The sequence below is a fragment of the Sminthopsis crassicaudata genome, chromosome 2, assembly GCF_048593235.1.
Source record: "Sminthopsis crassicaudata isolate SCR6 chromosome 2, ASM4859323v1, whole genome shotgun sequence".
Lineage (NCBI taxonomy): Eukaryota > Metazoa > Chordata > Mammalia > Dasyuromorphia > Dasyuridae > Sminthopsis > Sminthopsis crassicaudata.
Window position 1 is genome coordinate 5632128 of NC_133618.1, and position 144179 is coordinate 5776306.

General features: G+C 41.0%; 4 pseudogenes; all 4 read right to left on the reverse strand.

Moving 5' to 3' along the window:
* Nucleotides 1-53516: 53516 nt before the first annotated feature.
* On the reverse strand, nt 53517-62337 carry LOC141552561 (pre-mRNA cleavage complex 2 protein Pcf11 pseudogene; annotated as a pseudogene).
* Nucleotides 62338-64201: 1864 nt separating this feature from the next.
* On the reverse strand, nt 64202-73052 carry LOC141552562 (pre-mRNA cleavage complex 2 protein Pcf11 pseudogene; annotated as a pseudogene).
* Nucleotides 73053-74900: 1848 nt separating this feature from the next.
* On the reverse strand, nt 74901-83751 carry LOC141552563 (pre-mRNA cleavage complex 2 protein Pcf11 pseudogene; annotated as a pseudogene).
* Nucleotides 83752-85596: 1845 nt separating this feature from the next.
* Nucleotides 85597-121351, reverse strand: LOC141552564 (pre-mRNA cleavage complex 2 protein Pcf11 pseudogene; annotated as a pseudogene).
* Between the last annotated feature and the right edge of the window lie 22828 nt (nt 121352-144179).

A 144179-nucleotide genomic window follows, 5' to 3' on the forward strand; every position in this document is an offset into this window, starting at 1 on the left:
GAGTTCAACCCAACCTTGGACATCAAAGAATTCACGGATGTGACGATGACACCATTATCTTTCAGTGATAGTGGGAAAGAGAAAGGGGGATGGTGGGAAAGATTGGAGAAGGGCATTTTTCTGACTTTCAGAAAAGAGAACAGAAGCTGCAAATTATAGGCCAGAATCTGGACTTTGATTCTGGGAACACTTTTAGAAAGGCTCATTAAAGGGAACCTGTAGAAAGGGAAGCAGCGATTATGAAGAGCGGGTCATGATGTCGAGTCCTTTTGGACAAGATGATGAACCTAGCAGATGTTGGACGTCCTGGGAACGTAAATAATCTAGATTTCAGCAAGACTTTGGATAAAGTATCTTCTCCTTATGGAGAAGATGGAGATATGTAGAGTAAGCACTGATACAATTAGATGGATTTAGAATTGGGTGGATGCCCAGACTCGGAGGAGTTGTTAATAGTTCAATGTCAACATGGCCAGAGGTCTCCTGGAGAGTGTCTCGGGGATCTGTGTTTGGTCTCTGCTAGTTAATGGTTTTTAGCAATGACTTGCATAAAGGGAGAGCTGGTATGCTCATCAAATTTTGAGAAGATGCAAAGCTGTCTGGGAGAGCAAACACACTGGATGATAAAGTAGGGTTCTAAAAAGACCTGGAGAAACTAGGCCATTGGACTGAGTCTAATAAGATGAAGTTTGCTAGGGATAAATATTTAATGGATAGCTACAGAAACATCAACTTCATAAGGAGAAGACAGGGGAGGCTTGGTGAGACAGCAGTTCTTTTGAGAAAGAGCTGGGGTTTTGGTGGACCGTGAGCTCAATAAAGCAAATGGGATTTTGAGCTGAAATAAGATCCTCCTGCCATAGAGAGATAAAGTTCTCACTGTACTATACTGCCTTCATCAGACCCTTTACTCCTATTATAAATGGAGGACTCTGTTCACTTTGGGAGGCCTTAATTGAAAGTATTGATGAGCTGAAGAGTATTGAGAGGAGAGCATCCAGGATGGGAAAAGACCTGGATCCTGTACTCTGAGATTCAGCTGAAAGAATTGGGAATATTTCACTTGAAGAAGGAAAGACTCTGGGAGATATGAGCTTGCCTTCCAGGACCTGAAAGACTTGTCTATGGAAGGGACTAGATTTGTTCTGCTGGACCTTTCAGGGCAGCATCAGGAGGGAGAAAGATACAAGGAGACTGGATGTTAAAATAACTTCCTAACAATGAGAGCACCTATAACCAGGTGTAACCTTGTGTAACCAGCTGACAAACTTGTGTTAAAATAGTGGAGTCATTGACATATATAGCTGGAAGAGACATTAGGAATTAATTAATCCAAGGCACGTGACATCATTAAACTCATAAAGGCTAAGTGAATTGGCCAAATGACTGCTTCAGGACAGGATCCACAGAAAGTGGACAATAAATCAAATGATAAATAAGTTGTAAAATAAAATCTAGAAAAGATACGAAGATCATAACAAATAATATAAATGGAGCGAACATTTATGTCGAACTTTAAGGTTTTTAGAGCACGTTGGCATATATTATTGAATTTCATCCTCCCAACAAATCTATGAGAGAGATGGTATTATTATTAACTCATTTTGCAGATGAGGAAACTGAGAGTAACTCAGCGAGTTATTAAGAGTGTGTTGGCAGATGATGATTTCTGAATACAGCATTTCTTAGAAGGTGATAAGTGGTCTCTCACCCTATTTTTTCTTGAAATGGACATCAAAAGGCCTTGTTCCTTATTCCATTTCTATCAATGACTGGATTAACAGCTGAGACTCTGCTGTCAGACTATAGGAAGCTCCCAATTTCTTTGTTCCCTCGGCCCAAACCTGATGTCTCTTAAGAAATATTCATATATATATATATATATATATATATGTATGTATATATATATAATCATAGATTGCTATAATTTAGGCTGTCTATATAGCAAAAGACTACGGATTTGAGGAAATACCTATGAAAAAAAGAACCTCTAACAAAGTTGATATGCACGCCTCAGGTCTTTTGAGATTTAAATGTGCAAATTTCTTTTTTGCTTATGTATCCTTTCTGTTTGTGGCTCTTTTAAGGGATAGATGGGCTCATGCAGAAGCTGCTGCAGCATTCTAGGTCTTTATCCAATCAGGACCAAGTTATCCACAAATAAGAGCATCCTGGATGTGTGTCCTTCTCTCACCTGATCTCAAGCAACCCAGCTGAGGGGATGGAGAGTGCAGTTCTCTGGGGAGCAGTCATTGACCTCTTGAAGGCCCAATATCGACAGTTAGGGGACCATCAATATACCTGTCTGTGTAATTGCATTTAGCAAAGGAGTTTGTATGATCTTAACATACAACCAAGAAAAATACTTTTTTTTTTTTTTTTTTTTTTCTGAACATATCTAATAAATAAGGGGATTTTCAACTGGGTGGGAAGTTTGTGGAAAGTTTGCAGAAGGTCCATAAATCTGGATGACATACATTTTATATCTTTATTTTCACTAGTTTCTAATTAAAATTTAAAAGTTCCTTTGATTATAAATGCAAGCAACAAATCATAAACCTGTGACTGTCACCAAGAGAAATCCCAGATCTTTTCCTATTTCATTACTACTGTTAGAGATATCTCAGAATATCATTTACATTCATCAACTAGTTATTGGATCATTTATTGGATACATTAATTCATCAGACTAAAAAATTGATAACAGCATTTCTACATAATTGGTTTCCTTTATTCTTATGGTTTTTCTATTTTTCAGCTAAACACATTGCTCCACAGGCCTTATCAGATTTCCAAAGAGGCTGAAGACTCAAAAAAGATTATGGTTTTCCGAGCCAAAAACCATTTTATAATAAAAATACACACTTTCTGTCTTTGGTTAATGGTGACTATGAAGTCTGGTCAGTATCAAACTTGTCTGTTCCTTCCTCGTACAGTGCCTGGTATGTGGTGGAAAATGAAGAATTGGGGATTCATTCATTCTTCAAGGACATTCTCCAAGGTGGAATATGTAGAGATCATTTTCATGGAGATTTTATGATGATGAGAAGAGGGTGGTGAGGTCCGCTGCTCCTCCTGTGTTTTGGAGGTACAGTTTACCCCTGCCCTGCCCCCTGCCCTAATCATTTTCTATCTTCCTTTCTTTTAGATTTCAGATCCTCCAGTCAAATCCTCAATACTTTGAAAACTGGGCCAGATTTCTTCTGTGGCCATTTGGTTTGGTTCTTTTGTTCTCTTCTTTCGTGCCCTTTTGGCATCTTTATATGTGGAACATCAGAGACAAAGGCATTAGCAGAGTGGTTTTAACATCATCAAAAAAAGAAAATAGATTGATTCAAACACCCTGAAAGACCTTTTCCATTTTCCATTTCTTTGTTTTTCTTCTTTCAGTTATATCTGTAAATACTGGTGGCAAAATTAGGTTGAGCTCTCTGCAAATTAATTTTCCCCTTCAGCTTCTTTGCTATTTTGTCATATGACATCATCCATATGCTCATGGGATCATGACATCATAGATCTGGAGCTGGAAGAGACCTCAGAGGTCGTTTATCCTAACCCTTTCATTTTTAAAATGAAGAAACTGAAGTCCACAGAGGTCAAATGACTCTCCTAATCTCATATAGACATAAACATTGAATACCTTGACCATCATCTTCCCTATCAAATATAAATAACATTTACAAGTGGTATTATATATTTACATAATATTATATTATATTATCTAAATTGCTATTACCCTGGACTGCCAAGTAACTCATTTGACAAGGAGAAGAATCAAATATCAAATGGTTTTTAGCATGATGCAGTCTCTAGGATTTCTTGACTTTCTTGTGATGATTGCATTTTTTGGTATAACTTCTATAAAGTCAGCTAGATAATATAGTGTTTGGAGAATGGGGCCTGGAGGCACAAAGACTTATATTTCTGAATTCATATCTGGACTCAGAAACTACCTATGTGATCCTGGGCAATGAGCCCGTTGCCTCAGTTTCCTCATCTGTAAGATGAGCTGGAAAAAAATGTCAAAATCTCACGTGGAATCACAAAGAATTAGTCATGACCAAAATTTTTTGTGTAACAAAATGTGTGTAGGGGATGGTGATAATTTGTCAAAATTATTTCTTATTCCATTTTTAAAAAATTTGTTTTTTAGAATAAATAACTAGTTTGAATGTCATTTTGGAGCTGTCATAATTGCTAGTTCTTTCTTTGATTTATCTTATACTAACTAGTCAAATTAGCTATAAAATTACATCACAAGAATTGACTTGTTTTTCCTTGTTCTCAAAAATCTTCCCCAAAGGTTAAGGATATTGCAGGGTTCTTTTGGAGAGGAGTTTTTCTTTCTTTTGTTTCTGGGATGTCAGCTACTTGTGAAAGGTTAATTAATGGGAGTCCACAATTATTGATTCTTAAAGAGGTATTCTTAGCTATTCTGGTGAATGGCAATGGGATACCAACTCTAGCTATTATTCCAAAGACAAAGGATCTTTTAATCTGTGGTAGAATGCTAAGCATTCATTAGAACCCCCATTGGTGTGGTGAATAACTGAACATCCCACCTGATTTTCTAACACTTAGAGCCCAGGAGGTGGTTTTGACTGACAGGCTTAATACACAGCGACAAATAATAGTACACTAATGAGGTGGATTGAACAGAGCGAAAAGACTGAGTAGCAGATAGACTGTGGGTGTCCAGAAGAAGAGCAGCTTGTAAACTTGGGAATCATTTCAGAAGACTTATGTAAGATTTACCCCTACTATTCTCTCAAGCTCTGACTTTGAATGGGTGGGCCAGGTTTATTCCTGGCTACGGTCCCTTCCCCCATCAGTTCTGTTATTAGGCTATGGTTATACTATTGAGCAAATAGAGTGATTGTAGGTGCTTCTTTTTATTCATCATCTGACCATTGTATCACTGAAATGTAATTGCATATACTCAGACATATCAACATAGTTTATAAAAAAAACCTTTTCCCACCCAGTACTCATCTCTCATCCAATAAAACTAATGTTTTAGCAATGGTATAATTTTAGCTATTGCCATTGGATACGTTTAAGGAATGGACAGGTTTTCCTTTGCCATCAGCTAAATCTGCCATTGGGTATTTACTTGGTAGGGGTTGGAGGGAAGAGGTGCAGTTTCTCTTTAAATAGTTTTTTTTTCTTCCAAAATATAATAGAATGGTAAAACTGGAAGGGACCTCCGAAGCCATTTGGTTCAGGCTAATGCCTGAACACAAATGCTCTCTATAATATCCCACTGGATTGGGTGGTTTGTGAAGTGATGTTCAGACTTTGCTTAAAAGGAACTCATTCTTTACTAAATGCTTGATTCTATTTGAAGCAGCAGTGGGGACTGGGTGGGCTCTTTGGGGTTTTCTTGGCGCCCACTTTTGGTGGGTACTTTCAAAGAGAACGGGCAGGGAAGAAGGTGAGAGTTGGTGGTAATCTCTTACGATGGTGGAAAGCCTGAGTAGCAGCTGGTGCCTTCACCCTATATACAGTTCCTTGAAAGAGATCCCCATTTGATCGATTGAGCTGGGAGGTTCTGTGATTTGAGGTATTTTATCCTGTGCTTGGTCACCTAGGAGGAGGAGGAGAGGAGGAGGAGAGAGGAGAAAAACAATCCCTTGGAGAGAACGATGGCTATACCCAAATCCAGACACATCATCCTTTAATTGGGCTTTCCTCAAATTTATTCTGTGAAGGAAGGAATCCATTTGCCTCCCTCCCTACTGCACCACGCTGTTTAGTTGCTATGGTCAGACTTTTTTGGAAGGAGTGGGGAAAGGAAAAGGGGGACCTAGAAAGGCTTCTTATGGAAAGTGCTTCTTGTCAATTTGGAACTATGCTCAAAAAGTTATCAAACTGTGCATACCCTTTGACCCAGCAGCGTAGCTACTGGGGTTTGTATCCCAAAGAGATTTTAAAGAAGGGAAAGGGACCTGTATGTGCAAGAATATTTGTGGGAGCCCACTTTGGAGAGCCAGAAACTGGAAACTACATGGATGCCCATCAGTTGGAGAACAGCTGAATAAATTGTGGTATATGAAGGTTATGGAATATTATTGTTCTGTAAGAAATGACCAGCAGGATGAATACAGAGAGGCCTGGAGAGACTTACATCAACTGATGCTGAGGGAAATGAGCAGAACCAGGAGATCACTGTACACTTCAACAACAATACTATATGATGATCAATTCTGATGGGCGTGGCCCTCTCCAACAATGAGATGAACCAAATCATCGCCAATAGAGCAGTAATGAACTGAACCAGCCACACCCAGGGAAAGAACTCTGGGAGATGACTATGAACCACTACATAGCATTCCCAATCCCTCTGTTTTTGTCCACCTGCATTTTGTGATTTCCTTTACAGGCTAATTGTACACTATTTCAAAGTCCGATTCTTTTTGTACAGCAAAACAACTGTTTGGTCATGGATACATATATTGTATTTAATTTGTACTCTAACATATTTAACATGTATTGGTCAACCTGCCATGGGGGGGAAGGGGAAGAATTGGAACAAAAGGTTTGGCAATTGTCAATGTTGTAAAATTACCCATGCAAATATCTGGTAAATAAAAACTATTAATAAAAAAAAAAAGTGTCTCTTGTGTTCAGTTCTGCAAAGATGACAAGGGGTGAGGAGACACTCTAGGAGAATCCACTCGCCCCATTTCAGCCCTGCCGCCTTAGGTGGATGGGGATAGATTTCATTTAATCCATGATCCATCAGTCCCAGGCTTTGGATGAAGTGAGAAGTTCGGCCACATCTTGGGGGTTTGAATATTGCCAGGCTGTCTGGTTGTCCCCAGAGGTTGGAGGAGCTGTCCAGCAGGAGCCTGAGGAAGAGGCCAGAGGCCATGGAAGAGGGACCTTAGCTTTGATGGGGCCGGGCTGTCTCCCTCCCCCTTTCCCTCACCGGTATGGCTGGGCGAGGTCGTGGGCGCCTTAAAGGATGTGGCCCAAGGGGTCCCGAGGTGGTCCGATCCAGGTCAGCGATTCCCGACCTCGCTCTCCACCCCCTTCAAAGTTCTGGAAGTTCCCGACCCGAGTGTGGGTCGGAGTGGATGCTGCCCCTCAGTGGGCTGGGAGACTGTCCAGGGTGACAGAATTGAAGGGCTCCTTTCCCTCTGGGTTTATTGCCTTGGTTTGATTTTCTAATGGCTGGTTCTTGTCCCGTGTCCTTGAAGAGAACCAAAAGGAACTGGGCAAGCATGGGGCACAGCGGCCTGGGAGCCCGGGCCACCCTTGCAGGACTCCTGCTGCCCCTCCCCCTGCCTGAAGCTTTCAAGTCTCCAAAACCAGCAAGGAAGAGCAAGAGGAAGGGGGCGGGGCTGAGGCTGGAGATGCCCTGAGAGGAGGAGCTGGAGAAGAGGAACGAGGTGTGAAATGGGGGCGGGGCAGTAGCTGATTGGACAGCCAGAGGAGGCGGGACTTAGGGCACGTGCAGATTCTGACGGGGGACAAGGGCGGGAGGAACTGGAGGGGGTGGGGCCTAGGGCAGTGCAGATCCCAGCTGACTGACAGGGTTCGAGGGCTCGAGACGGCTGGCGCTGGCTGCGCAGGCGCAGAGGGGGCGGGGCTGAGTAGCTTGGCGGGCGCGCGCTGTCATCTCCCTCAGTCTCTCTGCCCCCTCACGAGGCACTTTCCTCACTCCCGCCTTTCTGGAAGGGCTCGCGCTCGCCCGGGGAGTGACAGGGTGGGCGCGAGGAGAATGGAGGGCGCGCCAGGGTTCCACAGCGGGCCGCCCGAGGCCAAGCGCCCCGGGCTGGTGGACGACGCTCCTTGGGGGTCTCGGCCCCGGGGCCACAGTGCTGAGGGGAGCCTCGTGAGTTGGGGCCCCGAGGGCTCCCTCCCGTGGTGTCCTCTGCCCTTGCCAGCTCCCCTGCTGAGAGGCCTCCCGCTGGGAGAGCAGAAGGGGGGGGTGGGGGACAGTGCCCCTAGGAGGAGGCGTGCTCCCAATGATGCTGAGGGGAGCCCCTCCCCAAAGTCCCCGCGGGGGGCCCCGGAGATGAGGCCCGCCATGGGCCCCAGCTCTGGCCTTGCTCTGAGCCTCTGGGGCCCAGGTGGTGCTCCCGGGAGCCCCAGAGTCCTCCATATGAGGAGCGAAAGCCCGCGCCTTTCCAGTGTGGGCCAGATCCGGGCCCTTGTGGCCTGGAACAGCCCGCGGGGAGCACCTCCCCAGTCCGTCCCAGAAATGGCCGGGGCCTTGGTGCCAAGCAGCCGCGCCCTCACGCTGAGCCCCGCGCAGGGGGCGGAGGGCGCTCGCGAGCTGCAGCCCGCAGTGCTGGGGGCGCAAAGCGCCGCCCCTCCGCGAGACCCTCGTTTTTTGGGCGCCAGAATCTTCGGCTTATTTAATGTTGTTCTAGAAAGTCAAAAAGACAAGAGTGGTTGGGCGGGGTTTGGCGGCTGCGAGCCGCTGCGATCCAGAAGGGTCTTTCCGAGTCTCCGTAGCCAGAACAATGAGGTCCGCGCTGGGGCCTCGGAACCTCAGCACACGGAACCAGCAGCACGTTCAGGCCCGGCTCGTGTATCCAGCGGCTCGGAGTTCTTAGCGGAAAAGGAAAACAATGCGAAGCGGAGCAGGCGGTTTCCTTGGAACTTCCCCGTAAATGATACTTCAGAAAAGCACAGCTCCGCTCTCCCACTGACCGTCGCTTTGGCAAGCGGGCGCAGAGATGCCTCGTTCGGGCAGAGAAGACCCCTAGCCGTGCTCCCCACAGGTGATCCCCGAGGTCCGCGCCACGTGGGCAGGGCGGACGTGGATACTTACTTAATAAAGGGAATTTGGGTCTCAAGTCAACATTTTTTTCTTACCGCAAGTTCTGGAACGAATTGTTTCCTGCCCACTAAAAGCAGATTTCTAGAAAGAGATGACCCGTTTACAGTATTTGAAATGGACAATTTGACTGGGTTAAGCTTTGCATTTTTATCTTGTCTGAATGAAATTCCAAAATGGAAATCCAGAAAACTAAAAACTGAGAAAAATTCAAATTTTCTGAAGAAAGAGAATGGCATCAAATCAGTTGTACTAAAGAAGAGAAGGCGTAACCCAGCTCAGTTAGTTCTCACAGTATTTAAAACCTCAAATTCTGCTTTTAGTCTAAAGTATGAACTTACTAAAGTCAGAGGCAACTATGTTTCTAAAGTCACTGGGACTTGCCACATTATAACTACTGAGAGCACGCATGATGACTTCAAGAAATATAATTCCTTGCATGTTATTCCTAAAGACACATTTTCCCCTGTTTTTGATGCTTATGACAAAGCTCCTCTCCTCAGTGATTTAGGTGACTCTGGCAGCATCTCTCTGTCCAAGAGGCATTACAATAACAACAAAAGTTCTGAAAAAGCCATCAGCCTGCAAGCCCTTGGTGCTCTTGCTATCAGGCCTATTCCTCAATTTGTACAATATAGCCAAATAAATGCAACGGAACATCTCCACAAAACAAACACAAACGCCCAAAGTATAGTGATCGAACAGAAACAAATATTTAATTTCAGTAATTTTAATTTTAAAGGCAAATTTAATTGTTTCTTGGATGTTGAACAACAGGTGAAATTGGTAAACTATAATACCATTTACATTGGACCAGAAGCCATGATTAAAACTCAGGAAGAATTTGTTGAGAATTCCCTCAATGAAGGGAAAGGAAAAACGCAGGACTTGATTTGGAGTGAGAGAGAGCCTCCAACAGAAAACTTAACAGGAATACATAATTACCAAATTTCTAATGGGAATAAGGCAGAGAGAGAACAGAAATGCAGCATTATTATCAACAATATGATGGCTTACATTCTAAATCCAAACCTATTAATGAAAAAGAAACCAAATTTAGAAGATGCTAGAGAGACAGGCCAAATACTTGATAATTCAAACACAACGGATAGAAATGAGCATCAGACAATTTTGCAAGAAAGTTCTTTAGCAGACTCGAAACTTTTTCATCCAAACAACGAATCCACAGAATTTCTTAACCATAAATTTAAAAGTGATTTGGCCACAAGAAATAATGAGCATTCTCCAGTCTTACCAGCTGAATGTGTGTCAACAGAAACTAGGATAATAAGTGAGTTTGAAATGAAGAAGGAATTTGATATTGTACTGAAAGAACTGTGCATGTTTCATGAAATTGGTAAGGAAGAGGAAACTTCATGCATTGCAGAAACAAGAAGCAATGAAGAGAAAAATGACTTTGACAAAGATAATTCTATGGAGATCAAAGAAGACCTGACAGTTGTCTCAGAAAAAATATGTGTACCTTCCCTATCCTGTGATACAATCACAAGGGTGCCAAATGTGCCAAAGACAGTCCAAAGTTCATTTAAATGGAAAAAAATACATACGGATCGAGTAAAGGAAGTACCTCATGAATATTGTTCTTCAAGTCCATCAGATGATGAATTGCTGTCACCTTCCGGAAAAGGTAAGAAAAAATCAACCTGTTTAATTTTTCTTTTTCATGGTTGTTGTTGTTTAGTCTAACTCTTCATGACCCTTTTTGGGGGTAAAGATAATGGAATAATCAACTATTTCCTTTTCCAGCGAATTTTACAGAGGAGGAAACTGAGGCAAGCAGGAATAAGTGACTCACTCAGGGTCACACAGCTAGTAAGTGTCGGAGGTCAGGTTTGAATGCAGGAAGATTAGTCTTCCTGCTCCAGGTCCTGGGATTCTGTATATTATTCCTTTGTAAGCCAAATGTGTAATCTTATCAAAAGAATGATGAGCATCTATAGTATAAGAGGATTATGGTGGAAAACTTTTATAAAACCCTAGGGCAAAAGGACAGCTAGTGGTACAGTGGATAGAGCACCAGCCCTGAAGTCTGGAGGACCTGAGTTAAAATCTGGTCTTAAAATTTAACACTTCCTAACTGTGTGGTCCTGGGCAAGACACTTAACCCCAATTGCCTCAGCAAAAAAAAAAAAAAAAAAAAAAATCCTGGGGCTTGAAAGATATTAGATATAATGTTGATGATAGCTAGCATTTATTAAGCACCTACTATATGCCAGGCATGGATCAGCAAAGTAATTCAATGGATACAGGACTAGGCCTGGAGTTAGGAGAATCTGACTTCAAACCCTTATTTGCCTCCTTTCTTCATTGGTAAAATGTAAACACACTGGAGAAAGAAATGGCAAGCCATTCGAGCAACTTTGCCAAGAAATTCCCAAGGACAAGTCCATGAGAGCTGGACTTGACTGAAATCATGAAGAGTTGGATCTGACTGAAAAACAGTAACAATAACAATGTGTCTGGTACAGTAATGAGCACTTTTCAAATATCTCGTTAGATTGATAGAATAACTCTGGGAAATAGAGCATCCTCATGTCCATTTTATAGGAGAAGAAATTGAGGCAGATAAGGGGCTATGACTTGCCCAGGGCCACATAACTAGTAAGTATCTGGAACTGGAACTGAGGTCTTTCTGGCACGAGAGTTTTATCTCCAGCTGTCTCCAAGACATTTGGTTCAGCCTCATGATTTTATAGGTGAAGAATCAAGTGTAAGAGAGGTGGGCCAACTTGTTCCAAATCTTCACTAATGTGTGGCACAAAGAGCTCTAGGCCTTTTTACCCTGTGCCCTTGTGTTCTTTGTCCTCTGCTGTCTATAAGGAAAAAGTGGCTTTACAGGACATCTAGTCTCACCTTCTCTTTGTACAGCATAGATAACTGGAATTTACAAGATTTTATCAGTTAATTCCATGCCATGGGCAAGATTTGTGCCCCAATCTCTGTCCCCAAATCCAGAGCACTTTAGGCTCTGCCATAGTGGGACAACTCATCACTCAGAAATGGACCAAACCTAAAACAAAAATAATTTTCATTGACTTATTATAGATTTCTCTCAATAGATTCCAACAATTTCATGTATACTTTGTTGAGGTTTACATTTGGGCAAAAAAATATGATGCCAAGAAACTTAGTATTTCGAGTCAACCTTTCCTTCATCCAAATAACTCATACTATAAGGCTAGGAAGGATAATGTGGTGCAGGAGAGGGAGACTTCATTTATCTCCTCAATAAAATGGGTATCCTGATACCAGCAGTATTTATCTCACAGTGTCATTGGGACACTGTATTGAGAGAAAGTAGGGAACAGACTCTGGAAACTTTTAAAGTCTTCATAAAGGCCATGCATAATCTTTCCTCTTATAAAGAGAAGATTTCAAATCAAATTTATAGTTTCTTCTGCGTGTCATTCTAATGCCCTTGAATTCAAATAGACATTTTCTCATCTAATAAAATAGTAATGCATAATGCAAATATAAATCTTTGAGCATGGTCTAAAGCTGGGATAGTAAGGGGGAATGCACACAAAAGGAAGCCATGTTGCTTCAATGATTGAATCCCCAGAATTTTAGAAGAACAAATCATTTTTATATTGAAGCACAGTATGACTTGACTAAACTGATGCCTCCTAGCTCAAGAAGGCAGAGCCAGGAAAAGTGGCCGAAGTTGTGTTTTTTTTTTTTTTTTTTGTCTTTTGTTTTGTTTTGTTTTTTAGAGGTAAATTTAGGTTTGACACCGGGAAAAACTTCTTCCTAATGGGCTGCATAGAGAGGTAAGGGGGGGCTGAGGTTGGATGGCCCTTTGTCAGGGATGTCATAAGTGAGATTCCTTTGGTTTATGGATTGGACCAGTGGTTTGGAGATTCCGTCTAACTCTCAAATCTGGAAGTTATATCCCTTCACCTGAGATGACTCAAACCCCACATAGAATAATAGTAATGGTAATAATAATGGTAGTTAGCATTTTATCGTGCCTTCACGTTTGCACAATGCTCTCCCAACAGCTCTGGGATATACGTGGCTTTTAGTTTAAAGTGGGCTGAAGGGGGAAGTGATTTGCCAGGCAAATATCCGAAAGAGTTCTGCCTCAGAGGCTGCCCCTTATCTTGAGTCCTTACTCTCCTGCACCAGACTGCCTCTCCTCTGATTTGCATGCCCTCAATCCTATCAATGCATGGTAACATGCAATATGCACATATGAATGCCAGTCTTCTGAACTTTCCCTCAGAATATTCCCCCTCATCATCCGACCTTTGGACTCGGACTTCCCTCAAGGTTTAGTTTCTGTGCTGCCTTGTTGTCCTTGGTTGTTAATAGTCTCCCCTTCTAGAATGGTTCTGCTTGCACAGCCCTACCATAGGGATGGATAAGTATTATTTTCCTTCCTTTTTAAAGTGTTTTATTGATACTTTTTGTTTTTTCATCATCTTATTTTATATATATGTATATATAGGGATGTGTGCATGTGTGTTCGTGTCCTCTGAGAATTACCTTTCATGAGAGAAAGAGAGAAGCAGGTTAGTCAAGCCAGCCAATGTTTTCTGATTAGTGTTTATAATTCTAGAGTGTAAGGAATGTCTCTCCTTGTAGTCTTTCCCTTAGCAGAGAAAGAAAAGTACATCTTCTCTTCATTTCTCTAAGACTTCCTCATTACAGTTACACAGTTTGCATACATTAAAATTTGGAGGATGTTGTTTCCATTGACTTTGTGGTCACATAGATTTTTTTTTTCCTGGCTCTGCTGATTTGACTTTGCATCAGTTCATATACCTTTTTATGCATCTCTGCATTTAAAAATAGTCATTATTTCTTATCATATAATATCCTATTACATCCTTGTTCTATATTTCATTTAGTCATCTGCTGGCCATTGATTTTGTTCCTAGGTCTTTGAGACTATGAAAAATGTTGATATAAAATATCTTGATGTATATGAGATCCTTCTTTCTGTCTCTTAAGTTCCTGGGACGTATGACAAGGATTGTTTATTGTTTTATCTTTTTAGCCCCAGAAGGATGCACAGCGAATTACTTGTGCTTTTGGCAGTCCATTTGAAATATTTTCTTAAGCATCATTAGGGGTAGCTAGTGAATAGAGTGCCGGCCCTGTAGTCAAGAGGACTTGAGTTCATTTTTTATTGCCATGAACTTAGACACTTAATACTGCCTAGCTGTATGACCCTGGGCAAGTCACTTAACCTCAATTGCCTTAGCAAAAAAAAGTCATTAGACTCAGAGTCATTCTTGATGTCTTTCTGTCCTTCCACACTGATATTTGATCACATGCCATTTCCTATTAGTTCTTCAATTTTAATAGAAATGCTTTACCTGATTTGGGTCATGAACTTTTTTGGTTTTCAGACTGGTGAAGCCTATGAACCCCTTTGGAGAATCATATTTTTAATCACATAAAGTAAAATACATATGATTACAAAGCAATTGAATTATTTTGAATACATTTATCTATCTACTACCTGTCTGTCTATCTATGTTTGTCTGTTTTTCTATCTGCCCACCTGTCTTATCCATCCATCCATCCACCTACCTCCCATGCCTCTCCCTCTCCCTCTCCCTCTCCCTTTCCCTTTCCCTCTCCTTTTCCTTCTCTTTCTCCTCTCCCTACCTCCCTCCTTCCTTCCCTCCTTCCCCTCTCTCCTTCCCTCCCGCCTTCTCTCTCTCTCTCTCTTTCTCTCTCTTTCTCTCAATCTCTCTCTCTCTCTCTCTCTCTCTCTCTCTCTCTCTCTCTCTCTCTCTCTCTCTCTCTCAGTATGTGTGTTTATATCCCTCCCTACTTATCAAATATGTGGATCTCAGGTTAAGAACCCATGATATACATTTCTAATATTTATTCCCTTCTCATTCTTCCCTCTGTCCAATCCTTATTGCCATGAACTCAGTTCAGACCATTATATTCAGACTATTTTCAGTGACAAATCATCTTTTCTGTAAAATGCTCATCACTGTGATTTCAGACCTAGGTGTCCCTAGAGGGGCCTGTAGTGAGTGTTATCATTTTTCTGCCCTCAGGGGAAACAAGAATACTCTCTTAGGGGTCCTACTCTCTTAGGAAGGCTTAGGATGACAGATGGAATGTAATCAAGTTGCTCTGATGATGTGATTCTTCTGAATCAGAGCCTTCTGTGATTCTCCATTGCTTATCAAAGGCAAAAGGACCAAAGTCCTTAATATGACATTTTTGTTCTGAACCTGTGATTTCTTTGATGGCAGAACATCCCCATCGAGGTGGATCAGTTGTTGCTCTGCACTTCATCATCTTAGAGAGCTGCTTGGGGTTGGGGTTGGGGAGTACTGAGAGGGTTAAGAGGCTAGTCCACAGCTACATAGTTAGCTATATGTCAAAGATATTTAAAGCTGAGAAGCTTTAACTTTAACTGAAAGGCTTAAATCACCAAGAGACTGGTTCTCTGGCCACTTCTTCTCTGCCTCCTCCTTCATAATTCCTCCGAACACTATCAGTGTCATAACATTGATTTGGTACTTTAAAGTTTGCACAGCATTTTGGATCCATTATCTTGTTGGGGAGCTTCTCCACACTACTTTTCTTGCTCTGTCTCACCTTGCTTCCTTACATAAACGGCACATCAGCCACACTGGACTTTTCTCTGATCGGGGATTAACTGGTAGGCAGTGTCTGCTGGACCTGAATAAACAGCCTGATGGCAGATCTCTCTGGGGTGGGCCCTGCTGGGGCTGAAGTCCAGAGCAGTATTCCTGCCTGAGAACACACAGGTGACAAGATATAAGGCACATGTCACTTGTTATTTTGGCAGCTTCTTCAGGAGGGCACATTAATACCCACCATAAGGGAGAATCTTGTGGGCATCAGATCTCTTCAGGGAGGGCCCCTGCATTCTCTGCTTCTTACCTGGCTCTCTCCTCTGATACCCTCCATACACCATGCCCAGCTTTTATGACGTGGTGCAGATTGAGTTTTTAAATTTCCTCTGGAGAAGCCTGACTTGTTTCTGCTTAAATGAGCTTGGCAGAAGCAGCATCATGGAAGAGAAAATTGTCCCTTTAGGCAATTGGCCACAGCTATTCCTTTTTTTTTTCTAGACAGAGAACTGAATTTCTTCCCTGCCAGGCTAACACTGTGAGGACTGCTGCCATCTTTCCCACATCCTTCCCTAAGATGGTGGGGAGTAAATTGAGGGGAGGGACTACGTGCAGATTTCCTGATCTTTCTGATTTCTTTTCTCTCTCTCTAAAATGAGAGTTTTGACCAAATCATATCTTAGAATTTTTCCAGACCAAGCCCCACAATCCTAAAATACATGGAATTAAATTAAACAAATCTTTATTAAATACCAACTCTGTATAATGTGTTTTGTTGGTTATTGCAGTCAGTGATAGTAATTGGTCAGTTAACTAATGAATTGTCCCATTTCTTTCCTTTTTTTGTTTTTTGTTTTTGGCTAGGACAATTGGGGTTAAGTGACTTGCCCAGCATCACACAGCTAGGAAGTGTTAAATCTCTGAGGTGAGATTTGAACTCAGGTCCTCCTGACTTCAGGATTGGTGTTCTATCCACTGCACCATCTAGCTGCCCCTGATTATTTAAAATGATTGGAATTTTTGCATGTGTAGACGCAGCCTTTAAGTGTATATAATCACTTTGGAAAAGCACCTCAGATATGTTCTTTTAAAAAGCAAACATGAGTAACACATTGCAGTATTTTGACTAAATGTCATGTGTTATTATTCATACAGCAAGCATTTATTAATCTGCCTACTCTGTCAGGTGCTGGGGCTAGGTACCTTGGACACAAAAACAAAGCAAAATAGTTTCTGTCCTTAAAGAGTTTATATTCTATTTGGGACCCTCAATTGGGAGATCAATTCAAGCCCTGAGTAGGAAATGGCCTTAAGGAAAGCTAGCTATTCTGCCAGTGGAAGGAAGAAAGGAGACAAAGGGATGGAGATGGGTGAAGGAATGTGTATGATAAACAACATAAAGGTCAGTTTACTGTAAAGCAGAATTCAAGTAGAGAAATGTGTAGTAAGCCTGGAATGGTGTCCTGGAACCAAGGCTAGAAAGGCTTGAAATGACACAGTCATTTGTATTTGATCTTAGAGGCAAAAGGAAGCCACAGGAACTTCCTCACTTCAAGCTAGGTTGTCAGGAAAATCATTTCAGCAACTGTGTGAAGGATGCGTTCCAAGGATAGGAAAGTCATTGAGGACTTGATTGGATGAGCTCAGGCAAAATGTAATAAATATTTGTGGTGACTTTTAGAACAGAGAAGGAGGTAGATGTGAGATGCAAGACTTGATAGTCAACTGGATATAATGGGTGAGGGTGATGACAAAGTCATGGGTGATTCAGGCTGTGAACCTGTGTCCCAAGGATAGTGGTTCTCTTGACAGAAATGGTGAAGTTAGGAAGAATGGAGGCATTATGGGGAGGGATAATGAATTCTGCTTTAGACTTATACAGTTGGAGAAGCCTGTGGGATATCCAATTGGAAATGTTCATTAGATAGTTTGTGATGTAGAATCTTCTGTGATGAAAAATTGAGTAAAATGGATTAAATCTATAATAAAATGGAAAAAACTTGAGAACAGTTAAGTATTAGCTAGTTACATCTCCTTTCCTCCCTCCTTGTCACCAATGGTACTAGTTTTGTAAAAATGCCTTCATTATAAAAAACAAAAACAAAATATCTCATAACTTTTGGCCTGAAACTCTTTTCTCAAATGTCCTCAGTAATCCCATTGTTTCCCTTAGATACCCTCTAAATTCTTTTCCTAATCCAGTGTTTTGTTTAATATTTTGATTCAGTAATTTTGACATTTTTCATTTTGTTCCTTTTAGATCCTAATAATTAACATTTATGTTGCTTTAAAGTTTGCAAAATGCTTTATAAATATCCTCTGATTTTATCTCACAACAACCCTGTAAGATAAAAACTATTATTATCCCCATTTTACTGGAAACTGAGGTAGACAGGTTGAGCTACTTGTTAGGATTCACACATCTATATTGTCTGAATCTGGATTTGAACTCAGGTCTTTCTGACTTCAAGTTTAGCACACTATGCATTATAAGGTCTCTCTGCCTCATTGGTCCTTCTCTTTTACTTTCAATTTCATGTCTGAATACTTAAAAAAAATTGATTTAAGGTTTGGTAAGGTTCTCCAAAAATCTCATCTCTTGTCATCTCAGTTGTGCCTTTAAAACCCATTGTACCTATCTATACATATAATAATGCTCTTCTTATAATATTATATACTCTTCATGTGATACCTTTGTTTTCCTCTAGCTGTAGACTGTAATTTCCCAGAGAGAAGGGACAGGGTTGTTTTTATCTCCGAGTTCTTATGGCTTAGCACATGATAGGTGGTGCTTAATAAATGTTTGTTGAATTGAAGTTCCTTCTAGTTTTAATATTCATTCTGTTAAAGCTTTGCAATTTAAAATTAGTTTTAAATATCCACATTCCGAAATAGTCTTTTTAGAAATGTTAAACTATTTTTACTCTGATTAATTTGATGTGCACCTCCATAGGGAATGTCTCTGATAAATTGAAAAACCATTAAGATGAACACTGTTAACCATGAGGGAAAGAGCTTTCTATTTCTAATAAATGGCAGCTCTTTCGAAGCAATGAAAGGTTTTCATTTTTTAATATTAATTTCTTTTTCAGCTCTTGGTGCTTGACTCATAACTAGTGTGCACTGAGTGCTGACTGATTGGTTGTTGAAAAGAAACTTGAGACTTTAGTGCATTTGGGTTCTCAAGACCATTCAAAAGCACTTCTTGAACACCTACAAAGTGTCAGGCCCTGTGCTGGGGGCTGGGATGGCAGTGATTCCTCTGGCAGTTACAGGTGCTAAGTGGATTCATTTTCCACTTAGAAAAATTTTTTACTTACACAAAATTTCAAGGAATTCTCTTACGGGGGAGTGTTAGGGTCGAGGGCAAATCGAAAGAGCAGAGTTTGAAGTACTCGGAGGCTTACTCTGTAAAACGGGCCTTTCTTAGTATCTGGGGCTAGGAACGATCACGCCTGAAGGTGAGAGGTACAGATGTATGTAGCTCCTGTGAAGGGATAGGACAGACATATTTCTCCGATTAACAGTCCCTTATGACTTTTTCTAGCTGCATCATTGTTCTGAATCTTTTTATTTTTTATTATTGAATAAATTATTTTATTATTGATTTTATTATTATTTTTATTGAATATATTTTTAATTTTTCATTATTTTTTATTATTGAATAAAATGGACTCTGCAAATATAGTCTCTTTTGAGGGAACAGGAATTCTTCTAGGTCATTAAATGGGATGATAGATATTTTATACCTTTAAATATGTATTTTGTATCATAAGCATCATCAAAGTTTGTGTAAAAGTGAGAAACTATGGGAAAACATATTAATTTTTGGCCTTGAAAAAAACAACATGAGAAGCCATATTTTCCATGCTTATTTATGCATTATTGGAGTAGATAGCAAAAATCATCTGATTGTAAAATTAGTATAAAATACAAGCTAACTGATTTCTAAAGCAACTTGGGCTTTGGCCTGTGTATACTAGAAACCAAATCAAGGGAAATTTTTTGACAAACTCATTGGTTCATATTTTTGTTCAAGCTCATATTAAAATGAATACTTTACTGTATTATTTATCTTTATTTGCAGATTTTGAAAAAGCTTTGTCTCAGAATCCTGCTTTATTGTCTGATACATTTGTGGAAGGAAGAATTCAGAGCTTATCAAAAGGAGGTAAGCTGACCTTATTTTTCAGGACACTTTTATTATGGTTGTTGAAATATTTTATTTTTTAAAAATAAATAAATTATAGATTTTTACTTAAAATGATAAAAAAGGAACATGAAGTTTCAGTACATTGGTAACTTTCATAAGTTCGTTAACTGGAATTCATATGTGTTTAAAATGATCAAAAACTTGAAATGCCATTTAGAATCTAATTTGAAAAATACACTGGAGATATTATTCTAAGTGCAAAAGCATATTCCAATATTGGGGTTGATTTATTTCTACAATTCTCTGGTAGAATAGCTCTTACATGGAAGAACATTTCTAATGTGCACATAAATAACTCTTCACAAAAGGTTTGGCCTAGGAAATTATTTTAAAATTGGAAGTTTAAAATGACATTTTTTTTGATTGGATTTTCAGTGCAATGATGTCATTCCCAATTAAGTTTATTACCAAAGGACTCTATAGACTGAATTTCTGATTGTTATTTATGTGGTAATTTCATTTTTATAATTCAGTTTTACATTTGAATTTAGTATCACTCCAGCCATACAGATTTTGCTGTCAATTGACTGTGTAACCTTGAGCAAGTCATTTACATTATAGAATGAAGGCATTGTATATACCCTTCTAGTTCTAATCTGATAATTTATAGCTAGACTAGTTGGTCCTTTTTTAATTTTCAAGACACAAAGAAGAAAACGTTACTCAAAAAGCATCTCTAATATTGCTCAGCTCTGTTGGGCTTGGGCGAAATTGGAAAATGGCAACGTCCAAAGAAACTCTTTTATCCTGTGCTAGAGCTGTCCTTGTTGTCCCTCTCCCTCCCTAATGCCAGAATAGGCACCTTCCTGGGCTTCCTGCCAGCCTTCTTATGGGGACCACCAGGAGCTTTCCCATTTATGGGTCCTCAATCTCATCCTTCTCAGTGTTTTTAACCTTAAACAGTTTCCATGAAGTAATTTTCCAAACCAACAGACCCAAAGAAATGGAGGCTAGAGCACACTTCCAGGTCTTTCCCTCTCACTGTATAAACTAGGAACTTTCTACAGACAAGCATTACTTCTGTTGTGGTTTCATTCGAAAGAGGAACATTTCAGGCCATTTTGGAGTGGAATTGTGGTTCATGGGAGGCAGGTGTTAGAGATGCTTTGGGACAGAAGAGGCCTTCCAGGCCTTCAGTGGTCACTCACTGTACCCATGAGTCCCAGAGACCTGGCTTTCTTCACAGCCCCATGCAGTTGCATCTGCTTTCATTTACCATCTACCGTCTGGACTTGTCTTATGTATTTGTATCATCTAGTGACTTCACGAGCTTGCATGCTGGGTCAGCTTATGAGGCGAATAATTACCCTATCAGAGTTTCACTTTATATTGTAGCCTACATTAGGTTTTATTATGAATTCAAAGGGAGATTGTTACATTGCAGTCCATCCCTACTCTACCTCCTGTTCTCATCAGGCTCTTTTGGCTGCCTTCTTCACTCCTGTGTCACATGGTCTTACTCTTGACCAAGGTCAGTTCCTTTACCTGCAATCCCATTCCATCCTTTCTCCAACAGATTGCCCCCCTCTGCCACTGCTGTTTTATCAACTAATTTCAAGTGTTCCCTCTCTACTGGCTCCTTCTTTCTGCCTACAAACAGGCCCATGTGTCCCCCATCTGGAAAACCCTCACTTGAGCCTTGCTAATGACTGCCTCATATTGCTTCTGCCCTTTCTGGCTAAGCTCTTCAAAAAGGCTGCTCGCAGTTGCTGCCTCCACATCTGTCTCTCCTCTTCACCCCTCACAATCTGGCTTTTTACCTCATCATTCCCCTGGGACTGCTCTCTCCAAGGTAATCAGTGACTTTTTAGTTGCTAAATCCAGTGAGCTTTTCTCAGTTCTCCTGCTCCTTGACCTCTCTGCAGCCTTGGACACTGTTGATACCTCTTCCTTGATGTCCTCATCTCCTTGGGTTTTGGAGACTCCTTCCCTGGTTCTCCTTCTCTGTCTCCTTTGCTTGATCCTCATTCATCTCCCACCCTGTAATTATGGATGTCCTTCAGGGCTCTGTCCTGGGCCCTCCTTTCTCACTCTATACAATTTCACTAGGTGATCTCAGCATCCTTGGATTGAACTACTGTCTCTGTGCTGATGATTCACAAATCAGCTTCTTCTACCCTAATCACTCTAATAACCTCGAATCCCGTATCTTTAAGATGTTCAGAAGGCATCACAAACTTAATATATCCAAAACCCTATTATTATAGAGGGAGTCCCCCTGGCTCCTAAGTTAGGAGACATTTGGGTCTCCTCACTATCTAAAGCTCCCTATATCCAGTTGTGGCTCAGGCCTGTCAATTTCTCCTCTGCTGCTTCTCTCACACATGCTCCCTTCTTTCCTCTGACACCGTGCCCACCACAGGCCAGACCTTTATCACCTCAGGCTACAACAGCCCATCCTGGGTAGGGAAGGTCTATCTGCCTCCAGTCTCTTTTCTCTTCTAGCCATCTATTCAGCCATGAAAGTGATTTTCCTAAAGCTCAGGTCCAACCATGGCACCTCCCTACTCAGTAATTCAATAAACCTCAGTGGCTCCCTAGTCCCTGTAGAATTATTACCTGGCTCCTCCTCCATTTCAAGTCTCCTCCATCTCACTGGCCCACAGGAACTCTAACAACCACTGACCTTGACTTCCTAGTTGTTGCTCAAACAACATTTTTTCTTTGGTTGTTCTCTATAACTGGAATGCTCTCCCTCTTCTCCAACTACTGACTTCCCTGTCTTCCTTTAAGTTCCAACTAAAATTTCACATTTTATAGTAGGGCTAACCCCAGGTATATATAATAGGTATGAAAAGCAAACATTTACTGATAATCATAAAGAAATTTATTTTAAAACAATTTTTTGATATACATATGATTTTTACCATTTATTAAAGATGAAATCAAATTTGCATAATATAAAGATGGATGTGCTTGCTTATTTTTACATAAAGAATTAAATCTTGGTGAAACATTTGATGCCTTTTACCATTGCCAAATTTTTCTCAACCTTCACATTTAGTTAAGTCATGACCCACAGCTTAAGAAGTCTTTTTTTATAGGAAGGCTTTCCCATTCCATTATAATTTGAGTACCTTTCCTCTACTTTTCCTGTATTTAGCTTTTGTGTATATATGTATGTATATATGTATATTCTCATTTGTCTTCATTAGGTTGTGAGGTTGTTGAGGCCCTTTGCTTTCTTTTGTATCTCCGGCACCCCACACAGTACCTGGTACATAGTAGGCACTTAATAAATATTGATTGATTGATTGACCTATACCTCTTTTTTTGGAATTCTCCAGATTATCTATGACTTTCCTAATGTGACATTTAAAACTTAATAGAGTAGTCCAAATGTAGCCTGAGTGGGACAAAATAGAGGGAAATTATCTACACCAACACTAATTATTAAACACCTACAATGCACTGTATTACATACTGTAGATGTAAAGACAAAATGAATGATCCCTCATACTGCATGTAAGATGTGTTATATTCATACATCGTGACTACTCAAGGATAAGGAAGAGAACACTAGTCATCCCAACTGTCAATGTCCTTAATATTTGCCTTTCTGTTCATCCCTCACCTTGGATACCTTGCCTGGCACATAGAAGCCTTTAATAAGTCATTGTTGACTATTGTGTCTTATCCTATATTGGACTGTAAGCTTCAGTAGGGAAGAGAGAAGGGCTCCCCTGTCATCTAGGACAATGCCCTGAAGATGGTAATTGTTTAATAAATGTGAAATGAATTAGTCTTGCGGGACAATTAGCTTGTTCCCATTAAAATATGTTCCAGTAGAGCTATCCTAACGAGGTTAGATGTCCACTCAAAGCTTTCCATATGGTTCTTACATTTTGCTCAGGAGAGCAGGTAAATGTAGCCATCTGGTTAAGTGTTTTAGGAACAGCTGTGCCTCCATCAAACTCTTTTGTCTTTGTTGGAATAGACCTAATGTAAGGTTAAGTAGGAACTCTAGTCAGAAGGATGCCTCTGAGGTATCAGGAAAGAAATGAAGTTAAACTGAAGTGTCATCAGTGAAGTGTACAAGGAATGCAAGTCAGAAATTGCTAATTCAAATGCTCAAATTGTATTTCTTTAACATAGGAACTTATAGTTTTAATAGTTGCTTTCCTCTTTGGCTTTTTCTCTTATACCATTTTAGGTAGCAGTCTGTCCCATGGAATTGTAAGAGTCTATCCTCTCAAGACATGCCGTGGACCAATCAGGATTGGTTTGTCAAGAAAGGCAAAGCCCAAACAGCTTCATCCCTATCTGAAATGAGGATGTCTCAAGATGATAAAAGAAAATATCATAGTTCTGTATCTCAGAAGGCTTTGAAATATGCAAAATATTTATTCACTTCTTATATGTAACATATTTTTCTTTTTTATAATTTTAGAGTTTTGATATATATATTCTAAGTTATAAAGTATTTTTTATTAAGATTAATATTATCCTTAAACTTTCAAAACTTATGAAATGCTAAGTTCTATATGGATTTTTCTTTAATAAGAAAGGAACCATTAAAGTTTTCTCTTAATTTTGCTGAAAATGCTTGGTTTGCATATTTTTTCTCTGTCATAATTCACTTGGCCATAGATAACTTATTTTAAAATATTCCTGGAATAATGGGGCTGTTTTTCTGTTGCTCCCTGAGATTTAGGTTCTCCTCAGATTCTAAGGTACAATAACCCTTTGTACCTGTCTCATAGCACTTGCCACATTTTAGTTTGTATCAGTATTTATGTCCGTGTTATATCTCCCCTATTAGATCTATGAAGGTAGGAATCACCAATTTTTGACCCCTCAAAACTATTCAGTTTCCAAAGTCTTAAACTCTGAAATTTCCTTTTTTTTTGGGCCACAACCTCCCATTTCATCTTTCATTTTTCTTCTTCCCTCACCACAATCAGTGGTGAATTACTCCTCATTAGAGAGCTTCAATTGAAGGATGAGAAACCATAGCTGGGAAGTTCAAGAGGAGATTCTCATATTAGATATTGTTTGAACTAGTTCCCAGCTTTGAGTTTCCCTAGGAACCTTGTTTAATGTTAGAATGTCTAACAAACATTTAGTAAGCTGCTGATCTCTTTGAATGTAAATATTTTGTTATAAAGGAACTTTAAGAAAGCACCTAGGTCATCCCTTGAAGCAACAAGCCTCGTGAATGGTAAGAAATTATCCTGTTTTCCAACCCCTCCAATGATAGAAGAGATAAACCTTGTGTCTGTAATTATTTCAGTGTGTACTAAAATGACTTACTGCCCTGATTTTCTCTGTGGAGTTGGCAAACAAGTGCAGGATGAAAGTCACAGAAAATTTCACATAAATAGAATCCAGTAGAAGTAAATGTCCTGTAGAATGTAAACTCATTTCCTTTTTTATCTTCTGTGTCTCCAGCAACTAGTACATTTGATCCAAAGTAAGCACTGAACAAATGCTCCTGAATTTTCATGACTTCACTCCAATATGACCACCAGTTTCACCCTTTGGTTCTGTTCTTATTTATTGCTCCTAGCTTCATTTTTTTTCTCCCTTAGAATCTTAGAGCTTGATGGCGTCTAACTACAAACTCTAAAAGAATCCAACTCTAGGCAAAAATGCCAGCAGTACCATCCTCAAGTGGTTATCCAGCCCTCCTTGACACCCATCTGGGTATGAGGGATTCTCAACTCCCACCAGATATCATTGTTTCCATGCTGAAGGGAGCTAATGCTATCCCACTGTGTTGAGTGGGTCAGCATGATACTATAGAGAGAGCTGGCCTCTGAGCAGGGACAATCTGGATTCACGTGCTACCTTTCACAAACTGACTTTGTATCTGTAACTCCGGACAAGTCACATAATCTCTCTGACTCTAACCTCTGCCTTTGTGTTGAGCCCATTCCTTTCCTCTCAGGACCAGCCCTATGAAACATCCTTTCCTTTTCTTCTGCCTAATCAGTCTTGAGCTCTCTATTGGTCATCTTCAAGCCAAATTTGATCGTTTGCCTTGGTTAAAAACTAAAAACTAACCAACCAACTATAAGTCTTCTTTTATTCATGTAAAAATGAATCTACTACAATCTTTATATCTCTTTCCTTTCATGAAAGCAAGCAACAAGTATTTATTGTTGGGTCAGACACTTTGTTAGGCCTTGGGGACGTAAGCGTAAGAAGAAAACAGTCTCTGCTCACCGTGACTTTTTTATGGGAGAGACAAGTATATATTAAAACATATAGACAGAAGTCTAAAATGATTAATACAAATATATTCAGCATAAATGCTAAATGGTTTGGGAGGGAACATACTAGCTCTGGTCGGGGAAAGGGCTAGTGGGGAAGGTTTTATGCAAAAGATAATGCCTTTGCCACTAAGATTCTATACAAAGAAGATAAACTGTTGCCTCTTGCCATCCTGCTTCTTAGCTATTTGCAGTTTGGATCAAGTGACTCTTTCAAGGCCATTAACAGTTTCCTTATTACCTAATTCAATGGACCTTCTGCTCTCTCCTCACATCCTATCCCATTCCTCATCATTTTGATCTTTCTGCAGAATGTAATGCTTTAGAATGCCCTCTTGTTCTTTTATTGGTTTCTATGATACTTCGTCTTATGGTTCTCCTACTACTTGGAATCACTCCTTCTTTGTCTTTTCTAGATTCTCTTCCTACTCCAGGACCCTGAAGGGCAATATTTCTAAAGGCTTTATTCTGAGACACTTCTTTTTTTCTGGGCTTGATCTCTTTTGGCTATGTTGTGAGATCATATTATCACAGGTTCTGAAAATAGGAAGAAACTTCTTGGGCCATCGAGTCCAACCCATATGTGAACAAGGATCATTCCTACAACATCCTGGATGAGTGGTAATTAGCCTCAGACTGAAGACATTTTAGAAGGGTTAAACCACAAGGAAGCCTCTGGTGGGTAGCTCTGGAGGCAGTTTTTCCTGATGTCAGGCTCAATTTTCACTCTCCCATCCTAGATCTGCCTCCTAACCAAGTGGAACAAACATACTTGCTTTTCCACATGACAGTTCTTCAAATATTTAAAGACAATTATCTCCCCTCTCTCCCCTGCAAGTCTTCTCTTCTTCATTCTAATCTCTTCAATCAATTCTCTTATGACATCAACTATATGCTTTTACTCTTCTGATCATCTCCTCTGCATATTTTCCAGCTTATCAATATCTGGCACATGAATTGTGCTGACCATTTATCAAAAGCACTAGGCTAAAAAACGAAAAAACAATGACAACAAAAAGCAAAATAAGGGGCAGCTAGATGGCACAGTGGATAGAGCACTGGCCTCGAAGTCAGGAGCATCTGAGTTCAAATCTGGCCTAAGATACTTAATACTTCCTAGCTGTGTGGCCTTGAATACTTAACCCGATTGCCTCCAAAACCCCAAAACAATCAAAAAGTACTGGGCCTTGCTTCATTCTTGTCTGAAAACTCTATGGTTCTGACTGCTGACCTGCTCTCCAGAGTCCTATTATGCTGTAAAAGTGACCCTATAGAAGTAAAGTGTTTTCAAATGCTTTACCAAGGAGTTAAAATATGGCAGGTTCTTCCACACTAGAAAGGATTAAACAGACCAAGCATGCCTGTAGTGATGTAAAGAAACCCTTATCACCACACACTAGAGAAGAATTTTTTGCTTGTGTCAATCTATAAAACAAAGAAAAATACAAAATGGCATTTGGTCTGCAGTGATGGAAGCAGAAGGGGTTGAAAAGGAAGAATCACAGTTTTTAGATCATCCATAATATTTAATGTGGATATTGGTATTTTACGTGTCAGATCTTTGTTCAGTGATTGATATGTGAACATCCCGTTGGAGCCACTAAATTGTATCAGCTTAACATTCTTGCTACACCCCTTAGTGCTACACCATTGCATCCTTAGTGGAAGGATGGCTTTGGGTTCTACTTGGAGAGACCAAGAAAGGCGCAAGGGTTGGTTTCATCTTGTGTTAAAAGGCAACAAGAAATGGCAGCAGCGATTGGCACAGTTGAAGTCTGAGATAATGAGGCAATCAGAGCAGAGGAGGGAGAGGATATAAAAGCTATTATTGCATTAGAAATGACAAGATTTAGAAGAAGGTCATTCTGTGGATGAGGGGGCTTGCTGTGTGAAGATCTGAGTCCCTCAGTTCTTCCTCTTGGAGAAAATCTCTGTGGTCCTTTACATAATTCAAATTGGGGCTCCTAACAGGGAACATAGGGAAAATAGCCTTACAGAATAAATCAAACTTGAAACATTAAAAATACTTTATGTATACAAACTTCAGAGTTAATAATTCATCTAGTCTTATTTAGTTCAATAACTGTGGGCTCGGATCCATCCACATCACAATCTCATAGTACGGACATCTATTTGACAGTTATTTGGGGATTGTGCATCTAATGAGCCAAAAAATATATTACCATCCATTTAAAGTAGTTTAGCAATGGCAGAGTTTTTATGAACAATTATAAAAGAATGCTTTAGGGAAAGAAGGGAGAAGAAGATATTAGAATAATCCTTTAATGACGGCATTTACCTCACTTTTAACAAAAATATTGGCAGAGTATATGTCTGTTATTTCATATTTTTATATAAATCTAGTTAAGCTCAGAGGCTATCCAGAACACATAGGAGAAATACCTACCCTGAACTGTCCAGGTTATCCTGATCGTAGGCAAAAAGATAGAAAAAAGATAAAAAAAAAAAGATAGATTTTTTTATACCATTGTAATTTCTTCCATCCTGTGGACTGTGTGTTGGTGAGATCTGGAGGAGAGATAATTTTAAAAACAGATAATGTCTAGAGATGATATCAGTGAAGCTTTCTTAATGAATGAGATTTTCTTTTCCAAGTGACAAAGGATGGGCAGCAGGTGGCTCAGTGGATAGAGTTCTGGGCCTGAATTCAGGAAGACCTGAGTTCAAATTTAATCTTAGACATTTACTGGTTGTTTGACTCTGGGCAAGCCACTTTACCGCAGACTCAGTTCCCTCAAATGTAAAATGGGGATAATAACATTCACCTCCCAGGATTGTGAAGTTCAAATGAGATATTTGTAAAGAGCCAGCACAGTTCATGGCACACAGTAAGCGCTCTATAAGTGCAATTTTCCTTTTCAAGTGCCATCTTGGCAGAGAATGTTCACGGTCATGGCTTTGAGGTTATGAGATGTGGATTCAAGTTCTATCTCTGTTTATTAGCTGGGTGATACTGGGTAAGAAAAGCAACTTTTCCAAGCCTCATTTTCCTGCTATGTTAAATGGGAACACCAATATTCTCAGAGCTGGAAGGAGCTTTCGAAATCATTTCTGCTTACAAATGGGGAGGCTTGCCTAAGCTTACATGATTGAGTGACAGAACAGGATTTGAACTTTGACATCCTGAAGCTATATGGAAAGGAAAAATGTTCTTCCCTGTGGCAGATAGAATGTTCTGGGGTTGTCAGTCCCAATGAACACACCAGAGACAGAATGAGGAGATATTTAAGGGATGGGATTGCTGCATGAACTTTGCCAGGGATATTTTCCCAGTTGTCTTTCCCTGACAGGAAACCTCCATCCCTAATTCTTTCAGTTTCTGCCTTGCTGCCAGGGCATCCTGTCTCTCAGGAAGAGAAAATGGCACTAGCTTCCTTTTAAAATTGTCTGGTGCCCAAGCCGCTCGCCAATAAAAGCTGAAGGATTCAGAGGAGGCTCAAGGAGGCCTCGGCAGAAGCGGCTTCGTGAAAAGAGAAGTTACAGAGCGCCTGAGCCTGGCCAGAAGGGCTCCGAGGAGCTTGTAGTTTCTGTTTTGTTCATTATTCGTGTGCCTAGGAGTGAACATGCAGCACAGACAGGCCGCACTGAGGTGGATCTGTCAGAGCCTCGGCTTGACTTGAGAAATAGCAACATGGAGGGTCAGAGCAATGGCCAAGCCCCAAGGGATACTGGGGAGAAAGGGGGTGGGGGCTGCCATCTTTAATCCTTGTGGGTTGTTCTTGCCCCTTTTGGACTCTCCAAAGAGGTGATTGCATTCTGTGCACTTGGGGAGTCAGGACTTGGGAAACACCACCAAATGCCGATGCTGTCCTAGCATTATGGAGAGGGGCTCAGCTGGAGCTTGCCAGAGCCACGCTCATCCTGGCAAGCTTCCTCGCCATTCTTCCTTCTCCCTTTCCCTCTGATTCACTCTCCTTCCCACTGTCCCCTCAATCCCTCACCCTCCACTCCTGCTCTCACTGCTACCAGGGGACCTTCATCCCTCAGACCCTCAGTCTCTTCCCTAACCCTCGGGCCAATTTCTAAGCATGAAGGACTAACATTAGCCCTGAGATTACTTCCCAGTGCCCCTAAAGAAACGAGACCAGCATGCATTGTGTCTATATGAGCTGGGCATGGAGGGACAGCAAGGCACAGTGCACAGAGGATTGGCCAGGATTCAAGTCCTGCTTCCACACATCCCAGCCGGGTGACCCTAGGAAAGACAGCTTTCATTCCTAGAGCCTGCCCTAAGCTCAGAAGGTGAAGAACAGCTACCCATCGATCTGCCTTGTTAAAGGGGAGTTCTTCACCAGTTCACAGGTCCAGTGAGATCCCAGGTGTGGACCCCTTTCCCCTGGCGAGCCTCCAACCCCTAGTATCAGTCACTAAAGGTACAGAGGCAAGAAATTAAGCAGTTCCTTGGTTTTGTTGATTGCCCTCAAAAGGTTTACACTTGAGCAAGAGATCACGGGTGGCTCTGTGTCTGTGCCTGTGTCTGATCCCACAGCATCCTGGACCTCTGACAAACAGTGCGAATTCAAAGGGAGAAGAGATGTTCCAGTCACTAACAAAGACTGGAGAGAACTATTCTTTTCTCAGTCTCCTCTCTGCTGCCTGTTTCATGTGTCATATGAGATAATAGTCATAAAGTACATAGTAGGCACTTAATAGATGCTTCCTTCTTTCCTTCTGTTTTGGCAGTGGAAAGCTAACATAAAGGAGAGGAGGGAAAAAAGAGGAATAAGCATTTATAGAGCACATTGCTAATTACTTTTACAAAGATTATCTCATTTGAGACTCAAAATAGGTGCTATTATTATCCTGAGTCACAGGTTAAGTGACTTGTCCAGGATCACAGAGCAAATAAGTAACTGAGGGGGCATTTGACTCAAGATGTCCAAGTCCAGTGATCTATTGACTGCAACATCAGCTAGAGGAGGAGACACTGAAAAAAAATCAGGTGATAATTCTTGCTATTTGCCTTTCTCTTCCCTCAGGGAGATAGGAAGGGATCCAGGAGAATGAGTCAATTTGTTTTTTGTATCAGATTTCTTTGCCTTCAATGCTTTGCCTCTCTCAGTGGAAAAACCAAGTAGGAATGGGGATGGTTGGGAGAGTCAAGGGACATCACAACGGCAGTCACTTGGTTAGGCTGAAGTCCCAAGCTCAATGGGGCCTCTGTTAGTATTCATAATTCTGGGTCAAGATTTTAGAAAGGGATCCCTGACTTTTTGTGGTTTAGAAGATTACATGATCAGCAGTGGATGGTCCATCTTGTTGGGCCTCCTAGAATTAAGTTGGATTTATTTTTTGTATGTAGGGAAATAAAGGTTTGAATCGGTGCATCCGTCGTAGAATTAGGCACGAAGTCTTTGGGCCCATGGCGGGGCTCACACACACATGCTTGGGCATCTTGTTAAAGGCCTGCATGAGCAGAAATTCCTGGTTGGTTCCTTGGTGCTAGTCATGGATCAGGGAGGAGCCATGTCAGAGGCTCAAGACAAGAAGAATCGTTCGTTCTGTAGCTCCTGAGGAGTGAGAGGATTTGGGGTGCCCTTTGAAGCATCCTTTCTCTTGGATCCTTGAAGCTTCCAGCAAGGAGAAGATAGAAGACATTTCTTGAACTTCCTCCTCCCCTTCAGAAGAGAGAGCCATGGATTTGAGCTGCCACCTTAGGCTGCACTAGGCAAGCAGGGATCTTTGCTATATGGCCATAATTACTAATGAAGAGGGGAGGGCAATCCCTGCCCCCCTCCCCATAGGGACGGCTACATGTGGATTGTTTTCCCAGAGATATTAAGCTACTTGAGGACAGGTACTCTCATTTTTCTCTTAGTGTCTTAGCTAATAGTAGGTATTTGACAAATGGCTGCTGATTAACTTATTTTTAATTGTATCCCACCATGAAAAGAACTCCTTGGGCAGGTTTTACATGTGTTTTTGAGAACAAGTCTTTTCTGTGTATTTAAAGATTTAAATCCCCCCTGAGAAGAGCTTATCATTCTTCCCACTCTATCACTGCTGCCGGGCTATAGCAGACACATGTTGGGGAAAGATTTAATTATCTCATACAGGTATGGTTGTTAAAGCCTCAAGGTGAGAAGAACGATTTACCCCAGGAAACAGTTAATCAAATCTGTAGCAATTTATTTCTTTTTAGTAGAATATTTTTTCCCCTCACATGAAACACTTAATTGGCTTTTGGAGAATCTTTTACTCTCAGTTTCTCACCTTATCTTTAACAGTCTCTAAGCATTTATCAAGAACCTCTTAGCCAGTTGTTCTACTAGGCCCTGGTGTCTCTCCCTATTTATATTCTGAGTGGGTGATGGCAGGGGCAATTTTTAATTTTCCTAGTATTTCAGTGCTTAGCCCAGCTAAGCTGTTGCATCTTTTCACTTGTGTTTATCCAGTATCTTTGCCCAGAAAATCCCAAATTGAGTCATGAAGAGTTCTTCACGCACCTCCGCACCGGGCCCCGACCCCCGAGGCCCCCCCGCCGGAGCGAGGGGAGGGGGCGCGGAGGCCCGGCTATCCGTGGCCCACCGAGGCTCCTTGGCGCTGCGGTATCATCACGCTTAGGGGGGATTCTGACTTAGAGGCGTTCAGTCATAATCCCACAGATGGTAGCTTCGCCCCATTGGCTCCTCAGCCAAGCACATACACCAAATGTCTGAACCTGCGGTTCCTCTCGTACTGAGCAGGATTACTATGGCGACAACCCCTCATCAGTAGGGTAAAAGTAACCTGTCTCACGGCGGTCTAAGAAGAGTTCTTCACGACTCAATTTGGGGTTTTCTGGGCAAAGATACTGGATCGGTTTTATATTTCCTTGTACAGCTCATTTTACAGATGAGGATATTGAGGTAAATAGGGTTAAGTGACTTGCACAGGGTTGTAGAGAGCCACAGATAGTGGAGGAATAAGGTGAGGTATAAGACCCTTCAGCCCAGAGGGAACCTGTTGACACTGTCTGCTTCAGCTCTCATCTTGCTTTGAGGCGTCTCAGCCTTCCTGAGAAATCAGGGGGAATGACAACCTGTGTTCTACTCGAAGAAGAGATACTTGTAGTAAAAGATGCAATTACACAATAACAGCAGGGTGCTAGTTAGCACATGCTCAGTGTGCTGTGGAGATAGCACATGCTCAGTGTGCTGTGGAGATGGCACATGCTCAGTGTGCTGTGGAGATGGCACATGCTCAGTGTGCTGTGGAGATGGCACATGCTCAGTGTGCTGTGGAGATGGCACATGCTCAGTGTGCTGTGGAGATGGCACATGCTCAGCATGTGCTGTAGTGTTGTAATTTTACTAAGGTATTTAGGGCTGAGGAAACTCCATGTTTGACCATCCACATGGGTCCCTGCCTCTTCACTCCTCCTCTAAGACCAAGGACTTGGGCTGGTCTGGAGATCCTCCAGAGCTAGTCCGGATGGTATATCTTGGCACCCCAGCATGAAGGCTCTAGAAAGCACACTCCACAGGGTCACACAGCAAGTGACTATCTGATTACAGATTTGAACTGAGGTCCTCTGACTCCAGGGCAGAATTTATCCTCCTTGCTATCTAGCCACCCATCCTTGTAGGCAGGAGCTTACTAAAAGCTGGCTGACTTTTGATCCTGTGCAGTATCTTATATAACCTTTTTTTTTTTTTTAAATTAATAATGAGAGAAACACAGGAGTTTAAATACTGAGTAATTAGAAACAATTACATCTACACATCTCTCTTCTGATAGATAGGATTCCCCTCCTTAGATTTTGAGAAGTGATAACCTCACTTGTTTTTACATTATAAATATTTTTATGATAATTTATTTTTAATAATAAATAATAAAATAAAAATAAAAGAAAATATTTATTTTTAAAACTGGAAAACTTTATTTTCATTGGTGAAAGTATGACATCTTCTAATACAGATCTTAATTTCACTGCTACCTTTGCTAGTGGATGTGATTGAAAGCATTCTTGCTCAAGGTTTCAGCATTGCTGACCCTCTCAGCTGCTCCAGTGAGACAGGTTCTTCTAGAAGAGAAGGTTAGTGACTGTATCCTGTTTGATGGGACCATATGTCAGCCTCTAGATTTACCCTCCTCAGTTTTATGTGATGACCACAAACAATTCTAGATAACATTTATGTGGATCTGGGGTTTAGAACTTTTTTTTGTGCCATGGACTCTTCTGGTACTTTGGTGAAATCTATGAATCTTATCTAAGAATCATGTTTTGAAATAATTGAAGGAAATGCCAATTTTCAGGGAGAGATTAATAAAAACAAATAAGTAGATTTTTTTTTTTCTGATGAAAGTTTATGGATCCTGGGTTAAGGGCATCTGATCTAGACCACATATGACAGATTTGAGCAGGACATGTGTAACGGCAATCTCCAGCTTTGAGAGAGTGTGTATGATTCAGCCTTTGGACATATTGGAGATGATGAACTCTCTGGCTGCCACTTCCCACCATGTGTGACTCAGCACCAAAAGAATTTGGATTTTTAGTGGAAGGAGGAAAACTAGGTTGTTCCTTGGTCCTTTTGTCCCTAGTGGATTGTTCCTTGGTCCTTTTGTCCCTAGTGGATTGTTCCTTGGTCCTTTTCTCCCTAGTGGATTGTTCCTTGGTCCTTTTCTCCCTAGTGGGTTGTTCCTTGGTCCTTTTCTCCCTCGTGGGTTGTTCCTTGGTCCTTTTGTCCCTAGTGGGTTGTTCCTTGGTCTCTTTCCCCCTTGTGATAATGGCAGGGATATGGGAGGGGGGTTGTGTTATTATATCAGTAAAAATGGAGACAGATTTTGGCTTCTTCTTTTCCTTCTACTATTCTGGGAGGTGTTGTCCTTGCTGTCCCTAGACTTCTCATAAGGAGATAAAGGCAGCCCTGCCTCCTCTTCCTCCTTACCCTCCCATGAAGCATAGCCTCAATGAAGGGACTTTCCCTTTAGCCCCTTGGCTGTTTTCTCGGCTTTGGGTTCCCTTTCCTGAGTAAATCTTTCTCAGGGTAAGTGTATTCAGACTTGAATGTGACCTTGACTAACAGCAGGGAGGCTTCTAAATTGGAGAAAAGGACCACAGGACAGAGGAGCCCCAAACTTGCCTCCAGCTCTCTTGAACATCCAGACTTTGAGGTAGACAGTGCAGAGTCGAGGTGAAGTGGAAAATCGGCAGTCCTGCGAACTGCTTCCTGCTCTGATGGGGCTCACGTGTCAGCCTGTGACACACTGTGACAGTAATCCCAGGGTGTTAGTAAATGCTATTTTAAGCCATTATGCCAGTGTGCTAGGAATCTTTTGTATCTTTTGAGTTTCTTTTATGTCTAGGAAATTTAAAAAAAAGCTGTCTCAAAATTGGTTTATATTATATACTGATTTCCTTTTTTCTCTACTCTTTTGGAAAGACCCTTGAATGAGTCACCACCTGGTCAGGTAAACCTTCCACCAGGCACCCATGTGGGGAAATAATAAAGTAAAGAATACGAGAAGAAAGAGTCTCTTCAGAGCATGGAGGGGATTAGGACAGCATGGGGTTAGTTGTGGGAACTGAAGGAAGTTTTGTGACTCAGTTCTGGAATCACCTCAGTAACCTTTCTATTCAATTATGGATCTAGTCCAAATTCTGTCTTATGAGAGAACCTTATTCAATTGTGGGAATTGAAAGAAATCCTTATTATATTGTTTGAACCTGCATGGCTGGGAAGCTGGACCATCTCTACCTGTTGTCCAAAGACCCTTAACTCAGGACCTCAGATGTGCTGAGCAGGAGCCAGGTCAGATCCAAAGACTGAAATATAGAACTTTCTCCCAAGTGTAGATTTCAAACAGCCCGTGAGGCTTCTCTGAAAACTGGTCCCATCTGATCAATCAGTGATGGTTCCCATGCTCCTTGATTGTTTACAGACGCTTTTGATTTCAGGAAATTGCACCTGCTCATCTTCTCCCAACCTGGAAAGTCCTAAATTTTTCCTCCAATTAGAAAACAGACCACCTAGTATTGTGTTGTTTCCTTTTAATTAGTTTTACTTAATTTAATCATTTTAGTGTGTAAAAATGGGTTTCCTACATTTTGGGGGTCTACTGCCAAAGCTGGGGAGGTCTGATTTCTTGGGCAATTGGCATGCGTTGCTGAATAAATGGAAATGCTTATTATGATGAAGTCCTGGGTTACTGGATGAGGTTGGTAGAGAGAGCCTGAGGTACCGATAAAATTACGCCCTGAGGCAAGTAGGGGACTGATAGTGATCAGTTCAATCTTACAGTCCTTTCCTCCAAGGAGGTTGTGGGTAAATTGCTGTCCAGTTAGAAATCCAAGTTATGTCAAACCCCAGGAAATCTGTCTATGGCTCAAGCCAGCTTTGCTGAATTCTTTTTGGCCATGTTGTTCTGTCTTGTGGTGTCCCTCTCCTCCCGCTCCCCCATGCCTCATGGTGTCTTTCTCCTTCTTATAGCTAACTAACTCTTTTAGGGTGCTAAATCCATCTTTAGATTTATCCTGCCAGTCCATGAGTACTTCCACTTCATGGCATATTCCTTTAATGGATTCTTCCAAAGGCCTAACCCTTTGCTCTTCTATTAAGGACTATGCCTAAGTGCACTGTAAAGGGCAGGTCAGTTCTCCGAGAGCCTCCACAGAGGTGAACATTTGAAGGATTGTGGGGCAGCCTTTACTGACACAGGTGTTGCTTGTGGACTGGGATAATAAATTGGAGGCAGAGGAAAGGGGAGGGAGGTGAGACAAGGCAACGGCCCCTCAGTGGGGACGTCAGAGAACAGCAACGGCCTCTCACACTCCTTGAATCACCATCGTCTTCTCTTGAGAAGAAAAGATCTTCCGAAGGTAAAGCAAAGTGACGCTTTGTGTTCCCAACACTCTCCCAAATCTATCTCCTATTTATCATTCCTGGTATCTATCGTATCTCTTCATTTTGTCTGCAACCTCTTTTCATGAATAAACTCACTCTTCGCCAAAGAGAATGGCCATCGGGAATTCTTCACGACTGAATCACGACATCTGGTGCTGACATCGATCTCATCATTTGGTGTTAAACTCCAAACACATCACTTGGAAGCTCAAACTTTTATTTCCTCAATCTTTTTATCTTTCAACCACCATCTAACTTAGCTTCTAGGTTACTTGACTTCCACAGGACCCATTTGCTCAGGGCGAAGGGGCCCTGTAGGGAAAACTGGGCACTATATCTCAGTCCTTTAGGCTGAGAAGAGTTTTTTTGTTTAGACATACGAGGCTATGAATTCTCTCTACTTGCTGGGCTGACAGGCAGATAGTTCTACCTACAATGATTTATCTGTATCTTAACTGATAGGATCCAAGTCATGTTTTCACCTGGATTCTTCTACCGACTCTTCTTTTTGGTCAGCTCAAACTGATGGAGTGCATGGGATGCAGCTTCTAGGGAAATAAAGCAATAATCCTGAGGTGCTATTGTTCTAACAATCTCTTTGATAGTAATCCTAAGGATTCTGGAATACTATAGTATAATCCTACAAACCTTGCTGACTGTCAGATAAACAATCTGTGAGTCAATAAAAACAAGGTTCCTAGACAATAGTGAATAGACCACTCCTAAAAGCTACCTCTAATCTATAAAACTAGGAAATAAATACCTTGAAGCTCCTGGTCTCTCTAATTTTTTTTCCTATAAAGTTTTCTTCTTGCTTCTGGTTCTTTGCTAAATTCTTTCAGAATCTAGCCCACTTCAATTGGTGTTACAATTAAAATAAACTTTACCCCTAGACTTGGAAATCTGCAAATTCTTTTGAGATACCTCAAGACACCAGGCTGTAGCCCCAATTGTTTGGGGTCTTTTTTTTTTTTGAACCTCAACAAAATCATTCTCACTTTCTTTCTTCTTCAAACTCAGTAAGACTGTAGGTCTCCTTTGAACCTCACCAAAACCATTCCCACTTTCTTTCTTCAAATTCAGCAAGACTTTAGACCCATTAGCAAACCATTGCATAGGATCTCTTCTTCTTCTCTGACTCTCATTCTCATGTTTTATGTTTTAATATCTGTATTATCCTCAGTTAAATGTAAAGCAATTATTACATTTGTTTCTAAAACTTTGAGTTCCAGGTTCTTTCCCTTTCTCTACCTCCTCCCCCCTTTTGAGAAGGGACATGTGAAGTCTGTCTCCTTATTCTGAAGATAGAATGATGATACAATTCTAATTCTAGAAAGGGAAAAGAAGAATATAGATTTCTAACTCTTTGCCCAAGCTGGATTTCATGATCTTCAATACTTATGATGTGGTAATAAAGTACCAGAAATGGTAAATAGATTTGGGAGAACATAATTATCAAAGAATATTATATAAAAATAGTATAATAGAGATTCAGTAATAGTTGAATAAATCTGAGGAAATCAAGTCAGACATCCACCACAAGTGACAAAGGTTTGCTATTTTATGTGAAAAGAGCTTCCTGAGTTCAAGCAGATATAACAGAGTCATAGATGAATGAGAGATTGTTTTTTTTTTTTTTTTTTTTTTTTGAGGGGAGAAGAGAATAGACTTTTTAAATTTCAGGGGAAATGGAGGAGTGGGGGGCAGGATCTAGGGAATAACAAGGATGTGTTTTGAGATATTGAGATTGTCTTAAAGATAGTCCGAGGAACCTGATTTCCCCATCAAAGTGGAAGTACTAACAATAAAAAGCTGGATGAGCTCCAAGTTCTCATGTATGCAAATAGGACAGATCAGAGTTGACAAATAAGCAGGATGGTTGGTTTAAGATTCACTTTACTAGTGATGGTCTGGAATTTCCAGAGAAACTTAAAGGGAAAAAATAAACATGATAGGGATTGACTCCTCCACCTCGTCTTGTGTTGGGAGCCTTCATCCTTATAGTCTTAAAAAGTATTCAGAAGTTTCGAGAGAGGTTTGGAAGTTGTCCTGACACCTGTGCAATAGATAATACCATATTTTATTGCCTTTTTCTTGTAAAGACAGTTTATGTAGAAAACATGAGGCTGGGATTCCTCAAGCAGATGGATGACTTGGACAGTCCTTTCCTTTCTGTGGGCTTTAGCTTCCTCATTTATTTATTTATTTTTCCCCTTGAAATGAAAATTTGAATTGTCTCCCTTTTTATAATAGCTTTTTATTTTTCAAAATACACGCAGAGATAGTTTTCAACATTCACCCTTGTAAAATATCGTGTTCCAAATCTTTCTTCCTCCTTTCTCCCCTCACCACTTCCCTAGAAACCACAGAATACCTTATAGGTTAAACATGTGCAGTTCTTCTAAATACATTTCCATGCTCTTCACGCTGTGCAAGAAAAATCAGATCAAAATCAAAAAACAAACATGAGCAAGGAAAAAAAAAACAAGCAAACAAACAGCAACAGCAATAATAAAAGCTGAAAATGCCCCCATAATCCTCTCTCTGGATGCAGATGGCTCACTCTCTCTCTCTCACTCTCTCACTCTCTCACTCTCTCACTCTCTCACTCTCTCACTCTCTCACTCTCTCACTCTCTCACTCTCTCACTCTCTCACTCTCTCACTCTCTCACTCTCTCACTCTCTCACTCTCTCACTCTCTCACTCTCTCACTCTCTCACTCTCTCTCTCACTCTCTCACTCTCTCACTCACTCTCTCACTCACTCTCTCACTCACTCTCTCACTCACTCTCTCACTCACTCTCTCACTCTCACTCTCTCTCACTCACTCTCTCACTCTCACTCTCTCACTCTCACTCTCTCACTCTCACTCTCTCACTCTCACTCTCTCACTCTCACTCTCTCTCACTCTCTCTCTCACTCTCTCACTCTCTCACTCTCTCACTCTCTCACTCTCTCACTCTCTCACTCTCTCACTCTCTCACTCTCACTCTCTCACTCTCACTCTCTCACTCTCACTCTCTCACTCTCTCTCTCTCACTCTCTCACTCTCTCTCTCTCTCTCACTCTCTCTCTCACTCTCTCTCTCACTCTCTCTCTCTCTCACTCACTCTCTCACTCACTGTCTCACTCACTGTCTCACTCACTGTCTCACTCACTGTCTCACTCACTGTCTCACTCACTGTCTCACTCACTGTCTCACTCACTGTCTCACTCTGTCTCACTCTGTCTCACTCTGTCTCACTCTGTCTCACTCTGTCTCACTCTGTCTCTGTGTCTCTGTGTCTCTGTGTCTCTCTGTCTCTCACAACCATTGGAACTGCCCGAATCACTTTATTGTTGAAAAGAGCCACGTCCATCACAGCTGATCATCACACAATCTTGTTGCTATGTACAATGTTCTCTTGGTTCTGCTCACTTTACCTCAGCTTTCCCATTTATAAAATAAGTGTTGCAATAGCTGATTTCTAAGTTCTTTTTAATCCTACCAGCCCATGGGAAGAGTAAAACAATATTAAGTAAGGATTGAGATACTGTTGTTGCTTTCACTGTTGAGTCTTTGTTGTTGAGTCATGTCCTACTTTGTGACTCCCACTGGAGTTTTCTGGAGAAAGATACTGGATTTGAAATTTCCTTGTCTAGCTCATTGAGGCAAAAAGGTAGAAGTGAGTTATTCAGGGCCACACAGCTAGTAAGTATTTGAGGCCGTATTTTGACTTCCTGATTTCAGCCCAGGCACTCTACCCACTGACCACTGTATCTGTAATGCAGAATAATGGGAATCGGAGGTAGAAAAAGCCTCCTGGTGCATTCTGTCCCTGGTAGTGAAAGATTGTTTTATATATTCTAAAGTCTTATTTTTGAAGCCTTTCAGAGATTGAGATACTGTGGGGTAGGAGGTAAAGCCATAGAAATTCTGACTTCAGAGTAAATTGGTTCTTTGCTCTGAATACTCTGAGGTTCTGAATGAGAACCAATTAATGCTCCAGTGATTTATCTTCATTTGAAGAAAGTCCTTTTGTAAGCCTGTTATGTTGGAGCATAGGAAATAGTCAGAAACAATGGAACATTTTTATCGTCTTGCCCTGCTTCATCATTTTAGGAATCCCCTTTTCCCTCCTTATTTAAAGTTTCTTCAGAGCCTTAATCTTTGTTTTCTGGCCGCCCTGTTTTTTTTCTCTCCCTGATATATTGCTTCTCAGATCGCTTCACTCGTTATGGTATTCAGGATGAGAACATTTGGGAGACTTGTAAGCATGTCTATCCACATTTGGGGACTTTTGCACTCAATCCAATATGGTTGAATTTTCCATGGAGGACAAGGCAATTGTTTGGGGCCCCAGAAGGGAAGTATCTAGACAATGGAAATGAAGCCATGGTTGAGGATGGGAGAAAGTGCCCGTTTATTGCCCCCGAGAGCTCCTGGTTGCTATGGAATTTAACAAGCCTGGCTTTAGCAGTCTGAATCTTCCAGCTGCTTCTCGACCAATCGGGTGGAAGTTGGAGGACAAAACTACTTCCACAGCCCTGCTGAGGAGTTCATGGGCCTGGAGGGAAGGACAGGAGCTCATTGGAATCCTCCTTCGGACGTTCATCCCCAGTTGTTGCCCAGTATTCGACCTCCTCTTCTGGACCCGGGTGATGTGATTTAGGAGAGCAATACCCGATGCCCAATGATGTGTTTGGGGTTCGGCACCAAATGTTGGAGTTCAGCCAAATGAAGAATTCCCATTGGTCATTCTCTTTGGCAAAAAAGTAGGTTTATGTAGGAGAAGAGGAAACGGAGGAAATGAAGGGATATAAGAGGCCCTAGGAGAGGTAAATATGAAATAGAGTTGGGAGAGCACATAGCAAGGGAAGGAGTCTTAATAATTAATGACAGAAGAGACAAGTTCCCCGATGGAGCTCACGATTAAGCAAGAGAAAGGGAACATCCCATAAAGCTGGAGAATGTTCTTAGCTGTCGGGCTAGAGAAGTCTAGCACCCTAAAAGAGTTGGCTATAAGAAGGAGACACCATTAAACATGGTGGGTGAGAGGAGAGGCACTATGGGGCATGGGGGAGGAGTGAGGGGAAAATACCACAAGGCAGAGTGTCAAGACAGACTGATCTGAAGAGATTTAGCCAAGATGGCGTGAGCCATGGACAGATTTATGGGGAAATTTAGCCTCGGGCTTGACAAAACTCTGCTTTCTGACCATACATAACAAGGCGGGACTGCCCACAACCTCCACAGAGGGTGGGACTGTAAGGCTGACCTGGTTTCTATCAGTGCCCTTCCCTGCATTCCCCAGGGGGCAATTCCATCCATACCCAGTCCCCCTTTGCCAACCTCCCCTGGTGACTTGGGACCTCATCATGCGACGACATCTGTTGTGGGTTCAGTGGTGCTACTGGTTTGGACCCAACTTTCTCTTTGGCCACTTCGAATCCTGCTCTGGCTACTGACTGACCTAGGCTCCCATTTTCTATCAGCAAATCCTAAGTATTGACCCCCCCCCCTTTCTCACACTATGTTGCATCTTGATCTGAACTAGAATGCCCCAGCTGAAGCTTTTCTGCTCCCCTAAAATGGTCAAGTTTTGGCCACTTTAGCCCCATTGAGTACCAAGCCCAGTCATGGCTTTGTGTGGGGCCGTACTACAAATCTACACATCCAGCTACACAAGTGGTTTGTTGTTTTGTGCTATTTTTAAAATAGAAAAATCTTCCCCCCTTTCTTGTTACTTTACTTTGGGGAAGAGTTCCAGTACCCCCTTGTTCTTTCTTTTCCTTTTAATCCTTCAGACTAGAAAATCTTCCTCTACTGAAAGGGGCTAGGAGTAGGGAAAGAGACCTTCCCTGAGATAAAGCTCCCTTAATGACTTCATGCTCTCTGTGAAAGAGACCAAGTCTTTTTAAGAACACCATTCAATCGGGGGCAGCTAGGGGGCGCCGTGGATAGAGCACCAGCCCTGAATTCAGGAGGACAGGAGTTCAAAACTGGTTTCAGACACTTAAGACTTCCTGGCTGCGTGACCCTGGGCAAGTCGGAACAACAACAACAAAAAAACAAAAACAAAACAACAACAAAAAAACATCATTCAATCACTGTTGCTATATAAGTGGTCCATGGAATACGATGTTTCCAGAGAATAAAAATGAGTATCGTAGGAAGGGCAGTGGAGAGGCACACGAAGGGTCTGAGCAGATCATGCCCTGATGATCCGAAGAACAACTACAAAGAAGGATAGGTGTCAAAGATATCACCAGAGGAAAAAAATATGGTAGGAAGAAAAAGACTGAACATGTGGGAGGGGTGAGAGAGTGGACAACGACTCCACTGGTACCCTCGTGGCCTTGAATGAAAGGGGGGAAAGGCTTCAGTTTGGTGAGTGGATTCCCCCAGCTAACATCTCTTATTGAACTGATTGGAGAATGTGGGCAAAAGATACCCAGATGGGACGGGCAGACGTGAATGGGTTATGATTTGCGCCATTGCAAAGAAATTCAATATTGATGAGATCCCAGATGCTTTTGAATATTTGAGACATTTTCCCTTAAATAACTTAAGCAAGAGAACCCTAAGCCTCCAAGTTTCTTTATTTCTCTAAAGCTATTGTGTAGTTGATTTACATCTATATGTCTTGGTAGAGTAACTCCTAGGTCTTTAATATTTTGAAATGTAGTGATATTTTAATAAAGGGATGTATGTATGTAGTGATGACGATTGATACAACCACTTATCTTCTGAGTCTGTTTCTTTTTCTATAGAATGAGAATGGTACCTCTCTTAGGTGTCTCATGGGGTGGCTATGAGGGACAAAGATGGTAGTACTTTAAAGTTTGCAAAGATCTTTAAATATATGTGCTCGTCAGTTATTCTAGTGGATAAAGACAAGCTCTCACCCCACAAATGAGGAATTATTCCAGAGAAGGAGTGGAAAAGATGTCAGATCTTTTACAGTTGATAGGGAAAATCTTCCATTTGAATTTTAAAACCCTTTTCTGTCAGCTCCTTCCTCCTTTGGTAGGCTTCTAATATCCTGCTCCCCTCTATTTATCCTGTGATCCGGAGATGCTGACTCCTCACTGATTCTTGCACATGGCACGCCATCTCCCAACCCCATCAATTTTTCCTGGCTGCCTCCTGTGCTTGAAATGCTCTCCATCTCCATTCCCTGACTTTCTCCAGGTGGCAGCTGAAATTCTGTCTTCTGCATGTGGCTCTGCTCTAGGACCCCTAATCCTGGTGTTCAGCATCTTTTCAGTGTTAGGAGACCAAAAAGAAGGCTCCCAACTCGATGGGTAGCTCCTGAATATAGGAGGTTCTGGGTAAGTGTCACATAGGGTGGGCAAGCGTCGTATGGTTGTGGTCAGCATTACTAAAAGGAACGAGGTCACAGATTCACCGAAGAAGGAACTCTCATGATATCATGTTCAGCTATCTTAGTATTTATTGATTTTCCTTTTTTCTGGAATCTTACACTCTTTTCCTTCTCCCCCTTTCCTTGGTGTAGTGGTTGGTATTTAGTAGATACTTAGAAATGCTTTTTGATTGAATATTTTCTAATTTTGTTTTTATTTACTTGTATCTATGTCTTACTTTCCCCATTGGATCTCAGGCTCCTTAGGAGCCAAAGAGCCCTCTCCATTTTATCTTTGTATCTCTGGCAGGCAGCCCCTCTCCTGCCCTATACCTTGTTCCCAATAGCTCTGACTTAATTGAATGAGTGAATTCTGATTTCTCATTACCATAGTTCAGGACAGATGCCATAAAATGGGTGAGATATTTCCTCGGAAAGTTTGTCCAGTGGCATTTATTTTTATGGCTGACATTTGCTGATTTAACATGACATTCTGGGTTTTTTAGCCTTTAATATTCTTTAATTCACAACTCCCAAACATTTAATTCATGTTTATCAATATTCAGATTCTCACCCAGCTCTAAATTTATCATTTCTAGGGCAGCACTCATAAAATCCGAAAGGCCCTCCTGCATGAGAAGTGATATGCAACACTTGGCTCCGAGGTTCAGGTTTATAAGGAGATTAAGGCACCCTCAAAGATAGGGAGGGAAGTAATCTCCTTTTATGCTTGGGATTCATGCTGACTTTTGTAGGATTAGAATAATCGTTTCAAATGCCCTCCGCATTTTGGGAATTCAAATGATTTTCTTGTTCCAAAGGCCAAGCAGTCAAATTGGAAGTCGCCCTAAGTCTCTCTGCCCCAACCCCATCTTTAAGTCATTTTGGATGCTATGAAATGGTTGCATTTCCAATAAGTGCTGAACAACCAGAGACCCGGCTGTGCTGCTCTCTGGGGCATGAATCTGTAAGAAACTATTTCTGGAAGCCTTTAATCCTTCACCATCTTTGGCTACCACAGGGGCCTGACTCATGGTTGTATAGAGGTAGCCCCAGACCTTTGTTTGCTCTTATTAAAATGGAAAGCCTTTGAGAGCACACACAATGCACCACAATGCACATGTACATGCATGCATCCAGTGCAATTGCCCCTGTGGGATAAGACTGAGTGCAGAGGGGCTTTTCACCCAAACTTCAGCTACCTGGTGATTTGGGGGGAACAACTCTTCTAAAACACAAATTTCTGTGTTCTGTATTGGTGGAAGACATCCTTTCTCCCAAGTGAACAAGTCATAAATCTTTGAAGGAAGTGTTGAACTATTTTCTTCACCACTTGGATCTAATTGTTCTTCTATTTTATTTTTCTGCTAAGTGCTGGGAATACACATGAGAAAAAGGAAGATGGACCTCCCAATCTAATGGGGAGAGGGTAGTAAGCTGGTAAAGAAGAGGGTAAAAGAAGCTGGAAATGGGGAGAAGAAAAAGTACCAGGGGGTACTGCACCTGGAGCAGTACCTTATCTCACAGTGTTGAATACAAGTGGTGCTGCAGATGGCAAATGGAGAGGGGAAACTCCACCAATACAGTTTGGGGACTCATCTTGAAATCTGTTCTCAGAGAGAGAATCTGAGAGGTGAGTGATATGCTCAGGGTCCCACAGTCAAGATATAGCTGAGGGGAAATGTGAATTTGCCTTCAAGGCCTTACTTATACAGTAGACCTTTTAATCTTTGTTTACCCAATTCCTGACTGGAAATGGGAACCTAATAAATATGGATTGATTGATTGCTGCCTCTGTCCTTGGTACTTAGGTGAAGTACTCAAAAAGTTTTGGTTGAGTGTTGGATTTGCAACCAGGACAAATAAACTGGGACCAAAAAAAAAAAAAAATATTTTCCACCACTTTTAGGGAAAAGAAAGGATACATTGCTCCCTTCTCCTTGGAAAACAAGCTAGAGAAGGCTATATTCAAGAAAGCTGGGGTGTTCCTTTGGTTAGGGGATATTGTGCCGAAGACTTCTCCTCCTCATCCCAAAGCCTTTGGTCAATTGTTTCAGGACAGATTGTCGTCTTCTCACTTCGTGGTGGGCTGGGCGTAAGCATGGAGAGCAAGGTGAGAGGCAGCACCATAGCCTGTTGAGCCTGCTATCTAAAGAATATCCAAAATGGAGGAAGAGAAACAAACAAAAGTGAAGCTGCCCATTGCTGCCCATGTAGCCCAAGTCCTCTGCTTGATTGCTCACTAGCACAGGGAACATTTCTGATGGACAAAAGATTCACCCTCTCTTTGAAGGAAGAAGGTAGGCTGTTGCAAGGTCGACTCTGAGGACGGTGGGTAATGGAATTGGAATCATGAGATAGAAGTAGAGGCTATTAAGTGGACAAGGAGGATATCAGAAGTCACCAAGTACTACTTTCTTACTCTTCTCCCCATATTTCCTCTTCTCTTGGTATTGTTCATACATGGAGAGACTGTGGAGGAAACTTGCAGTTTGCATTCAGAAGGGATCAAAGCTCAAGAACCTCTGGGGACCTTTTCACCCTATTATTCTATGAGTCTATGGATTTGTCAGACCTTACTACAAAAATGCCTTTAAAACTGAACATCCCTGTGCAAAGAGGACTTCTCGTTGGCCCAGTGTTGTTGGACTTGCTTTTGAAGTCCTGCCAACAGCCGGCTTGTTTGCCTTTTCATTGTCATTTAAAATGCTGGTTAAATCTAGGGGGAATTGGAATAGTTTTTGGAGTAGAATACCTGTTGTTTAAAGGGGCTTTTCCCACAGTTCTAGGAGGTCACTAGGGTCCCCTGGGTGACACAAGGGAGTGGGCACAGTTCTGGTGATAAGCTACGTCTGCTTCCCAGAGAGCAGTTTGGAAGAAGAACCCAAGGCTTGGAGGGGAGGGACTGTGGTAAATGGCAGAGCAAAGACTTGATGCTTCTGGTTCTAGGTCAATCTAAGCTGGGCCGTTGCTGATGTCCCACTTCTATCTAGTTCTTATGTAAATATCCAAAAAGGGCCTTGGAGCATTTTAGAGCATTGGGAAGTTCCAAGAAGGACTTGATTTACAAACAAGCAAACCCCTCTTGACTTGCACAAGGCACATATTTTTGTTCCCATTTGTTAGAGGAGGAGACTGAGGTTTGGAAAAGTTGTTCTTTTTCTAGGTCACAAGGCTAAGAATAAGCTCAAACTCAACTTTCCCTATACAAAGTGTAACATTTCCATTTTTACATAAGTACAGTCTCTAGTGGAAAGCAGTAAAGTTGGCGAAGGACCATGAGTCTTTGCCATATGAGACCAGGGTGAAGAAACTGGGCATGTTGAGTTTGGAGGAGAGAAGAGATCAAGGGCACATGAGAGCTGGGTAAGTATTTGAAAAGTGTCACATGGAAGAGGAACTGGATCTGTCCATTTGGTCTCCAGAGGATAGAGCAGGTGTTTCAGAAAGGTCAGTTTAGTCTGGATGTCAAGAGAAACTTCCTAGCAGTGAGAGTAAAAGGGGGCACCATGGGGAGCAGCGAACATCTCTTCTCTGGCGGTCTTCAAGTAAAGGCTCTACCCTCTGGGTTATAGAGGAAGCTTTTCTTTTGGCAGAGGTTGGATATCCAGTGCCTGAGGGCCCTTCCACCCAGGATGCTGACAGTGAAGATACTTCACATCCACGAAGGCTGGCCAGGCTGGGCGTAACTGTCCGCCATGTTCCACAAGAAGGGATTTTACCTGATTGTGGGCTTTTTCTTTTTTTTTTCTTTTTAATTTTTATTTAATTTTATAATTATAACTTTTTTTTTGACAGTACCTATGCATGGGTAATTTTTTACAACATTATCCCTTGCACTTACTTCTATTCAGATTTTTTCCCTTCCTCCCCCAACCCCCTCCCACAGATGCCAGGCAGTCTTATACATGTTAAATATATTACAGTATATTCTAGATATAATATATGTGTGTAGAATCGAATTTCTTGTTGCACAGGAAGAATTGGATTCAGAAGGTAAAAATAACAGTTTACACTCATTTCCCAGTGTTCCTTTTCTGGATTTAGCTGATTCTGTCCATCATTAATCAATTGGAATTGGATTAGCTCTTCTCTATGTTGAAGATTTCCACTTCCATTAGAGTACATCCTCGTACAGTATCATTGTTGAAGTGTATAATGATCTTCTGGTTCTGCTCGTTTCACTCGGCATCAGTTGATGTAAATCTCTCCAGGCCTCTCTGTATTTCTCCTGTTGGTCATTTCTTACAGAACAATAATATTCCATAACATTCATATACCATAATTTACCCAACCATTCTCCAATTGATGGACATCCATTCATCTTCCAGCTTCTAGGATTGTGGGCTTTTTCTCTGTTATCTCTCATTTACCCCAGCCACATCTTGTTGGTCACAGGTATTTATTTGTTGTCTCTCCCGTTAGTTTGTGAACTCTTTCATCTCAATGCTCATGATTTTCAAGTTCACATATCCAGCCCTAACCTCTCTTCTAACTCCAGTCTCCCATTTCCAACTGCCTTTTGAATGTCCGGAACCTAATGTTTCAGTCTCATCTTAAACTCACCAAGTCCCCAAACTGAACTTAGAATCTTTCCCCTGACCCCTCCCCAAGTCCTACTATTTATTACTGTAGGAAGTACTGCAATTCTCCTAGTTACCCAGGCTCCCAGCCATTATTATTCACTCTCTCTTACCCCCATCCTGCAATGTTCTGATCGTCTCTCAGTTGTAATCCTTCTCTGGGAGGAGGTTTCTTTTCTCTGAGAATCCTTTTCTCTGAGTGCAGGTTTCTTGGGAGGGTTCTGGAGCCTCTAGCCAGAGTGAAAGGTAGAATCTGGAATCCTCTTCTTCCTGAATCCTGGCTTTGAATCTCCTTGAGCTTCCCTGAAGTTCTCCCAGAAATTATTGTTCTTCTCTCGGTCTAGACTGCGGTCCCAACTCAATGTCCCAGTCTAGACTGACTCTTCAGACTCAATGTTGCCTTCTTTTATCCTAGCAGAGAATGGGCTTGTGAGAACTCCCAGGCGCCTGTGGGAACTCCTCCAACCAATGAACTTGCTCCATTTAAAGGTGTAAACTCCTTTAAAGGTGTAAACTCCTTTTCAGAAGTCTAAATGTAGAAACTCCTAAAGGGGTGAACTCTGAGCTAGAGAATTGTTTAGACAACCTGAGTGAACACCTTGTAACCCTAACATCTCCCCCTTTCTTTTGATTTAGAACATAGGGTGGTCATGGCCTTGAAACATAAATCCATCAATATGGGAGGCATTACACATAAGTACATAAATTACATAAACACATAGTAATATAATACATGCTACAAGTGATGTAACAAATAACATGATCAAATAATCATTGAGAATGTATACATGTCCATAAGTCCTAGAAATAGTTCAAAAGGAATCCATTGTCCATTAGTTCATGTGCCAGGAAGAAAAGATTAACCATGCTTCAAAATGAACATTTTTATATTTCCCCCCTTTGACTTAAAATAAAAAATGTTATGTTCATCTGCTTTGAATTGCTGACAAATTGAAAAAATGTCATTTAAAATCACCTTCAGGTACTAAGTATACTTGTTAATCAAATGTTTGATGGCACAGGTGTCCACTTTTAAGAATAAAAGTTGCTTCATTTTTTCTGTCAAACTGACATTTGGTTTTTTTTTTTTTGTTTGTTTGTTTTTGTTTTGTTTTTTTTTGTTTTTTTGTTTTGTTTTGTTTTTTAATCTGGATATGTAGGCAAGTTTGTCTTAAGTTTAAAATTTTTTTTTTTTTGAAATCTAGACTTTACTATTTGAGGAAGGCCCTGCAGTGCTGATTATTACCTTTTGAAGGATGAAAATTAACTTCAGGTTCATTTGGTTTTATATATATATATACATATATATATATATATATAGTTATATATAGTTATATAGTTATATATATATATAGTTATACATATATATATATATAGTTATATATAGTGCTATTTTGGAGGGTCCATTGGAGACCATAGACTAAGGGGGCTAGGATCTGCACTTTGTATTTCACCAATCGCCAACAATGTGGACCAAAAAAAAATGACCTGTCACAAAGGCAACTGAGGCAGAGATCTGAGTGTGTCATTTTATTAGAGGGACTCGTAGTCCTTAACAATTGACTCGACAACCTCCCTTTTGATCAAGAATTCCTTTGCTCACAGTCTGGGGTTTATTGATACATTCAGAGGCCATTAAAGGGTGTTATATGTCCATGATAGTCACGTGTTCATGATCGGTCAGCTGCAAAATGGGGGAAATCTTAGATGGATTAAAGGAGATGCTCATCAGCAGGACTCTGGAAGTTGTGTGAGAAGTTTTGAACCTTAGGTGAGAGGGCAGAGAAGCCCAGGGATGCGGGTCTCAGAGCGGGGTTCTCCTCACACATTCATGGGGAGTGGGGGGGTGTGGAGACCATAGTTCTCTCCCTCTGTCTCTAACACAAGTTACCATAAGCCTAACTAAGCGTAAATCTATCCCCGCACTTAATCCACGTCATATAATGATCGATACCTAATGGGTTAATTAATCCCAACCTACAGGACTCCCATCTGGCAGCATCACCAGCAGCCGGGCTCTAGCGTACCCCACAAAGCCATCCTGAATACTTAGCAAAACCCACTGACCTGAGGAAAAAGTGAGAAGAAGCAGAAGTATTCTCCTGGCCCCTTTCTGCTTGTCAGCTTAAAACCTGACTTCTCACAGCTACAGTAAAGTGATTGATCTACTCTAGATGGCCGCTAGGGGATGCCTTAGTGAGCAGAGGACTTGGCTTGGTCCTGGAAGACTCTTCCCCAGTTCAAATCTGGTCTCAGACACTTCCTGGCCGGGTGACACTGGGAAAGTCCCTTGTCCCTGTTTCTCATTTTCCTCACCTGCACAATGAGCCGGAGAAAGAAATGGGAAACCTTCAGCTCTCATTATGGCACATGAGGGACAAAGCATTTTCTTCTGTGTTCATGCTCATGATCCTCATGAAGCACGATTTGTCATTTGCTCTGATCCCATTTGGGGTTTTCTCGGTGGAGTTCTCGGGGGGCTTTGCCATTTCCAGCTCATTTCACAGATGAGGAAACCGAGGAGAACAAGGTGGAGAGACTTGCCCAATATCACACAGCTACTAAGCGTCAGAAGCCAGAATTGAATTCGGGAAGATGAGCCTCCCTGCCTCCAGTCTCCAGGCTGTCCACTGTGGAGCCCCATAGAGGCCCAGGGTGGAGGTTACTGACCCCCTTTTGAGAGACGGGGAAATTGAGGACCAACTCTGACACTCTCCATCTTTCTGCTAACTCTTCTGGATTTGTGCCTGCCAGGAAAAGTCAGATGGCTGCTTACAGATGTAAGAATTTATTTCTTATCCCCTGAGGGGGAGGATCCCCCTCCCCAGCATGATGCCTTTTTTAGAATCTGTGCCACATTAAAGAGTGCGCCCCCAGCCCCATCTTCCCCACCCCTTGGGCTCTGTCACCCTCCAGCCAGACCCGGCTCTCATCAGGGCCTGGGTCTAAACTCCTTTGCAAAGATGCAGTTTCCTGCCCTTGGGAGCCAATTTCTTCCCTCTCTCTCCATCTTCTGTTCCAAGACCTTCCAGCTCTGCTGTTCTGTGTTCCGGAGGTTCTATGTCCATGGATGAGCCCATGTGGCGAGCCTTCCTTCTCATGGACGGAGGATCCATTTGGGGCTCCCTGGGAGGACATTGTGTGAGGTGCTGCTTGAGGGCGGGTCCTGGGGCCAACCCAAATAGATCTGTGCACTGAGCCAGCTTGGGAGCGAGCCAGGGTGGGATCCAACATAAATGGCAGGTCAAAATTCTCAGAGACCGAGAGTGAAAGCCCAGGAGAGGCGTCCAAGTCAGAAGGCCCAGATTGGACATGAGAAAGAACAAAGGACCCCAGACCTGCCACAGTCTTGGGCCAGTCCTGTCAACATCTCTATAGGGCCGAAGTCTCTTTTGGACAGCCTCGGGCACTTTTTGTGGTTCTAGGTCTCTGGTTGGCCTGAGGTTTGATTGGTCTTTCCCAGTCCTGCAAATGCCTCTGTGGGGCCAAAGTCTCCTTTGGATAGCCCCAGCCAGTTCTCCAGGTTCTAGGTTTCTGGTCTACCTAGGTTTGATGGGTCTTTCCCAGATGGACAGCTGGGCAAGCAAGGTCTGTCCTTGAGAACATACAACTTCACCCTCATTTTCTTCCTCCCAGTCTCAAGAATCCCTTCCTGCTCAGAAGGCCGCTCCCAGGCTCCCCCTCACCAAGCTGGACACCAGGGTGTCTGTGACATCCCGGGCAGGACCCCGCCCACTGACTGAGAGAAGTAGAGGAGGCCGGATCTGGGTGGGACCGTGAAAGGCACAATGAATGTTAGAGCCGGAGGTTGGCGCATCCAGCTGCACCACGGGATTCTGGAGGAAATTCCCAACCAAGGCAGTGAGGAGCTGGTGTGAGGACTCCCGAGGACCGCAGGTTTGGGGGGAACCGTAACTTCTAAAAGTAGCCTGGAGCCGATCCAGAAGAAGCAGCTGGCTGCAGCACTGCCCTGGATCTCTCTGTTTGCCCAGGAGACTACTCCTGACCCTGGCGAGGAGAGCTGGCTCAGGGAAGGGCTCCCTGGGACCCAAAGGAGAAGGAAGAGGCAAGGGAGAGGAGTGGGCTGCTGGGCCAGGAGCCGGCTCATGGGGATGGCCTGGATAGCCTTGAAAGGATGCTCTCACCCTCCCCCCTCCAGTTGCAGTTCCTAGGGAACCGAGTCCCTAGTTTGGTTCTCCCCAGGAGTACTTCTCAGCTCCCAGTCTAGGAGGCAGTGGCCTTCCTTCTCAGAGCATAAAGGCTTGAGAAAACCTCCTCAGAGGAGGGGAAGCCCCCTTTGAAAGGAAATTCTTTTTTTTTTTTTTTTTTAAATCTAGACTTTACTATTTCAGAAAGGCCCTGCAGTGCTGATTATCCCCTTTTGAAGGATGAAAATTAACTTAAGGTTCGTTTGGTTATTGTTCTTTTCTTTTTTAATCATGGGAGGCTTCTAGTTAAAAAAAAAAAAGTCTATGCTGAGGTTGCTATTTAATTCCACCCAATACTACATACAGAAACACTGTCTTTATGTGTTGGTGTGCATAAACGTCCCCACTCCATGGATAGCAAAAATATTTTTATTTATAATTTACAGTTCCACAAGTGAAAATTATACATATTTTACACATACACTTTCAATTTGTTAAATTTGCACGCATCTACAGAACTTTCACACAACGAGCACCTGAAACTGTGCAGGCAGTAGGAAATACAAACACTAAAATGTATTTATTAACCAAATGATAGCTAAGCACCCTGCCTCACCTAAGTAATTCCTGTATATACACATATATAGATAGATAGAGATAGCGATATATAGAGATATACATACACATGTGTAAAAATTCTCCCCCTTCTAGATTAAACTATAACACAACAGCTCCTTTTTGTATTTTTTTAAAGAAAACCATGCCTCTTATTTTATTTAAACTGACTCAACTGTATCAGATTCTGTTTTGATTTCAGTAGGTGAATCTATGCTACCATCTGTACAAGCTGGTGTGATATCAACTGGTTCTTCTTTAACTTTGGAACTGTCACAAGGTTCCTACAATTTTTTTTTTTTGTCAATGTTCTAGGGATTTTCAACAAAATCCCTTAAACATTGTCAAAAAAAGAATACTTGCTGGGAGTTGGTGTACAATCTAATGAAGATGTATTTTAATAATCTTCATAACATGATGGATGGTAAGTCTTTCCATCTACTCGGATAGCATTTTTAAGATGCCATTCCTCTTCGTCTTGATCCCAGTATTGATCAAATTGTTCCTGACATATTTCACAGATCTCACCTGCCCCAGCGGGTCCAGCAGGGACACTCTGAAACTCCTTTTCTTTAGCAGCTTCTTGGTTTTTCAACAGAACCTCTTCATGTAGTTTTTCAAAAACCTGGCCCTTTGCATGTTCCTCATCAGCTATTCCCTCAAATTCTATCCAGTCCGTTAGACTACAGTACCACCCCCTATGTGTAACTTTTCTGCTAACATCCTTTTTAGCTCTATTTTGTCGGTAATGCCAGTCCAAGTGGTGTGCATAATCGTCAGCCTGGGATGTAAACCTCAGTCCACAAGAAGAACACTGGATACCAGTATACAGGCGGTTTATGACACTAGCAAAACGCTGTTTCAATTCTTCAACTGTGAAATTAGTGAGGTCCGGAACATCTTGATGTTCACTTCGAGTTTCTTCTTCTTCCTCAGGAGGAGGCTGTGCAGCAACGTCATTTCCTTGAGTTGTTGCTGAATCAGGTTGGGATAATTTCAGTATTCCTGCTTTTAGCAGTTTTGAGAAGAGTTCATGCACATCAACCTGGCTGAGATGATTATCAGGATATGCTCTTGGAAGAGCACCTGCTGGATTCTGAACAAAAGTACCAGGATTTTGTGCATGAACTGGTAAAAACTGCTGTCCTTGTCCCAAAGATACAGGCTGAGTAACTCCAGAGACAAGCTGCTGAGGTGGCTGAATATTCCCAAGTGCAGTTGGTGTGGGCAGATTACTAAAGTTTCCATACTGAGGACCCTGAGGATTCTTTTCCTCAAAATAATGTCCAGATGCTCTTTTCAGTGGATTTGAGAACTTTTGCGCTCCAGGGCCATGTGGTCCATTAAAATTTGGTTCCTGAGGTGAATCAAACACTTCCTCATGTCTTTGGAACTGTCTTCCTTGCGATGGTGCATTCAACGCACTGTTAGGAGGGTCATTATATGGGCCAGTGTGACTAAAAGAGTCACTGTCATCAAGTCTCTGTGAAGGATGATTGTCAAACCTTGCACCTTGAAGACCAAGAGGAATATCAAATCTTGATGCTTGCAGGTGTTGTGGACCATCGAATCTCTGAGGCCCCAATCTTGGTTTTACCTGCTGACCAGGTGGCCCATCAAACCTTTGTGGGCCCTGTTGACCAGGAATTCTTTCAAACCCAGGACCATATTGACCGTGCAAGCCCTCAGATCTTGGCAAGAGAGATGGTTGACCTGGCTGACCATCAAATCTTGAAACATGACACCCCTCAAATCTTGGACCACCTTGGCCTAATGGTCCTTCAAATCTCATACTACCTCCTTGTACAGAAGGACCCTCAAATCTCATTCTACCACCTTGCTGGAGCAAAGGGCCTTCAAATATGATTCTACCACCTGGCTGACCATGGGGTCCCTCAAACCTAATTCTGCTTCCTGATGCACTATGGCTCCCCTCAAATCTCATTCCACCTACAGGCTGACAATGAGGTCCCTCAAATCTAAGACCACCCACATTCTGGCCAGCAGGGCCCTCAAACCTCAAACCACCTGTGGGACCCTCAAACTGCAAACCAACAGCTCCTTTAAACCTTAAGCCACCTCCTCCTGCCTGTCTAAGTGGCCTTTTAAACCTCAAAGGAGTCCCTCCTGGTCTTTGAGGACCTTCAAATCTCAAAGGGCACCCACTTTCTAGCTGACCTTGTGGTCCTTCAAACCTCATGGACCCCCCTCCCCCCCTCTGTCCTGGTGAGCCTTGAAACCGAAGAGAAGCAGGTGTTGGGGGTCCATCAATTCTCGGGTTTGGCTTATTAGGTCCTTCAAAAATCCTTTTAGTTGGGCCATCTCTCCTTGCTACAGATGGCCTAGAAGCTCCATCAAATAATCGTCCATCTTCAAGTAATGCTGTGAGTCTCTGCTTTCTTGTATTCTTGTCTGCTTGAATATCTTGATGCCGGGCTGCCTGCAAATGTTTTCTCTGAGTCTTCATATCTAGGTCTCTTAAGTGCAAAACGCTCATTGAATGGAGACCTTTGCTCTTCTGAGGGTCCAGGGTTCAAGTCCCCGTTCAGGTGCCAAAAGAGAAAGGTCTGGGCTAGCTCAGTCTGAAGGCCTCAGAATCAGCCTTTGTCAGGATGAGCCAAAGTCTTTGCCCCACGTTGGGCGCCAATTGTAATGTTCTGAGAGGCTCTCAGTTGAAATCCTCTGAGAATCCTTTTCTCTGATAGCAGGTTTCTTGGGAGGGTTCTGGAGCCTCTAGCCAGAGTGAAGGTAGAATCTGGAATCCTCTTCTCCCTGAATCCTGGCTTTGATCTCCTCCAGCTTCCCTGAAGGTTCTCCCAGTCTAGAGTGACTCTCAGACTCAATGTTGCCTTCTTTTATGCTAGCAGAGAATGGGCTTGGGAGAACTCCCAGGGGCTTGTGGGAACTCCTTCAACCAATGAACTTGCTCCCTTGGAAGGTGTAAACTCCCTTGGAAGGTGTAAACTCCCTTGGAAGGTGTAAACTCCCTTGGAAGGTGTAAACTCCTTTTCAGAAGTCTAAAGGTGGAAAGTCCTAAAGGTGTGAACTCTGAGCTAGAGAATTGTTTAGACAACCTGAGGGAACACCTTGTAACCCTAACATCTCCCCCTTTCTTTTGATTTAGAACATAGGGTGGTCATGGCCTTGAAACATAAATCCATCAATATGGGAGGCATTACACATAAGTACATAAGTTACATAAACACATAGTAACATAATACATGCTACAAGTGATGTCACAAATAACATGATCAAATAATCATTGAGAATGTATACATGTCCATAAGTCCTAGAAATAGTTCAAAAGGAATCCATTGTCCATTAATTCATGTGCCAGGAAGAAAAGATTAACCATGCTTCAAAATGAACATTCTTTTTTTTTTTTTTAATAATTTTTATTATATATTTTTTATAATATTATCCCTTGTATTCATTTTTCCAAATTATCCCCCCCTCCTTCTACTCCCTCCCCCCGATGACAGGCAATCCCATACATTTTACATGTGTTACAATATAACCTAGATACAATACATATGTGTACATACCATTTTCTTGTTGCACAATAAGCATTAGATTCCGAAGGTACATGTAACCTGGGCAGACAGATATTAGTGCTAACAATTTACATTCATTTCCCAGTGTTTCTTCTCTGGGTGTAGCTACCTCTGTCCATCATTGATCAACTGGAAGTGGGTTGGCTCTTCTTTATGTTGAAGATTTCCACTTCCATCAGAATACATCCTCATACAGTATTGTTGTTGAAGTGTACAGGGATCTTCTGGTTCTGCTCATTTCACTCAGCATCATTTGATGTAAGTCTCTCCAAGCCTCTCTGTATTCCTCCTGCTGGTCATTACTTACAGAGCAATAATATTCCATAACGTTCATATAGCATAATTTACCCAACCATTCTCCAACTGATGGACATCCATTCATCTTCCAGTTTCTAGCCACTACAAAAAGAGCTGCCACAAACATTTTGGCACATATAGGTCTCTTTCCACTCTTTAGTATTTCTTTGGGATATAAGCCCAGTAGTAACGCTGCTGGGTCAAAGCGTATGCATAGTTTGATAACTTTTGGTCATAGTTCCAGATTGCTCTCCAGAATGGCTGGATTCTTTCACAATTCCACCAACAATGTATCAGTGTCCCAGTTTTCCCACATCCCCTCCAACATTCATCATTATTTGTTCCTGTCATCTTAGCCAATCTGACAGGTGTGTAGTGGTATCTCAGAGTGGTCTTAATTTGCATTTCTCTAATCAGTAGTGATTTGGAACACGCTTTCATGTGAGTGGATATGGTTTCAATTTCTTCATCTGAGAATTGTCTGTTCATATCCTTTGACCATCTATCAATTGGAGAATGGTTCGGTTTCTTATAAATTAGGGTCAGTTCTCTATAGATTTTGGAAATGAGACCTTTGTCAGAACCTTTGCTTTTAAAAATATTTTCCCAATTTGTTACTTCCCTTCTAATCTTGTTTGCATTAGTATTGTTTGTACAGAAACTTATTAGTTTGATGTAATCAAAATCTTCTATTTTGTGATCAATAATGATCTCTAGTTCTCCTCTGGTCATAAATTCCTTCCTCCTCCACAGGTCTGAGAAGTAGACTATCCTCTGTTCCTCTAATCTATTTATTGTCTCACTCTTTATGCCTAAATCATAGACCCATTTTGATCTTATCTTGGTATATGGTGTTAAGTGTGGATCCATATCTAATTTCTGTCATATTAATTTCCAGTTTTCCCAACAGTTTTTTCCAAATAATGAATTTTTATCCCTAATGTTGGTATCTTTGGGTTTGTCAAAGATTAGATTGCTATACATGTACCCTTTTTTGTCCTTTGTATCTAATCTGTTCCACTGATCTACAGGTCTATTTCTTAGCCAATACCAAATGGTTTTGGTGACTGCTGCTATATAATATAGCTTTAGATCAGGTACACTTAGACCACCTTCCTCTGAGTTTTTTTTCATTAGTTCCCTTGCAATTCTCGACCTTTTATTCTTCCATATGAATTTTGTTATTTTTTCTAGGTCATTGAAATAGTTTCTTGGGAGTCTGATTGATATAGCACTAAATAAATAGATTAGTTTGGGGAGTATTGTCATCTTTATTATATTTGCTCGGCCTATCCAAGAGCACTGAATGTCTTTCCAGTTATTTAAATCTGACTTTATTTTTGTGGCAAGTGTTTTGTAATTTTTCTCAAATAATTCCTGACTTTTCTTTGGTAGATGGATTCCCAAATACTTTATACTCTCAACATTTGTTTGGAATGGAATTTCTCTTTGTATCTCTTGCTGTTGCATTTTGTTAGTGATATATAAAAATGCTGAGGATTTATGTGGATTTATTTTGTATCCTGCCACTTTGCTGAAATTTTGAATTATTTCTAGTAGCTTTTTAGCAGAGTCTTTGGGGTTCTCTAAGTATACCCTCATGTCATCTGCAAAAAGTGATAGTTTGATTTCCTCATTACCTACTCTAATTCCTTGAATCTCTTTTCTCGGCTCTTATTGCTGATGCTAGCATTTCTAGTATTATATTGAATAGTAATGGTGATAGTGGGCAACCTTGTTTCACTCCTGATCTTACTGGGAAAGGTTGCAGTTTCTTTCTATTGCATATTATGCTTACTGACGGTCTTAAATATATGCTCCTGATTATTCTAAGGAATAGTCCATTTATTCCTATACTCTCAAGAGTTTTTAGTAGGAATGGATGTTGGATTTTGTCAAATGCTTTTTCTGCATCTATTGAGATGATCATATGGTTCTTATTAATTTGATTATTAATATGGTCAATTACATTAATAGTTTTCCTAATATTAAACCAGCCCTGCATTCCTGGAATAAATCCTACTTGATCATAGTGTATTATCCTGGAGATGATTTTCTGAAGTCTTTTTGCTAATATCTTATTTAAGATTTTAGCATCAATATTCATTAAGGAAATTGGTCTATAATTTTCTTTCTCAGTTTTCGATCGACCTGGTCTAGGTATCGGTACCATGTCTGTGTCATAAAAGGAGTTTGGTAGGACTCCTTCATCCCCTATTTTTTCAAATAATTTATATAACATTGGGGCTAATTGTTCTTTAAATGTTGGGTAGAATTCACATGTAAACCCATCTGGTCCTGGGGATTTTTTCCTGGGGAGTTGATTAATAGCTTGTTCTATTTCTTTTTCTGAAATGGGATTATTTAAGCAATTTATCTCCTCCTCTGTTAATCTAGGGAGCCTATATTTTTGGAGGAAGTCATACATTTCACTTAAGTTATCAAATTTATTGGCATAAAGTTGGGCAAAGTAACTCCTTATTATTTCTCTAATTTCCTCTTCATTGGTGGAAAGATCCCCCTTTTCATTTGTAAGACTAACAATTTGATTTTCCTCTTTCTTTTTTCTGATCAAAATTACCAAAGGTTTATCTATTTTATTGGCTTTTTCATAAAACCAACTCTTGGTTTTATTTATTAATTCAATAGTTTTTTTACTTTCAATATCATTGATTTCTCCTTTTAATTTTTGTATTTCAAGTTTAATTGTTGGTTGGGGGTTTATAATTTGGTCTTTTTCTAGCCTTTTAAGTTGTAAGCCCAATTCGTTAATCTTCTCTTTCTCTATTTTCTTCAAATAAGCCTCTAAAGATATAAAATTTCCCCTTATTACCGCTTTAGCTGCATCCCACAGATTTTGGTATGATGTCTCATCATTGTCATTATCTTGGGTGAAATTATTAATTGTTTCTATAATTTGCTGTTTCACCCAGTCATTCTTTAAGATGAGATTGTTCACAAAGTAAACATTCTTACATTTCCCCCCTTTGACTTAAAATAAAAAATGTTATGTTCATCTGCTTTGAATTGCTGACAGATTGAAAAAATGTCATTTAAAATCACCTTCAGATACTAAGTATACTTGTTAATCAAATGTTTGATGGCACAGGTGTCCACTTTTAAGAATAAAAGTTGCTTCATTTTTTTCTGTCAAACTGACATTTGGTTTTGTTTTGTTTTTTTTTGTTTGTTTGTTTTGTTTTTTAATCTGGATATGTAGGCAAGTTTGTCTTAAGTTTAAAGCTTTTTTTTTTTTTTTTTTTGAAATCTAGACTTTACTATTTGATAAAGGCCCTGCAGTGCTGATTATCACCTTTTGAAGGATGAAAATTAACTTCAGGTTCATTTGGTTATATATATAGTTATATATATATATAGTTATACATATATAGTTATATAGTTATATATATATACATATATAAATATAGTTATATATAGTGCTATTTTGGAGGGTCCATTGGAGACCATAGACTAAGGGGGCTGAGATCTGCACTTTGTATTTCACCAATCGCCAACAATGTGGACCAAAAAAAATGACCTGTCACAAAGGGCAACTGAGGCAGAGATCTGAGTGTGTCATTTTATTAGAGGGACTCGTAGTCCTTAACAATTGACTCGACAACCTCGCTTTTGATCAAGAATTCCTTTGCTCACAGTCTGGGGTTTATTGATACATTCAGAGGCCATTAAAGGGTGTTATATGTCCATGATAGTCACGTGTTCATGATTGGTCAGCTGCAAAATGGGGGAAATCTTAGATGGATTAAAGGAGATGCTCATCAGCAGGACTCTGGAAGTTGTGTGAGAAGTTTTGAACCTTAGGTGAGAGGGCAGAGAAGCCCAGGGATGCGGGTCTCAGAGTGGGGTTCTCCTCACACATTCATGGGGAGTGGGGGGGTGTGGAGACCACAGTTCTCTCCCTCTGTCTCTAACACAAGTTACCATAAGCCTAACTAAGCGTAAATCTATCCCCGCACTTAATCCACGTCATATAATGATCGATACCTAATGGGTTAATTAATCCCAACCTACAGGACTCCCATCTGGCAGCATCACCAGCAGCCGGGCTCTAGCGTACCCCACAAAGCCATCCTGAATACTGAGCAAAACCCACTGACCTGAGGAAAAAGTGAGAAGTAGCAGAAGTATTCTCCTGGCCCCTTTCTGCTTGTCAGCTTAAAACCTGACTTCTCACAGCTACAGTAAAGTGATTGATCTATTCTAGATGGCCGCTAGGGGATGCCTTAGTGAGCAGAGGACTTGGCTTGGTCCTGGAAGACTCTTCCCCAGTTCAAATCTGGTCTCAGACACTTCCTGGCCGGGTGACACTGGGAAAGTCCCTTGTCCCTGTTTCTCATTTTCCTCACCTGCACAATGAAACGGAGACAGAAATGGGAAACCTTCAGCTCTCATTATGGCACATGAGGGACAAAGCATTTTCTTCTGTGTTCATGCTCATGATTCTCAAGAAGCACGATTTGTCATTTGCTCTGATCCCATTTGGGGTTTTCTCGGTGGAGATCTCGGGGGGCTTTGCCATTTCCAGCTCATTTCACAGATGAGAAAACCGAGGAGAACAAGGTGGAGAGACTTGCCCAATATCACACAGCTACTAAGCGTCAGAAGCCAGAATTGAATTCAGGAAGATGAGCCTCCCTGCCTCCAGTCTCCAGGCTGTCCACTGTGGAGCCCCATAGAGGCCCAGGGTGGAGTTTACTGACCCCCTTTTGAGAGACGGGGAAATTGAGGACCAACTCTGACACTCTCCATCTTTCTGCTAACCCTTCTGGATTTGTGCCTGCCAGGAAAAGTCAGATGGCTGCTTACAGATGTAAGAATTTATTTCTTATCCCCTGAGGGGGAGGATCCCCCTCCCCAGCATGATGCCTTTTTTAGAATCTGTGCAACATTAAAGAGTGCACCCCCAGCCCCATCTTCCCCACCCCTTGGGCTCTGTCACCCTCCAGAAAGACTCGGCTCTCATCAGGGCCTGGGTCTAAACTCCTTTGCAAAGATGCAGTTTCCTGCCCTTGGGAGCCAATTTCTTCCCTCTCTCTCCATCTTCTGTTCCAAGACCTTCCAGCTCTGCTGTTCTGTGTTCCGGAGGTTCTATGTCCATGGATGAGCCCATGTGGCGAGCCTTCCTTCTCATGGACGGAGGATCCATTTGGGGCTCCCTGGGAGGACATTGTGTGAGGTGCTGCTTGAGGGCGGGTCCTGGGGCCAACCCAAATAGATCTGTGTACTGAGCCAGCTTGGGAGCGAGCCAGGGTGGGATCCAACATAAATGGCAGGTCCAAATTCTCAGAGATCGAGAGTGAAAGCCCAGGAGAGGCGTCCAAGTCAGAAGGCCCAGATTGGGCGTGAGAAAGAACAAAGGACCCCAGACCTGCCACAGTCTTGGGCCAGTCCTGTCAACAGCTCTATAGGGCCGAAGTCTCTTTTGGATAGCCTCGGGCACTTTTTGTGGTTCCAGGTCTCTGGTTTGCCTGAGATTTGATTGGTCTTTCCCAGTCCTGCAAATGCCTCTGTGGGGCCAAAGTCTCCTTTGGATAGCCCCAGGCAGTTCTCCAGGTTCTAGGTTTCTGGTCTACCTAGGTTTGATGGGTCTTTCCCAGATGGACAGCTGGGCAAGCAAGGTCTGTCCTTGAGAACATACAACTTCACCTTCATTTTCTTCCTCCCAGCCTCAAGAATCCCTTCCTGCTCAGAAGGCCGCTCCCAGGCTCCCCCTCACCAAGCTGGACACCAGGGTGTCTGTGACATCCCGGGCAGGATCCCGCTCACTGACTGAGAGAAGTAGAGGACGTGGGATCTGGGTGGGACCGTGAAAGGCACAATGAATGTTAGAGCCGGAGGTTGGCGCATCCAGCTGCACCACGGGATTCTGGAGGAAATTCCCAACCAAGGCAGTGAGGAGCTGGTGTGAGGACTCCCGAGGACCGCAGGTTTGGGGGAACCGTAACTTCTAAAAGCAGCCTGGAGCCGATCCAGAAGAAGCAGCTGGCTGCAGCACTGCCCTGGATCTCTCTGTTTGCCCAGGAGACTGCTCCTGACCCAGGCGAGGAGAGCTGGCTCAGGGAAGGGCTCCCTGGGACCCAAAGGAGAAGGAAGAGGCAAGGGAGAGGAGTGGGCTGCTGGGCCAGGAGCAGGCTCTTGGGGATGGCCTGGATAGCCTTGAAAGGATGCTCTCACCCTCCCCCCTCCAGTTGCAGTTCCTAGGGAACCGAATCCCTAGTTTGGTTCTCCCCAGGGGTACTTCTCAGCTCCCAGTCTAGGAGGCAGTGGCCTTCCTTCTCAGAGCATAAAGGCTTGAGAAAACCTCCTCAGAGGAGGGGAAGCCCCCTTTGAAAGGGAGCCTGAAATTCTTTTTTTTTTTTTTTTTTTTTTTTTTTTTAAATCTAGACTGTACTATTTCAGAAAGGCCCTGCAGTGCTGATTATCCCCTTTTGAAGGATGAAAATTATCTTAAGGTTCGTTTGGTTATTGTTCTTTTCTTTGTTAATCATGGGAGGATTCTAGTTAAAAAAAAAAAAAAGTCTATGCTGAGGTTGCTATTTAATTCCACCCAATACTACATACAGAAACACTGTCTTTATGTGTTGGTGTGCATAAACGTCCCCACTCCATGGATAGCAAAAATATTTTTATTTATAATTTACAGTTCCACAAGTGAAAATTATACATATTTTACACATACACTTTCAATTTGTTAAATTTGCACACATCTACAGAACTTTCACACAACGAGCACCTGAAACTGTGCAGGCAGTAGGAAATACAAATACTAAAATGTATTTATTAACCAAATGATAGCTAAGCACCCTGCCTCACCTAAGTAATTCATGTATATACACATATATAGATAGATAGAGATGTAGATATATAGAGATATACATACACATGTATAAAAATTCTCCCCCTTCTAGATTAAACTATAACACAGCAGCTCCTTTTTTTATTTTTTTAAAAGAAAACCATGCCTCTTATTTTATTTAAACTGACTCAACTGTATCAGATTCTGTTTTAATTTCAGTAGGTGAATCTACACTATCATCTGTACAAGCTGGTGTGATATCAACTGGTTCTTCTTTAACTTTGGAACTGTCACCAGGTTCCTGCAATTTTTTTTTTTTTTGACCATGTTCAAGGGATTTTCAACAAAATCCCTTAAACATTGTCAAAAAAAAGAATACTTGCTGGGAGTTGGTGTACAATCTAATGAAGATGTATTTTAATAATCTTCATAACATGATGGATGGTAAGTCTTTCCATCTACTCGGATAGCATTTTTAAGATGCCATTCCTCTTCCTCTTGATCCCAGTATTGATCAAATTGTTCCTGACATATTTCACAGCTCTCAACTGCCCCAGCGGGTCCAGCAGGGACACTCTGAAACTCCTTATCTTTAGCAGCTTCTTGGTTTTTCAACAGAACCTCTTCATGTAGTTTTTCAAAAACCTGGCTCTTTGCATGTTCCTCATCAGCTATTCCCTCAAATTCTATCCAGTCCGTTAGACTACAGTACCACCCCCTATGTGTAACTTTTCTGCTAACATCCTTTTTAGCTCTATTTTGTCGGTAATGCCAGTCCAAGTGGTGTGCATAATCGTCAGCCTGGGATGTAAACCTCAGTCCACAAGAAGAACACTGGATACCAGTATACAGGCGGTTTATGACACTAGCATAACGCTGTTTCAATTCTTCAACTGTGAAATTAGTGAGGTCCGGAACATCTTGATGTTCACTTCGAGTTTCTTCTTCCTCAGGAGGAGGCTGTGCAGCAACGTCATTTCCTTGAGTTGTTGCTGAATCAGGTTGGGATAATTTCAGTATTCCTGCTTTTAGCAGTTTTGAGAAGAGTTCATGCACATCAACCTGGCTGAGATGATTATCAGGATATGCTCTTGGAAGAGCACCTGCTGGATTCTGAACAAAAGTACCAGGATTTTGTGCATGAACTGGTAGAAACTGCTGTCCTTGTCCCAAAGATACAGGCTGAGTAACTCCAGAGACAAGCTGCTGAGGTGGCTGAATATTCCCAAGTGCAGTTGGTGTGGGCAGATTACTAAAGTTTCCATACTGAGGACCCTGAGGATTCTTTTCCTCAAAATAATGTCCAGATGCTCTGTTCAGTGGATTTGAGAACTTTTGCGCTCCAGGGCCATGTGGTCCATTAAAATTTGGTTCCTGAGGTGAATCAAACACTTCCTCATGTCTTTGGAACTGTCTTCCTTGCGATGGTGCATTCAACGCACTGTTAGGAGGGTCATTATATGGGCCAGTGTGACTAAAAGAGTCACTGTCATCAAGTCTCTGTGAAGGATGATTGTCAAACCTTGCACCTTGAAGACCAAGAGGAATATCAAATCTTGATGCTTGCAGGTGTTGTGGACCATCGAATCTCTGAGGCCCCAATCTTGGTTTTACCTGCTGACCAGGTGGCCCATCAAACCTTTGTGGGCCCTGTTGACCAGGAATTCTTTCAAACCCAGGACCATATTGACCGTGCAAGCCCTCAGATCTTGGCAAGAGAGATGGTTGACCTGGCTGACCATCAAATCTTGAAACATGACACCCCTCAAATCTTGGACCACCTTGGCCTAATGGTCCTTCAAATCTCATACTACCTCCTTGTACAGAAGGACCCTCAAATCTCATTCTACCACCTTGCTGGAGCAAAGGGCCTTCAAATATGATTCTACCACCTGGCTGACCATGGGGTCCCTCAAACCTAATTCTGCTTTCTGATGCACTATGGCTCCCCTCAAATCTCATTCCACCTACAGGCTGACAATGAGGTCCCTCAAATCTAAGACCACCCACATTCTGGCCAGCAGGGCCCTCAAACCTCAAACCACCTGTGGGACCCTCAAACTGCAAACCAACAGCTCCTTTAAACCTTAAGCCACCTCCTCCTGCCTGTCTAAGTGGCCTTTTAAACCTCAAAGGAGTCCCTCCTGGTCTTTGAGGACCTTCAAATCTCAAAGGGCACCCACTTTCTAGCTGACCTTGTGGTCCTTCAAACCTCATGGGCCCCCCTCCCCCCCTCTGTCCTGGTGAGCCTTGAAACCGAAGAGAAGCGGGTGTTGGGGGTCCATCAATTCTCGGGTTTGGCTTATTAGGTCCTTCAAAAATCCTTTTAGTTGGGCCATCTCTCCTTGCTACAGATGGCCTAGAAGCTCCATCAAATAATTGTCCATCTTCAAGTAATGCTGTGAGTCTCTGCTTTCTTGTATTCTTGTCTGCTTGAATATCTTGATGCCGGGCTGCCTGCAAATGTTTTCTCTGAGTCTTCATATCTAGGTCTCTTAAGTGCAAAACGCTCACTGAATGGAGACCTTTGCTCTTCTGAGGGTGCAGGATTCAAGTCCCCGTTCAGGTGCCAAAAGAGAAAGGTCTGGGCTAGCTCAGTCTGAAGGGCTCAGAATCAGCCTTTGTCAGGATGAGCCAAAGTCTTTGCCCCACGTTGGGCGCCAATTGTAATGTTCTGAGAGGCTCTCAGTTGAAATCCTCTGAGAATCCTTTTCTCTGATAGCAGGTTTCTTGGGAGGGTTCTGGAGCCTCTAGCCAGAGTGAAGGTAGAATCTGGAATCCTCTTCTCCCTGAATCCTGGCTTTGATCTCCTCCAGCTTCCCTGAAGGTTCTCCCAGTCTAGAGTGACTCTCAGACTCAATGTTGCCTTCTTTTATGCTAGCAGAGAATGGGCTTGGGAGAACTCCCAGGGGCTTGTGGGAACTCCTTCAGCCAATGAACTTGCTCCTTTTAAAGGTGTAAACTCCCTTGGAAGGTGTAAACTCCCTTGGAAGGTGTAAACTCCCTTGGAAGGTGTAAACTCCCTTGGAAGGTGTAAACTCCTTTTCAGAAGTCTAAAGGTGGAAAGTCCTAAAGGTGTGAACTCTGAGCTAGAGAATTGTTTAGACAACCTGAGGGAACACCTTGTAACCCTAACATCTCCCCCTTTCTTTTGATTTAGAACATAGGGTGGTCATGGCCTTGAAACATAAATCCATCAATATGGGAGGCATTACACATAAGTACATAAGTTACATAAACACATAGTAACATAATACATGCTACAAGTGATGTCACAAATAACATGATCAAATAATCATTGAGAATGTATACATGTCCATAAGTCCTAGAAATAGTTCAAAAGGAATCCATTGTCCATTAATTCATGTGCCAGGAAGAAAAGATTAACCATGCTTCAAAATGAACATTCTTTTTTTTTTTTTTTTTAATAATTTTTATTATATATTTTTTATAATATTATCCCTTGTATTCATTTTTCCAAATTATCCCCCCCCTCCTTCTACTCCCTCCCCCCGATGACAGGCAATCCCATACATTTTACATGTGTTACAATATAACCTAGATACAATACATATGTGTACATACCATTTTCTTGTTGCACAATAAGCATTAGATTCCGAAGGTACATGTAACCTGGGCAGACAGATATTAGTGCTAACAATTTACATTCATTTCCCAGTGTTTCTTCTCTGGGTGTAGCTACCTCTGTCCATCATTGATCAACTGGAAGTGGGTTGGCTCTTCTTTATGTTGAAGATTTCCACTTCCATCAGAATACATCCTCATACAGTATTGTTGTTGAAGTGTACAGGGATCTTCTGGTTCTGCTCATTTCACTCAGCATCAGTTGATTTAAGTCTCTCCAGGCCTTTCTGTATTCCTCCTGCTGGTCATTTCTTACAGAGCAATAATATTCCATAACCTTCATATACCACAATTTACCCAACCATTCTCCAACTGATGGACATCCATTCATCTTCCAGTTTCTAGCCACTACAAAAAGAGCTGCCACAAACATTTTGGCACATATAGGTCTCTTTCCACTCTTTAGTATTTCTTTGGGATATAAGCCCAGTAGTAGCGCTGCTGGGTCAAAGCGTATGCATAGTTTGATAACTTTTGGTCATAGTTCCAGATTGCTCTCCAGAATGGCTGGATTCTTTCACAATTCCACCAACAACGTATCAGTGTCCCAGTTTTCCCACATCCCCTCCAACATTCATCATTATTTGTTCCTGTCATCTTAGCCAATCTGACAGGTGTATAGTGGTATCTCAGAGTTGTCTTAATTTGCATTTCTCTAATCAGTAGTGATTTGGAACACGCTTTCATGTGAGTGGATATGGTTTCAATTTCTTCATCTGAGAATTGTCTGTTCATATCCTTTGACCATCTATCAATTGGAGAATGGTTCGGTTTCTTATAAATTAGGGTCAGTTCTCTATAGATTTTGGAAATGAGACCTTTGTCAGAACCTTTGCTTTTAAAAATATTTTCCCAATTTGTTACTTCCCTTCTAATCTTGTTTGCATTAGTATTGTTTGTACAGAAACTTATTAGTTTGATGTAATCAAAATCTTCTATTTTGTGATCAATAATGATCTCTAGTTCTCCTCTGGTCATAAATTCCTTCCTCCTCCACAGGTCTGAGAGGTAGACTATCCTCTGTTCCTCTAATCTATTTATTGTCTCACTCTTTATGCCTAAATCATAGACCCATTTTGATCTTATCTTGGTATATGGTGTTAAGTGTGGATCCATATCTAATTTCTGTCATATTAATTTCCAGTTTTCCCAACAGTTTTTTCCAAATAATGAATTTTTATCCCTAATGTTGGTATCTTTGGGTTTGTCAAAGATTAGATTGCTATACATGTACCCTTTTTTGTCCTTTGTATCTAATCTGTTCCACTGATCTACAGGTCTATTTCTTAGCCAATACCAAATGGTTTTGGTGACTGCTGCTATATAATATAGCTTTAGATCAGGTACACTTAGACCACCTTCCTCTGAGTTTTTTTTCATTAGTTCCCTTGCAATTCTCGACCTTTTATTCTTCCATATGAATTTTGTTATTTTTTCTAGGTCATTGAAATAGTTTCTTGGGAGTCTGATTGGTATAGCACTAAATAAATAGATTAGTTTGGGGAGTATTGTCATCTTTATTATATTTGCTCGGCCTATCCAAGAGCACTGAATGTCTTTCCAGTTATTTAAATCTGACTTTACTTTTGTGGCAAGTGTTTTGTAATTTTTCTCAAATAATTCCTGACTTTTCTTTGGTAGGTGGATTCCCAAATACTTTATACTCTCAACATTTGTTTGGAATGGAATTTCTCTTTGTATCTCTTGCTGTTGCATTTTGTTAGTGATATATAAAAATGCTGAGGATTTATGTGGATTTATTTTGTATCCTGCCACTTTGCTGAAATTTTGAATTATTTCTAGTAGCTTTTTAGCAGAGTCTTTGGGGTTCTCTAAGTATACCATCATGTCATCTGCAAAAAGTGATAGTTTGATTTCCTCATTTCCTACTCTAATTCCTTGAATCTCTTTTCTCGGCTCTTATTGCCGATGCTAGCATTTCTAGTATTATATTGAATAGTAATGGTGATAGTGGGCAACCTTGTTTCACTCCTGATCTTACTGGGAAAGGTTGCAGTTTCTTTCTATTGCATATTATGCTTACTGACAGTCTTAAATATATGCTCCTGATTATTCTAAGGAATAGTCCATTTATTCCTATACTCTCAAGAGTTTTTAGTAGGAATGGATGTTGGATTTTGTCAAATGCTTTTTCTGCATCTATTGAGATGATCATATGGTTCTTATTAATTTGATTATTAATATGGTCAATTATATTAATAGTTTTCCTAATATTAAACCAGCCCTGCATTCCTGGAATAAATCCTACTTGATCATAGTGTATTATCCTGGAGATGATTTTCTGAAGTCTTTTTGCTAATATCTTATTTAAGATTTTAGCATCAATATTCATTAAGGAAATTGGTCTATAATTTTCTTTCTCAGTTTTCGATCGACCTGGTCTAGGTATCGGTACCATGTCTGTGTCATAAAAGGAGTTTGGTAGGACTCCTTCATCCCCTATTTTTTCAAATAATTTATATAACATTGGGGCTAATTGTTCTTTAAATGTTGGGTAGAATTCACATGTAAACCCATCTGGTCCTGGGGATTTTTTCCTGGGGAGTTGATTAATAGCTTGTTCTATTTCTTTTTCTGAAATGGGATTATTTAAGCAATTTATCTCCTCCTCTGTTAATCTAGGGAGCCTATATTTTTGGAGGAAGTCATACATTTCACTTAAGTTATCAAATTTATTGGCATAAAGTTGGGCAAAGTAACTCCTTATTATTTCTCTAATTTCCTCTTCATTGGTGGAAAGATCCCCCTTTTCATTTGTAAGACTAACAATTTGATTTTCCTCTTTCTTTTTTCTGATCAAAATTACCAAAGGTTTATCTATTTTATTGGCTTTTTCATAAAACCAACTCTTGGTTTTATTTATTAATTCAATAGTTTTTTTACTTTCAATATCATTGATTTCTCCTTTTAATTTTTGTATTTCAAGTTTAATTGTTGGTTGGGGGTTTATAATTTGGTCTTTTTCTAGCCTTTTAAGTTGTAAGCCCAATTCGTTAATCTTCTCTTTCTCTATTTTCTTCAAATAAGCCTCTAAAGATATAAAATTTCCCCTTATTACCGCTTTAGCTGCATCCCACAGATTTTGGTATGATGTCTCATCATTGTCATTATCTTGGGTGAAATTATTAATTGTTTCTATAATTTGCTGTTTCACCCAGTCATTCTTTAAGATGAGATTGTTCACAAAGTAAACATTCTTACATTTCCCCCCTTTGACTTAAAATAAAAAATGTTATGTTCATCTGCTTTGAATTGCTGACAAATTGAAAAAATGTCATTTAAAATCACATTCAGATACTAAGTATACTTGTTAATCAAATGTTTGATGGCACAGGTGTCCACTTTTAAGAATAAAAGTTGCTTCATTTTTTTCTGTCAAACTGACATTTGGTTTTGTTTTGTTTTTTTTTGTTTGTTTGTTTTGTTTTTTAATCTGGATATGTAGGCAAGTTTGTCTTAAGTTTAAAGCTTTTTTTTTTTTTTTTTGAAATCTAGACTTTACTATTTGATAAAGGCCCTGCAGTGCTGATTATCACCTTTTGAAGGATGAAAATTAACTTCAGGTTCATTTGGTTATATATATAGTTATATATATATATATAGTTATACATATATAGTTATATAGTTATATATATATACATATATAAATATAGTTATATATAGTTATATATAGTGCTATTTTGGAGGGTCCATTGGAGACCATAGACTAAGGGGGCTGAGATCTGCACTTTGTATTTCACCAATCGCCAACAATGTGGACCAAAAAAAATGACCTGTCACAAAGGGCAACTGAGGCAGAGATCTGAGTGTGTCATTTTATTAGAGGGACTCGTAGTCCTTAACAATTGACTCGACAACCTCCCCTTTGATCAAGAATTCCTTTGCTCACAGTCTGGGTTTTATTGATACATTCAGAGGCCATTAAAGGGTGTTATATGTCCATGATAGTCACGTGTTCATGATCGGTCAGCTGCAAAATGGGGGAAATCTTAGATGGATTAAAGGAGATGCTCATCAGCAGGACTCTGGAAGTTGTGTGAGAAGTTTTGAACCTTAGGTGAGAGGGCAGAGAAGCCCAGGGATGCGGGTCTCAGAGTGGGGTTCTCCTCACACATTCATGGGGAGTGGGGGGTGTGGAGACCACAGTTCTCTCCCTGTCTCTAACACAAGTTACCATAAGCCTAACTAAACGTAAATCTATCCCTTCACTTAATCCACGTCATATAATGATCGATACCTAGTGGGTTAATTAATCCCAACCTACAGGACTCCCATCTGGCAGCATCACCAGCAGCCGGGCTCTAGCGTACCCCACAAAGCCATCCTGAATACTTAGCAAAACCCACTGACCTGAGGAAAAAGTGAGAAGTAGCAGAAGTATTCTCCTGGCCCCTTTCTGCTTGTCAGCTTAAAACCTGACTTCTCACAGCTACAGTAAAGTGATTGATCTACTCTAGATGGCCGCTAGGGGATGCCTTAGTGAGCAGAGGACTTGGCTTGGTCCTGGAAGACTCTTCCCCAGTTCAAATCTGGTCTCAGACACTTCCTGGCCGGGTGACACTGGGAAAGTCCCTTGTCCCTGTTTCTCATTTTCCTCACCTGCACAATGAGCCGGAGAAAGAAATGGGAAACCTTCAGCTCTCATTATGGCACATGAGGGACAAAGCATTTTCTTCTGTGTTCATGCTCATGATTCTCAAGAAGCACGATTTGTCATTTGCTCTGATCCCATTTGGGGTTTTCTCGGTGGAGATCTCGGGGGGCTTTGCCATTTCCAGCTCACTTCACAGATGAGGAAACCGAGGAGAACAAGGTGGAGAGACTTGCCCAATATCACACAGCTACTAAGCGTCAGAAGCCAGAATTGAATTCGGGAAGATGAGCCTCCCTGCCTCCAGTCTCCAGGCTGCCCACTGTGGAGCCCCATAGAGGCCCAGGGTGGAGTTTACTGACCCCCTTTTGAGAGACGGGGAAATTGAGGACCAACTCTGACACTCTCCATCTTTCTGCTAACCCTTCTGGATTTGTGCCTGCCAGGAAAAGTCAGATGGCTGCTTACAGATGTAAGAATTTATTTCTTATCCCCTGAGGGGGAGGATCCCCCTCCCCAGCATGATGCCTTTTTTAGAATCTGTGCAACATTAAAGAGTGCGCCCCCAGCCCCATCTTCCCCACCCCTTGGGCTCTGTCACCCTCCAGCCAGACCCGGCTCTCATCAGGACCTGGGTCTAAACTCCTTTGCAAAGATGCAGTTTCCTGCCCTTGGGAGCCAATTTCTTCCCTCTCTCTCCATCTTCTGTTCCAAGACCTTCCAGCTCTGCTGTTCTGTGTTCCGGAGTTTCTATGTCCATGGATGAGCCCATGTGGCGAGCCTTCCTTCTCATGGACGGAGGATCCATTTGGGGCTCCCCGGGAGGACATTGTGTGAGGTGCTGCTTGAGGGCGGGTCCTGGGGCCAACCCAAATAGATCTGTGCACTGAGCCAGCTTGGGAGCGAGCCAGGGTGGGATCCAACATAAATGGCAGGTCCAAATTCTCAGAGACCGAGAGTGAAAGCCCAGGAGAGGCGTCCAAGTCAGAAGGCCCAGATTGGGCGTGAGAAAGAACAAAGGACCCCAGACCTGCCACAGTCTTGGGCCAGTCCTGTCAACAGCTCTATAGGGCCGAAGTCTCTTTTGGATAGCCTCGGGCACTTTTTGTGGTTCTAGGTCTCTGGTTGGCCTGAGATTTGATTGGTCTTTCCCAGTCCTGCAAATGCCTCTGTGGGGCCAAAGTCTCCTTTGGATAGCCCCAGGCAGTTCTCCAGGTTCTAGGTTTCTGGTCTACCTAGGTTTGATGGGTCTTTCCCAGATGGACAGCTGGGCAAGCAAGCTCTGTCCTTGAGAACATACAACTTCACCCTCATTTTCTTCCTCCCAGTCTTAAGAATCCCTTCCTGCTCAGAAGGCCGCTCCCAGGCTCCCCCTCACCAAGCTGGACACCAGGGTGTCTGTGACATCCCGGGCAGGACCCCGCCCACTGACTGAGAGAAGTAGAGGACGTGGGATCTGGGTGGGACCGTGAAAGGCACAATGAATGTTAGAGCCGGAGGTTGGCGCATCCAGCTGCACCACGGGATTCTGGAGGAAATTCCCAACCAAGGCAGTGAGGAGCTGGTGTGAGGACTCCCGACGACCGCAGGTTTGGGGGGAACCGTAACTTCTAAAAGCAGCCTGGAGCCGATCCAGAAGAAGCAGCTGGCTGCAGCACTGCCCTGGATCTCTCTGTTTGCCCAGGAGACTGCTCCTGACCCAGGCGAGGAGAGCTGGCTCAGGGAAGGGCTCCCTGGGACCCAAAGGAGAAGGAAGAGGCAAGGGAGAGGAGTGGGCTGCTGGGCCAGGAGCAGGCTCTTGGGGATGGCCTGGATAGCCTTGAAAGGATGCTCTCACCCTCCCCCCTCCAGTTGCAGTTCCTAGGGAACCGAATCCCTAGTTTGGTTCTCCCCAGGGGTACTTCTCAGCTCCCAGTCTAGGAGTCAGTGGCCTTCCTTCTCAGAGCATCAAGGCTTGAGAAAACCTCCTCAGAGGAGGGGAAGCCCCCTTTGAAAGGAAATTCTTTTTTTTTTTTTTTTTTTTTAAATCTAGACTTTACTATTTCAGAAAGGCCCTGCAGTGCTGATTATCCCCTTTTGAAGGATGAAAATTATCTTAAGGTTCGTTTGGTTATTGTTCTTTTCTTTTTTAATCATGGGAGGCTTCTAGTTAAAAAAAAAAAAGTCTATGCTGAGGTTGCTATTTAATTCCACCCAATACTAAGTCCAGAAACACTGTCTTTATGTGTTGGTGTGCATAAACGTCCCCACTCCATGGATAGCAAAAATATTTTTATTTATAATTTACAGTTCCACAAGTGAAAATTATACATATTTTACACATTCACTTTCATTTTGTTAAATTTGCACACATCTACAGAACTTTCACACAACGAGCACCTGAAACTGTGCAGGCAGTAGGAAATACAAACACTAAAATGTATTTATTAACCAAATGATAGCTAAGCACCCTGCCTCACCTAAGTAATTCATGTATATACACATATATAGATAGATAGAGATGTAGATATATAGAGATATACATACACATGTATAAAAATTCTCCCCCTTCTAGATTAAACTATAACATAGCAGCTCCTTTTTTTATTTTTTTAAAAGAAAACCATGCCTCTTATTTTATTTAAACTGACTCAACTGTATCAGATTCTGTTTTAATTTCAGTAGGTGAATCTACACTATCATCTGTACAAGCTGGTGTGATATCAACTGGTTCTTCTTTAACTTTGGAACTGTCACAAGGTTCCTGCAATTTTTTTTTTTTTTGACAATGTTCAAGGGATTTTCAACAAAATCCCTTAAACATTGTCAAAAAAAAGAATACTTGCTGGGAGTTGGTATACAATCTAATGAAGATGTATTTTAATAATCTTCATAACATGATGGATGGTAAGTCTTTCCATCTACTCGGATAGCATTTTTAAGATGCCATTCCTCTTCCTCTTGATCCCAGTATTGATCAAATTGTTCCTGACATATTTCACAGCTCTCAACTGCCCCAGCGGGTCCAGCAGGGACACTCTGAAACTCCTTTTCTTTAGCAGCTTCTTGATTTTTCAACAGAACCTCTTCATGTAGTTTTTCAAAAACCTGGCTCTTTGCATGTTCCTCATCAGCTATTCCCTCAAATTCTATCCAGTCCGTTACACTGCAGTACCACCCCCTATGTGTAACTTTTCTGCTAACATCCTTTTTAGCTCTATTTTGTCGGTAATGCCAGTCCAAGTGGTGTGCATAATCGTCAGCCTGGGATGTAAACCTCAGTCCACAAGAAGAACACTGGATACCAGTATACAGGCGGTTTATGACACTAGCAAAACGCTGTTTCAATTCTTCAACTGTGAAATTAGTGAGGTCCGGAACATCTTGATGTTCACTTCGAGTTTCTTCTTCTTCCTCAGGAGGAGGCTGTGCAGCAACATCATTTCCTTGAGTTGTTGCTGAATCAGGTTGGGATAATTTCAGTATTCCTGCTTTTAGCAGTTTTGAGAAGAGTTCGTGCACATCAACCTGGCTGAGATGATTATCAGGATATGCTCTTGGAAGAGCACCTGCTGGATTCTGAACAAAAGTACCAGGATTTTGTGCATGAACTGGTAAAAACTGCTGTCCTTGTCCCAAAGATACAGGCTGAGTAACTCCAGAGACAAGCTGCTGAGGTGGCTGAATATTCCCAAGTGCAGTTGGTGTGGGCAGATTACCAAAGTTTCCATACTGAGGACCCTGAGGATTCTTTTCCTCAAAATAATGTCCAGATGCTCTGTTCAGTGGATTTGAGAACTTTTGCGCTCCAGGGCCATGTGGTCCATTAAAATTTGGTTCCTGAGGTGAATCAAACACTTCCTCATGTCTTTGGAACTGTCTTCCTTGCGATGGTGCATTCAACGCACTGTTAGGAGGGTCATTATATGGGCCAGTGTGACTAAAAGAGTCACTGTCATCAAGTCTCTGTGAAGGATGATTGTCAAACCTTGCACCTTGAAGACCAAGAGGAATATCAAATCTTGATGCTTGCAGGTGTTGTGGACCATCGAATCTCTGAGGCCCCAATCTTGGTTTTACCTGCTGACCAGGTGGCCCATCAAACCTTTGTGGGCCCTGTTGACCAGGAATTCTTTCAAACCCAGGACCATATTGACCGTGCAAGCCCTCAGATCTTGGCAAGAGAGATGGTTGACCTGGCTGACCATCAAATCTTGAAACATGACACCCCTCAAATCTTGGACCACCTTGGCCTAATGGTCCTTCAAATCTCATACTACCTCCTTGTACAGAAGGACCCTCAAATCTCATTCTACCACCTTGCTGGAGCAAAGGGCCTTCAAATATGATTCTACCACCTGGCTGACCATGGTGTCCCTCAAACCTAATTCTGCTTCCTGATGCACTATGGCTCCCCTCAAATCTCATTCCACCTACAGGCTGACAATGAGGTCCCTCAAATCTAAGACCACCCACATTCTGGCCAGCAGGGCCCTCAAACCTCAAACCACCTGTGGGACCCTCAAACTGCAAACCAACAGCTCCTTTAAACCTTAAGCCACCTCCTCCTGCCTGTCTAAGTGGCCTTTTAAACCTCAAAGGAGTCCCTCCTGGTCTTTGAGGACCTTCAAATCTCAAAGGGCACCCACTTTCTAGCTGACCTTGTGGTCCTTCAAACCTCATGGGCCCCCCTCCCCCCCTCTGTCCTGATGAGCCTTGAAACCGAAGAGAAGCGGGTGTTGGGGGTCCATCAATTCTCGGGTTTGGCTTATTAGGTCCTTCAAAAATCCTTTTAGTTGGGCCATCTCTCCTTGCTACAGATGGCCTAGAAGCTCCATCAAATAATCGTCCATCTTCAAGTAATGCTGTGAGTCTCTGCTTTCTTGTATTCTTGTCTGCTTGAATATCTTGATGCCGGGCTGCCTGCAAATGTTTTCTCTGAGTCTTCATATCTAGGTTTCTTAAGTGCAAAATGTTCACTGAATGGAGACCTTTGCTCTTCTGAGGGTCCAGGGTTCAAGTCCCCGTTCAGGTGCCAAAAGAGAAAGGTCTGGGCTAGCTCAGTCTGAAGGCCTCAGAATCAGCCTTTGTCAGGATGAGCCAAAGTCTTTGCCCCACGTTGGGCGCCAATTGTAATGTTCTGAGAGGCTCTCAGTTGAAATCCTCTGAGAATCCTTTTCTCTGATAGCAGGTTTCTTGGGAGGGTTCTGGAGCCTCTAGCCAGAGTGAAGGTAGAATCTGGAATCCTCTTCTCCCTGAATCCTGGCTTTGATCTCCTCCAGCTTCCCTGAAGGTTCTCCCAGTCTAGAGTGACTCTCAGACTCAATGTTGCCTTCTTTTATGCTAGCAGAGAATGGGCTTGGGAGAACTCCCAGGGGCTTGTGGGAACTCCTTCAGCCAATGAACTTGCTCCTTTTAAAGGTGTAAACTCCCTTGGAAGGTGTAAACTCCCTTGGAAGGTGTAAACTCCCTTGGAAGGTGTAAACTCCCTTGGAAGGTGTAAACTCCTTTTCAGAAGTCTAAAGGTGGAAAGTCCTAAAGGTGTGAACTCTGAGCTAGAGAATTGTTTAGACAACCTGAGGGAACACCTTGTAACCCTAACATCTCCCCCTTTCTTTTGATTTAGAACATAGGGTGGTCATGGCCTTGAAACATAAATCCATCAATATGGGAGGCATTACACATAAGTACATAAGTTACATAAACACATAGTAACATAATACATGCTACAAGTGATGTCACAAATAACATGATCAAATAATCATTGAGAATGTATACATGTCCATAAGTCCTAGAAATAGTTCAAAAGGAATCCATTGTCCATTAATTCATGTGCCAGGAAGAAAAGATTAACCATGCTTCAAAATGAACATTCTTTTTTTTTTTTTTAATAATTTTTATTATATATTTTTTATAATATTATCCCTTGTATTCATTTTTCCAAATTATCCCCCCCCTCCTTCTACTCCCTCCCCCCGATGACAGGCAATCCCATACATTTTACATGTGTTACAATATAACCTAGATACAATACATATGTGTACATACCATTTTCTTGTTGCACAATAAGCATTAGATTCCGAAGGTACATGTAACCTGGGCAGACAGATATTAGTGCTAACAATTTACATTCATTTCCCAGTGTTTCTTCTCTGGGTGTAGCTACCTCTGTCCATCATTGATCAACTGGAAGTGGGTTGGCTCTTCTTTATGTTGAAGATTTCCACTTCCATCAGAATACATCCTCATACAGTATTGTTGTTGAAGTGTACAGGGATCTTCTGGTTCTGCTCATTTCACTCAGCATCAGTTGATTTAAGTCTCTCCAGGCCTTTCTGTATTCCTCCTGCTGGTCATTTCTTACAGAGCAATAATATTCTATAACGTTCATATACCATAATTTACCCAACCATTCTCCAACTGATGGACATCCATTCATCTTCCAGTTTCTAGCCACTACAAAAAGAGCTGCCACAAACATTTTGGCACATATAGGTCTCTTTCCACTCTTTAGTATTTCTTTGGGATATAAGCCCAGTAGTAGCGCTGCTGGGTCAAAGCGTATGCATAGTTTGATAACTTTTGGTCATAGTTCCAGATTGCTCTCCAGAATGGCTGGATTCTTTCACAATTCCACCAACAACGTATCAGTGTCCCAGTTTTCCCACATCCCCTCCAACATTCATCATTATTTGTTCCTGTCATCTTAGCCAATCTGACAGGTGTATAGTGGTATCTCAGAGTTGTCTTAATTTGCATTTCTCTAATCAGTAGTGATTTGGAACACGCTTTCATGTGAGTGGATATGGTTTCAATTTCTTCATCTGAGAATTGTCTGTTCATATCCTTTGACCATCTATCAATTGGAGAATGGTTCGGTTTCTTATAAATTAGGGTCAGTTCTCTATAGATTTTGGAAATGAGACCTTTGTCAGAACCTTTGCTTTTAAAAATATTTTCCCAATTTGTTACTTCCCTTCTAATCTTGTTTGCATTAGTATTGTTTGTACAGAAACTTATTAGTTTGATGTAATCAAAATCTTCTATTTTGTGATCAATAATGATCTCTAGTTCTCCTCTGGTCATAAATTCCTTCCTCCTCCACAGGTCTGAGAGGTAGACTATCCTCTGTTCCTCTAATCTATTTATTGTCTCACTCTTTATGCCTAAATCATAGACCCATTTTGATCTTATCTTGGTATATGGTGTTAAGTGTGGATCCATATCTAATTTCTGTCATATTAATTTCCAGTTTTCCCAACAGTTTTTTCCAAATAATGAATTTTTATCCCTAATGTTGGTATCTTTGGGTTTGTCAAAGATTAGATTGCTATACATGTACCCTTTTTTGTCCTTTGTATCTAATCTGTTCCACTGATCTACAGGTCTATTTCTTAGCCAATACCAAATGGTTTTGGTGACTGCTGCTATATAATATAGCTTTAGATCAGGTACACTTAGACCACCTTCCTCTGAGTTTTTTTTCATTAGTTCCCTTGCAATTCTCGACCTTTTATTCTTCCATATGAATTTTGTTATTTTTTCTAGGTCATTGAAATAGTTTCTTGGGAGTCTGATTGGTATAGCACTAAATAAATAGATTAGTTTGGGGAGTATTGTCATCTTTATTATATTTGCTCGGCCTATCCAAGAGCACTGAATGTCTTTCCAGTTATTTAAATCTGACTTTATTTTTGTGGCAAGTGTTTTGTAATTTTTCTCAAATAATTCCTGACTTTTCTTTGGTAGGTGGATTCCCAAATACTTTATACTCTCAACATTTGTTTGGAATGGAATTTCTCTTTGTATCTCTTGCTGTTGCATTTTGTTAGTGATATATAAAAATGCTGAGGATTTATGTGGATTTATTTTGTATCCTGCCACTTTGCTGAAATTTTGAATTATTTCTAGTAGCTTTTTAGCAGAGTCTTTGGGGTTCTCTAAGTATACCATCATGTCATCTGCAAAAAGTGATAGTTTGATTTCCTCATTTCCTACTCTAATTCCTTGAATCTCTTTTCTCGGCTCTTATTGCCGATGCTAGCATTTCTAGTATTATATTGAATAGTAATGGTGATAGTGGGCAACCTTGTTTCACTCCTGATCTTACTGGGAAAGGTTGCAGTTTCTTTCTATTGCATATTATGCTTACTGACAGTCTTAAATATATGCTCCTGATTATTCTAAGGAATAGTCCATTTATTCCTATACTCTCAAGAGTTTTTAGTAGGAATGGATGTTGGATTTTGTCAAATGCTTTTTCTGCATCTATTGAGATGATCATATGGTTCTTATTAATTTGATTATTAATATGGTCAATTATATTAATAGTTTTCCTAATATTAAACCAGCCCTGCATTCCTGGAATAAATCCTACTTGATCATAGTGTATTATCCTGGAGATGATTTTCTGAAGTCTTTTTGCTAATATCTTATTTAAGATTTTAGCATCAATATTCATTAAGGAAATTGGTCTATAATTTTCTTTCTCAGTTTTCGATCGACCTGGTCTAGGTATCGGTACCATGTCTGTGTCATAAAAGGAGTTTGGTAGGACTCCTTCATCCCCTATTTTTTCAAATAATTTATATAACATTGGGGCTAATTGTTCTTTAAATGTTGGGTAGAATTCACATGTAAACCCATCTGGTCCTGGGGATTTTTTCCTGGGGAGTTGATTAATAGCTTGTTCTATTTCTTTTTCTGAAATGGGATTATTTAAGCAATTTATCTCCTCCTCTGTTAATCTAGGGAGCCTATATTTTTGGAGGAAGTCATACATTTCACTTAAGTTATCAAATTTATTGGCATAAAGTTGGGCAAAGTAACTCCTTATTATTTCTCTAATTTCCTCTTCATTGGTGGAAAGATCCCCCTTTTCATTTGTAAGACTAACAATTTGATTTTCCTCTTTCTTTTTTCTGATCAAAATTACCAAAGGTTTATCTATTTTATTGGCTTTTTCATAAAACCAACTCTTGGTTTTATTTATTAATTCAATAGTTTTTTTACTTTCAATATCATTGATTTCTCCTTTTAATTTTTGTATTTCAAGTTTAATTGTTGGTTGGGGGTTTATAATTTGGTCTTTTTCTAGCCTTTTAAGTTGTAAGCCCAATTCGTTAATCTTCTCTTTCTCTATTTTCTTCAAATAAGCCTCTAAAGATATAAAATTTCCCCTTATTACCGCTTTAGCTGCATCCCACAGATTTTGGTATGATGTCTCATCATTGTCATTATCTTGGGTGAAATTATTAATTGTTTCTATAATTTGCTGTTTCACCCAGTCATTCTTTAAGATGAGATTGTTCACAAAGTAAACATTCTTACATTTCCCCCCTTTGACTTAAAATAAAAAATGTTATGTTCATCTGCTTTGAATTGCTGACAAATTGAAAAAATGTCATTTAAAATCACATTCAGATACTAAGTATACTTGTTAATCAAATGTTTGATGGCACAGGTGTCCACTTTTAAGAATAAAAGTTGCTTCATTTTTTTCTGTCAAACTGACATTTGGTTTTGTTTTGTTTTTTTTGTTTGTTTGTTTTGTTTTTTAATCTGGATATGTAGGCAAGTTTGTCTTAAGTTTAAAGCTTTTTTTTTTTTTTTTTTGAAATCTAGACTTTACTATTTGATAAAGGCCCTGCAGTGCTGATTATCACCTTTTGAAGGATGAAAATTAACTTCAGGTTCATTTGGTTATATATATAGTTATATATATATATATAGTTATACATATATAGTTATATAGTTATATATATATACATATATAAATATAGTTATATATAGTTATATATAGTGCTATTTTGGAGGGTCCATTGGAGACCATAGACTAAGGGGGCTGAGATCTGCACTTTGTATTTCACCAATCGCCAACAATGTGGACCAAAAAAAATGACCTGTCACAAAGGGCAACTGAGGCAGAGATCTGAGTGTGTCATTTTATTAGAGGGACTCGTAGTCCTTAACAATTGACTCGACAACCTCCCCTTTGATCAAGAATTCCTTTGCTCACAGTCTGGGTTTTATTGATACATTCAGAGGCCATTAAAGGGTGTTATATGTCCATGATAGTCACGTGTTCATGATCGGTCAGCTGCAAAATGGGGGAAATCTTAGATGGATTAAAGGAGATGCTCATCAGCAGGACTCTGGAAGTTGTGTGAGAAGTTTTGAACCTTAGGTGAGAGGGCAGAGAAGCCCAGGGATGCGGGTCTCAGAGTGGGGTTCTCCTCACACATTCATGGGGAGTGGGGGGTGTGGAGACCACAGTTCTCTCCCTGTCTCTAACACAAGTTATCATAAGCCTAACTAAACGTAAATCTATCCCTTCACTTAATCCACGTCATATAATGATCGATACCTAGTGGGTTAATTTATCCCAACCTACAGGACTCCCATCTGGCAGCATCACCAGCAGCCGGGTTCTAGCGTACCCCACAAAGCCATCCTGAATACTTAGCAAAACCCACTGACCTGAGGAAAAAGTGAGAAGAAGCAGAAGTATTCTCCTGGCCCCTTTCTGCTTGTCAGCTTAAAACCTGACTTCTCACAGCTACAGTAAAGTGATTGATCTACTCTAGATGGCCGCTAGGGGATGCCTTAGTGAGCAGAGGACTTGGCTTGGTCCTGGAAGACTCTTCCCCAGTTCAAATCTGGTCTCAGACACTTCCTGGCCGGGTGACACTGGGAAAGTCCCTTGTCCCTGTTTCTCATTTTCCTCACCTGCACAATGAGCCGGAGAAAGAAATGGGAAACCTTCAGCTCTCATTATGGCACATGAGGGACAAAGCATTTTCTTCTGTGTTCATGCTCATGATCCTCATGAAGCACGATTTGTCATTTGCTCTGATCCCATTTGGGGTTTTCTCGGTGGACATCTCTGGGGGCTTTGCCATTTCCAGCTCATTTCACAGATGAGGAAACCGAGGAGAAAAAAGTGGAGAGACTTGCCCAATATCACACAGCTACTAAGCGTCAGAAGCCAGAATTGAATTCGGGAAGATGAGCCTCCCTGCCTCCAGTCTCCAGGCTGTCCACTGTGGAGCCCCATAGAGGCCCAGGGTGGAGTTTACTGACCCCCTTTTGAGAGACGGGGAAATTGAGGACCAACTCTGACACTCTCCATCTTTCTGCTAACCCTTCTGGATTTGTGCCTGCCAGGAAAAGTCAGATGGCTGCTTACAGATGTAAGAATTTATTTCTTATCCCCTGAGGGGGAGGATCCCCCTCCCCAGCATGATGCCTTTTTTAGAATCTGTGCAACATTAAAGAGTGCGCCCCCAGCCCCATCTTCCCCACCCCTTGGGCTCTGTCACCCTCCAGCCAGACCCGGCTCTCATCAGGGCCTGGGTCTAAACTCCTTTGCAAAGATGCAGTTTCCTGCCCTTGGGAGCCAATTTCTTCCCTCTCTCTCCATCTTCTGTTCCAAGACCTTCCAGCTCTGCTGTTCTGTGTTCCGGAGGTTCTATGTCCATGGATGAGCCCATGTGGCGAGCCTTCCTTCTCATGGACGGAGGATCCATTTGGGGCTCCCCGGGAGGACATTGTGTGAGGTGCTGCTTGAGGGCGGGTCCTGGGGCCAACCCAAATAGATCTGTGTACTGAGCCAGCTTGGGAGCGAGCCAGGGTGGGATCCAACATAAATGGCAGGTCCAAATTCTCAGAGACCGAGAGTGAAAGCCCAGGAGAGGCGTCCAAGTCAGAAGGCCCGGATTGGGCGTGAGAAAGAACAAAGGACCCCAGACCTGCCACAGTCTTGGGCCAGTCCTGTCAACAGCTCTATAGGGCCGAAGTCTCTTTTGGATAGCCTCGGGCACTTTTTGTGGTTCCAGGTCTCTGGTTGGCCTGAGGTTTGATTGGTCTTTCCCAGTCCTGCAAATGCCTCTGTGGGGCCAAAGTCTCCTTTGGATAGCCCCAGGCAGTTCTCCAGGTTCTAGGTTTCTGGTCTACCTAGGTTTGATGGGTCTTTCCCAGATGGACAGCTGGGCAAGCAAGCTCTGTCCTTGAGAACATACAACTTCACCCTCATTTTCTTCCTCCCAGTCTCAAGAATCCCTTCCTGCTCAGAAGGCCGCTCCCAGGCTCCCCCTCACCAAGCTGGACACCAGGGTGTCTGTGACATCCCGGGCAGGACCCCGCCCACTGACTGAGAGAAGTAGAGGACGTGGGATCTGGGTGGGACCGTGAAAGGCACAATGAATGTTAGAGCCGGAGGTTGGCGCATCCAGCTGCACCACGGGATTCTGGAGGAAATTCCCAACCAAGGCAGTGAGGAGCTGGTGTGAGGACTCCCGACGACCGCAGGTTTGGGGGGAACCGTAACTTCTAAAAGTAGCCTGGAGCCGATCCAGAAGAAGCAGCTGGCTGCAGCACTGCCCTGGATCTCTCTGTTTGCCCAGGAGACTGCTCCTGACCCAGGCGAGGAGAGCTGGCTCAGGGAAGGGCTCCCTGGGACCCAAAGGAGAAGGAAGAGGCAAGGGAGAGGAGTGGGCTGCTGGGCCAGGAGCAGGCTCTTGGGGATGGCCTGGATAGCCTTGAAAGGATGCTCTCACCCTCCCCCCTCCAGTTGCAGTTCCTAGGGAACCGAGTCCCTAGTTTGGTTCTCCCCAGGGGTACTTCTCAGCTCCCAGTCTAGGAGTCAGTGGCCTTCCTTCTCAGAGCATCAAGGCTTGAGAAAACCTCCTCAGAGGAGGGGAAGCCCCCTTTGAAAGGAAATTCTTTTTTTTTTTTTTTTTTTAATCTAGACTTTACTATTTCAGAAAGGCCCTGCAGTGCTGATTATCCCCTTTTGAAGGATGAAAATTAACTTAAGGTTCGTTTGGTTATTGTTCTTTTCTTTTTTAATCATGGGAGGCTTCTAGTTAAAAAAAAAAAAGTCTATGCTGAGGTTGCTATTTAATTCCACCCAATACTAAGTCCAGAAACACTGTCTTTATGTGTTGATGTGCATAAACGTCCCCACTCCATGGATAGCAAAAATATTTTTATTTATAATTTACAGTTCCACAAGTGAAAATTTTACATATTTTACACATACACCTTCATTTTGTTAAATTTGCACGCATCTACAGAACTTTCACACAACGAGCACCTGAAACTGTGCAGGCAGTAGGAAATACAAACACTAAAATGTATTTATTAACCAAATGATAGCTAAGCACCCTGCCTCACCTAAGTAATTCATGTATATATATATCTATAGATAGATAGAGATGTAGATAGATAGAGATATACATACACATGTATAAAAATTCTCCCCCTTCTAGATTAAACTATAACACAGCAGCTCCTTTTTGTATTTTTTTAAAAGAAAACCATGCCTCTTATTTTATTTAAACTGACTCAACTGTATCAGATTCTGTTTTAATTTCAGTAGGTGAATCTACGCTATCATCTGTACAAGCTGGTGTGATATCAACTGGTTCTTCTTTAACTTTGGAACTGTCACCAGGTTCTTGCAATTTTTTTTTTTTTTGACAATGTTCAAGGGATTTTCAACAAAATCCCTTAAACATTGTCAAAAAAAGAATACTTGCTGGGAGTTGGTGTACAATGAAATGAAGATGTATTTTAATAATCTTCATAACATGATGGATGGTAAGTCTTTCCATCTACTCGGATAGCATTTTTAAGATGCCATTCCTCTTCGTCTTGATCCCAGTATTGATCAAATTGTTCCTGACATATTTCACAGCTCTCACCTGCCCCAGCGGGTCCAGCAGGGACACTCTGAAACTCCTTTTCTTTAGCAGCTTCTTGGTTTTTCAACAGAACCTCTTCATGTAGTTTTTCAAAAACCTGGCTCTTTGCATGTTCCTCATCAGCTATTCCCTCAAATTCTATCCAGTCCGTTACACTGCAGTACCACCCCCTATGTGTAACTTTTCTGCTAACATCCTTTTTAGCTCTATTTTGTCGGTAATGCCAGTCCAAGTGGTGTGCATAATCGTCAGCCTGGGATGTAAACCTCAGTCCACAAGAAGAACACTGGATACCAGTATACAGGCGGTTTATGACACTAGCATAACGCTGTTTCAATTCTTCAACTGTGAAATTAGTGAGGTCCGGAACATCTTGATGTTCACTTGGAGCTTCTCCTTTTTCCTCAGGAGGAGGCTGTGCAGCAACGTCATTTCCTTGAGTTGTTGCTGAATCAGGTTGGGATAATTTCAGTATTCCTGTTTTTAGCAGTTTTGAGAAGAGTTCATTCACATCAACCTGGCTGAGATGATTATCAGGATATGCTCTTGGAAGAGCACCTGCTGGATTCTGAACAAAAGTACCAGGATTTTGTGCATGAACTGGTAAAAACTGCTGTCCTTGTCCCAAAGATACAGGCTGAGTAACTCCAGAGACAAGTTGCTGAGGTGGCTGAATATTCCCAAGTGCAGTTGGTGTGGGCAGATTACCAAAGTTTCCATACTGAGGACCCTGAGGATTCTTTTCCTCAAAATAATGTCCAGATGCTCTGTTAAGTGGATTTGAGGACTTTTGCGCTCCAGGGCCATGTGGTCCATTAAAATTTGGTTCCTGAGGTGAATCAAACACTTCCTCATGTCTTTGGAACTGTCTTCCTTGCGATGGTGCATTCAACGCACTGTTAGGAGGGTCATTATATGGGTCAGTGTGACTAAAAAAGTCACTGTCATCAAGTCTCTGTGAAGGAGGATTGTCAAACCTTGCACCTTGAAGACCAAGAGGAATATCAAATCTTGATGCTTGCAGGTGTTGTGGACCATCGAATCTCTGAGGCCCCAATCTTGGTTTTACCTGCTGACCAGGTGGCCCATCAAACCTTTGTGGGCCCTGTTGACCAGGAGTTCTTTCAAACCCAGGACCATATTGACCGTGCAAGCCCTCAGATCTTGGCAAGAGAGATGGTTGACCTGGCTGACCATCAAATCTTGAAACATGACACCCCTCAAATCTTGGACCACCTTGGCCTAATGGTCCTTCAAATCTCATACTACCTCCTTGTACAGAAGGACCCTCAAATCTCATTCTACCACCTTGCTGGAGCAAAGGGCCTTCAAATATGATTCTACCACCTGGCTGACCATGGTGTCCCTCAAACCTAATTCTGCTTCCTGATGCACTATGGCTCCCCTCAAATCTCATTCCACCTACAGGCTGACAATGAGGTCCCTCAAATCTAAGACCACCCACATTCTGGCCAGCAGGGCCCTCAAACCTCAAACCACCTGTGGGACCCTCAAACTGCAAACCAACAGCTCCTTTAAACCTTAAGCCACCTCCTCCTGCCTGTCTAAGTGGCCTTTTAAACCTCAAAGGAGTCCCTCCTGGTCTTTGAGGACCTTCAAATCTCAAAGGGCACCCACTTTCTAGCTGACCTTGTGGTCCTTCAAACCTCATGGACCCCCCTCCCCCCCTCTGTCCTGGTGAGCCTTGAAACCGAAGAGAAGCGGGTGTTGGAGGTCCATCAATTCTCGGGTTTGGCTTATTAGGTCCTTCAAAAATCCTTTTAGTTGGGCCATCTCTCCTTGCTACAGATGGCCTAGAAGCTCCATCAAATAATCTCTCATCTTCTGCTGTGAGTCTCTGCTTTCTTGTATTCTTGTCTGCTTGAATATCTTGATGCTGGGCTGCCTGCAAATGTTTTCTCTGAGTCTTCATATCTAGGTTTCTTAAGTGCAAAATGTTCACTGAATGGAGACCTTTGCTCTCCTGAGGGTCCAGGGTTCAAGTCCCCGTTCAGGTGCCAAAAGAGAAAGGTCTGGGCTAGCTCAGTCTGAAGGCCTCAGAATCAGCCTTTGTCAGGATGAGCCAAAGTCTTTGCCCCACGTTGGGCGCCAATTGTAATGTTCTGAGAGTCTCTCAGTTGAAATCCTCTGAGAATCCTTTTCTCTGATAGCAGGTTTCTTGGGAGGGTTCTGGAGCCTCTAGCCAGAGTGAAGGTAGAATCTGGAATCCTCTTCTCCCTGAATCCTGGCTTTGAATCTCTTCCAGCTTCCCTGAAGGTTCTCCCAGTCTAGAGTGACTCTCAGACTCAATGTTGCCTTCTTTTATGCTAGCAGAGAATGGGCTTGGGAGAAGTCCCAGGGGCTTGTGGGAACTCCTTCAGCCAATAAACTTGCTCCCTTTGGAGGTGTAAACTCCCTTGGAGGTGTAAACTCCCTTGGAGGTGTAAACTCCCTTTGGAGGTGTAAACTCCCTTGGAGGTGTAAACTCCCTTGGAGGTGTAAACTCCCTTTGGAGGTGTAAACTCCTTTTGAAGGTGTAAACTCCTTTTCAGAAGTCTAAAGGTAGAAACTCCTAAAGGTGTGAACTCTGAGCTAGAGAATTGTTTAGACAACCTGAGTTATCACCTTGTAATCCTAACACCACCCCATCCAATCTTTTGCCAGAACCTGTCAGTTTTACACTTGTAACACCTCTTAAATATTCTTAGTATCTTTTTTTAACAATTAATTTTATAATTATAAATTTTTTGACAGTATATATCATGAGTAATCTTTTTTTTTTATAACCTTATCCCTTGTATTCATTTTTCCAAATTTTCCCCTCCCTCCCTCTACCTCCTCCCCTAGATGACAGGCAATGCCATACATTTTACATGTGTTACAGTATAACTTAGGTACAATATATGTGTGTAAATCCAATTTTCTTGTTTCATGGTAAGAATTGGATTCCGAAGGTATAAGTAACCTGGGTAGATAGACACTATTCCTAATAGTTTACATTCACTTCCCAGTGTTCCTTCTTTGGGTGTAGCTATTTCTGTCCATCATTGATCAACTGGAAGTGAGTTGGCTTTTCTTTATGTTGAAGATTTCCACTTCCATCAGAATTCGTCCTCATACAGTATTGTTGTTGAAGTGTACAGGGATCTTCTGGTTCTGCTCATTTCACTCAGCATCAGTTGATGTAAGTCTCTCCAAGCCTCTCTGTATTCCTCCTGCTGGTCATTCTTACAGAACAATAATATTCCATACCCTTCATATACCATAATTTACCCAACCATTCTCCAATTGATGGACATCCATTCATTTTCCAGTTTCTGGCCACTACAAAAAGGGCTGCCACAAACATTTTGGCACATACAGGTCCCTTCTTTAGTATTTCCTTGGTATATAAGCACAGTAGCAGCACTGCTGGATGAAAGGGTATGCACAGTTTGATAACTTTTGGGGCATAGTTCCAGACTGCTCTCCAGAATGGCTGGATTCTTTCACAACTCCACCAACAATGCATCAGTGTCCCATTTCCCCACATCCCCTCCAACATTCATCATTATTTGTTCCTGTCATCTCAGCCAATCTGACAGGGGTGTAGTGGTATCTCAGAGTTGTCTTAATTTGCATTTCTCTGATCAGCAGTGATTTGGAACACTCTTTCATATGAGTGGATATAATTTCAATTTCATCATCTGAGAATTGTCTGTTCATATCCTTTGACCATTTATCAATTGGAGAATGGTTTGATTTCTTATAAATTAGGGTCAGTTCTCTATAGATTTTGGAAACGAGGCCTTTATCAGAACCTTTAACTGTAAAAATATTTTCCCAATTTGTTACTTCCCTTCTAATCTTGTTTGCATTAGTATTGTTTGTACAGAAACTTTTTAGTTTGATGTAATCAAAATCTTCTATTTTGTGATCAGTAATGATCTCTAGTTCTCCTCTGGTCATAAATTCCTTCCTCCTTCACAGGTCTGAGAGGTAGACTATTCTCTGTTCCTCTAATCTATTTATGATCTCATTCTTTATGCCTAAATCATGGACCCATTTTGATCTCATCTTAGTATGCGGTATTAAGAGTGGATCCATATCTAATTTCTGCCATACTAATTTCCAGTTTTCCCAACAGTTTTTTTCAGATAATGAATTCTTATTCCAAATGTTGGTATCTTTGGTTTGTCAAACACTAGATTGCTATAGTTGTTAGGATTACAAGGTGAGAACTAATAATGTCTGGAGAGTTCTCTGATGTTAGGTGAGAACTCAGGTTGTCCAGTCATGTAGGTGTCTGCCTTAATCTTTGGCCAGTGACTGGGCCAATTGGCACCTCTAATAACTGTACGATCTGCACCCGTGTCTACCAATCCTTCAAATGGTATTCCAGTTATATAAATAGTAAGCATCGGTCGGTCAGCTGTCACAGCTGCTGTCCCAATATATTCCTGGATTTTGTTCATTGGAGTCAGAATCTGGGCAACTATCACCAAGTTACTTATTAGGGGTATGTAACAATAAGCCTGATGCTACTACTTCTCCTGGATAAATCACACGTTGTCTACCTGTGTTAGTGACTGGGATATTAGCTACATGTTCTCCAGTTTCCCACATCAGTGTATGGATGGACACTGTTTTGTAAGCACTCTAAGAAGGTGAAATGGTCAAGCCTATTGTGCCTGGAAGCAAAGGATCCATAGGCTGAACAGGAACAGATTTCACTTCTCCAGGGAGAACCTGAATTCTCACCTAACATCAGAGAACTGTCCAGACAACCTGAGTTCTCACCTTGTAATCCTAACATAGAGTTGTACCCTATTTTGTCCTATGTACCTAATCTGTTCCACTGATCGACTAGTCTATTTCTTAGCCAATACCAAATGGTTTTGGTGACTGCTGCTTTATAATATAGCTTTAGATCAGGTACACCTAGACCACCTTCATGTGACTTTTTTTTTTTTCATTAGTTCCCTTGAAATTCTCGACCTTTTATTCTTCCAAATGAATTTTGTTGTTATTTTTTCTAGGTCATTAACAGAGTTTCTTGGGAGTCTGATTTGTATAGCACTAAATAAATAGATTAGTTTGGGGAGTATTGTCATCTTTATTATATTCTCTCGGCCTATCCAAGAGCACTGAATGTCTTTCCAATTATTTAAATCTGACTTTATTTTTTTGGCAAGTGTTTTGTAATTTTTCTCATATAATTCCTGACTTTTCTTTGGTAGATGGATTCCCAAATATTTTATACTCTCGACATTTGTTTTGAATGGAATTTCTCTTTGTATCTCTTGCTGTTGCAGTTTGTTGGTGATGTATAAAAATGCTGAGGATTTATGTGGATTTATTTTGTATCCAGCAACTTTGCTAAAGTTGTGATTTATTTCTAATAACTTTTTATTAGAATCTCTGGGGTTGTCTAAATATACCCTCATATCATCTGCAAAGAGTGACAGTTTGATTTCCTCATTACCTACTCTTATTCCTTGAATCTCTTTCTCAGCTCTTATTGCTGAGGCTAGCGTTTCTAGTACTATATTGAATAATAATTATCCTTAGTATCTTAAATTCAATATCTTAAATACCCCCTCTTCTCTCCCCTGATATTGCTGACACTTGCAGTCCTGTTATTGACCCACATTGCCTCCCACTTGGATGACTACAACACTTTCTTGGTTTCCCTGCCTCAAGCCTCTCCTCCATTCAATCACAAAGTGACTTTCCTAAAGTCCAGTTCGGACCATGTCACCTCCTCTTGCTCGGTCCACTCTAGTAGCTCCTCTCAACCACAGGATCAAATTAAAAACTCTCGGCTTGGTGTTCAAAGCCTTCCCCATCACCTTGTCAGCTTCTTATACTTTATACCCTTACCCCGTGCCCTGTGACATCAGCATCCTGGCTATTTCTTGAACAAGACCCTCCATCTATTAGTTCTGGGAGTATTCCCTGATTTTCTCCCATGCCCAGAATGTTTTGCCTCTCCCTTGGCTTCCATGCTTTTCTTCAAGTCCCAGGCAAAACCCCACTTTCTAGAGGAAGCCTTTTCCAACCTCTCAGTTCTACCTCCTTCATTCCGCATTATGCCCTATTTTTTTCTGGATAATGTGGCTTGGTTGTTAGTTGCCTGCATGTTTTCTCCCTCATTAGTGTGTGAGCTCCTTGAGAACAAAGGCTGTTTTTTGCCTTTGTCTGTATTCCTAGCACTTGGCCCAGTGCCCGCCACACAGTAGGTAGTCGAGAATGCTTATTGATTTGAAACACAATTACATCCAAACAGTACCAGACTGTGAGAATGACACAACACAACAATCACGATGCACACAAACTGGACAACAACAGCAGGACACCTGACTTGTGAGATGCTCTAACCCAGTCTTTTGCCTAAAAGATCCTCGGAACTTTTTGATTGGTTGATCTCGTGAAGCTCTTGTGGGAACTTACCAGGCCTTGTAACTCCTTGACATCCTTATTGTAAGCTTTAGAAGTCATTTTTTTCTCAGCACATCTCCACAAGGCTGGCTTTGCAGTGATGAAAGGGAAGCCCCTGGAAGTCTGATCACCCAGCTCACCCAGTGAGCAGATATCCTTGATGGGAAGATCTGCAGCGAGGTACCTTGATTCCAGACCCATCACTTTCCCCGCTGGATGGCTGGTGCTTCCTCTGACTGCCATCCAGCTCATCTTTCTCCTTTTTATCTGAGATTCTGCTATTTGAGGGATGCCAGCTTCCTAGAATTTGGTTATTAGGGAAGGAGCAAACTGCTCCAAATGGCGCATTTCATTATGAGCTTTAGATGTGATTGAAATCTCCAATTTTAAAGTAGTGAAAAATGCGCTTGGTTCTAGAGAATGGGGAGAAAGGTCCTGCCATTTCATTTTTAACCCTGCTTAAAAGAAAGGCAAAGAAAAGGCCTGTTTGATTAACTGACTCCATCTTGACCTCGTGCTGAATTGGTTGTGCTCTCATCTGTTATAAATGTCGGCTTTGCCAGATTTCTTACATGTAGAAGCCTTGTCATCCTCCCTGGCATATACAGTTAAGTGTGAGGTTTGACATATTGGAACAGAAATGTTCCTCTGAATTCAGAATCACACCAGAAAGAAGGGGAAACATCCCACTGAAGAGGATTATTTTTCACAGGAGGTGAAGTTCATTTTGAATTAAACCGAAGGAAAAATGCTTTTATTAAGTGCTTAAGTGCCAAGCTCGGAGGGTACAAATGGAAAAGTTAGACAGTTGCTGTTCTCAAGGAGCTAATGTTCTAATTGGGTCAGACAACTCCTACATCTGTGGAAGGGCTAAGGAGGGGGCAGAGGGAGGGAAGATGGCAAGACATTTAACACATTTAAGACAGAGGATTTTGGAGGGGGGAATGATGATTATCACTTTCATTTTACAGATTAGGAAACAGAGGCAATGAGAAGTTTAAGTAAACTTGCCACATAGCTAGCAAGTATCTGAAGCTGGATTTGAATGCAGATTTTCCTCATTTCAGTCCAGCACCCAAGTCCAAGTTCTTTTTTTTTTTTCCTCTGAGGCCATTGGGGCCACGTGACTTGCCCAGAGTCACACAGCCAGGAAGTGTTAAGTGTTTGAGGTCCTCCTGACTTTAGGGCTGGTGCTCTCTCCACTGCATCACCTAGCTGCCACCATGTCCAAGTTCTTATCCATTAAATTTCTGGCTTAGTCAGTTCAAACACTCCACTGACTTGGAGCCTTCATGCTTTACAGACATCCATCTCTCACCAATACAGGGAAGAATGAGAGATTTCCATGCTGATGAAAGGAGAGGGGGCCCAAGTTGTAAAGGCTTTGCACCCCCAAATTAGTGGGACCATATTTGTAAATGTCTCCGCACAGTGCCCGGCACACACTTCCCCCTCCCATACATCAGCCCGTTTTTCGCTCAGTGACTTTGATTTAATTCTCCTGTCAAAGAGGTTAAAACACTGAGTGCATTCCATCAGGAAAAGGAAGCTGGGTGGCCAAGCGATGAGGTCCTGACAACACAGTCGGAACACGTGATCTCAGCCACTCCTGCCCTCTGGTTTCCATGAGAAAACCATGGTAACCGAGTCGCTGCCGCTGGAATTTGACATAACCGATTATGAACAAAAGCGATTGTAAATTAATACACAGAGACAGTGTCGGGATCTGTTTATTCTGCAAGGTCTTCAGAGCAGTTATTGAATCCCTGTGTGGAGATGGTCACAAAGCCATTTTACTCATGGGTCTTAGGGAGTCTGCTCTTGCCTCTGGGCCTCTGTTTCCACATCTGTCAATGAGCAGTCCTAAAGTTCCCTTCCAGCTCCATGTGAATAAGTGAGTGGGGCTCGGAACTCTTGGGTAGCAGAAGAATCTCCTGGAGTTGTGTTTATAAACCAGCAAGAAGTGGATGTAGGAGCCTCGTCCCTCCAAGAAGAGCATTTATTTGTCTCCTTTAATCAAAGTCTGAAATTTTCACTTTTGCTGGTTTCTCAGGTAGAAGTATTGGATTGCTGCCTAGAGGAAGTGGAAAGCCATGCTTTCTGTGGCACTTGGAAGACTTTGAAGTGATATTCCCATCAATTCCTGGCTTTAGTTTCCTATTCCTCTACTGTGGCTACAACTGAGGCTCATTAGAAATGATGAGGGAGACAAAAATGAAGATCTTTGGGGAAAATGAGCAGGAAATAGCTTTTAAAGATAAAATGGAGGTCCAAAAATTAATTTGTTTCCAAATTCTGCTCAGAATCTCCCCAATACTAGAATGGTGATGTTTGAGAGCTGCACCAAAAGGGAGAAAGGCAGTACTCCAAATGAGATGCTTCCATCCTCTCCCCCACAAATTCTGCGTGGAGATTGGCTTTTGTCTCTAAGAAGTTCCTGCATCTCTGCAGAGGCTTCAGTAATGCTCCTTTGCTTTCAGAAGATATTAAATGAGAGCAGAATCTTGGGTTGATTTTTTTTCTTTTCCCTGAGGTTGGGGCTAAGTGACTTGCCCAGGGTCACACAGCTAGGAAGTGTTAAGTGTCTGAGACCAAATTTGAACTCGGGTCCTCCTGAATTCAGGGCTGGTGCTCTATCGACTGCGCCAACCAGCTGCCCCCTTTGGTTAATTTTTTGCTCCTTAGGATATTTGTATATGTTCAATTCAGGGGTCATTCCTAAGAAAGTGAAAGGGTGAGGATTCTAAACCCATTTTATTTAATTTATGCATTCATTTATCTATTTAATTTTATTTATGTTATTATTTATTAATAATATTAATATTATATACTATTATTTATATTATTTAAATTTATTTATTTTATTTTATCACCCAATGAAGCTGTTCCCTCCCATTTCACCCAGTAAATTATAAGAGAATTATTCTCCCAATTATGAGGGAAACTTAACTGGGTTCTTCTCCTTACATCTTATAAGGTGGGGCCATCTCCTAGTGACTGTAGGGCTCCTGGAATGGTCACCAAGGGGGAGCTTCACTGTGTAAGCTTTCCTGAACCCCTTAGTCGAGACTTGTTCCAGCCAGTCTCAGCTACCTCAGGAGAGATCCTGAGAGATGCTAAGGGGCTCTACTGGGGAGAAAAAGGCAGCGAGTGTCTGCAGTCTCCAAGGAAAGACTATTTAAAGGCTCCACTCAAAGCCTATGGCAGTTGATTGGTCTAGGAGCTAGAGAGGAAACAAAGGCAGACACAGAGCTGCCAGGCACAGGGCCCTTCGGGGGGGCAGTACCCATTTCTCAAACACCTCTGGGATCCTTTCTTCCCAGCCCCCCATCGACTGGGGCAGTGAAAGTTTGACAGCCTCTATGGTTGGGTTTTGTTTTATGGGAATCCAGATTTGGTGTGGAGGTGCCCTTCATCATTGCTAAGCAGTAGCTCTTCTATCACTTAGAATCTTGTCTCAGGCGCTGAAATTAGGGGACTTGCCCAGGGCGAGGGGGTGATAGAGGGGGAAACTTGAGTCAAAGTCTTTGTCCTCTGCATTGAAAACTGTTTCTGAAACTGAATTTGAAATGGAAATTGAAAAAAAAGTAGGCTTTAGATGAGCCTCTCAGACTGGCCAGTCTTCTCCTTCAAGCTCATCTGGTTTTCTCTCTGTTCCTCACACCTGACGTAGTGTCTCAGCCTTTGTGTACACTGCTTACCTACTTAGGGTTTATTCTCCCCTCATTTCCATCTCTTAGAATCTCTGCTTCCCTCCAAAGTGCAATTCAAGTACCATGTGGACCCTTTTAAAACTGGTAAGAGGGGCAACCTCCAGTCTCTGAACTGGTCTTAAAAATATTCCAATAACTTCATGGCAGTGTAATGGTTTTCCTTCAGAATCCCATGTATTTTATTTTATGCATTCATTTATTTTTAAAGATTTTATTTTTAACTTGTGGAATAAAATGAGCGTTTCCATAACATAAATCATTAGTATTTTCATATCATCAACAAAACCCTGCAAGAAGAGATAGTAAAATATTAGTAAGGATTAGATAGTAAATATTTTATGCACTTAAAAGCAGGGGTTCATAAGCTTCATCAGACACACCACAAAGGGGTCCGTGAAGAAGGGAAGAAAATATTTATTAAATGCTTATTTTATATCGGGCATAAGCTTCATCAGACACACCCTTCCGTGAAGAAGGGAAGAAAATATTTATTAAATGCTTATTTTATATCGGGCATTGATGCATAGCAGGCACTTCATAAGCTTAATTTAACTAAGATACAAAGCTAATTGCTTTACAAATATCTCATTTGATTTTTCACAACAATTTTCAGATATAGGTGCAATTTTTCTTCATTATACTTACGTTGTAATTGAGGAAACTGAGGCAGATAATGTTAAGTGATTTGCACAGTGAGGCTGGATTTGAACTTTAGCTTCTTGACTTCACTCCCTGAGCCATGTCACAAAACGTTTCTGCTCATGCCCCCTTGAAAGCACCTTGTAATTAATTTTGCTAAGAATCATGATGATGCAGAGAAAGAACAGATGCACTTAAAGCATCGTGAGTCAGCCAGTTTATTACTCATGGCATAGAATGTCTATATTGCTCTCTGGTCTCATATGAACATATCAGTGATGACATGGGCATGAAGTGGGATGTCTGCTATGATGGAGGGACCAGATCTCCTGGGTCTCTGTCTTTATATTGGATTGTTGTTGCAAGGCAGATTCATAGAGACTGGATGGGAGGGGAGCTTTGAGAGCAGAAAATCTGTGGGTGGTTGGGACTGTGACCCTTCCTCAAACACAAGGACTCTGAACGTTGGTAGAGGAATTTTGTTAAATTAGACATTGCATCGATAACTCGAAGTGTTGTTGACCAGAATGGATTCGGGATAGATGGGAGCTTCCAGGTATATAGTGGCCAATCAGTGGTCAAATATGGAGTCCCTTCTGTTGGGTAGACCTTGCAAAAGGCTGGTCCTGAAGACTATGTGTCTGCTTATGTGTGTAGATCTGGATGTCCTAGCACAGGGATGGACACTTTATAGATGCTTTTGGATTGATTTCTATACTGTCTATTATTTATGTTATTATTATGATTTCATCTGTGCACAACACTTTCCACTATCTGCCTTTCAATTTTCAGTGAGTAAAAATGAGGCTCAGGAGAGGTGAGTGGCGAAGAGTCCCAAACTAATGAAAAATAGACTTGGGAGTCAAAGTCAGGTCTTCTCAAGTTACATCCTGGGCTTTCTCCCCCATTCTGCAGATGCCCTCATTGTTATCATTACTATTGCCTTTACTCAATTTTACATAATCCTTGCAGGCTAATAAAACCCAGTACTTTCCAAATGATAATCATATAGTTCAGGGATATTCTTTCCATTTTTACAAACCTCCCCCCTCAAAGTCCTCTTCTAATGTATCATGATGAGGCAGAAGTCTCTGAGTTCTCATAGGTTACACCTTGGAGCCCAAGCTTTAAGTTCATGGTGGAAGGGCTTCGATATGGCCCCGAGAATAGATTCTGCCTGGGCTCTGAGGACCAGTCTGGTGAATCATGGAGAGACACCTCATCGGTAAGACTGGCCACTTGGGGATGCGTTTTGTAGCCATGACAACCCATAAAGTAGAAATATACACATTCATTATCCACTGTACATGTTCAGGTCATTGATTTATAATGAAAAGAATATCTAATAGTAATGAAAATCTGCTATGGTGCATGATAAAGAAAATGTAATCCTTAATTATTTAAACAAATTTTGGGGAAAAAATGGGAAGTGGAGATCAGAAATGACGTTGAGACCAAATATAAGAATTCCATCCAAAAGTTAAACCAATGCAAATGAATGTAAAAACAAAGAAGAAAAGAGCCCAGGATGTGTCTCAACTGGAAAACATTTGACTTATTTGCTAAAATCATCCTAGGGGCATTCAAAGACGGAACAAAACAGGAAAAAAGGGAAGAGATTTGCAAAAATTATAATAATTTAAGGTTTACAAACACCATCTTCCTCGATCCTTTTAACAATCCTGGGAGATTTATTGTTATTGTTGCTGAGTCATTTTTCAGTAATATCCCATGTTTTATGATGCCATTTGGGATTTTCTTGGCAAAGATATGGGGTAATTTCCTTCTCCAGTTCCTTTGACAGATGAGAAAGGGAGGCTAACAGACTTAAGTGACTTACCCAGGATCACATGATTTATAAAGTGTCTGAGGTCATATTTGAACTCAGAACTCTGGATCTATCACTTTTGCCAGTGAATCATCTACTCCCATGACTCCTCCATCAAAGGCATTACAACTCCCATGTTAAGATTACAAGGTGCTAACTCAGGTTGTCTAAACAATTCTCTAGCTCAGAGTTCACACCTTTAGTTCACACCTTTAAAGGAGTTCACCCCTTTAGACTTCTGAAAAGGAGTTTGCACCTTTAAAGGAGTTTACACTTTTGGAATACCCACAAGCCCATTCTCGGGGAGGATACAAGGAGCCACCAAGGCTGCCTCCCGAGACATTAAGTTTGGACGGCAGTCTGAAAGGAGACAGTCTGAATTGGGTTAAAGACAAGACTTCCCAGGAGAACTTCAGGGAACCTGGAGGAGATTCAGAGCCAGGATTCAGGAAGAGGAGGATTCCAGATTCTACCTTCGCTCTGGCTGGAGGCCCAGAAGCCTCCCAAGAAACCTGCTCCCAGAGAAGGATTATAATTGAGAGATGATCAGAACATTACACTCCCACACTTGAATACTAACACTAGGGTCCCTAAGGTGCTTACAGAAGAAATGGAAATGACTCCAAGGATTACAAGGAAAACAAGAAAAGTCAGATGGGATCAGATCTCTAGAGAGGAGATCTGAGAGATGTGATATAATTGAGGGAAACTGAGGGACTGATTTTCAAGCTATGTAAAGAAGTAGACAACATCACAGGGAAAAACCTCGGACCCTATCAATTCCAAAACAATGACTGACAAAACACCAGCTACTGACTTAGATGACTAATCTCCCATTTGTGCAGAATCTTTCTAAGGGTCCTAAATACATGCATTAAGGGAACTCATCAGCAGGGAAGCAGCAGCTTTGATAAATCCTACTCATCAGTGAATATACCATCTCTTAAATGACTGAGAGATTCAGGGATTCAAAATCCCACTGTGCTCATAAAAAGCAAAGCAAACCACTTTATATGGGAGAACCCAATATTTCTTTAAGGTTTTTTTTTTTTTATAATAAAACATTTCCCATCTTTACTTCAAGGCCATTCAAAAGTCCTTGGGAATCTATAATAATACAAAAAACCTGTTTAATGGCCATCTAATGATAAACATCTGATCAGGTGATCAGTCAACAAACATTTATTTTTCAAGGACCTAGTATGTCCTAGAGAGCAGTTAGGTAGCAAAAATACCTCACACCCATCTTTTAAGCTTTTCAGACAAAATCATCCCAATCCTTGTATTTTAATCCTATGTTTACTTGTAGCTCTTTACTGAGTCTTGTCAAAGTTCTCTATGTCTATATTTAGAAACTAGGAGCCCAGAATAGGGTCCATTACTTTGCAGAACTGTACACTCTCAAAATTAAAAAGGACTTCAGAATGAGTCAACAAGTACTAATCTTTTTTTAAATTTTTTTCTTTTCACTTTTTTGGTGTGTGAGGCAATTGGGGTTAAGTGACTTGCCCAGGGTCACACAGCTAGGAAGTGTTTTGTCTGAAGTCAAATTTGAACTTAAGTCCTCCTGACTCCTGGGCCAGTGCTCTATTTCCTGCATCAACTAGCTATTCCCCAACAAACACTTATTAGGTACCTACTGTGTGCCAGCCATTATGTTAAATGCTGGGGATTCAAAGAAAGACAAAAATAGTTCCTGCCCTCACGGAGTTTACAGCACAATAGGCAAGAAAACAGGCAAACAAGTCGGTACAATTAATTACTAGACAGGATAAATTGAAGATAATGGAGGAAAAACACTAGAATTAAAGGAAATTGGAAACTTTTATTATGGAAAAGGGGGTTTTAGTTGAAACCTAAAGGAATTCAAGGAAGCCAGGAAGCAGAGAAGAGGAAGATGAGAATTTGAGGTAATGGGGAGACTGCAGAAAATCCCCAGAGTTGGGAGATGGAATGTCTTGTGCAAACGATGGCAAAGAGGGCAATGTCATTGGATTGTAGAGAAAGTATATGGGAGGAAAGTGCAAGACTAATGAAAAGGCAGGGAGAGCCAAATTGAGGATTTTGTGTTTGATCTTGGAGGGCATCAGGAACCACTGGATTTTGAGCAATGGGGTGAGATGGTCAGATCTGTGTTTTAAGAAGACTGAGTTGGCCCCAGAGTGTTGGAGTGGATTTGATAGATTGCAACGGGGAGAGAATGAAAGCAGGCAGATCCACCAGCAGGCTATGGCCTCCGTGTGAGGGGATGGGGTATGCCAGTGTGGTGGCAGTATCACAGAAGAAAGGGGGTTTAAAAGCAAGTTGGCACAAAGAATAACCAACAGGACTTGGAAATGGATGGAATCTTGGTGGTGTTAGTGCTCAGCACAACGCTTGGTAGAAGGTAAACATTTAACAAATGCGTGTTGTTGATGTGACTTTGAAAACATTGACATTGCAACCATCTTTCCTTTTATGAACTTTCTGAATTTTCTGTCTTGCTGGTTGGCATTTCCCCTACCTTCAATCAGCAGTGGTGATAAAAACCTCACCTCCCAGGATTTTGGATTTTTTTTTCCATGATGACTTCAGAATCCTCAATAATCTTTCCATATTTCTTCTGCTGTATCATTTGTGAATCACCAAGAGTGGGTAGTGATTTTTTTAGGATTGATACATCTTGGGATGCTTCCAAATACATGTCTGGAAGACACAGTACACACCTCTTTGTGGGAAATTTCACATGAACAAAGAGCTGATTTGGTTCCCTTCAGCATTGTCAACTCCCCCTTCTTTCTTCTTCCTTTGACCTCTCATCAATAAGTTCACACCATTATTCCTTGGAGCACAAGAAGCTGGTTTTTTTTTTTACTATGATGGGCCAGTTCTCTTATCTATTAGAAGAATCCTATACTTATAATATAGCTCCAAATATTCAGTGACCCTCCATCTCCTCCTTCCTTCATCCTTCCCTCCCTTACTTTTTTCCTTCTTTCCTCCCTCTCTCCTTCCCATTCTCCCTTCCTCCCTTCTCTCTTCTTCCCTCTCTCCCTCTCTCCTTTCCTTTCCTTCCCACCCTCCCTTCCTTTATTTCTTCCCCCTCTGACTTCCAGACAACGTTCATTATGAAGAACCTGCGTGATGTGATGGAGAGAGTATATGTGGTGGCAAAGGCCGGTCCTTGGAGTTAGAGTTTAAGCTCTTTCTGTCTACTTAGATCAAGTCCTTTAACCGAGTCTCTATCTTCTCACCATGAGAAACACTGAAAAGTTGAGGGTCCACAGAATATTTCAAGCTTCAAGGCAGTGTAGGAGAGTGGGTACCACTGACCAAGAGGTTTTCAGAAGGTGAGACATTAAGGAAGGTTAAGATTCCACAGAACAATTAAGAGACCAATAGAAGTCTTGAGCAAACAAAGAATTGGGGACTCAAGAGGGTACCGATGGATTCAGCCAATCAGAAAGAGTCTGTAGTTTTGAAAAAACTATAAACTTAAGAGAATAGCTGATCCTGCCCAAACTAGTTGGGGTTAGTGACTTGACTTGACCAAATCACTGCTGTGCCAGCATATTAGGCTAATTGAATATTAAACAACACTCCAAGAGGAGTTTTCCCCATCTTTGAATATGGGATATATGATGAGGGAAGGGAAATATGTTTATACATCCTTAGGGGGAAACAAATAGTGGGTGTATCAGAAAGATTGTAAGCCAGAAGGGAAGGGACTTCCGCCCTCTGAAGGGAGGGGCTGTGCCGAGCTAACAACTCTAAAGTTTCTCTTCTTTTTGCTCAGTTCACCCTCTTCCTATAGAGGAGCCCAGCCCGCTTCTGGCCAGAAACATTAAACGATTCCTTAAGATTCTTCTTTAATAAAATTTCCTTGATATCTGATTTTCAATGTCAAGAGTATATTTCTAAAATCACCTATAAAACATGAGTAATAATCTTGATTTTTGTGCGGAAAGGACTTTGTAAACTGTCTAGTTTGATGGAAATGGGAGCTTTTATTTTGACATATTCACATATGGCTAGTGATTCCTTAGCTGATTTTTTTTCAGACAACTAGAAGAATTATTTGATAGCTTTTGCTCACTTGGGTGTAGGAAAAATACTTTAGGCGTCTGAATAGTTTTAAATCTTGAAGACTGAAGGTTACATCCACCCTCACTGAGTAAAGTGCATCATGTTCTCAGTAAACACTGCAGCAAATTGAGCAGGAAAGTAAGAGCTGAATCCTTTATTTATCATGTCTGAAGAGAATTTTAATGTAAAATGCAAAACATACTTTTCTTTTTTTTTCTGTGCATCTTATTTTTTTATTATAGCTTTTTATTGACAAAGCATATGCATGGGTAATTTTTCCATATTGACTTTTGCAAAAACTTCTGTTCCAACTTTTCCCCTCCTTCCCTCCACCTCCCTCCCCTAGATGGCAGGCAGTCCCATACATGTTAAACATGCAAAACATACTTTTCATGAAGTCCAATGTGCCTCTTCTTAGAAGCTAACTTCATTAATTGAATTTCTACTTATCCAAGTGATTGATTTGAGAGGCATACTGGTATATAGATAGAGCACTGAACTTGGAGTCAGGAAGTCCTGGATTTGAGTCCTACCTCATAGGTTTTTTTTTTTTTTTTTTTTGGTGATGTCTTTAGATTTATGTGTAAATTGGATTTAAGTGAGGCAGGTCAGCCTCATTCTTTCTTCAGTATCCGGTGGCAGGGACAGAGTCTACAGGGGATGACTTTAGAATGCAGTGGATGACCATGTCTGACCAAGTTCTAAGCTCTCCACAATACTTGCTTCACTTGCCTTCATGACCATTGGATCAAATGATTCTCACCCCCCTTTCCAGGGGAAATCTTCGCATGTTTGGGGTAGATATTCCCCTAATTCACCGTAGGGTTTGAGACCCTTTGGTAAGCCTCAGCCTGGTTTCGTCCTGCTGAAATGGTTTACCAGGGGGTAACAGTAATGGGGTGTGTCGGGATGCTCCAGCTTCTTGGAGCCTCAGGCGAGAATTAGATGCATCAGTGGACTCTGGCAGTGGAAAATAGCCTTGTAAAGGGCTCGGCAGCCTTCACACAAACCTGCCCTATACTATACTCTCAACCAAGCATTTATTAAGTACCTAGCCAATGCCGGTATCATTCCAAGCCCTTGGGATACAAAAAAGAAGCAAAGAGCATATGTGTCCTTGGGAGGAGACTCTCATGTAAAGTCCGGGCTAGCTCCTCTCAAGGGCTCAGAATAAGTCCTAGCCCCACATTGGGCGCCAAATTGTAATGTCCTGTTTGTCCCTTTTAAAGATGTGAGCTAAAGGTGTGAATTCTGAGCTAGAGAATTGTTAAGTACCAACTTAGCACTTAGTAAGAACCTAACACTCTAACAAGCAAACAACTCTATGCAAAGCCAGCTATAGATGAGAAGAACTAATTAACTGAGGAAAGACACTAGGATTAAGCAAGGTTGGGGGAGGCTGTTAGTAAAAAAAAAAAAAAAGAATTTTAATTGTGACTTAATGGAAGCTCCACAGCATAATAGAACAAATGAAGGAGAGCATTTCAGGCCTAAAATGCCCAGAGCTGAGAGATGGTATGTCTAGTTCATGGAACAGCCAGGAGACCGTGGATCTATGATCACTTATTGGGGCATAATGTGGCAGAAGACTGAAAAGAAGGAGGTGGGATTATGGGAGGGCTTTGTATGCCAGACAACGTTTTGTCTTTGATCCTGGAGATGATAGGAAGCCAATCACTGGAGATTATTGAGCAGAGAGTGACATGGTTGAACCTATAATTTAGGAAAATGACTTTAGCTGATGAATAGAGAATGGATTCGAATAGGGAGTGACTTGAGGCAGTCAGTTATTGCTGTACTCCAAGTGTGAGCTGAGGAGGGTCTGCACTAGACAGTGACCATGGCGGAGGAGGAGAGGGGGCGAGTCAGAGAGATGCTGCAAAGGTGGAATCGATAAACTTTGGCACTAGACTGGATTAAGGCCTGGGGCCAGTGATAGTGAAGAATCCAGGACAGGACCAGTGATGGTGAAGAATCCAGGACGACTCCTAGGTTGTAAGCCTGGAGAACTGAAGGGTCTGTTGCCCTCCATAGTAATAGGAGAGGTAGGAGGGGGGAAGTCTTTAGGGAGAAAGACAATGAGTTGGGTTTTAGACATTGAATTTAAGGGTATCTGATTTGAGATGTCAGAAAAGGAGGTGCAGATGGGAGACTGAAGGTCAGCAAAAGGGCTTAAGCAAGAGAGATAGATGGGAGAATCATAAGCCTAGACATTTGGTCATTAAATCCATATAAGCAGAAGAGATCATCAAGTGAGGGTGGGTTATCCAGGGCAAGTCACCCTTTTCTTTGTTTCAATTTCCTCATTTTGTAATGAGGGGCTGACCCAGTCTACTCCTTTCTTGGATTGATTCAGTCTCTGGATTTTACTTCCTAATCTTCCCAGCCTTCCAAATCTGTCTATCCTCAAGACTAGTGAAAATTTAGCCTGTACTATTATTTCATGAGGGGGTACAGCCATGTTCGTTCCTAGCTCTGTTCACTCTTTGGACTTTTTTTCTGCTTCCTCTCCAGCATTTCCCCCCTTTCTATTTCTCCCTTATATACTTTCATCCTCTATTAAAATGTAAGTTCCCCAAGGTTAGGGATTTTCTTTTTTGCTTTTATTGTATTCCCATAGAGAAGCACAGCTCCTGACATATAATAAATGTTTAATAAAATCTCTCTCCCTCCCTCACTCCTTCTCTCTCCTTCCCTTCCTCCTTCCCTTTTCCTCCCTTCCTCCTTCCTCCCTCTCTCCCTCTCTCCCTCCTTCTCTCTCTCTCTCTCTCTCTCTCTCTCTCTCTCTCTCTCTCTCTCTCTCTCTCTCTCTCTCTCTCTCTCTCTCTCTCTCTCTCTCCCTCCCTCTCTCTCTCTCCCTCCCTCTCCCTCTCTCCCTCTCCCTCTCCCTCTCCCTCTCCCTCTCCCTCTCCCTCTCCCTCTCCCTCTCCCTCTCCCTCTCCCTCTCCCTCTCCCTCCCTCTCCCCCCCCTCTCTCTCTCCCCTCTCTCTCTCTCCCTCTTTTGTGAAGCTAGAGTTCCCTATTTTGTTTCGTTTTTGTTTTGACAATAATCAGAAGGTAATTCAAAAAGATTATTGCTGCTATATCTTTCAAGGAATCTTGAATAACTTTGTACAAATGGGAGAGGACTTTGTGGACAAGAACATTCAAGATGATACTTTAATCTATGGAACAAAATGTTTTGGTAGTTAACAAGTAATAAGCAAAATAGGACTTTTTTCTCTTTACTCTTTATTCAACTGGGGATGACAAAGATTTTTGTCCTAAATATCCATATTAGAAAAATCCAATAGATGAACAATGCTTTATTAACTAGGCTCTAATAGGCCACTAAATGGAAAACTTCTTGAACTCATCCAATCAGCATGGGAGTTTGAGACAGAGTGTACTAAAGGAATACAAGAGCAGGCTGGATGGCCTTTCTTTACTGTCCCTGGCCTCTTACCCAAAGACCCAGATTTTAATATGACGATATTCTTTCAGTGTTATTATATGGCTGTGAGTTATTGATGACTCCAGTCTCTGAAGGCTAAACACTACCTTACTGAGTAAATACTTAATTTCTTTACCCAATAGAATGATAGGTAGCTAAGGGCAAAACATTATAAAAGTCTAGCCTCATCTGTAAAATGGCAGAGTTTGATAAAGAAGAATGGTAAAAGGGTCTGAGCTGCATAATCTCATAAAACAACCAGAAATAACAAGGGGAAAGTGTTGGTGAAAGCCTCAACTCAGCAGACTCCTTGAGGGCATTTTTTAGATGAAACTGGAAGGAAAATAACAAAAATATGAGAGAGAAAAAAGAGCTGTAAACATTTTTATAACAAACACTTTTTACTATCCAGTAAAGTGAGACTGCCCTCACTTGGAATTTATCATCTCAGCCATGGACAGGCTTATACACAAAATGGAAATGGTCTTGAAAAATAGAAGAAAAAAGAAGAGGGAACTGATATGGACTAGTGACAGCAAAGGAGATCTGCATTGGAGGAGATAGATATTCAAGGATTTAGGGGGATCCATTCTCATAATATCTGAGATGGTATCAAAGGCATGGAGAAAAAAAAATCAGATCTTAGATCTCTTGATTATCAAAATGGTGGCTAGGAAAATATGAATGAGAAATGCATGTGCTTGTTTTCCTATCTACAGAACTTTGTGAGAATAATTTTTGAACATATTGAGGGTATCTTTCATGATATTAGTGGTGTATAACAGGCGAAAATATTTTTGTGAGGAATATTCCACAACAAATATAGTTTTAGAGAGCCCATTGACTTATTATTTTTTGAATATAAAAAGATATTTCAATTCTTGGAGGAAAACGCGGCCTTAAAGACTCTCCTCCAACAAAGATCACTCATCCAAATTTAGAATCATGCAGATGATCACAAAGCAGATAAACCTTGCTTGATGACCATCTGGCCATTAAATCAAGAGAAACACCAACATGTGAGATCTGTCCTCTCTAAATATGTTCAGCCATTGACAAGGAGATTCGGCTCAGAATGAGGTATTTCCTATAGGTGGTAAGACCCTTCTGCTGTTCCAGTATGTAGATGACACTGTACTGATTTCAGCAAGCTCTTTGGGGGAGCCACTTAAATTTAATCTGTAATCATTCTATATAATTTGTCCAGGGTCTGGGTTATCAACCAATTAGACAGTTGAGAGATCATTGATCAGTAAGCATGTATTAAATACTTACTGTATGCTAATCACTAGGGATACAAAAAAGGAAAAAAAAAAAAACAATCTACTCCTGCTGTCAAGGAGACCATAGTCTAATGGAGAGGGCAACATAAAAACAATTAATCATATAAAACTACACAAACACACACATTTATAACCTGTTACCTTTCCCAATCAACAGCTAATGTAACCTTCTTCTCTTGATAACCATTTATCTATCAATAGGTAGAGGCCTTTTGCAGGGCAAACCTACTTATCACCTATTACATCCTAATTATTCCCCCCTCAATCCCTTCATGAGGCAGTTCAAGCCCATGATTTCCTCACTTTTTTTTTTAAACCAGGCATCAACTTTTCAGAATAATTAGCAACTAACCCCATGGTGGATGCTTACAGCAATGACTGGGCAAATGCCATTGGGAAAACTCAGAATCCTTTCCAAAAAACCCCTCTCTTCTACCATCTTTGCTTCTCCCAGGCAGATCATCCATGGTTTAGAGCAGTATCCCCTTTCCTTCCTCATTTTCACTCACCCCACATATCAAGGTTGTCATCATATATATTCACTTCTATTTCCATTATATTTCCCACATGTGATTCTTTTTTTTTTTTTATTATTCATATCGATCATAATCTAGTTCAAGTCCTCATTACTTGGATAATTGTACTGGTCTCCAAGTTGATGTGATTGTCTTAAGTATTTCCCCATCCATTCTATGCCAAAATGACTTTCCTAGAGAACAGGAAACTCTGTACTCTAGTACATAAGTACATGTACATGGTCTCTGACCATGTCACTTCTCTAAGTTTCAGTAACTTCCCATTAGTTCCAGGATCCAATTTAAAACTCTTCTTTGAGGTAATTAAAGTCTTTCACAACTTGGCACTAATCTCCTTTCCAGTCTCATTATGCATTACTTCCCTTCCAGTACTCTATAATCCAGCCAGATTGGCTTTCCTGTTCACACCTATGCAAAACCCAACTAAAAATCAAAGCATGAATAAAAAATTAACTTATAATGTTATCCATTAATCAGAATTTTTCTGAAAACTTTCTACTGAGTTGAAATTGTAGATGTTTCACTTTTTATTGCTGTTTTTTCATTGGATGCATAAATATCCACAAGAAGGAAGACCGGGCACTTGATGAGAATCTGTTAGGTTCACACATTATTTTGATTATTTCTCTGCCTTAGAAATTGTGAAAAAATAATCAATTCTCTTTCTATAGCTCTGAGTCCCTAGCCAGAAAACTGCTGTGGCAAGATTCCATGGTTGAAAAATCAGTCTTTCTCTATATTACCTGGCACACCTTCATGTTCCTTCTGTGCAGTGTCAGAGCAAAGAAACCTATAGGTCCACAAGGTCACGCTCAACCAGCTTGATCACATGTAAAAGATGATGTAAAAAGGCAGGTAAACAAACAATAGAGATTTGGAAAAAATAGGCGCATGTCCTCTTGAGAAAGAAAGGGTAGGGGGCAGCTAGCAGTGGATAGAGCACCAGCCCTGAAGTCAGGAGGACCTGAGTTCAAATCTGCTCAACACTTCCTAGCTGTGTGACCCTGGGCAAGTCACTTAACCCCAGCCTCAGGGGGAAAAAAAAGAGAGAGAGAGAGAGAGAGAGAGAAAGGGAAGGAAAACAATTAAAAATATATGGACCATCAGTCCCACCTACATATACTGTTTTAATAACCTCTTTACAAGTCTTTCCCCCTAGCCTTTCTCCTTCCTTCAATGCATCCTTCATATTGATGCTTGTGTAAACTTTTTATGCACAAATCTACTCATGTTGCTATTGTGATACAGGAGCCACCTGCCAGTGGCTATTGGACAACTCTACTGACTCAAATTTAAATCTTTCCTGATGTGGAAAGCCTTTCCTAATATATAGATACCTTCACTTTGAATCAGGAAGATTCAGCTTCCAATCTTGCCTCAGACATTTTTAAGATGTATGGCTCTGTGCAAATTAATCCGTCACAGTGTGTTTCAGTTTCTTCCCCTGTAAAACTGGGATACCTAGAATTCTTTCTAACAGAATCGTAGAGTGATATGGGAATGGATTTGGAATTAGGAAGACCTGGTTTGAAATTTTACCTCATACACCTGAGGTATTACTTTATGACCTTGCCGAAGATTTAAAAATAATCTCTGTGACTCAGTTTCCTTTACACACTTACACACATACACGCCTACACTCACGCCTGTAAAATAGGGAGGTTATATTCAGTGACCTCTAAGGTCTGTTATATTAAATATGTGCTCTAATAGCAATTATGTAGAAACATAGATAGCAACTACATGGCCCTTTAACATTTACAAAGTGTTTTATGTACATCTTCTCTTTTGTATTTGTATATGTATTATGCATATCTCTTCTCCTACAACTCTATGAGGAAGGAGCTATTATTATCCCTGTTTTAATGATGATGAAAATGAGGTAGGTAGAAGTTAATTGACTGTCGTAGGGTCACACAACTAGTGAGTGCCTAAGGCTGGATTTGAACCAGGATCTTTGTAGTTCCAGATGTAGCAGTTATCTAGTTATCTCTTTACCCTCGCAGGAGGTTAGAGATATATGGCTCCCATGACTTGAAAAATCTGCATAAAAATTTTTGGTCCTCCTTCCATACCAGAGAAGAAATCTAATTTTTCTTTTTCTTTTCGGAGGTATTTACAGTATCTTATTGTAAAATTTGAGTTGATATTATACAATTCTCTCTGTATAAGTGTAGTATATATGTAAATGCATATGATAGAGATGCACATATTTTAATGAATTTCTGAGTTTTTTTTCTGTGTTATCTTCTGGGTTTTGTGTATCAGATGTAGCTTTTACAACCCCCCCAAATTCCCATTTAATTTCTTATACTGATTCATGTTATAGCAAAACCTTGATGGGGAAAGGCATGATGTTGAAGGGATAAATGTAAACCGTGAGCTTTGCAACTCTCAGATAGCCTTTATCTCTGTGGTCTTTTCCTCAATAAGGAGGACATCATTGGGCAAGAGGCACTTTTGATCCAGATCTTTTAAAAAATTGCTGTGTGAATGCAGAAACACCACATCCAAAATCCGAGGGACCTGGGGGTATGTGCCAGTTTTGACACTAATTAGCTGCATGATCTTGTGAAGACCTTACACTTGTCTTAGTTTGCTTTTCTGTGAAAAAGAAATACTATATTATAAATCTCCTACTTCTCTCATTGCAAGGAAAGCATTTTATGTTTAAATCAGGCAATTCATTACAGTTAACTGATTGAATTATTATTATGAGAGAAGTACAAAGTGTTCAGGAGCCAGATTAGACCTGGATTCCTTCCTTCTGGGTCAGGCAGCCTCTCTGCCAATTTAAGATGTCACACAGGGCTCTGTCCTTCTCCAAGCCCTTGCTTGTTCTGTAGCATCTTGTGTCCTTAACTTTCTAGGTGCTATTTAAGAGCTGAGTATTTTTATTAATATCAGAGACTGTTCAAATCTGACGAGGAGACATATGCTAATAAAACGCGTGGGTCTTCAGAATGTCAGCAAAACTCTTGTTTAAAAAATTATTTAAGGATTTGTATGTGCCTCGCCATCTGGACTTGCTACCAAAATTTCAAACTATACAAAGAATTATAAATACACATACACACATATACTATACATATATTTATATGCATCAGCCGTTAAGCTCCTCGAAGGTTAGATTCAAATAACCACTAGCATTTTCATATCTACTACCACATTTCTTGAGTCTTTAATATTTCCTACAGTCCCTCTATCCATTTCAGTCAAATCCTAGGAGCATTTGCCAAGTGTCTAGGACATGGGGTGTAAAAGCCCTGAATCCCCTCAAAATGAAATCAGACTTTTACCAATAATTCACAGTATTGATAAAGGGTGTTGGGGACAATGGTGACTTAGCACTCATTTTGGAAGGCAAGGAAAGCTACCAGTTGAAGAACAGGGCAAACTGACATCCCTGGCTATGTGCAGTAACATGTGTAGTCTGTAAAAGGAGTGACAACATCCAGAGGTTGGAGAACGACTGGTTTTCTAAGGGATGGGGGCAGTCCCAACCTGACACAGCTGTGACTTGAAGAGTTGTTAACATTTGACCAACAGGAGCTGTTGATTTATACACCAGGATTGAGAAGAACTACACTGGCTAGGGCAGAACATATGCCAATCAGTCAACCAACTTTATGAAGTACCTACTATGTGTAACATGCTGGGGAGGGCAAAGGAGGCAATAGAAAGCTCCTGCTCTCAAGGAGCTTATGAAATCTAGTAAGGGAGAAAATATACAAAAAAGCAAGCTAGATACAGGATAAATAGGGAATAATTAATAGTGGAAAGAAAGTAGAATTTGCATGGATTGGGAAAAACTTCTTGGTAAAGAGGATATTTCAGTTGGGTCTTAGAGGAAGTGAAGGAAATTAGTGGGAAGAGTTGAGGAGGGAGAATATTCCAGGCATGAGGAACAGCCAGAGAAAATGCCCAGATTTTATTTGTGTGCATGGCAGAATTGCAGAATTTAAAGCTGGAAGAGAACTTTGAGCTCATCAAGTCCAAACCCCCTTTTTATTTTAATCAAAATGGCACAATCATCTACCTAAACAGGAGCATGAATATTTTAATATATGAAGAATAAGAAAAATGGATTATATGTGAGACTGTGAATTACTGAGATTTATGTCTAACTCTTCATAACTCCATCTGGGGTTTTTTTGCTAGCTACTCCATTTGGGGTTTTCCTGCCAGATAGTGGAGTGATTTGCCATTTTGCTTTACATCTTTTACAGATTTACATTCTTTATGGATGCGGAAACTGAGGCAAACAGAGTTAAAGGAATTTCCGAGGCTCATAAAGTCAGCATGTGATTTGAAATCATGAGGAGTAGCCTTCCTCAATCCAAGCCTGGAGCTCTATCCATTGTGCTATCTAGATCCCCTTATAGCTATTGTTTTTAAAAGTATACATTGGGGCAGCTAGGTGACACTGGATAGAGCACTGGCCCTCGGGAGGGTCTGAGTTTTACTTCAGCCTCAGACAATTGACACTTGCTAGTAGTGGAAAGTTGGGCAAGTTATTAAATCTCATTTACATTGGAAAAAAGCACATGTTAAATTTAACATGACATAGCAATAAAATTATCCTGCTTGTCTATGTCTCCTTATAAGTTTCCTTCTGTGTTCATTTGTGTATTTTTAAATGTTTCACCGATTTTCTCCCCCCATCATTATCACTACCCACTCATCTATTCTTCTCTCCTTTAAATAAGAGACTTTCCTCATAACAACTAAGGGTAATCAATCAAAACAAACCCTAACATTGCTTCCATATAATAATGTCTCATTCTGTACCTTCAGTCCATCACACCTCTGCCAATAAGTGGCCATTGGGTTCCATCTTCAGTTCTGAAAACCTGATTGATGAGCCGGTGCTTACTATGGTTCTGAATTACTTGTGCGTAAATAATTTTGCTTTTGTTCCCTTCACTCTGAATAAGTTCATAAAGATATCTTTGAATCTTCCCTTTGTCTTGTCTAATGTCACAAGAATATTACATAAAATAATTTTTTCAATTAATCCTCAATTATTGAGTGTCTCTCTTGTTTTTTAGTTCATTACTAAAACAGTTTCCATTTAAATATATATATATATATGTTTACATACATATGATATAATCTTTTCTCTTTGTCTTTGAGCTCTTTTGGGATATATTTTGATAGGTTGTAAAGAAGGAATTGTAAGAGGATGTAAAAAGAGGAAAGAAGGATTTATATAGTACCTAATATGCTCAGTGTTAAGAACTTTATAAATATTCTTTCATCTAATCTTCACGACTTTTATAAGGCAGATGTAATTATTATGTCCATTTTACACTCGAGGAACCTGAGTTAGGAAAGGGTTAAATCCCTTGCTTAGGATCTTACAGCAAAGGTCTGAGAAACTTGGGTCTTCCTTATTCATGCCCCAATATTCTATTCATTGGACCACCAAGCTGCCTGGAAAGGTTAGATGAGTTGCTTGAAGTCACACAGGTATAAATATTGGAACAAGGCATAAAGTTAAGCTTTTCTGAACTCAAATAAAATTGGATAGGTTGAAGAGCATCACTGTATATATTAAGAAAGGACATTAAATGAAGAACTTCAGAGAGATGATATGTGTTCCATTTGGTCTCCATGGGTACATGCAGGAGAAATTGGGACAAGTTGCAAAATGGCAAATTTGGGCTTCATGTCAGGGAAACTTTCCCAGCATTTAAAGATACATAGAGGTAGAATTAGCTACTATGGGAATTGATGGCTCTCCCTTCCTTGGACATTTTCAAGCAAAAGTGCTATGGGGATTCATTTTTGAATAAGTTGGAGAAGATGGCTTTTGAGGTCCTTTCCAACTCTAAAATCTTGTTTCTGTGAATCAGAAGGAGAGAGCTCAGTGACCAGTGCTTGGGCAAAGCTCAAAGGAGGTAGAGGCAGAAGCAATATTTTTATCTATAACAACTCTTGCATCCATCTTTCTCTGTTCATGACCCAGAACCTCATCACCTTTGACTTGGACTCTTGCAGTAGCCTCCTAGGTAGAACTTCCAGACTTTGATATTAAGGTCTTAAAATGAGCAAGACACCAGGCTAAGCAACGAGGTATCTATAATTTGATATCCTCATTTCCTACTCTAATTCCTTGAATCTCTTTCTTGGCTCCTATTGCCGAGGCTAGCGTTTCTAGTACTATATTGAATAGTAATGGTGATAGTGGGCAACCTTGTTTCACTCCTGATCTTACAGGGAAAGGTTCTAGTTTATCACCATTACATATGATGTTTACTGAAGGTTTTAAATATATGCTCTTTATTATTTTAAGGAATAGTCCATTCATTCCTATACTCAATGAGGTATATATAGAAATGCAAGACAATCTCTGCTCTTCAGGACTTTATAGAGAGAGCTCTAAGAGCAGAGCTGGAGCTAGGATGGAATTGCTGGGACCCTGCCCCTGAAAGCATTTGCATTCCCTCAGTAGAACGAGAAATAACTGTGTCTGTCCCTTTCTCTCTTTGCACACTACAAACAGTTTAGTCCAGGTTTTGGACTAAAATTATCTTTCCTCAAATCTCTCCTCTCTTCAATTCATTCTTCTGAGTCGTGAAACTGTTCTTACAAAATGTCGATCTGACTATGTAACTCCTCAGAAATGTCCATGGCTCTCTACTGGCTTTCAGATAAAATCCAAACACCTCTTTTTGGTGTTGGAAACCTTGCACAGTCTGGCTCTGGATTATCTTCCCAGGCTGATCATGTCTCACTCTGCCAGCCTCTTGCACTGTGCAACCTAGTTGGAGATCGCCTAATTCCCATTTTGTGTACATGACATTCTAGCTCTCGATTCCAGGGTTTTGTGGCTTTCTCATGAGTGATTTCTCTTCCTCATCAATTTCTCTTGGAACTCCATCTCTCTTCAAGGCACAGCTGTGTACCAGTTCCTCTTGGAAACCAATCTCCCTTTGAGGCTTTACTCTCATAAATGACATTTAAAATATAAGCTACACAATATTTGGATGACTCAAGTTAGCAATCATTTATTAAGTATGTGCCAGGCCCAGTGCTAAGCATCAGGGATTTGAGGAAAGCCAAAAAACCAGACCCCCGCTCTTGAGGATGTCATAGTCTACTTGGGAGCCAACATTCAAACCACCATGTATAAGAAAAATTACTGGGGTATAATAATAAGCACCAGTGAATGGAGAAGTAGGAAAGCAGAAGGCAAGATGTGAGCTGAGACTAGAAGGAAGGCAAGGAGGCAGAGATCGAGAGTATGGGGGAAAGCCAGAAAAAATGCTCAGTCACAAGACAATGTCTTGTACAAAATACAACCAGGTTAGGGCCTCTGCATTGTGGAGAAGGCCAAGTGAGTAAATAGTGTTAGGAGGATGAAAAAAAGTAGAAGGGGGTCACCTGAGAAGGACATTAACAGCCAAGCAGAGGATTTAGGTTTGCTCCTGGACACACTAAGGAACCAGTGGAGTTGATTGAGTGAGAGGGATGACATAATGCATTTGGGGTTGCTAAATGGAGGATGGACTGGAGTGAGGGAGAGGCTTGAAGGTGCTAAACTAAGTAGGAGGCTATTGCAATACTCTAGGTGTGATGAAGATATATTATGGTATATGAGATGATAGAAGACTTTTTGTCTTATAATAAATGAGGAAATAGATGACTGAAAAAGGCATGGGAAGACTTTTGCAATCTGATATGGAGGGAAGTGAGGAGAACCAGAAAAATCATCTATATGTTAATATTACAAAATGAAGAGTTTTGAGGACTTTTAGAATAAATATCGAAAAGAAAAGAAAGAGAAGAACAATTATATAACGAACAACTTTGAAACTTTAGGTCCTATGATTCATACAATTACCATTCATAATTCTAGAGATCTAATAATGATAATGCACTCTCCATTGCAGAGAGGGGATGAGTTTAGGGTAATGAAATAAGACATAGTTTTGGGTATGGCCACTGGGGAAATTTGTTTTGCTTGATCATGTCTATTCGTCCCAAAGAACTTTTGTTTCTTTTCTTTTTTTAATTCATTAGAATGTCAACCGGGGGAGAGAGAGAAAATAGATTTTTGTTGATTTAAAAGAACTAGAGTGATGGGTTGTGCTACAAATGGGAAATATCCATTTTTAGATATAGTCACTGCATTGTTAATTTTACTTAACTTTTACGTTGTGACAAAGTTACACATTTATAGTAATCTGTAAATCTATGTAATGGAAAAACAAATAAATTGATAAAATGGAAAGTTAAAAATAGGGGTGATATAGACAGATTTGTCCTTTAAAAATACCATTTTAATAGCAAGGCTAGATTGGAATGAGAAGAGGCTTAAAATAGACCAATTAGAGTGCTATTGCAATGATCTGCGTATGAGATGATGAGAGCCTATACCAGATTGATGGCAGTGTCCAAGGAAACAAGGGAATGCACACGAGAGATATTATGAAAACAGAACTGACAGAACTTGGCCACATATTGGGGAAAGATAATGAGTTCCGTTTGCATATGTTGAGTTAAGATGTCCATACTATAGCTAGTTTCAGATGTTCAATAGGCAGTGAAGATGTGAGACTGGTTATTAGGTGATTGGTTAGGTCTAGATAAATAGAGCAAACACTCAAAAGCAGAGAAAGGATCATTGAATTCATGGGGGCTAATGAAATCACCAATCAAAATGGGATTTGTAGAAAATAGAAGTGATCTAGGACAGAGTCTTGAGGGACAATTGTGTTTAGTGGGCATGATTTGGATGAAGATTCAGCAAAGGGGACTGATGATTGGTGAGACATGTAGGAAGAGAACCAGGAGAGATCAATGTCATCAAAATCTAGAGAGCAACGAATAGGACAAGAGCATAGTTGACAGTGTCAACAGTTGCAGAGAGGTCAAGAAGGATGAAGATTGAGAAAAGAGCATTAAGGGGTAGCTAGGTGGCGCAGTGGATAGAGCACCAGCCTTAAATTCAGGAGGATCCGAGTTCAAATCTGACCTCAGACACTTCACACTTCCTAGCTGTGTGACCCTGGGCAAGTCACTTAACCCCAGCCTCAGGGAAAAAAAAAAAAAAAAAAAAAAGAATGATGAGAAAAGAGCATTAAATGTGGGAATTAAGAGATCATGTTGTCTTTGGAGAAAGTATTTGCAGTTGAATGATGAGTTTGGAAGGCAGACTAAAGAAAGTTATGAAGTGAGAAGAAAGGAGATAAAAGCATTAATTGTAGATGGTCTTCTCAAGAAGTTTAGCCAAGAAAGGGAAAAGATATAATTGGGAAGGTTGGTTCTAGTGAGTGTTTTTGTTAAAGATGGTATGTAGGTGGATGGGTCTGTTCATAGGCAATAGAAAAATAATCTCTAGATAGGAAGATGATAAAAATAAGTAAGAAAATTCCCATTTTCTAATAAGAGGGGCAATCTGCCAGGGAAGAGCAGATAATGAACAAAAGACTTCCTGAAGAACTGGAGTAAGATCATTTCTTAGGCAAAGAAGTTTAAATATTGTTTTAGATATTTGCTATCTATGGGACCCTCTGTAAATCAGTAAACTTTTCTAAGACTTGGTTTCTTCATCTGGAAAATGGGAATAATAACAGCACCCATCTTTCAGAAATTTTATGAAGCTAAAATAAGGTAATATTTAAAGTACTTTGCAAACTTTAAAAGTGCCATAAAATGTGGATTAAATTATTATTATATTATCATATTTGTTATTAATTAAATGCCACTTTGCAGATACAAAGCTCACTAAAGAAACAAAGAATGACAAATATTGGGTGATATAATCATTTTTCATGCTTAAGCTGCCCTAAATAACAAAAATGATGATGCTACCAAAATTACTTTATAGTAATTTGTAGTTAAACTTCCAAAGGACCACTTTGTAAAAAAAGATGAAATAACAGCATGATTTGTTTGTAGGAGCAAAAGGCCTAGAACCTTAAAGGAAATAAGAAGGAAATTTTAGGAATAAAAGAAAAATAGCATTTCTACCAACAATTTGGCACTATTTAGTGCTCACATTTAGGATTAGATCAGAGGAACTAGGTAGATAAAAAAGAATGCAAGGCAATCCAAATCAATGACCCATTGGGAAATAAATGATGTGATAATGGCATGCATAGTTTGGAAAAGATAAAACATTTAAAAGCTTACTATTTCCTGTATGTTTTTCTCATAATCTTTTAGGTGATGATTGGTGAATTTTTATCTTTTTCTACATCCCTTCTTGTTCTATTACTTTAGGATAATTTTCTTTATTCCTATTTATTTTTTAAATTTAATTTAATTTAATTATATCGTATCAAAGCTCTTTTTCTTGGTCATAGTTTTCAGGTTGTTTAATGATCTGTTCTCCACATTCATTGCTTTTCTTATGAGTTGTCTCAATTCTCTTCTATTTTTTGCATTTTTATATTTTGTTTTATTATTTCTTGTTCTAACTTCACCGGTTTTCCCTTGCCTAATTCTAATTGTCAAAGACTCATTTTCTTCCTTATGTCTCTGGATTTCCTTTTCTAGTTGATTATCCTTCTTTTCATAATCTTGTTTTTCTTGTATTTTTCTTATTATTTTTGTTAGTTTTTTCTCAGTCTCTCATTTGATTTTAAAGTTTTTTTTTAAGAATTTTTTAATAAATTTTTTTGGGGGGCAAGTAACCATTTATTCTTTGGGGGTAAGAGAGGATTGTTTTTACTTCAGTATCCTTTTCTGAAGGTTAGCTCCTGTCTTCCCTTATATACATAACTTTCTCTAGTTGGGTTTTTTCTCTTGTTAGGTGGTTACCTCTAGAATTGGGATTAGAAGAATCATGGCTTTAGCTTCAAGTGTTCTTTCAGTTTTCCTTTCTGGCTTATTATTTCTTTTTTTTTTTTTTTTGATTTTCTTTTTTTTATTATTACATATATATTTTTATAATATTATCCCTTGTATTCATTTTTCCAAATTATCCCCCCCTTCCCTCTACTCCCTCCCCCTGATGACAGGTAATCCCATACATTTTACATGTGTTACAATATAACCTAGATACAATACATGTGTGTAAATACCATTTTCTTGTTGCACAATAAGCATTAGATTCCGAAGGTATAAGCAACCTGGGTAGATAGACAGTAGTGCTAACAGTTTACATTCACTTCCCAGTGTTCCTTCTCTGGGTGTAGTTGTTTCTGTCCATCATTGATCAACTGGGAGTGAGTTGGATCTTCTTTATGTTGAAGATTTCCACTTCCATCAGAATACATCCTCATACAGTATTGTTGTTGAAGTGTACAGTGATCTGGTTCTGCTCGTTTCACTCAGCATCAGTTGATGTAAGTCTCTCCAGGCCTCTCTGTATTCCTCCTGTTGGTCATTTCTTACAGAGCAATAATATTCCATAACCTTCATATACCATAATTTACCCAACCATTCTCCAATGGATGGACATCCATTCATCTTCCAGTTTCTAGCTACAACAAAAAGAGCTGTCTGGCTTAGAATTTCAAAGCAAGAACTCCACTTTCCCATAGATGCCCCCACCAGCAACTTCCCTATTCTACTGTTTCTGTACTCATCTGGACTGAGTTGGGCTTTATCAGCAGAGGTTCCCTTAATATTTTTAGACTCAGACCCCCAAGTCCCTCCATGGTTTAGGAGGTAAAAGTTTAGGACTCAGGATAATGGCACCCACAATTGGTGAATATGACATGAATGAACAACCAGGAGAAGAGACTGGAGGAGTGGTCAGACATGTAGGAAGAGAAGCAGGAGACTGTTGGCACAAAACCCCAGAAAGGTGAGTATCAAGGAAAGGAGGGAGGACGATAGTGTCAAAGATGGCTTAGAAGTGAGGAAGGATGAAGATGGAGAAAAAGACCATTAGATCTGGCAGTTTGGAAGTCCTGTGCCATTTTGGAGAGGGAAATTTCAGTTGAATGATGAGATTGGGAGCCAGACTGCGGAGAATTTTTAGAATTAGGAAGAGAAGAGGAAGGGAAGTCATGACTTTCTCCATGAATTTAGACAAGAAGGGAAAGAGAAGCAATATAGTGATAGCTAGGCTATAAAACTGGGAGAGGATTTTTTATTCTCAGTAGGTGGGTTGTAGGCAGAAAGCAAGCAGCTAGCAGAGAGGGATTGAATATAATAAGTGGGGGAAATAGAAGGGTCAATTTGCTTGAGAAGATTGGAAGTTTCAAGAAGGGGCTTGGTCTTGGCAAGCAGAAGGGCCACCTCATTACAGATGGAGGAGAAGGAGACAATGAGGGAAAGGAGGTGAGGGATGTGATATAAAGAAGAGACAAGAGGAAGCTCTTATCAAATGGTCTCATTTTTTTTTTTTTAATGAAGTATGGATGACATTTCCAGCAGCTAAGGAGGGGAAGGGGGAACAGTGGGAGGTTGTATTTATCTAGCACGTGTGCTTTGTTCTTTGCATATTGCCTCACTCGTTAGAACGTGAGGTCCTAGGGGGCAGGAATGCTGTCCTTTTTGTTTGTTTTGTTTTGTTTTTTATATTTTTCAGTGCATAAGAAGGAAGGGAGGAAAGAGAGAAATTAGAAAGGAAACAAGCTTTTATTAAACAGTGCTATGTGCCAGACTCCATGCTAAGTACTTTACAAATATTATCTCATTTGCTTTCCACAATAACTCAGCAAGGTAGGTGTAATTATTCCCCTCATTTTACAGATGAGAAAATAGTTGCAGAGCAGCCGTGGGGAGTAAAGTGCGGAGCTGGGATGGGAGTCCAGGTCCTTGGCCTAGGGGTCCACTTAAGCTCAGCACTGAAGGCACGACCGATTGCAAGGGAGTGGAGGTAAGCTGGATTCTGTGTGTACTATATGGCAAAGGGATGTCTCTCTTCATTAAATCAAATGCTGCTGAGGGGCAGGGACTATTTTATTTGTATTAGTTTTTCAGCGCTGAGCCCGGTGCCTGAATGCAGTAAATATTTGTTAATGTTTATTTGTTGGCTGATGGATGGGAGACAGCCCAACAAAGGTTTAGAGGGACTGGGTGGAGAACAGTAGGTGAGCCAGACTGGATCCCGGTAGAACCTAGAGAAGGTGGACAATGGAAATGAGTCCAAGATGATGGGATATAACCCGTTTGGGCTAAGCTTCAAATGCCCAATGGAGATAATGGGAACTCCACTGTTCAGCAGGGGAGTGGGGTCGTGGTCTGACCTTGGCTCTCACAGCATCCCTTTGACGGTGAGGAGAAGGTGCAGACATTGCTTTGGGGGCATCTGTGCTTGTGTTCACCTGGGGACTGTCACGACTAAAGCCCAGAGGGTTCTTGTCCGTATCTTTCCAGAATTCACTGCCCAACACTGGAGGTCTTGCTCTGGGGGTCTCAGAGCCGCAGCCAGGCCAGAAACCTCTTTTGGCTCGCCATGGGCCCAGTTCCTTCTCAGCGAGCCTCTGTGGCACTGCCCGGTGGCCAGGGACACGCGCCTTTCCATTGGCAGCCACACGCTTGCCCACTTTGCTGCTTGACATTTGGGGCAGAGCAGATGGCACCGCTGTGGCTTTGCCCGAGTGGCTGAGCGCCCCGGCTTCAGGGCCGGGAGATGAGAGGCCGCAACAGCATCTGCTGTTGGGGGATTGGTTCTGTAATTATAAATCACCGCTGTGCCTGAAAACACCGTCTAGCGATAAGGGCAGGCACCTGGCGGCGAGGAGTCGTGTCTGAGGCCAGAACAAGGTTCGGGTCTGGGAGATGGAGCGCAGATAGAGGAGGTAATTTCCTGTCAGGCAAGACTGTCTAAGTGCAGGAGGGGTATTATTGAAAGAGCCTGTGAAATTGCTTTTTGTGGAGATATTGGAAATAGGATCGTATCTGGGCACTTTCTTCAAATGTCTCCTCTGAACTTTGAATTGGCGGTTAGACGAGCTGGGCGGTGGAGGGGGAGCTCAGAGCCCTGGAGCCCCGAGCTTGAGTTTGCAGCTCTGGAAGCAGTCGTAGGGCTCAGGAACTTCTTCTGTAGATCGAGGGGGCTATACAGAATGGTCCTGAAAGTCATCTGTGGTCTTGCTACGATCATGCTTCTCACCTACTGGATTTTAAGCTTCCTAAAAGCAGGGGAACATGACTTAGTCATTGAGTGTCAGAAACAAAAGGCACTTTGTGAGAATTCAAAACAATCTCGAAATGAGGAAATCGAGGCTCGATGATTTGTTCAAGTTCTAGAGCCTGTCAGGACTGAGCTCTCCAGACTCCAGTTCCGAGGTCACTACTCTATTCACTAAACCACCCAGTTCCTTTTTTTATCCCCTAAATAAGGGGTCATAGCTGGTCAGGGGGAAGCTGCCACGTAAATGCTTGGTGTTTGGAGTGTGGCTATCCACCAATGAACCCAAACCCAGACCAAGCCCTTTCCAGGTGTCCTGAGCTTCCCCCACTAGTCTCAGCTTTTTAAGAGCTTCATATCCCGGACCTTTTTGCAGAACTTTGTAATGTTGTTAAATGTATCCTGTGCTACATGCCCTTGTTCCTGTTTTCTTAATACAGCTTTAAACATATTTTATTGTTGCCCTTTGTCTTTGCATCAGCCATTTTCCCCATGAATTGAACTGTCCCTGGTAATAAGGAAAAACAGTTATGTTAAACATCCTCTACAGGGATCATGTCTGACAATGTGCACAATTCTCACCCAATAAATTTGATTCCCTGCTGAAGGGGAAATATGTTTCATCAACTCTTTTCTGGGACCTTCTTAATTATTCAGTTTTACTTTCTCCAAGTACACACATACCATTAAAAAATCCAAGTTTCTCATTATTAGCTTAGATGGCAGCTTCCCTGGGGGTCCATATTTGTCCCTTCAGACAAGTCCTATTTTTCTCATTACATTGTAAGCTCATCAAAGGGAGGAATTGTTTCATTTTGCATACTTGTGATCTTTGCAGTGCCTGGAACATAGTAGGTGTTTATTAAATCCTCATTGATTCCCTCTCATAATTGTTTTCCTTTAGGTCTTCAAAATTGCCTTCTTAAGTGTTTCTCATCTCTCCTGGGCCTACTTGCCTTGCAGAATTTGGGTCAGTGGGATCCCACTTATTCTTCCCTGAACCATTTGAAATCTTTTCCCAAATCTATGGGGCCTGTCACAAACTCCAAGGCGGAAAGGGTCATTTTCCCTTGTGTTTTCCTCAGAACCAAAACTGATTTTCCTTTGTTGATTCCTTTTAAGGGTGAAATGGTAATTTAGGCAGTCAAAACCTACTAACTATATTTTTTTGGGGGGCAGCTTCAGCAGATGCTTATTTGTCTCATAAAGGTTTGTGAATTGACATATTCTGGTATTGCTAGTTCAGAGGGATAAATATTCTCCATTATATCTGAGAGTAACTTGAGTTGGAAGGCATGCATAATAACTCCTCCTCCTCCTCTTCCTATGCCTCCTCTTCCTCCTCTTCCTCTTCCTATGTCTTCCTTTTCTTCATCCTCTTCGTCTCCTCCTCCTCCTCCTTCTTCTTCTCCTCATTTTCCTCCTTCTTCTTCTCCTCATTTTCCTCCTTCTTCTTCTCCTCATTTTCTTCCTTCTCCTTCTTCTTCTCCTCCTTCTTCTTCTTCTCCTCCTCTTCCTCCTTCTCCTCCTTCTTTTCCTTCTCCTTTTTCTCCTCCTCCTTCTCCTCCTCCTCCTTTTCCTTCTTCTTATTTTCCTCCTCCTCCTCCTTTTCCTTCTTCTTCTTTTCCTCCTCCTCCTCCTCCTTCTCCTCCTCTTCCTCTTCCTTCTTCTTCTTTTCCTCCTCCTTCTCCTCCTTCTTCTCCTCCTTCTCTTCCTCCTCCTCTTCTTCCTCCTCCTCCTCCTTCTTCTTTTCCTTCTCCTTTTCCTTCTTCTCCTTCTTCTTCTCCTTTTCTTCCTCCTTCTCTTCTTCCTCCTCCTCCTCCTCCTTCTTCTCCTCCTTCTATTTCTTCTTCTTTCCTTCTTCCTTTATTTGCCTATTCCAATATTGTTTCTTAAAAGGCACAGTGTCAGACAAAGGAAAGAAGGGAAACTGAATCATCACCATCATCATCATCATCATCATCATCATTATCATCATTGTCATTACCACATGTTCAGTCCTCCTTAAAAATTAATGAGAAGAAATAAAAGAATTAGTGGAACAGGATCAACAGCTAAAAGGAGAGATAGGAAAAAAAGAATCTGAGAGATGAGTTTCAACAGAGAAGAGAGAGATGGAGATGGGTCATGGCTTCCTACAATTGTCTCAGAAAAGAGGAACAAGCTACCCCTTGAACTTACATCTTCAGTGACTAAAGAACTTTATTAATAAATTCTGTGTATTTTCCCCTAACTTCTCACTCTTATTCAAATTCCAGAGAGATTTGAATGGACTCTACTTTCTATTTTTTTTTTGTTTAGACACCTGCTGTATACTGATTTTGCTGCAAATATCAAGAGGCCAGTGGTTAGCTACACATAATAACATTTTTATTGTTGAGTCACTTAATCATGTCCAACTCTTTATGACCTCAAGGATCAAGCACACCAGGCCTTTCTAGGCTTACTATCTCTTGAAGTCTGTCCAAGCTCCTATTCATCTCATCCTCTCCCATCCTTTTCTCTTTTTTTTTTAATTTATTTTTATTTTTACAAACATTTTATGCATAGGTAATTCTCCAGCATTGACAATTGCAAAACCTTTTGTTTCAACTTTTCCCTTCCTTCCCCCCACCCCTTCCCCCAGATGGCAGGTTAACCAATACATGTTAAATATGCCATCCTTTTTTCTTTTTGCCATCTGGGGTGATCTTTGAGTCCAAGAATATCAAATCTGACACTGCTTCCATTTCTCTCTATTAGTCAGGAAGTGATGGGGCCAGTTGCCATATCTTAATGTTGAGGCCAGATATTACACTCTTCTTTCATCCTCATCAAAAATCTTAATTTTTCTTTAATTTCTGCCACCAGAGTGGTATCATCTGCATGCTTGTTATTTCCCCTGACAACCATGATTCCAGCTTTTGATTCATCCAGCCTGGTACTTCCTATGATACACCCTGCATAGAAATTAAATAAATAAGATGATAATATACAGCCTTGTCATATTCTTTTTCCAATCTTAAACCAATCAGTTCCATGCTCAGTTCTCTCGTGGCTCCTTGGCCCACTTATAGTTCCCCAGGAACCAAGTGAGATGATCTGGTACTCCTAACTCTTTGAGGACTTGACCCATTTTGTTTTGATCCACATAGTGGAAGGCTTTAGTGTAGTCAATGAAACAGTAGTAGATATTTTTATGAAATTTCCTAATTTCCTTCACCAACTCTCATGACAAAAAGCCAAACCTTCGTCTAAACGTTAGAAATTTTCCTAAGGGCTCAGAGCTATAGTGATTAAATATGTTTTTGTCTCACATGAACTCCATAAAATAGCACAAAAGGGGCTCTTTGAACCTGACTTTAGACTTCAAATGAGCCGCTGGAACAAGTTTTGTTTTATTATATCTTTTTTTTTTTTTTTTTTCCTGAGGCTGGGGTTAAGTGACTTGCCCAGGGTCACACAGCTAGGAAGTGTGAAGCGTCTGAGACCAGATTTGAACTCGGGTCCTCCTGAATTCAGGGCTGGTGCTCTATCCACTGCGCCACTTAGCTGCCCCTGTTTTATTATATCTTTACCTCCCAATCCAAGAAATACAAAGGAGCAAGGGAGAAAGAGGGAAAGCTTAGGAGAGAGATTAATGAGACTTCGATAAGATTCCATATAAGTCCTCTTAGAATGTTAGAGCACAAAGGATAAGCTGCATTCTTCAGGGTCACCCACCAGTTTTATATCTGGATAACTGAGGTCTCAAATCATCATTACATATGTCTCTGTGCCAAGCTTGTGATCTCTTCCTAACTCCCTCATTTATTTTTTGGATTCCCTGCAATATATTTGGTGACAAAATCAATTTTCTTTATTCATGGATCTTCCTCCACAAAACTAACTAGCGGTTGGCTTCTTACTTCATCAGCACAATATTCCAACTAGTTTCTACTGACCAATACCAGGCTCGCATCATATAATTGATTCTCTTAAGTGAATTTAGAGAAAAAACTCAGGCATTCACTGGCAACCATAAGTATGTCCCTATGGGTATTCCTTTCCTCCCTCTTTTCCCACTCAAAAATGTATGAAGCCTCTACAATATATGATGTCTTTATTCTAGGACTGGGGTCTAAATAAGGGGGAAAAAAACCACCAACGCAATACAATTCCTTTCTTCAGAGAGCTTACAGATGGAGGTCAGGGATAAGGTCATTTAGAGAAATAAGTAGCACATGAGAAGGAATAAGCTTAAGGTGGTCTAGACAAAGTATCATAAATTCATTCTTATATTAAGGAGTTAAGGGAAGTTTTCACTGGTCCTTGAAATAAGAAATGGATTTCAATGAGATGAAATGGGTGTGGGAATTACATTTTAATCATGATCATGGATCATCATACTCAGAAACACAAGAAAGTTGAATTTGGCTAGAGGATAGGACACATTAGAGGGTGAATCCAGTTGTAGAGGGCACTGAATGCCAGCATAAACAGTTTTTTACTTTAGCTCTAGGCTAGAGGCTGAATTCCACTCATGTGACGTGATGTCAACATGGCACTTTTTCCAGCACACTCTCTTTTCTCTGTCTCCCATCAGCATATGCAACCTGAGGCTCACAGGTTATTTTGTGGCTTTGATGTATCTTTAATGATGCTCTGAAATGTAGGGGAAATATCAGTAAAATGAAGCCCTTACCCTACATTTTCATTTTGATGTGACAGAGTTAATTGCATGAATGAATTGGCCAGGATTAATTGTGATCTGTATCAGAAATATCATTACATCATTATCTTTTGCTCAATCCCACACACTTCTTTCAGGTTTCTCTGTCTCTGTCAAAAGCACAGAGGTTTCCAACCTTAGAAACCTCTTCGACCCCTCCCTCACCTTCCTTATCTCTTCCACAAATCAATCTTTTTCCATTTTCACAATCTATTTTTCTCTCTTTTTCTTCTCCTTATTCCCTTGGTCTCATTCACCCTTTTCCTGGACTATGATGAGAGTCCTAATGAGTCTCCATTTCATCTTTCTCCATTCTAATCAATTCTTCACACCGTCTTCAAAGGGATTTTCCTAAAGCACAGCTTTGACCAATTTACTCCCCTTCTGCATCATCTCTGGTGGCTCTATTCCCTTCAGGAATAAAACTGAATCCATTTGATTGGCTTTAAAAACCCTTCCTATCTTTCCAGTCTGATTCGACATTATTCTCCTTCCCACATTTAGCAATTCAGCCAAGCCTGCCTTCTTACTGGTTAACATGACCCCAACATCCATAAGCGGAGGTGCCATCTATTAGGCAGAAGCAAAGGCAAAAAAGAGCAAAGGACTAACAGTGAAGCTTTTCTGCTGAATCGAAGGCAGGGATGCTCCAAGTCTGTCTGTCAACCTGACTTGTGGAAATGAATGCCTATCCCTAGAGAAAGTGTCTCTTGTAGAAAAGCTGCTGTTTGTGGACAGTTATGGCCCATTCCTGGGTTATTGTGCTCTGTTCCATTTTGAAAAGAGTATTTCAGAAAGGGAATCGTCAGTTTGAGTAGCTATTGTCACCCAATTAACCGAATAATTAATGAATAATTATTATTTCCAAGTCTGTCTTATTCCCCATGATATACATAGGTATTTTTGAACATAATGATTTGTGTTTAATCGCACTACTTTCAAGAATAGAAATTACATATTATATATTATTTTGTTAGTGCAATAAGACATAATAAGTAATTATATTGCTAAAGTGTTTTATGATTTGTGAGGTGCTTTATAAACATCTCATTGGGAATTAAATGCTGTAATTAATCCCAATTTTGCAGAGGAAGAAACTGAAGTTAGAAAGAGTATATGACTTACTTAGGATCAGACAAATGAAAAAAATATTTGTAAATACTTGTATTATTTGCATGTGCTATGGTTAATATGTAATAAGTATTTAATAAATGTTTATTTTCTTCAAAAAAATAAAGCGTCCGAATCTGTATTTGAATTCAGTCTTCCAGGTCCAGGAGTCTTTCCATCCTGTTGTCAGACTAATAACTTACAAATAGATACTCCTATATGGAGAGAGTAGATGCATTCATTTATTCATTCGTTTGTTTGTTTGTTTATTTATATTGATAGAAGTGTGCGATTAAAGACATTTGAAGACTACAGCTCTAGGCAATAGGGAGATATGGAAGATTTTTGAAATGGAGACTGAAAAGGGATCATAACATTGAACCTCCTTCGTGGATTATAAGTAGTGAAAATAAAGTCAGTTGATATATAAGCACAAAGCACATGCTGCTAGGTGAAATGATGGTCTAGGAGGAGGCACGTACTTCCATACCAAGAATGTTATAATGAGCATGTTTAGTTGTGGTGGACTAATATTCCTATGATTGAAGGCCAACAGAATCCACATATATCTGGGACTAGAACTGCAGTGTCAGGGCTGAGTTGATTTTTAGAATCTTGGGAAGATAGAGTTGAAAAAAGGCTTCATTGAGACCAATCCTTCATTTTACAGACAGGGAAATCGAGGCACTGAGCGGCTCAGCGACTTGCTGAGGTGGGATAACACTCTGTCCACTACTCCATCTTAAATCTGGGCTCAGCTGGATAATGCAAAGTAATGACTCTTCTGAGCATAAACAGGAGTAATGTAATAAACATTTATTAAGTGCTTACTTTATATCAGGACTTTTACAAATATTACCTTGTTTGATCTTCATATCAGTCTGGGAGTTGGGGACTATTGTTATTCCCTTTCTGCAGATAAAGAAACTGAGGGACACAGATATTAAATGACTTGCTCAGTCATTGACTTTACACCAATCATCTGTAAGTTCGGGGTGAGTGTTATTCCCTTTTTGCAGATAAGGAAACTGGGGCAAAGAGATAGTAAATGACTTGCTCAGAGTCATAAAATTATTCAGTGTCTGAGGCAACATTTGAACCCAGGTCTTCCTTTCTCTAGGGCTAGAACTTTATCCACTACTCTACCTAGTCACTTTAGAGGTGGATTAGACCGATTTCTTCTTGAGGGATTGGAGTAATAATCTCACTTGGTTTCAGACCAGAATTCAGGATTAGGGCAGCCTTCTGGCGGGGCATTGCTTTAAAGGACCTGGAATCAAGAGCAAGTATTTGTAGCCGTCACTTGGGAGATGATTTACCTCGAATTCGAAAGGGATTTACCTTAGAGGCTGAGGACTGAGATCAAATTCTGAGTCTCCCATTGACTGGCTGTGTGACTCAGGAACCTCACTTTATATTTCCTATCTATAAAAATGGGGACGATATAACATACTACTTACGTCACAGCAAGATTTCCCATGTGTCCAAAGAGCTCATTACTGTGCAGGATTACATAAATCGGAGAAAGTGACTCATGCATCCTCGGTGCTTTTAAACTCAGGACTTTTATTGTTCCTCATTATTTTTAGTAATGACTTATTATCCCATAAAGCCTTATGTGCTCCTGCAGCTGGTCATCTGTGGCTTCCTGTGATAATGAGCAGCCAAGCCCTCTCCTTGTCATGGATGTGGTCTGAGAGAGTTGGATGGCCTTCTCTGTGGTTTAATTTGTGAAGGCTTCAGTCTCCTGCTTAGACTGAATGGTCTTTGAGGTCCCATCTAGCTCAAGCTTTAGGAGTTTAGATTTATGATTGGGAAAAAAAAAACCTGGTCCTACCAAAAAACAAAAACAAAAACAAAAACATGAACTGGTCCAATGGTGAGAGAAGAAATAATTCTTGGATACCCTGGATGGTCTTTTGGTACCCTAGAAATGTGAAGTACCCAGAATGTTGGATGCACCCCTTGCAGGAAATTCAGGGCAGGATATAGAGGCCAGTCACATAGACTGGGCTGGTGGGAATGGGCTGAGATCTTTATCCCTGAAGGAAGACAAACATAGAAACGATCCCAAGTCTATTGGGCCAACTGCAACAGGCTAGAGATGGGTTGAGTCATTATAGCAAGACCAAAGGCAGCAGGAGGTATCCCAATGTATAAAATGCTGGACTTGGAATTAGGACAGTCTATGTTCTAAAATCTGCTTTAGTCACTTCCTGTGTCATCTTGAGCTAATCATGTAATTTTAATCTGCCTCAGTTTTCTCTTTTTAAAATTAAGGCTTTTTATTTTCAAAACATATACATGGACAATATTTCAACAGTGACTCTTGCATAACTTTGTGTTCCAAATTTCCCTCCTTTCCCCCCTCCCTTCCCCTAGATGGCAAATAATCCAATACATGTTAAACATGTTAAATCGAATATACGTATACATATTTATATATTATCTTGCTGCACAAGAAAAAGGAAAAAATGATAAAGAAAACAAAATTCAATCAAACAACAACAAAAAAGAGGGAAAATTCTATGTTATGTTCCACACTCAGTCCCTACAGTCCTCTCTCTGGGTGCAGATGCTCTCTTCATCACAAGATCATTGGAACTGGCCTGAATCATCTCATTATTGAAAAGAGCCACGGCCATCAGAATTGATCATTGTATTATCATGCTGTATTTGCCATTTTCACTGTTTCCTCTCTGCCTCAAAAATAAATGAGGGGCCAATGCCTTCCAAACTCTCCTTATTTCACTGCCATCATGTCTTTCTGTTTTTTAATATCTTTTTCTTCCTTCTCTTTAGTTTTTGACTGCTCTGATTGGCTTGGCCTTTGCTTGATGGCATTCTCTTGGGTTTGCTACCTGTAGATTAGAAAGGAAAGAAAATTCCCATCATTCTTGGATCTTGTCAAATAGATAGAATAGAGTGAAAAATGGAAGCCATTCAACTTGCCCAGTCTGTCGATCAATAAATATTTATTAAGCATGTACCAGGTACTCACTAAGTGCTAGAGACACAAATACAAGTAAGAAAAAGACATTACAATCTGAGATGACTGGAAAGACTGCTGGTCAGCCAAGAGGTTGGAGCAGGATGGGTAGAACTGAGAATCATGAGCATAGAAACGATAATTAAATCCATTGGCGATAGTACAATCATCGAGTGCCATAGTATATGAAAAGAAGAGCCCTATGGGATGCCTATGGTTCACTAATCATGACCTGAAGGAAGATCCAGGAAAGGAGACTAAGAAGAAGTGGTGTGATGGAGAGGGACTAAAGCAGCAGAGAGGTTCCTGGAGAACCAGAGAGACGAGCCTGTGAGGAACAGCTCCAAAGCTGGCAGAGAAGCCAAAAAGCATGAGAACTGAGAAAAGGTCATTGGCAGAAGAGGTGAACAAATAATAACAGCTGGCATTTATATTGCAAATCCCATGTGCCAGCTCTAGGTTTCGCTCTTTATAAATATTATCTTTTTTTTATCCTCACAACCACCATGGGATGTAGGGGCTATTGTTATTTATATTTTATAGTTGAGGAAACAGGGGAGGGCAGAAGGGAAATGACCTACTGAAGGTCTCATAGACTAGATTTGGACTCACATTTTTTGTGTCCAGGCTCAGTGTGTTCCACTGTGTTCCCTAGCTGCCATGCTATAAAATGAGTCTATGTTCTAACGTGTGCACAGCTCCTCTCAGTTCTTGTCTTCCTTGTTTGGAGGGTGAATTGACTCTGGACTTGCAGAGGCCAAGTGAGTCTCAATAAAATTTCCCAGTGGAACAGCAGAAGGTCACTCTTGAGTCCAGTGACTGGAATCATCCCCTTAGAGAATGGAGACACCCCCTTTTTGTTAACTGGAAGAGAAAGTAGTCTCTTAATGGAAGTCATTATTTTCAAAAAGCACCAAAATGGGTGGGATTCAATTAAGAAAGAGACAGGTCTTAAAAACTAAGAGAATAAAGATGTACGCTTACTACTGATTTAAAATGCACACTATCTAATTATGCTTTTTAAAAGTGCATAATTAAAACATGCATTCACTTAAGGAGGCTATTTTCTTCAAGTCAGACATGTTCAAGATGGGTATTAAACAATTACAGATCTCTGTTGAATATGTGCTGTTTACCCAAGAGACCGCGCCAACTCCAATTTCTTGGGCCATTTTGGTCCTAATCCATGTGATTTTGAGGAATGTCTTTTCTAGAAAAGCTTGCCAAATGGAATTGGTTGTGTAATTGCCAGAGGCGTCTGGGGCCGCGGCACCTGGGCTCCAGTCCCAGCTGGACGGCTATCTGCACACACTTGGGCAAGTCTAGGCGATCTCGAAGGACTGTTGGAGCTCTAATCATGATTCAAAGTTGTTTCCCTTGTTGAGGCTCCATTTTCTCATTTCTACAATGACAGGATTGGACCAGATGGTTTCTAAGATTTCTTTCAGCCTTCAATGCTCTGGGAAGCTGTTTGAGGGAATGTAGAGCGTCCCGTTTGGGGACAGTACTCAGAAGTTAAGGGGTTTGACTCCCAGTTTGGCTACTCTTTCAACTGATCTGACTCGTATAGACTCTTACACAGAGCAGGCCTTTAAGTTACCTTAACAGGGCACATGATAGCACTGGGTTTCAGATCCTAGCTTTGGTAGCTCTTATTAGCTGCACGAACTTGAGCAAATTAATTTCCCATTCTAGATCTTGGGATCCAGAAGGGAATCTTGGGATCTTGAAGGGATTGGATCATGTCTTGTGACTTAAATGAAATTGTTTTCTCAAAAGTTACCTGCCATCCCTGAAATGTTAAATCCAATGTCTTTTTCCTAGGTTCCATCCTTCTTTACCTCATCTAGAGGTTACATTTAGTACAACTTGGTACATACAATAGGTGCTTAATAAATGCTTGGCTGACAGGATAACACATGATTTAGTAGCTTCTACATTAAAGAAGCTTGGAATATGATATTCAGGAGAATAATGGAGCTAGGATTGCAACCAAGAATCACCTCCTCAGCAAAACTAAGTATAATCCTTCAGAGAAAAAGGTGGTCACTCAATAAATGCTTGGCTGGCTGAGCCATTGATGTTATTGACCATCGCCGCTCCTGGCTGCTTTCACCTTTCTGGTTTTTGGTGATATTTCTTCCTTGGTTCTTCTACCTTTAGAGGGACTAAGACCCTCATCTCTTCCCTCTCTCTACTATCACCCTTGGTGACTTCACAAATTGCACCAGTTGCAGCCATCATTTCTCTACTGATGATTCTCGGATCTAGAACCACAATTGTAGTCTCTCCCCTGAGCTTCAGCACTCACCAACTGCTTATCGTCCACCTCCAACTGGATTACCACGGTCAGCTGAAATTCAATATGTTTAAATGATGGGCAGGTAGCTCCTTCTGAACTTGGAATCGGCAAGATCTGAGATAGCATATTGCCTTAGATAATTACTAGCTGTGCTTCCCCAGGAAGATCAGGTAAGCTCTCCCAGACTCAGTTTCCTCATCTGTATAAGGAGGAGTTTGGACTTGATAGCCAGAGCCCCCTTCTAGATTTATAATCCTGTATCCAAACCAGAAGTCATCTTCTGCTCCCCACTCCAAATCTTTCCCTTTTCTTTACAGCTTTGTCTCTGTTGAGGATATTACCATCCTTCCAGACCCAACTTTGGAGTCATTCTCTGTTCCTCCCCTTGTTTTACCTCACTTCTCCAGTCTTATGCAGCTCTTGGTAGTTCTACCTTAAAATAGCTCCCCCAATTGTCTTTTTCTCTCCACTCAAAGCACTTTAGTGGCAGTCTGATTCAGATCCTTTCGCCAGAATTATGATAAAAACCACCTAATTGGTGTCTCTACCTCTAGTTTCTTCCTCCTTTAAGCCACTTGCCACACAGCTGCAAAACTGGCATTCCCAAGGTCTGTTACTGACCATGTCTCACTCTTGTCCAGAAGTGTCAGAGCCTCCTTAGCACTGGACACAGTCCAGACTGTTCTGTTTGGCATTTTGGCACTGACTGTTCTTTCGGATCTGGCTCCTGCAGATCTGGCCTGGGCTTATTGCATTTTTTTTTTCTGAGGCAACCGGGGTTACGTGACTTGCCCAGGGTCACACAGCCAGAAACCGTTAAGTGTCTGAGGCCACATTTGCATTCAGGTCCTTCTGACTTCAAGACTGGTGCTCTATCCATTACATTAACTGCTTTTTATTGACCTTCATGGCCTGTCTATTCTGGCTGCCTCACTGTAGAAGCTGTCTTCCAGGCTCAGAATGCACACCCTCCTTCCTGATAGAATCCCTATATTCCTTAAAGGCTTAACTCAACAGGTCTTTCATGATACTTCTGTTATTGGTCCCCTTCTCTTAGAAATTATTTTGAATTTATTTTTTGTGGCACCTTGAAGACCCTCTGATTCACAAAGCGGGTTCCCCAGAAGATGTCTGTGAGAGTTCTCTGAACTATTAGCCCCGGAGCTTTCCCACCCCTCCTGTGATTTTTAACCTCAACAAACAGCCAGAGGACACAATTAGTTCAAAATAAAGGCGCTTACTGAAATGGCAGAGAAAGAAAGCTTCAAACACAATATTTTCCCATAAACCCAGAGTATATACATAATATTAATGGGAAGACTGGATGCATTATGGGAATTTACAGAATTCCCCAAACTAGGGCCACTTGTGGGAAAGAGAGACTTGTAGAACCTATATGAAGGTCCTTGTATTTCCAGGGATGCTATCCTGTCGTTCCCTCTGGACCCGCCCCCTCTGAACTCTACTGGACGTCCCCTTGGGTGCCTATTTTCTGCTCCACAGATGCAAGAACAACTCCTCTGGGCATGTGACTGTGCCTCTTTTTCTATTCCTTTCATGAGTTTCCTTGATTATCTCATCCTCATGAAAGGACCTTATCAACAAGGTCTTTTTTTTTTTTTTCAAAAGTCAGAGCTTTTTTAGGAAAGTGTTGTCCTCAATAATAGGCTGATCAACAGCCTTACGGGAAAAATCCCAATTGACTTTTATCTTATATCCATCATAGACTTGGTTTCCAGGTCTCTGGAGAAGCAGCAATTCTCAGCTCCAGTTGTCAAAATCTCCAGAAGGAAGATCATAGACACTCAATGCTAAGAAGTAGGTGCGCCCAGGTTTGGGACTTTGTGAGACCAGTTTCTGGTCCAGGGACTTGGATCTCGGAAGTCTAAATCAGCCCTGCTTGGTATCTATGTGAGGTCCACATAAGAGGTTTGTATTTAGAAAACTAAGAGATCTCAAAGCCAAGTTGCTTGCAAGCAACTTGGCTTTGAGATCTCCCAGTTTTCTAAATACAAACCTCTTATGTTCTTCCTTGTAGAGGAGCAGACCAGAAAAAGGATCCGACACAAAACTAAATCTAGTTGTGAAAACCATTGTCATGTGAGTCTACTTACCCACTCATCACACACACACACACACTCACACACACATTCACACACACACTCACACACACTCACACACACACTCACACTCTCACTCACACTCACACTCACACTCACACTCACACACACTCACACTCTCACTCACACTCACACCCACACTCACACTCACACCCACACTCACACCCACACTCACACTCACACACACATCATAAAGAAGTATGGCCAGTGACGCAGGAAACAGCTCTGAGCTCACCCCTGTGAGCGTACACCTTTTTTCATTGACTTTTATTTTATAATTCTTTCCCCCTTCTGAATTTGAGTGCCATGAAGGCAGGCCCTGATTCACTTTTGTTTGACTATGTAATGCAATAGCTAGCTCATAAATATTTAGTGAATGAATGAGTGATCCCAGTCATCCCAGCTCCGAACCCAGGGCCGTATTTAGGACTTACATTATCTCACTTAATTGTCACTATACTGTGGGGAAACAGGCAGCTAGTGGTGCAGTGGATTGAACAGTGGGTTTGGAATTAGGAAGACTCACAAATTCAAATGCAGTCTCAGACCCTTGCTAGCTGTGTGAGCCTAGACAAGTCCCTTAACTCTTTTTGTCTCAGTTTCCCCATCTGTAAAAATGAGGTAGAGAAAGAAAGCCCCTCTTCTCAAAAAGAGAATTGGATGTGACTTTAAATGACTCAACAACAATATACTCCAGGGAGGTAGTTGGGGCTAATGCTATTATAATTCCCACTTTACAGATGAGGACATTGAGGTTCTGAGAGAACAGACAATGTAATATCCCACAGTTCTTTAAAGATATAGAAGTCTTACAACTAAAGAAGTCTTACTGATGACTTCATTTTACACATATCTAAACATATGCTAGCTGTGGGACCCTGGTCAAGTCACTTAATCCTGTTTGCCTCAGTTTCCTCATCTGTGAAATGAACTGGAGAAGGAAAAACTTAACCAGTACTTGCCACATAACCTCGAATAGGATCATGGATAGTTGCACATGATTGAAACACCAATAATGCACTGAGCCAGGGAGGAAGATTAAAGTTCTCAAGGTCACAGAAGCTGCAGAGCTGCAATGGGAGTGCAGGCTTTCCATGGACTTACCCAGAAGTCTTACTACCCACAGTGAATCTGAGCAATCTATGTATACGAAATGCAATCCTTGCCAAAGGCTGCTGGGACTGTGAGCTGGGGAGCCGGCTTTGATTGCTGGGCCCTCACTGTTCGGCTGTACACGAGACCTCTGAGGAAAGAGCGACTGAGGGCCGGGATGGATTTTAAGAGACCCGGCTGAACTCACTGGAAGCAGAAAACGGCAAAAGAAAGTAATCAGAGAGTGAGAGTGCCAAGGATCTGATGAGCCCCACTCTCTGCCTCCCCTGGTTGGGATCCTCGGGAACATCTCACCCCCCACTCAGTGAGTCAGGGGCCATTACTCCGGTACGAAGCCTTCCTCTGGGCTCTGGTTAGAATCAGTCATTCTAACTCAGAGCAGCTGGGACAATGTCGAGGGTATCACAGTGGCTCCCTCCCCCAGAGTGGCTTACAATGCACTATATACTTTTCCTCTCACAACTCTTATGGGGGAATCTCTTTTATAGATGAGGAAATGGAAATTCAGAGATGCATTTGCTGTGAGTTACCCAATGAAGTAGCAGCAGAGCTGGGGCTGGAGACTGGGTCTCATTCTGTCAGTCAGAATTCCCTTCGAGGCTCATCTCTGGTGTCACCTCCTCATGGAAGCCTTCCCTGATCCCCTCAGCTGCTGGAACCATCTTCATCCCTAAAGTATCTTTATTTCTTTATCAGCTTATAAGTCAGATACATACTTGGGATTGGGGAGTGCTAATTTTTCCTCCTTCTTCCTTTGCCTAAAGCCTTTCATGTTGGAGAAACTTCATGATTGTTTGCTGAAATGTAAGGACTCTCAGAGAATCTCGAATTCATTCAACAAAAGAGGCTGTTGGAGACTAGGCGGCCAGAAACTTGTCTGATTTCCCAGAGAACATCAGAGCCAGTCAGGCCTTCCACCAAGATCCAACACCTCTCAGAGAAGGCCATTCTTGGTCATTCTACTCCAGGTTGTAAAATTCACAACGTTACAGATTTAGAACCAAAAGGGACCCTGGAGATCAGCTAGGACAACACTTTCATTTTATATCAAAGGAAACTGAGGCACACACAGAGAGAAAGCCACTTGTTCAATCGCCCAGGAAGTGAATTGAAGAACTGGGTCCTCTGGTATTGAATCCAGTACATTTCATATTTAAATTTAGTTTTTCAATTAACCAGCATATTTATTACTGCTTCTCTTTTCCCTCCTTACCTCTTATTAACTTATGTTTTAAATGGAAAATCAACCCTTTGAAACAAAGTCCAAGTAAACATATTTATACAATAGCCCATTTGAAAATGGTATATCCTTCTCTGCAGCTTAAGCTCATAACTTTGCTGGCAGGAGATAAGTGGATTATGGACCAGAATCTAAAGGCTTTCAAAGTCTAGAAGAGTTTTTTTTTCTTTTTATCATTTTTTTCTGAACATCTTGATCTGCCTCAGGTCATAAGGTCTTCCCAGTTTCATCTGAAATGAGCTATTTCATCATTTTTGAGACCATGATCATCTTCCATAACCTTTAGCAACCACACTTTGTGTAGCTATTTCCCATTAGGAGGATGCTCCATTGCTTCTCTAGGCCATACTGGAAGACATAGTTGTCATAACAATATCAGGAAGATAGATTGTAATCTGATGTGTAAACTTCCCAGCATTCACTGGTCTGTAGTTTAGCCTCTCAACCTGGCAATGCCTCTGTAGACAACTCTTTAAGAGTAATAGTTATAATTTCTTTTAATTACTTAAAAGGAATCAGCTCTGAAGTTGTTGAAGGTAAATAAACGTAATACCCTTGTATTTGGCAAGTGTGAAAGTCACTTAAGAAATTGGGATTAGAATAAAATTTGGGGGGAAATTGGAAAGCAGTATGGTAGAAACTGGGTATAGACCAATATCTCACATGATTTAATAAAATAAAGTAAAAATGGATGCATGATCTAGATATAAAGGGAGGTAGTTTAAGAAAATTAAAATATGAAACGTGTTCCTTCTCAAACTAATGGCTAGCAAAGAATTTGTGAATAATCAGAGAAGGAGAACAGAATTAGATGTAAAATGGATCTTGATTACATTAAAGGAAAAAAGGTTTTATGTAGTCAATATCAGGAAGAAAATAGAATGTTGGGAAAACTTTTTATAGAGTTTATCAGATAAAGGTCTCATATCTAAAATATATCAGAACTTTGTGAAATCTACTAGGAATATAAGCCATTCTCCAATTGACAAATGGTCAAAAAATATAAATAGGCAATTTTTCTGAAGAAGAAATCAAAACAATTTATGATCCTATACAATGCTCTAAATTATTATTTATTGGAGAAATGCAACTTAGAATGAATATTTAAAAATGAAATACCATTTTAAATTACCAAATTAATTTAAAATGATAGAAGGGGAAATGATAAATGTGGCTTATATGAACCCTGTCCTGTGTCAGGGTGGAAACAGCAGGGACTCTACAGGAAAGCTTTGCTTGTTTTCTTTCTCTTTGGGGATATAAGTTAGTGAGGATTGAGCATTTTGAGTCTACAAGCCTTTAAATTAAAATTCAGACTGTGTCTGATGGCGCCCAGAGCATCTCCTACAATCAATCATCATTTTTCCTGCTTGGTCCCAGTGGATCATGCCCTGTTCGTGTCAGGAAAGGCTAAAATGTTCCAACAAAACTTTCCACTGCTCCTGTTCAGATTCCCCATTGACTGTGGTGGCCCATAACCTTCTGGCTCCCTAGGTGTTATGAAAACATAATTCTGTCCCTTGTTACTGATGCAGATATCTTGTTCCTGTTTTTTTTTTAACCTATGGAGCACAGGCTTAGCCAGAAAGGATCATAGATTTATTTTTTTAATTTTTAAATTTTTTATTATAGCTTTTTACTTACAAGATATATGCATGGTAATTTTTCAGCATTGACAATTACAAAAATAAATAATAATTTGCCAAATAAATACAAGATAGTTTTAGTGGGGCAGGGCAGGAACTATGGTACATGGCTATGGCATATCAATAAAACTTAGTGTGAAAGATAATGTTTGAACTTTTTGACAGAACCAGGAGATCCTAAGTGACAGAGGGGAGAAAAGAGGCATTCCAGGCATGAGGCACAGCCTAGGTAAAGACCCAGAGATAGGAGATGGGATGTTTTGGGGTACCTGGTTTAGCTCTTCCAGAGTGCAAAATACAACATGGCTGAAAAGGCAGCTGGGGAACAGACAATGAAATTATTTTAATGAAAAATAAAGCAATTTCTATTTGATCCTGGAGTAGTAGGGAGCTAGGAGAGATTAGTGAGCATAGGGCTAATGTGGTTGAACTTGGGCTTTAGGAAAAACACCTGGTGGTTACATGGAAGATGATCAAAGAGAAATTTGAGGCAGGGAAATCAATCAAACAAGTCACTGTAATCCCCAAGGCTAGAGTCTAACTGGAGTGAAAAAGGATAGAGCTGAGATGCTGTGCATATACACACATGACTCTCAGTAAAAGGAAAACTTTCATCAACCTCAAAGCAATTTTGAATAAGTGATGTATGTTTTAGTGGGAGAAGGAGAGGAAATTTCATTTGTAGTCCAATTGGAAGGACATTCAGGTTGTGAAATAATGACAAATGACAGATCAAAACTAAGGAAAACCACATAAATATGGACTTCAGCTTCTTTGGAAGAACCCTTGAGAACAGTAGGTGTCTAATTCATACTTTATATCATTTTTATTGATTTAAAAAACAAAATAAGAAAAAAGAAAAATGGAAAAGAAATACAAAACGAAATAAAACAAAAGAGAACATTGTCATGTACCCAGCAAAACATCAGAGAGGATCATAATATATAACAACAAATTATCAGATCAGGAAAGTATATATATTAGTAGAAGAAATTATATTTATTCATTCTTTTCTTTATTTCCTTGTAAATTGTTCTTTTGTTCTCTGCTGCACATCTTTTTAGCTTATTCTTTTTCCTCCCTTTCTAAGTTAAGAAAAGATATATTTATGTATACCTATACAGATGTATGCATACACATACAAATACACATACACACCTGCCACACACGTCTTTCCAATTCCTGCTAACTCTTTGCTTTGATTCCACTCCTTAATCTGCCTTGCTATTACTTAACCTCCCTCCACCCATGGATCCCTCCCTCCCTTGTCTTCTGGAAACCATTACTTTCCCATCTGCCCATCTCTCCCCCATTATTTCTTTGTAGATTTTGGAGGGTGCTCTACCCTTCATGGTTTATATGTACTATTACCTATTTAACCTATTCCCAATGTAAGTATGAGCCCTCCTACTGCCTCCAATGCTTCCTCTTTGCATATTATTATTACCTTAACTCTGCTCCAATCTTTCTTTTGAGCTGCCCTTTTGTGGATGTCAATCTTGAACATATGCGATACATTGTATATGTATAACAACCACAAACAATTTGTCCATGTTGAGTTGCTTAAAATTGATCTTATATATTAGCTCTTATATATTAATTTTTCTATTAGGTTTGGGTTTGGTTGATAGAAAGTCCTAAAAAATTTGCAAGTTCATTGAATGTCAATTTTTTCTCATTCGATGTTATACATAATTTTGCTGGACATGATATTTTTGGCCATAGACCTAGTTCTTTTGATTGATGGTAGATATAGTCCTAGAACTTGCCATTTTTTATTGTTGTTGTTGCTAAGTCCTATACAATTCTACTTGTAACTCCAGTGTATTTGAACTGTTTTTTACTTATTTCTTGCAAAATTTTCTCTTTGATCTGGGGTTTTTGAAATTTGGCAATAATTTTCTTATGTGTTTTCCACAAAGGATCTCTTTGACGTGATGATCGGTGGATTTTTTTCTATTTCTACTTTCCCCACGCATTCTATCACTCCAGTTCAATTTTCTTGGATTATTTCTTTCATTGTTGTGTCAAGATTCTTTTTTTGGTCACAACTTTTGAGCAGTCCAATTATTCTTGTACTTTCTCTTCTTGATCTGTTCTCTAGATTTGTCATTTTTTTAAAAAGATACTTCATATTCTGTTCTATTTTTTTCATTCTTTATAATCTGTTTTGTGATTTCTTGGTCTCTCATAGCTTCACTGATTTCCCCTTGCCTGATTCTAATTTTCAAAGAATTATTTTCATCTTTGAGACTCTGTAACTCCTTTTCTAATTGGTTAACTTTTTTTCTCCTTGTTTTTCTTGGATGGTTTTTATTTTTGTTTTCATTTTTAACTTTTCCTTAATGACTCTTATTTGATTTAAAAACCTTTTTTTTTTGAGTTCTATAAATTTATCTCTTGGATTGTTTGTGGAGTCTGGAGTCTGAGTCTGGGTGGCTTCTCTTCATGGGTCTCAGTTTCATTTTCTGCTAAATAAGGAACCAGTACTTGATGGGCCCAAAGATGCCTTCTAGGTCTAAAAGTTTGTGTTACTCTAATATTTAAAGAACTGACCATTTGTGGGTGTAGGTGATCCTCCCAGAGAGACAGAAAAGCAGGTAACCATGCACTTCTTTGTGTTTTGTTTTGCATTTTGTATAGACATTGCCAAGGAATCCTAACAAAACAGCTAACAAATATAATTTCCTACATGACTTGGAAATGTTAGCCCCTCTATGCTTTTAGTCCTTGCTGGGGACAAAAACAACTCCTTCTCTTTGTCTCTCCAGCTTAGTGGTGAGCCCCGTCAGGTTGATCTCCAGTTGACAAGAAATTCAATCCATTCACTGGTCCATGTGTGAATTCTGTCAAACTAGGTGAGACCCATTTATGCTTCCACATTGGTGACCATAGCCCCCAAGAGCCCAGAGTCTTCTCCAGGCTGTGGTGGGGCCTCCAGGGAGGAATCTGCTATGATCCTAAGTTCCTGTGATTATCAAAATCAACTATGAAGTTGCCTGTGAAGATTGCCCATATAATGGGGGAAAATGAAGAATATAATTGAGAAAACCCTGCCCTCCTCCCAGCAGCAAGCATGCTCCTTGAGGGAAACAAAGTTTTTCCTTTGGAATCCCCATCACCAAGCACAATGCCCAACACAATGGACATCTTTCATGTGTGTTTTGAATCAAAATGTTTTTTTTTTAAACCTTGAATTGCCCTTTAGAAGCCATATTCAATTCCAAGCAACCAAGAATCAATCAAAAGGCAGAGAAACCTTTGAATTCCCTCAGAGGTTTCACAAAAACAATTTTCCTCCCAAATGAGGAAATATAGCTGGAGTTGTCCTGCGTCAGGGCTGGAGATGAAAACCTTTGCCTTGGTTTCTCTTGGGAGCTGGTGAGCTCTGCCTCCCTGTTCCAGGAAAGAAAAGCTATGACATACTGCGTGGCATGTGATGTTTGATTTTCTATCTCGGCTCCAGGGCCTCCTTCCCTCAGCCTTTGCGTAGGAGAGGCTCTTAATGAAGCAACTTTCTAGCTCCTCTTAGATCCAGCTAATGAGCCAATCTAAGGAGAAGCTGCCCTGTGACTGTGGGCATTGCTCAAACAATGAATCAAGAGGCAAGTCCTTTCATGGATAGAGTCATTTTTAATCTCAGACCATTTTGGGGAAGAGACACACAGAGAAAGACAGAGACAGAGAGAAACCGAGATGAAAATATGGAGAGACAAAAAGAAAGAGGGAGAGAGATAGGGAGAGGAGATGAAGAGAAGGGGAGGAAAATGGAAGGATGAGAAGAAAGAAAGAGAGAGAGGAAAGAGAGGAGAGGGATAGAGGGAGGGAAGAGCAGAGAAGGAGAGGGAGAGGAAGACAGAGAGAAACAGAGATGAAAATATGGAGAGACAAAAAGAAAGAGGGAGAGAGATAGGGAGAGGAAATGAAGAGAAGGGGAGGAAAATGGAAGGATGAGAAGAAAGAAAGAGAGAGAGGAAAGAGAGGAGAGGGATAGAGGGAGGGAAGAGCAGAGAAGGAGAGGGAGAGGAAGACAGAGAGAAACAGAGATGAAAATATGGAGAGACAAAAAGAAAGAGGGAGAGAGATGAAGAGAAGGGGAGGAAAATGGAAGGATGAAAAGAAAGAAAGAAAGGAAAGAGAGGAGAGGGAGGGAGGGAGGAGGAGGAGGAGCAGAGAGAGAGGGGGGGCAGGCAGGCAGGGAGATGAAGATGAAACTTGGGGGAAATGTTAAGAAATCAGAGTAAAGAATGGTGCCATGGTAACCATCTTACATGTTGCAGAGCCAGGGACCAGGGTCTTTGGTGTCTAATATCACCCCCTGACATTTATAACAAATGTTTGTAGGTGTCTGTTGAATGTATTCAGCAATTTCTGGTCACAGAGCCTTCCCATATCCTCTCTCTGTTAATGTCAACATTCTTCAAGTGCGGAGGATGCTCAGTGTAGTGCAGGGATGTCAAACCCAAATAGAAACAGGGTCCCCAGGAGGATCTCTGCTGGCTGCATGTAGACTTAGAAAGTCACAGATCACTGTTATCTGTTTTATTGGATTCTTATTGATTTTGCTCAGTATTTCCTAATTTTATTTTCACTTGCAGTTTCTGGCTGCATTTAGGAGTGTGGTGGGCTGTAACACTTCTGGGGCAGTAGATAGTCAGCCAATTTAGGGGGTCAGAAGCCCTCTGTTCGAGTCCTGCCTCTGACACAGGCTGTGTGACTCTGGGTAAATTGTTTCACTTCTTGGAGATTAAGCCTCTTTAATTTGCAGAAGTTATTTGGCAGTTAATTTGCAGAAAAGATACTGACCTGAGTTAATAAAGGGAGTTTCCTCATCTGGGGGTTTCCTTTACCAATGACAAAATAATCCTTACAAATCCCAGAAGGAATATTCTGGGAAGATGGTGGAGTAGCTCGGAAAATTTCAAGCTCCCCAGATTTTCACCAGAAACGAACAAAAATTGTACCTCAGGATGAACATAGACCAGCAAAAACCAAGTAGGTGGAGATCCTCCTGGACAACCTGAGAAGCCTGGAAGAAAGATCCCA